The sequence below is a fragment of the Pimephales promelas genome, chromosome 6, assembly GCF_988280905.1.
Source record: "Pimephales promelas chromosome 6, fPimPro1.hap1.1, whole genome shotgun sequence".
In the NCBI taxonomy this organism is placed as follows: Eukaryota; Metazoa; Chordata; class Actinopteri; order Cypriniformes; family Leuciscidae; genus Pimephales; species Pimephales promelas.
Genome location: NC_142774.1, coordinates 13506466 through 13635025, shown reverse-complemented (window position 1 = coordinate 13635025; position 128560 = coordinate 13506466). Strand labels below are relative to the sequence as shown.

Here is a 128560-nt window from a genome sequence, read left to right as displayed (position 1 = left end):
CCCATCTTTTATCCTATCCAATCAGAGGAGAGAATGCAACACAGGGGAGAAAAGGAAGCACAGGGTCGTAACATTCATATCAATATGCATTGTTTTTAATCATAATTGCTGATGGCAAGTTGATAACCATGATTAATGTCAAAAAAAAGGAAAAGAAATACAACATATTATGTTTTAACAATGTTTGTTAAAACAAATTTACACAGACATGTTGTTCAGATGTGAAGATATAAACTAAAAACATTAAAAATATATAATTCCTTTCATTTGTATTTAAAATTCATTGAATTATAAGGACAAAACTGATTAACTAGAAAGACTTAAAACAAGCGTGTGAACATAGAGCCGCAGGATAGATCGCGTTTGAAAAACAATTAAAACTTAATAGACGACAAATGCTATAAAGAGAGAACGGAATGGGGGTATACAGAAAGCTAACAGGCTTGCTTAAAAGGACAGGACAAATGATACATTACTGCACAAGCATTTGCTGAAAAGCACTGAGTACAGTGACTGAAAAACAATATTTTACTGCTTCTCTGATTAACAGCCTTTATATTTAGTGCTTTACTTAGTAAACACCGTTTTAATTTAACTTATTTCTGCAACGCATTCTCACCCCAAGGCGTCACCTTTGACCATGCTTCAATATTTGACGTTTTAGGCGCCCTTTAGCGTCATTTACATGACGCGATCCTACGGCGTCATCTAACTGACGCTAAAGGAAAGCGTCAGTTAGAGGACGCGGTTAGGTTTAGGTGTGGGGTGGGGGTAGGGTACACGCGATCCTAGGGCGTCATCTAACTGACGCTAAAGGGCGCCTAAAGCGTCAGATATTGAAGCATGTCCAAATGCTTCCCAAGGCGTCAGTTAAGTGACGCCTTGGGGGTGAGAATGGGCTGATTTCTGTGGTAGCGCTATTTCAATCCATCACTAATGTTGCGAGCAAACTGATTCAACTAGAGAAATTAGCTAAAATGGCTAAAGCTAAAGTAAACTAGTAGAGAATAAATGTTGCTGCTACAGGGATAAGTTTGGGATGAGGATTAGGGTTGGGTATCGTTTGAATTTGAACGATTCTGATTCCGATTGCGATTCCTTGTTTCGATTCCGGTTCCTAACGATTCTCGATTCCGATTCTTTTAAGAGGCAGGGTCAAAAAAGTTTAGCTAACCTTGCTAACCAACGGCCTTTCTGAAGGAAATACTCCTTCTGTAAAAATACTCCTTTTGTCACAAATTTTGCATTTTGCCGAGATTTCGTTATTTTTAGAAAAGTGAAGCCACACTTTGGATCGCCAACGTAAGGTACTCATGTTCGACTCGCGTGGTTATGCCAACACTTCCGGTAGACGCTTCTTCGTTGGTGTTGTTCAGCTGTTTCTTCTTCCGCTCGGCGGACTGTGAATATCGAAACTAGGAATCGAAATTTTAACTTTTGAACGATCCTGGGAAAAACGAAAAGTTAGTCTCGGTTCCAATCGATACTCGATTCTCGATACCCAACCCTAATGAGGATTCATGAGAAATGTACTTGTTAGAAGACTGGCATGGTCCTTTCAGTTAATTACCATTACAATATCCATATTACCATTATTTTCCCAAAACGCTGGGGCAGACCTACCTGTGTTCACCAAAGTTACTGTCACTTGCCACAGACAATTAATGAGCTTCGAAGTCTGTTGGTAACTGTTGGTTGGTTGTTCCAAACTCATTAAAATTACTAGGATCATGTGATCATGTGTGTCACAATTGTCCTATGATGCTAAATACCCAGCATATTTTTAAGAATTTTGAGAGTAGGCTAGTCTAAAATTCTATTGAAGTTCTGAGCCTATGTGGATCTCCAAGTAGTAGTGAAATCATCACAGATCCACTTTGATCAACACAGATGCAGCAGTTTTTATTTTTGCAAATCATACATTATAACAAGGTCATATATTATAATCTAGCTTACACATTCACCTAAATCGTTCAGGCTAATTGTAGTAATTTAAGGGTAAATCTCCAGAAAAGGGAATGAAATCAACTGGATAGCATATCTGTGAATGAGAACTACACTCCTTGAACTAATTATAAGATAATATGAAATAATAATAACCAATAATAAGTCAGTTATTTTTAGAGAATAGTTTACAGTGGGTAAAAGAGTATTTATTTTCTCAAATGTTACTCAGTCTTTTTCCATGGGAGTGCAAATATTGTAAAATTAAAAACTGATCAAACTAAAACATCCTAATGCTGCCAGGGAAATAAACTGCATGACTGTAATAATAAGACAAACCCAAATTGAGGCTTCAGATATCAAAGTGTGAAATTAGATACATTTGAAACTTACTTTACCTTTGATTGTCAAAATATCATATTGTAGATTGTGTTGCAGGTTGAACTGGTCACTGATATTTCTGTCTAAATCCATTGTTTTAGTTTGACAGAAATCTGATGATTGGATTGGTTCAGACCACCAGTGTGAAAAGTGTTTTTATTTCTCATTTTGTTCCATTCTTAGTCTCCTTGACATGAACAAAGACAAGCTAAAAAATATGAATGTGAAAAAAATCCATATCTGCCAAAAGCTTAATATATCTGCTGGATCCTAATGCACAGCTGTTTATTCTGGGCCATATTTTCCAAAGTATCACAGACCTAATGGCTTTAAATGGCATCTGCTTTGAGAACTTATCTTGATAAATTAAGGCTCTACAAAAAGAAGGAATGTCATGTTTAAGTTTAAATGACAAATACTATAGAGAAAATATCGAGACAGATTGATGGATTCTGAGAAGTCTGTGTCTATTAGCAGGGCGTCTTTTGACCCCTGGCTTTTTCTTCACAGACGTACATAGGGTGGCTTTAATTGTTGAAAGGAAAACTCCCTCCCAACTTGCCAGTATCCACATCCTCTCTTTCTTGCCCTTTCGATTAATTTTTCATAATCACTTAATGGTTTCCTTTTCCCACACGCTAAAAAAAAAGAAAAGAAAAAAAGGCCCATCAGGGCACACTGATCCTTATTCTAGCTTCTCCTGTCAGCAAGGCCTCAGAGGAATTCGTGCCAGACCGACTCGCTGAGGAGATGAAGTTGGCTGATTTTTAGTACAGAAAGTTCATTTTTCAGCACCCTAAGGCTGCCATCATTTTCAAGAGATAAGCATTTAGACCTCTTCTGACACAGGTCTCAGCCATCATCCTGAGACTTGTGTGGGATACCGTGTTTTGGAGTTGGCCTGTGACTGATTGATTTGCGGAGACGTGGGAAATAAGGCGACGTCCTCCTTTTTCCTTCACGAGCTACTCCAGCAGTGGGTGTAATTTAGAGGAAGTCTTGATCTCTCAGCGGGGGAGTGGTTGGGTGGTGTTTACCTTCTTCCACTTGTGTGTTTATTGTGGCAGTTTGGTGGATTCAGGGCTGATGGAAAATGTAGGAGGGGGCACTCTGGCTGGGCTATAGCTGTGCAGGAAGAGGGTGAGGTGCTATGGAGGGTTTTGCATCCTGTAGGTCAGGTTGACCAGTCTTATTGAACTCTAACATGGACTAAACGTGTGACTAAACTTACTAACATGAAACTTTGAGTGACAGCAAGACAACCATGACTCCCAGTGCTGCCGGATCCATAAAAGCAGCAAAGAGGCCAAAAACTGTGACCTGTAAGGAACTCAGTATGAAATATCCATGATTTATGGCCTCTGAGAGAACAGAAAGAAATGGGGTCTGTTTTCCGGGCCAATCACTCATTCCATATTCTGCCTCTGTGTATTTGCTCTTGGGTCTGTCAGGGACACTGAAAGCGAGTCATTTCATGTCTCAATCATTTGAAGAACATACCAATCAAATATAGAACGTTCCTCTAGTGTATGGTTCTATTTTGATCACATTTTTTGAACAACATATGAGGAATACGGCAAGCGGCTTACATTCCAGTAATGACTAACATTCCAGTATTTGTAGGATTTTCCTTTTTATAGCCATGAATTAAATTTGCATATGAAGAGTTCAGATGCAAAAGCCTCTAAATGCCATTTGAAATTTTCTTCTTTAATGATGATTTTTATCAAACTTGTATATTTAAATTCAGTGATTTCACTTAAATGGCAATGATAATTATCTATTAATTGTTATTTAAGTGAAATTACTGAACTTAAATATACAAGTTTGATAAAAATCATCATTAAAGAAGAAAAGTTCAAATGGCATTTAGAGGCTTTTGCATCTGAACTCTTCATATATATTTTGAGTAAAGAACATATTATAAAAAACATATAAAAGTTCTCTAAAGGGCATTTTTAGGTTTCAATTTTAATACCCCCAAAAATTATGTTTCAAAAAGTAAAACAGACATTTTTGATACATTCTATATAAGGATCTTAACCCTTAAATGCATGGCATTAAATGGGTCTTTTAGCGACTCAAATCTATAATAATATAATATATAATATAGAATTCTCCTTATATTAGAGTAACCATTACAGAATAACATAAAGCATATTTTATTACCTTTTTGGGGCTTGGAAGGGTTCAGTTTGAGCAGATGTTTTATATTATCATCACTGTCCTCATCAGAGCTCATTTCCCAGTACATTCAGAATCTGGCTCATATTCATGATCTCAAACACATTCTCAAAACTATTTTTTTCATCATCTTCAAAATCAATATTTTGAATGCTGACCAGATCAACCATCAGGTGAAAGTGACTCTAATATTTGATTGTGTACAGTACTTACTTGCTCTGCATAAATCGTTGAACCATTTAAATATTTTGCTGATGATCCTTCCTATTCTTTTGTTTTCTACCTGCGGTAACTATGAGTGAAACGTCACTTCAACATTGTGTATCAGATATTGCTACTTTGTGGAATAAACGTGAAAGATCATCAAAGATTCAATTCTTTTTGTGCAGAAAAAAAAAATACTTACACTGTTACACACCAAAGCAAAACAAAACTTTCTTGATCACTCATACATAGTACTACGGAGCCCCAAAGGGACCTTTGGAAAAAAAAAAAAATGACAATAGCATGCGTATGCAATAGTATCTTGTGCGCACCCCATAGTACCTTGTACATGCCCGATATGTTTCTCGTGCGCACGCATTATAATTTCCGGTTTGCAGAAAACCAGAGCATGGATGTCAAAGTTTAAAGTTCTCCTTCAAAAAGACGAAAGTGTTATTAAACTGTTTGTTACAACGCGACCAATAAATCCTTATTTTTAAGGAATTGGTTTAACGGGGGTATATTAATCATCTTATGAATATGTTTCTAAATTATGGAAATATTTTAACATACAAACAATTTATGCAAATCCATAGTTTTCCTGTGCATTTTGAAGAATTTAATTCTGTCATTAAAGGGTTAGTTCACCCAAAAATGAAAATTCTGTCAGTAATTACTCACTCTCATGTTGTACCCAACCCCATAAGACTTTCGTTCATCTTCAGAACACAAATTAAGATACCTTTGATTAAATCACTGGATCACTGGATCACTCCTCCAAAGGCTTCATAAGGGATTTAAACTGGCCGGCCCAAAAGTTATGAAAGACATACATGTAGGTAAAATAATCCGAGTTACTACAGTGGCTCAATCTTAAAGGAGAACAACATTAACCTTTGGTCTAATCACATTGGTACCTAGTCAACCGTTCTCTGAGACTTGTTTTCATGATAATCGAATGTGGTTTTATCTCTAAAAACTGTTTAGTGTATAACGCTAGTCTATGGGGGCATATAATAAGTAAAAATAAATTGGTAGTTAAGAATCATTTTGCGCCAGAGTTCTCTTTTAAATTTATCAATCGACGAGAATTTTTGTGTGTGCAACAAACAAACAAAAATAACGACTTTATTCAACTATTCATTTCCTTCTCTGTCAGCGCAGTCTCATCCCAAGACGTCATATAACTGACGTCTTGGGACGTGTTTTGACCATTAAAAGGTGAAACTTAAACGGTGAAACTTGTACGCAAACCGGAAATTGTAATGCATTGCGTGCGCACGCGATAGTCTTTATTTTTTTTATTTTTGCAAAGGTCCCTTTAGGGGCTCAGTATAATCCATTTTTTTAAATAAATATATTATTATTATTGTTTTATTAAAGTATACTGAACATAAAGTTGACAACTGGGGCTGTATGAGTGCTTGGAAGAATAAATACACAGGCTGGAAGTTGACACAAATACCTGAGGACAGGACTCAGTTGATTGCCAGCACTTTAGTAATGCCACAAACAGATTCCACAATCAGCTATGAAAACATACACTCATGAATTTCCTTTAAAGAGACATGTGATGTGTGGACAATAATAAACCCCTAACCAATTGCAACTTAATTGTCTACATCTGAATCCATAAAATCATACACAGGTGACTTAAGTTATAGCATCCAGTTTGTGATAGAACAGCACGTAATGGGGAGAGTAATCTTAACTGCAATGAAAAGCCAAGCAATGCAGCAGATACCTAACCGGTGCCAGGTGTATGATACTGGAGCCCATTCAGGTGAAACATACAGGCAGAAATTACAGATTTTATGGAGTTGAGGATTTATGTGATGACCTCTAGCTGAGGTTCCCAGGACCACACACGATATTTATTTAGCAGCGTAACATATTTCTGCTTATTGACATGTTCTGGCTACCACATATTTTTTCTATGCATAACCAAATTTACGTTATTTCTCTGTAAATTATTTGTTTTGCTGCATTTTACTCACCGCTTATTTTTGTTTACATTGTATAAACATGCTAGCTGGGACGTCTGAAACGCTAGTCTTTTAAATTATAAGAACAAACCACTCATTTATTTACATGTCTGTACTTATTTTCGTTTCTAGCTCATTGGAATACACAAGCACCAGATGAAAACCTAATGTCAGCTAAATGTTGAAATTTAAACCTCATCTTCATTCACCACTACGAACTAGGTAAGCAAGCCAAGGCAGAGGGGAAAATCAGACTAGACATGGCTTCACCCCCATTCTCAAATACTCAAATCCACTGACGGAACGACTGTTTCAAGTTATTTCACGGTGATCCACTGTGAGTCCACATATGTTATTTTTATCAGGTCTCTCCTGGGATTGTGCAGCGGATGCAGATGGCTATGGTACAATCTGTTGCAAACCAGGGTACAGGGAAACCCTCATTTTAGCTGGAAACAGATAAATGGTGCACAATTTTACAGCATAAAATCCATGGTAGCATGTGTTAGAGAAGGAAGGGGTAATACAGTCCAGATGCAACTAGATCTGAAGAGCCCTGAAGAAAAGAAGCAGTGACGTGTGTGAATTTAGAAAACGTCTTTGCATATACTGGGGTTAAAACACATGGGAACGAGGCCACCTGCTGTATGAATATGCTAGAAGACAAAAGATGTGCTGGATTTAGCTCCAGAGTTTGTTTCTGATCATTCCCATCTGATGGCAGAAGATTATTGTTCCATTATGGTTCTCCAGGGGCTTTCTATGGAATGAGAATCGGTGAAAAAAGGAAGAAAAAGAAATCACACACACGCTTTTGGCAGACAAAGATACAAGAACTGGGATGGAAGCAGAGGTGATTTATTATATTTACAGTGTCAAGCTGAAACAGAGGGCCGATATCAAGTGGAGTTGGGCCAATCACATTGCTCCTATTTACAAATCAATTGAGGTTAAAGTCCTAAAAGATGAGTCCTCCACTGATCTCCAAACTTAGAGCTTGTTTCACTGTAATACTGTTTTTACTTAAGGAGGCAGGTTGGATGTGACATAAGTGAAATCCATTCATCCAAGTGTACATGCTGTATTTCCTTGTTCAGAGTCTTCGATGTTGTAGGTGACTTGCATGATGGTTTTAGATTGTCAACAAGCAATGCTTCCAGCACAAAAAAAGTTTCTTTGCCGGCTTGCACTGTCAGTTTGATATCTGGAATAACTTTATCTGGAATGATAGGTGCATATATTTGGTAGTCAATACTAAATAAATTTGAATCATGTGCAGTATTATTACAATAAGATAGTCTAGCTTATAAATAAGTTAACAATATATAATACAACTTTATACTTTATTTTACGGGACTTAACATGATACAAAAATATTGATCACAGTGGTTTTTTTTTGTCTTTGCAGAGATTTGAAATGAATGCTATGAACAAGGGAGATTCAAAACATTTCATGGCAATAAATTATATAATCATTATCTGACAAAAAAATGAAAAGACAATTCAATTAAAACAATGAAAAAACATGGCTCCAGCCTTAGAAAATTTCTCTCAGTCCTTAATAGCTCACCCCATGCTTGATATGTGGGGTTAAATGTGGTCATTTCTTGTCTCCCACTTACTCCACACTAGTCCACATGACCTAGCACATGTGAGTCAGATAAGCAGCAGCCGAACATTAGCACTGCTCCAAATACCAGCGTGTCCGTAAGCATTCAGTGCTACCTGTACTGTTGGTTGTATTTAGTTCAGTCTCCCCAGGTATTTGGGTATACAGTAACACAGTTGCTCACTGAAATACTCATTATCCTTACATCTCCTTCTCCTGGGGTCCACGTTACATGGCGGCCAGACACAACTAACAATAAGAAAGGGGGGGGAAAAATGGTATTACTATCGGATATTATCACTGTAGCATGTAAGCGCATCAGTAATATTTTGTAAAGGTTTTTAAATGATAAAAATCAACAACAGTCACAGAATTTACTTGATTTTTTTGATAAGATAATAAAACTGAAAAATAATAAAAGTATGAAATTGAAAAGTTATAATGCACTGTGAACTAACATAAACAATGACACTATATATATATATATATATATATATATATATATATATATATATATATATATAGTATAAATATACATAAATATATATATTTTTTCATGGTTTATGTTAGTTCACAGTGCATTATCATTTTTTAAAATCTATTATCAAATGTTGAAATTAATTGATAAATTATTTAGAAGTATTGTTAATCGTTACTTCATGTTAACTAATGTTGTTGAAATAACGTAAATTAAATGTTTTAGGAATGTTTATTTTTCCACATTGTCTTACAAGTTTATATTTTTGTTTACCTACAGTATATTTACATTGTAATGAAAGGGCCTTAATTACCCATAATTCTGTTTGTGTTTACTGTACGAACATTAAATCCATCAAGATTTTAGGTGTTTGTGTGAATAGCATATGACACTTTGCATAAAATATAATTTTTCATGTTTATTCCTGTAAAGCTGTCTACTACTTCAAAGTAATATATTCTATAAAGTGGCATATAAAAATTGCAGAACTTGAGCAAAACATATGCACACATAGGTATAATCTAATGCTCTCTTCTCTGCTGTAATTTTTATCTTGTAGGAATGAGCAGCACATATTTACATATTTGCATATGAATCGGAATGTTCAGTAACAGTATATTACACTAAACTTCTTTTTACCCCTAAGCGAAGAACTGAAAATAACTTTGCCGCGAGTATATTTGGGCCTTTAGGGAGAACCTGATGAGTAACAGAAAACTTTTCTCACCTGCATGTGGCTGGGTGGAACCGACTCCCTTTTAAGAAGCACTTGTTAGGAGACTCTGTGCATTCACACACACATTTGGTGCGGTTGAGAGGATGACTCCTAGGACACACCTTGGAGCAGGTACACTGGCAGGTGTCCTTGTTGAAGCTCTGATGAGGCCCACAGGAAGAGGGCTGAACTTTACACGCACAATGACAGGTGTTCTTGTCCAGGTAGTGCAGTGGTCCACAGTCTGCCGTTCTCAGCTCTTTTCGGCAAACACACTGACAGGTCTCCTCATCCAGCTCTTTGTCCGGGCCACAAAAGTCCTGCTCAGTGTCTGCTGATGGAGAGAAGAGAAACAGAAGTTCTATCATGACAGTTCTATGAAGATGCTTGCATGTTAGTGGATTTGACAAGGCTAATGTATTTGTTCTCTGATATTACTGATGCTGTTGAGTATTGCTACTTGCTAGTACTTGCTACTGCCAATACATACACTGATATGCAGCTGTTGTGCATGTAAGACGTGACATACTGCTTCAGGATATATAGAAGATAAACACAGGAAATGAGGAAGGTGGATGGTTGCAGAGGAACTCTGAAAGTGCTAACTATTTAAATGTTGAGAAGCAAGTTCATTGGCTGCTGATGCAACATGAACCAATCAGCTCGTGCTATGCAGATAACAATATAAATATCATCAGTTATGTTAAAGACCCACGAGTCTAAGCCAGCTAGAGTTTCATAACAGAGTTTCTTATTTTACATTACAACTTATTTTTACATTTCTGAGGACATCTTTGGTCAATGCTATGGAATGCCCGGCCAATTCCCAGAGCGTTACGCAAGTAAGGAACAATGTCCAGCATGCACATTTGTCAGAGATGATAAACTGTTTAGAAATACAGTGTTTCTACCCAGCATTCCTCGTGCTACCCCCAAAGGCATAAACAGATGTTTTTCTTTACAACTCGATGAAAACAAATTCAGTGGCTAATTCAACTCTGCCACACTATTTTGCTTTCTTTGTTTCAAATGGCCTAAAAACTTGACTGACGAGAGAGAGTAAATTCTTAGCACTGGTGTTTGTGATTGCTGACGATTAAACACATAGTGGCCACATTACGAAAAATCAACCTTAAGTGGAAAGAGTTTATAAACTGCCTAATAAACTTTTTGTTAGCATGTTGTTGCTACTCATGTGCAGGGAATCTTGCAAATGGACAAAATGCTATGTCACTTAAACCAGAGTGATTTTAACATTTAGGGGCCAGATTTACTAAACAGGGCAAATTAGCATGAGAGCACAATTACAAAAAAAGTGCCGATGGGAATGGAAAGTTCTGCGTGTGATCTACTGACGTCGTGCTAATTAAAGAACATAGACGCAGCCGGATCATTTCCATAATGACCAACACAATCTATCAACAGCAGTGCATATTAGTGTCTGGTTTAAGACATGCTTTTTTGGGCATTAAATAATGGTGCACATCAGTAAACTGATGAGGGCAAACCTTAGTAAATCACCTTGCATGATTCAATTAAATAGTCTCCCTCCATAAATATTGTGTCTGAAAGGGAAACTTCTACAAATGCATATGCAATAAGGTCAGTTGCAAAAATAACACTGCATGTCTTAAGTAAATCCTGACAGTGTTATTTTTTTTTTTAAACACCAAGAGGTAATCATGGCATGTCAATGGTATTTTTAGTGTGGTTTGCAGTTCTCTTGGGAAACTGCTCAGTTACAGTAAATAAAAACTATTTTGTTTTCACTGGGCATGTACCATGCTGGTCTGGTTCCCATTCAGGGAACTTCGAGCTGCGTGTAAACGCCGTGGGAACGCCTCTGCGTGACGAGTCATGAAGCACGTATGAAATCTGTCCAATGGCGAGACGGAACGTCATAGGCGGGGTGACGTATCGACCAGGAAACTATAAAGCATCCCCGAAACACAAGCGCAACAGCTTCTGAGTCTTCACAAGCGCTCTGTGTATGAATTTTGTCTGTCTGTCTAATATTGTATATTTATATATATTGATATGGCGAGCAAACAACAGCAGAAAGTGTGTTCATCCCTGCCCTCGCTTCATCACGGGTGGGGATACACACGATCTGTGTGTTGTTTGCTTGGGAGTGCAGCATGCTCAGTCGGCTCTCGAGGGGGCCGGCTGTGCACTGTGAGTGTCTGCCCATGAAGACACTTCGCTCCAGCCGGGCACTCTTCGAGGAGAGTGGTTCGGTGCGCGCTCCCCGCGGCTCGGGTCCCGCTGCTGCCGAGGCACAGCGAAGGCTTGCGTCGTGGGGATCGCAGATGGATCTATCAGCGGGGATTGAGACGGGCCCCGCCCTTTCTCTGCCCTTACCTGGTAGATCCAGTGCCTCAGTTCTCGCTGCGGGAGTCCGCGTTGCGGTTTTTCCTGCCCGGGCTGAGGCGCCATCACTTCAATTATCCAGTTCTGAGGAGCTGGATGTTGAAAGTGTGGATGCAGAGTCTATGGACTCAGTGGAGAGCGAGGGAAGCTCGTTTGCCATCCCAGTCTCCCGCGAATGTAGTAAAAATAAAAGGAAAAAAAAAAAAATGGAGGTTTTTGACTCGGGCTGTGGAAAAATTAACCATTGAATGGCCAGTTGAGAAACAAGAGTCGAGAGAGTAAAATGGATGAGAGATTTTTAATATCACACTCACTACCTCCATGCCGGTGTTTGCCCTTCTTCCCCGATCTACACACCGAGGTGTGTAGATCGTGGAACAAACCAGTGTCAGCTAGAATTTTGACACACCAGACCTCTATGTATGCTAATATTGCTGGGTCTAGGAGATATGAGTGAGGGGGAGGTCGTCGGCACTGACGTGATTAATGAGATACTGCGTCAGGCGGCAGATATTTCTCTCCGTGCCACCAAGGAGACGGCCAGATCAGTCGGCCGCTCTATGGCAGCCCTGGTGGCCACGGAGAGGCATCTGTGGCTAAATCTGGCTAATATGAAGGAGAAAGATAAAGCGTTTCTCCTGGATGCGCCGCTGTCGACCGGGAAAAAAACAGGCAGCGGCGCTCCAGAAATGTCTCCCCCTCCGTACTCATCCTTCGGGGGCTGCTGGGCGAGAGCAGCCCCGCCCGTCGAGAGAGCGTCGCGTCTCGGGCTCCTCCCCAGCAAAACTGGGCTGAGACGCGGCGTTCTCAGGCGAGGTCTTCCCGGGATAGAACCGATCTGAGGACGGTTATTGTCGCCAGGAAGGCTTCGTCGAAGAAGTCCTGACGCCACTGGTGTCAGGCTACTGAGGGTGGTCCCCACCGTGAGACAGAGGTGTTCGCCGCTGAATCCGGCGCCCGCTCTCTCTCGGTGCCCTCAGGGGTTCGTTCTGCCAACCCTGCCTGTAATGGGGGGTGCAGACGGTCCCAGCGAGCGATTTCCCGAGGGACGCTCGTTTGCTCCGAGGAGCGATACAGAACGGTCGTTAAACCCTGCCTGTGCGCGGTCACAGGGCGCTGTTTCTGTTTTTAAAAACTACTCCAGAGGCCAGTCTCGAGAGACTGGTACCCTTAGTAGAATTTCTGGTAGAATGGGGAAGTCTTCCAAATATATCTCGTTGGGTCCTGCAGACTATCGAACGCGGGTACGCGATCCAGTTCAGGTCGCGTCCACCTCGTTTCCGGGGGGTTTTGCCCACAGTGGTGACCCCCGAGCAGGCTCTGGTTATGGAACAAGAAGTGAAAGCTCTGCTACTGAAGGGGGCGATAGAACGAGTTCTTCCTCCCGACAGAGAGCTGGGGTATTACAGCCGGTACTTCATTGTTCCAAAGAAGGATGGGCGGCTGCGTCCGATTTTAGACCTGCGCCTCTTAAATCGGTCAGTAGGGAAGCTTAAGTTCTAAATGCTGACTCTCAAGCAGATCGTGTCACAGATCAGGTCCGAGGACTGGTTTGTCACGATAGACCTAAAAAAAGACGCGTACTTCCATATCTCCATCCTTCCGCAACATCGGAAGTTCCTGAGGTTCGCTTTTTGGGGCGAAGCGTACCAATATCGGGTCCTTCCATTCGGCCTAGCGTTATCTCCTCGAACCTTCACGAAATGCATGGACGCGGCCTTGGCCCGCTGCGTCTCCAGGGCATTCGCATTTTAAATTACATCGACGATTGGTTGATTCTGGCTCAATCGGAGCATCAGGCGATTCGGCATCGAGATGCCGTCCTCGCCCATATCAGAAGGTTGGGGTTGAGACTCAACGCTAAGAAGAGTGTGCTTTCGCCAGTTCAGCGGACCACTTTTCTAGGCGTGGTATGGGATTCGACGACGATGCAGGCACGTCTGTCGCCGGCTTGTATAGCCTCGATTATCTCGACTGTCAAGCAAGTGAAGCTAGGCCAGTCACTCACTGTAAAGGAATTCCAGAGAATTCTGGGTCTGATGGCAGCAGCATCCAACGTGTTACCGTGCGGCCTGCTGTACATGAGACCACTACAGTGGTGGCTCAAGACCAAGGGGTTCTCCCCGAGGGGAAAGCCGCTCCGCAAGATCAAGGTCACGCGACGTGGTCTCCGTGCCCTGGCTATGTGGAAAGAACCTTGGTTCCTGTCCCTGGGACCTGCGCTGGGAGCCCCGTGTCACCGGGTAACGGTGACGACGGATGCCTCTCTCACGGGCTGGGGAGCGATCATGAGTGGTCGCTCGGCCCGCGGGTTGTGGCAAGACCATCATCTCCGATGGCATATAAATTGTCTAGAGATGATGGCGGCGTTTCAGGCTCTGAAACACTTTCTCCCAGACCTCAGAGATCATCATGTTCTTGTCCGGTCAGACAACATGTCTGTGGTCTCTTACATAAACCACCAGGGGGGTCTGCAGGGACCCGTTCTGCTGAACCTGCCTGTGAGGGTGGGCGCAGACGGTCCTAGCGAGTGGTTTCCCGAGGGAAGCTCGTTTGCTCCGAGGAGCGATACAGAACAGTCGTTAAACCCTGCCTGTGCGCGGTCACAGGGCACTGTTTCTGTCTCTATAATTACTCCAGAGGCCAGTCTCGAGAGACTGGTACCCTTAGTGGAATTTCTGGCAGAATGGGAAAGTCTTCCAAATATATCTCGATGGGTCCTGCAGACTATCGAACGCGGGTACGCGATCCAGTTCAGGTCACGTCCGCCTCGTTTTCGGGGGATTTTGCCTACAGTGGTATCCCCGAGCAGGCTCTGGTCATGGAACAAGAGGTGAAAGCTCTGTTACTGAAGGGGGCGATAGAACGAGTTCTTCCCCCCGACAGAGAGTTGGGGTATTACAGCCGTTACTTCATTGTTCCAAAGAAGCTAACGATATACGCCTCCCTCACGGGCTGGGGGCGATCATGAGTGGTCGCTCAGCCCGGGGTCTGTGGACTTTCTCCCAGACCTGAGGGGTCACCATGTTCTTGTCCGGTCAGACAGCACATCGGGGGTCTTTTTATAGACCATCAAGGGGGTCTGCGCTCATGTCCATTATTCAGGCTAGCGCCAGATCCTTCTGTGGGCCCAGGGGAAGCTTCTTCTTTGGCGATTTTATATCCCAGGATATTTAAATCGGGGAGCAGACATCCTGTCGAGGCAGGGGCCGAGGCCCGGGGAGTGGAGACTCCACCCCGAGGTGGTGGAGCTCCTATGGAGTCATTTCGGTCATACCGAGGTAGGCCTATTTGAATCCAGGGACTGAGACACTGCATGCTGTGGTTTCTCTGTATCCACCAGCCCCTCTGGGGTTGGATGCGATGGTACAGGAGTGGCCGAGGTCACCCCTGTACGCATTTCCCCCGATTGCTCTGCTCCCAGGAGTTCTGGAGAGGGTTCACCGAGTCGGGGTCTTTCTACTGTTAGTAGCCCCGCGTTGGCCGGCCCGAGTATGGATGCGGGTCGATACTTCACCCCCGCCCAGATCTATGGAGGTTGTGGCTTGGCCTCTGAGGGGGCCCAGCTCATAGAATCGGGTCTCTCGACTGAGGTCGTGGAGACCATCCTCCAATCCAGAGCTCCGTCCACGAGGAGATTATATGCCTTGAGGTGGCAATGTTTCACCTCTTGGTGGGGAGAACACCAGTTGGACCCAGTTAACTGCCCAGTGTGGCGGTGCTGGAATTCCTTTGGAGCATTTCTCCACAGGGTTATCCCACTCCACACTAAAGGTGTATGTGGTGGCCTATCTGCTTACCACGTCCCTTTGAGTGGAGCTTTTCACGGGAGATACCCATTGGTAATTCTTTTTCTTCGTGGTATTGTGAGGTCAGACCAAGAGAAACTAATCTGCTCTGCCCTCTGAGGGCTCTAGATGCTTATGTCCACAGAGCTGCCCTGTGGAGAAAGCCTGAACAGTTATCTGTTTGTTTTGGACCTCCGAAGAAAGGTTGTCCCGCATCTGAGCAGAGGTTGAGTAAGTGAGTGGTCGAGGCCATCTCATTTGCATATGAGTCCGCCGGTCAGCCTTCTCCTTTGGCTGTCTGGGCTCACTCAACCAGGGGTATGGTAGCTCCGCTCCAGGGGCGCAGGTGCTTTCGTCTAAATATGTGCCTGATTTCATACAACGGACACCTGCTCGCATGGCGGCGTTGGTATTAGCGTTCCCACGGCGTTTACACGCAGCTCGAAGTTCCCTGAATGGGAACGTCTCTGGTTACGTATGTAACCCTAGTTCCCTGAAGGGAACGAGACGCTGCGTGTCTATGCCATACTCCCAGCATGCCCGTGAGCGCTTGCTTCAGTCCTATCAGAAGCTGTTGCGCTTGTGTTTCGGGGATGCTTTATAGTTTCCTGGTCGATACGTCACCCCGCCTATGACGTTCCGTCTCGCCATTGGACAGATTTCATACGTGCTTCATGACTCGTCACGCAGAGGCGTTCCCACGGCGTTTACACGCAGCGTCTCGTTCCCTTCAGGGAACTAGGGTTACATACGTAACCAGAGACGTTTTGTTGCAGTAAGGTTTTGAAAAACTTTCTCAACACAGGGGGATTTTTCTTTTCTTCTTTTTTTTTTTTTTGTGTGTAATGTCACTCTTGATTAAACTCACATATGATTCCATAGAATGTACATATTCCCTTTGAGAGATATGGGGTTTACCTCATTTACCAAAAACTTGAGATTCAAGTCTGCATTTGTAGTGGTTAAAATAGCATGGAAAGCACATTTTTGCAGGTGTTGGATTTAGACAGTTGTTCTGAAACACTTTCAAGGTAGACTATTACGAGGTTGGCTAAGGCCCCGTCCACACTACTGCGTTTTCGTTTAAAAACAGAGACCTTTTGCTACGTTTGCACCTCCCGTCCACACTAAAACGGGAAAAACGAAGACCTAAAACTGAGAAGTTTAGAAACGCTGCAGCTGCGTTTTGCGTTTTGAATCTCCGGAGGGCGTTTTAGTGTGGACGAGACAAAACGGAGGAGTTTACAAACGATGACGCAGAGGCTCACGCTCGGCTCTATGATTGGGTGTCATCAGTCATGACGTATCTTTCCCTGATTTGCCAACCACTGTTTACACCGGCGCACGCATGCCCAGTGTTGGTGAATGGTCACGTGATCCACGTTTTCAGTCGTTTTAGTGTGGACGGAGATAAATTCTAATACGCAGGTAAAACGCTAGTGTGGACGGAGATCGTTTTCGTTTTAATTCTCCGTTTTTAAACGAAAACGCAGTAGTGTGGACGGGGCCTAAATGAGGTTGGATATTCACTGGACTTGAGCAGCACAGATGCAATCAGTGCAAGGTAATGTTTGTGCAACTGCTTGGACATGACACTCGTTTTGTCTGGATCCATATTAATGCGTTCACAAATATACAACAAAAACTGAAATGGATCATAGTAACAAATTCTGATTTTTTTTTTTTTTTTAAATAACGCTTAAGATTTGTAATCATTAACTAAACATATTTTTAGTAAGTAAAATATGTTGTTTCTTTTTTTCCTTAACAGTTTCAACATTTGTTGAAAATCTTGTTTTTATGGTGGTTTCTTATGATTTTGAAAAACTTGTTACCAGAGAACATTTCAAAGAACTTACGTGTGTGCTCAATCTTTGACGCTCTTGTGTATTCATGCATGACACTTTAACCAGTCCCTCCAGGATTTCACGATTTTTTTTGTGATTTTTGCGATCAAAATGACTGATTTTGTGGTGGTAATTTCCAAAAATTTGTGAAAAAATTTGCGATTTATATTTAACATTTACCATAATAGTATTCAGTCCTTCCAGAAAAACACGGAGTTTTTTTTGTGATTGTTGCGGGCAAAAATTGATTGATTATGCGGCCAGTTTTCTTTAAAAATGCGATGGAATATGTGGGATATTTATGCAATTTTATGCGATGAAATTGCTGGAATTTACAAAAATTGAGGGAACTTGCAAAAATTGTGGTTTGATGAAAAAGAGAAAAAAAGTGATTCCCCCAACATCCTGTTAATATAAGAGTCATTTCTTATTACTTCCTTTGATAAACAAGCATACTACATCATAGAAAGTGCTGGGAATATTTAATTTCTCATCTTGTTTTATTTCAGACTGTAAGAGTGTAAATAAGGTGTGGCCCCTTTAAGAGCTGCGCGCTCCCTGTTGAACTGTCGAACACCCCATGTGTGCGGGTAATTTCTGTTTGATGCTACTACTTTTATCTTATGTTGTTTATTAAGTAACGATGTGACAGTAGAACGTTCGACAGACAGTTATACGAGTTCGATTTGTGAGATGTCAATCGCCTCCGTGAGTCTGTCTGGCGTCGCGTAATCGCGTAATTCAACTTTCTGCTAAGATACATGTGACTTTTTTTTGCAACGAAAATGCGAGGATTATGAAATTATGCAAACCCCGCATATTTTGCATGGAAATCGGCAATTTATGCGGCGAAAGTGAGGCGTATTTGAAAAAATGCGGCCCCCGCATAAATATGCGGACTTTGGCTGATTTTGCATTGAATTCAGCGATCGCATAATCGCGTTTTTCTGGAGGGACTGTTTAACACTCAAGTCACAGTTTTGAAAAATTCTAACTACACAAATAAATATAAATGTAGGCTACATACGCAAAAGAAAAATGCTGTATTCTGCAAAAGGCTGCTTCACAAGCACCAAACACAATCCAGCCAAAGTTGCACGCTCTAACAGCAATCAGTGTTTTTGCAGTGTTTCTCAGTGCTGGTCAAGCCACACAACTGCTCTCAAAGCAATTCAGCTATGTTTATGTGCCTCAAAAGACATACAGAACAGACTTGGGGAGGAGATGGAAGAGAGAGAGAAAGATAGAGAGAGATAGAGAGAGAGAGAGAGAGAGAGAGAGAGAGAGGACTGCAGACAAAATGACCCCTACACTGTACATCAGTAGCATCAGTTCCTCTTACGTAACCTCCCACTGCAGCTGTGGAAGATCTTGCTATACCTTTGAAGTGAGCATTTATATGTTATAACATATGAAATTACACAGCTAGAAAGGGGCAACAATATGTAGTATAGTAGTTAAAGTAATCTGACCTGCAAGATAATGTGCTAGCACAGTGTACTATAAAGCTTTTCTGTCAAGGACTGAGCCAAGGACTGTAAAAGTTGATGTGGGATATTTCCATGAAGCAAGCAAAAAGAATAACAATACCGACACATTCCTCCTAGAGTGTCTGCTTTAGCAAAGATTAATTTCACCTGTGTTTCACTCCCCAACTGCTACAGAGGAGCTGAATGCAAATCTATTATTCCACTTCACTATGACAGTCAACACAATTGTCCAGCATACTAACAGTTTAACCATCTACACCAAATCAACATGTCTTTTCAAATTTAATATAGTGCCCCAATATGTGTGCAGAAGTTTGCACTCCTACGCATGCAGTACATATTTGTCTTTTTCGGAAACTGCTATCTGTTCCTCTTGAGACTCAAGACTACATGTTAGCCTTAGGGCCTTCTGAATGCATAGCTTATAAGGCTGTGCACATAAACCAACAGATCTGCTATATCCACCTCAGGTTTGACCTGTCACATATACTAAGCGTAAAGGAGACAAGCTTGTCACTACCATTGCACTGAACTTGAATTACGTCATGCACCACTTGAACCATAACACTGGTTTGAGATCGATTATAAGTGTGCGAATGAGACGTATTCTTTTGTTAATGAGCACACTTTTTTTATGGATGCTGGGCAGTTTTCGCTTCTACAGAAACTTATTGTTTTTTTGTTTTGTTGACAGAAGGGTGGTTGATAGCTAAGTATTGCTTTTTTGGCAACAATTTAGAGTTTTTCTGTGATTGTGATCTGCCATAATGACAAACTAATTCCTATATTAAAGAATGGGATTGGTACCACCCATTCAAACTGTATATTCATTCATTTGTTCATTCGTTCGTTCGTTTTTTTGCTTGAATAAATTAATACATTACATATGAATACATATTAAGATATACACTATACTGTATAATACAGTATATAATTTACTGCATAAGTTACTGCATAAAAGTCTAAAGAAATGTGATAAATGAGTCGGTTTGGTACACTTGGGATTTTCCCATTACAAATTTTGCTCAGCAAGAAAAAAAAAAAAAAAAAAACATTTGAGGGAATTCTGATTACATGCAAATTTGTCACAGCATACTAAAATGCTTCAAATAATTTCAGTGCAAGTCATGACATTTGAGAATACAGAGGATAGCCAAAACCCTCAATATGATAATTCCTGAAACTTTTTTTGTTTGTTTGTAAATGGATATGCACTCACCAGCTTCTATATTAGTTACACCTTTCTATACTGGGTTACCCATGTTTGCCTTCAGAACTCCTTTAATTCATCATAGTACAGTTTCAACAAGGAACTGGAAACATTCCTCAGAGAATTTGGTCCACATTGACATGATAGTATCACGCAGTTGCTGTAGATTTGTCGACTGCATATCCAAGATCCAAATCTCCCGTTCACGTTGAGTCCCGTCCCATTGAGTTGTATATATGCCATTTGACTAGTGAACTCATATCACATTCAATAAAACAGTTTTGCAAAGAGCAATGATTTGTGCTTTGAGGAATGGTGCATTATCCTGCCGGAAGAATCTATCCGATGTACACTGTGGTCATAAAGTGATAGATATGGTCAGCAACAATACTCAATTGCTACTAAGGGGCTGCTTAAAGTGTAAAAGAAAAGAAAGTATCCCCCACACCATTACGCCACCAGCATAAACCGTTAATGCAAGGCAGAGGATGGATCCATGCTTAAAAGTTGTTTACACCAAATTCTGACCCTACCATCTGAATGTCACATCAGAAATCAAGACAACATTTTTCCAATTTTGGTGAGCCTCTGCGAATTGTAGTTCTCAGTTGACTGGAGGGGCACCTGGTGTGATGATCTGATGCTGTAGCCCATCTGCTTCAAGGTCCGATATGATGTGCATTCAGAGATGCTCAAACTCCAGTTGTAACAAGTGGTTGTTTGAGTTATGTTGCCTTCCATAAACCATGTGGCCATTATCCTCTGACCTGATCTGAAGGCATTTTCGCCCATGCACAGAACTGGTCTCGTTGAATATTCTCTTTTGAAGACCATTATATGTTAACTCTAGAGATAGTTGTGCATGGAAATCTTAGGAGATTAGCAGTTTTTGAAAAAACTCATACCAGCCCATCTGGCACCAACAACTATGCAATGTTCAAAGTAACTTAAATCACCTTTCTTCCCCATTCTGATGCTCACTTTAAACTTCAGCAGATCGTCTTGACCATAAAATGCATTGATTTTCTGCCACGTGACTGGCTGTAGAGGCGATAGGGTGCTAAGCCGCAAAAAAATCAATAATAATTCTCTAAAGTAGAGAAGTTCTGTCTCATTTTGGGTTTGGGTTTCATCAGTTTGTTTCTTTTTCATACAATCACATGTACACACTGAAAAACACAGCATTGTACAGCTGTGAACGTCAATTAGCACTTACCAGAATGCGGTTTTGAAAGAAGGGTGTCGGGCACAGGCTCACATCTGCATAAGCGATTACTCCAGCTGTGATTTTTTGGGCATGTTTTATTTGCCACATGACATCTGTGGATGAAATAAGTGATTAGCAAGGAGACAGACAGTAGCGTGGGATTTATAATTACATGAATCCACAATAAAAGGCAAAATAAGAGTTTTAATTCAAATTGCGCTGACTCGTATAAACACACATAACTCAGAAACTGATTTTTCATAGACACATCTCTTTTGATCACAGGGTGTGTGTGTGTGTAAACCTTGCTGCAAATTAGCCTGTTTGCTTTAGTTGATTCAATAGTAACTTTCAAAGAGGACATGAAAGATGACCTCACTGTCTACAAATATATTTTATTCAGATCCCTCACTTCACTTATTTTCTCAACTAAACACACCTCAAATGAACTTTCCTTTTTTGAAGGAAAAAAAAATAAAATAAAATATATACATATTAATTAATAATTACACTGTGTCCTTTGTTTGGCATGACTCTGGCAGTCTATCAACAGGATGGAAGAGTCAGAGCTATTTAAGACAGAAGGAAGGAGGGAGATGCTATCAGAGTCTCTTGCTGTCCTACTAACCAGAAGCACATGGAGTAGTTGGCATGGAGGTTGAATGAAGTACAGGCATACTACAAACCTTTAAATCATGAACAGAACCGGTCAGATTCTTTCAAATAATATTCAGATGCCACAATACTGCAATATGCAGAACCCGATTCCACAAAGTGCAACGTGTTCCTGGATCATCATCTTTGTTGATTCAGGAACAACATTCCAATCCACCAATCAGATTTGAGGCACAAGTTTACATGTTATGTCAAGTTTAGCCTTACAATCAGGATTAAGTGATTCAGTGTTATTCACTATTTCCCCGAAATAATTCATGGGTAGGGTTAGGTTTAGGAAACAGGAATGTTACTCTATGATAGACTAAATATGTTGACCAGGAAAGCTAAATCTGCAAAATCAGGACATGCCTGGAATAAAGAATTCGAAATATAATTGTTTTCTTTCAAAATGTAGTCAATAAATAAAACTTATACCATGTTCTGTCTGAACACACAATTCTGGTTGGCTGGAAGGTGTGCAATAAAACCGTTTAATGCTCATGTAGATCCAAGTCAGTTTAATCACTGTTCTACATTAATACACTTGCTTTATAGAAGCAAAGACACGCATATGTCACTCGCACTGTTTTCATCGAAGCACATGTTTTTGCCACAAGTGGTTATATGGATTGTGCCATTTTGCCAGCTACATGAAATTGCTAACACGCACCAGAAACATGCAAACCAATATTATTTCCATCAGAAAGTTTTCACGAAACCCAGTGCAATATCAATAAGACACGGTTGAAGGAATCTCACATTATGTTAACTGCATCTCACATGATGTGCACTGAAATATATTTTTGTCCTGTCAAGTCATAGACATGCCAGGATCTATTGCATGTAGGAGTGGGTTTTACTGGCAATCTGATGTTTCAAGACTTTCTAATGCTCAGGTCCCAATATAGCTTTTGTAATTCTTTCAAACTTGTGCAATACACTAAGTATTGCACATCTTTTCTGCTATTCAATGCGATTTCGTAAATTTTTATACTTTTGTAGTATGTGACTTTTGCTTGACTTTGCTTGCAAAATACATTTTTACATCAAGCTTTTCCTTTTAAACACTCCCCCGCCCCCCTAAACTGAACAACCTTTAGAGGTAATCCATTTTGTAATAAATAAATAAAAAAAATAATACTGCCTATTAGGAGGATCCAAACTAAAGTCACAAACTCGCTCAAGCCCCTCTATTATACATCTATCTTTTCAAGGCTGCAGCTACTGGGCAGTGAAATCACAGGCTTCCCCCAAGATAAACTTTACTCTGGCTTCTCTTTTTTGAAGTGATATGAATCCACAAATTTGGAAAGTGAGTGCTACACTAAGAGTGGATAAACACTAGTGTGGACTGCAAATTGTCTTGGATTTAAAATTTCTTGCAGGAAAGAAAAATAATATGGAGCAATCCATCGAGGATAGTCCTGTTCAATTAAAACGGTGTGAGGAGGTCATTTCTAAAGCCTCTTTGAATTTCAAGGAATCTTTACCATTTGCATGAAGAGTAATCGGTGTATATGCATACTGTATGTTATAAACATCTGCAATGTATTTATATCCACAGCCGTAAGGCATCTTTAAACTTGCACACTGCGACCTAAAGAGATTTATGTATACTTACAACTCCATCCGTATATGTTTTGACTATCAATGTTGGGAATTGAGCCACAAAACATATATTGTACTATGCAATATTTTTTTTATTTATTATTAACATATCAACAAATACCAGAAACTTATACCAACAATAATAATACTCTAATAATATTGTAGTAAAACTGCCACAATCCACACAGTCCAATGAAACTGAAAAGCCAAGAGCAATGCTTTCCCTGACCCCTAGAAAGACTTCATCCACTGCAAATGTTTTAGGGGCTCACTATGAAGAGTAGGTGGTCAAAATCCTTCAATATTCACAATATTGTCTGTGCACATTTTCAGTATGAGGGACAGCAGGGAGGTGAAGAAATGAATTATGTGCCAGATGCAGCTATATTGTGGGTTAACTTTGAACTTAGCAAATCTCAAAGTCAAATTTAGACCTACACACCCTCCTCTCCAAATCTAACCATGAGGAAATACCAATCATGAACCAGTCCTCTGAGAGCAAACTTTTTTTTTTCTCCTGAAATAAAAAAAGGATGTTGATGTGAACAATCAGGTTGGGGCCACTCTGTTCTGTTTTTTCAAGCCCACTCTATTAATTACTTTGTCACCTCCCTCCCCTTCCCTTAACCACTCTCTCTCTCTCTCTTCTCTCTGTTTTCGTGAGTTAAAGTGGCTCAAGTCCCCAGGCAGATTCGGTCTCAGATTTATCCAGTGAAAAGCCAGGCTCAGATGTGGGTTTCCTTTCTAGATCAGAGAGACACGAGACTTCACGGTCTGCCCTCAACCTTTGCACTAAGTGTGTTTGTGTGCAAGTGTGTGTGTGTGTGTTCAGTCTTACACCCTGCTGAGAACTGACTCGGATGTAACAGCTCCAGTTACAGGTCCACTATCATTAACCTCCGTTGGGTAAAAGGTGACAGGTCAGGACCAGTTAGCATGACCCAAGGCGGGATCAGGTCTAAAGAAGGACCTCATGCATAGATCACCCCTCCTGTCTGGCTGTCCATGAAATGACTGCTTTTCCATCTAGACAACATGGGTGATATATTACCCATGCGGAACTGCATGTCAATAAGGGGTTCTCAGCACTGCACACAAATCTGATGTGGGTTTCTTATCGGATCTTTAGGACTGAATGTCCACTTTAATTTTGCAAATGATGAAATCTGATCTGTTAACTATCAACACAGAAAATATGTGGAATGCACAGATATGAAATTACTGGTTGATAGTGATAAGACGATTTTCATCTAATTTCATCTAAAATTAATATTGATCATCTTAAATGCTAAAAGTGAATTTAGGACACAAACAACACAAACAAGTGTTAGACATTACATTTAATGACTGATATATAGGCTTAGAATGCCAAGTCATAAAAAAGCGGAGAACTGAAAACTGAGAACTGAAAACTACAAGATGCATTAGATAAGATTGGCAGTGCGCAAAAACTAACTCTGATTAAACCATCCGATGCATCAGAAGATGCTATAAAAAATGTGGTTTGGACCTGGTGTATAAAAATCTACGTTTGTTTGCTGTTCTGACTGAATTTGAGTCAAATACTCCCGAGTCTGAATATCATAATAACTCCTGTCTGAAGGCGTATCATGAAAATTGGAGTAACCATTGAATAAGATGGTTTATGGCAACAAAAGTAACATTAGATAATGGCACGAGTCTTGATATTGCGTTCCACTGAGCACACAATATGAAGCTTTATGAAACAATACTATTACATATCAGTCCAGTATGCATTCTAAACTTAAAACATGCATGCTTTTCAAACAGATGTCGGCATGATTAGCGTTCTGGGTTGTTTACTTAGAAAAAGAAAAACAGGTTGTTGAATATCAGAACCGTGAAATAAAGCAAATTTCAAACTAGCCCTGAAACGGTTCAGTGGTAAACTACACATGTACAAGGTTCTCAATGTGTTTTCAATTACCATATGCTCAGTGGCATAAAACAACACATTCCTGAGAACAGAGAGGGGGGATAAAAAGGACTTATGATATGGTCCACGCGAGGTGATGCACTTGCACCTTGCGTAACGCAAAACAGACGAGTCCATTTAGTCTACCAAGGTGTCAAGAAGATAATATATAAGCTAGCATAACTTAGAGAGGATGTTTCTAACACGGCAACACTGTCGTACACGTTCCTTGGCCGCTTTGAGACAAATCTGCATTCCCACCTCTACAGTAATTCAACTGCCTGGTCAATAAAGCCCATATGTTGTTTGTTACACAGAGCAGATACGTTCTTTGCTGGGGGCTGTCTGAAGAGGTCTGCGGTTCAACTGATTTACATTTAAAAGGCTAAAGAGGTTATAAATATCCATTTTCCATATGTTAATGTAAACTATGCTACAAGGGATAGTCGGCCTGCACTTTGAGTCATGTGAAAATGCCAAAATCAAGGTCGGCTGTTCAAACAAACACATATTTCACAACCTCTTCACTTTATTTCACTATGCTGAAAACACTACTTATCATACCTACAATAATGGACTGCTAAATGTTCCAGTAAACTATGCAAGAGATTGAAATCAGTGGTGTATCCAGGAAATATTTATAAAAGTATAAAGCAGTAAGTGATGTATGTGTAATGTTATAAAGTATAGGCATTAAGAATCATCCTATTTTACACAACATAACCATGATGTAATTGGTATTTTTGATACTCCATATTTTAAAAATTAACCTTTTTTGTTGTGCTTGGACATAATGCGCAAACTAAGAATATTCACAACAATTGTAGTTAGTTTTTGAGTCATTATGCAACCTTTGAGCTAAAACAAACTCAAAACATTAATACATTACATGATTAGATGAGGCACCAAAATATGTCATTACCGAATATGAATCCGACCTCTAATTTTTATCCTGATCCCTCTCCTACGGCCTGTGAAAACTTCCTTAAGTTCTTTTGTGAAAAAATTGATGTTATAAGATCATGCTTTCCCCATTCTCTTCTGGACCTACCGCAGTTTACATCACCACAGATTTTAACAACTATGGCAGAGTTTTCTCCACTGTCTCATAGTCATTTGCAACACATTTTTCGACAAATGAAGTTTACCTTTTGTTCACTTGATGTTGTTCATCCTCGCCTTATGTCGGATATATTTGATTTTATTAGTCCGAGCCTATTGTCAATAATCAATAGTAGTTTGGTTAGTGGGATAGTTCCATCTTATTTTAAACATGCCATCGTACAGCCGCTGCTCAAAAAGCCAAACTTAGATCCAAAAATTTTTAATAATTACCGTCCCATCTCTAAATTACCATTTATATCAAAGGTTTTGGAGAAGGTTGTGTTTAATCAGCTTTCTTCCTACCTTAAGGAAAATGGTGTTCTGGATAAATATCAGTCTGGGTTCAGATCACAACACAGTACAGAGTCCGCATTGCTTAAAGTTTTAAATGATTTATTTCTGATTGTTGATTCTGGTAAATGTGCTGTTTTAATTCTGCTGGATCTTAGCGCGGCATTTGATACTCTCGATCACGATATTCTTTTATATCGCTTACAGTGTATAGGGATCCAAGGGTGTGTTTTGAATTGGTTCACTTCATATTTAAAGGACCGAACCTTCTCAGTTGAGATAGGCAGTTTTTCATCACCTCGTGAACCAGTTAAATATGGGGTTCCCCAGGGCTCGATTTTGGGTCCTGTTTTATTTTCTTTATACATGCTTCCATTGTATGCTATTTTTTCCAAGTATAATGTATTCTACCACTGTTATGCAGACGATACTCAGTGTTACGTTCCTTTACATCCAAATGATGATTCCAGCTTAAAGTGCTTATTGGACTGTTTGAGGGAGGTTAAACAGTGGATGTCTGCCAACTTCCTTCAGTTAAATGAATCTAAGACAGAAGTTATAATCTTTGGCTCATCTAAGCTTACAGAATTGGTCGCCAGTAAGTTGGGACCTTTATCTGCTAATATCCATCCACACGTTCGCAATCTGGGTGTTATTTTTGACTCAACTTTGACTTTTGATAAACAGATAAACGGTGTGGTCAGAAGTTGCTTTTATCAGTTAAAGAACATTGCAAAGGTTAAGCCATTTTTAACACCTAGAGACATGGAATCTGTGATGGATGCTTTCATTTCATCAAGGTTAGATTACTGTAATGCACTATACTTTGGTGTCTCACAGTCTTTACTGTCACGTCTTCAAATGGTCCAAAATGCTGCTGCAAGAATGCTAACTGGAACCAGGAAACGATAGCATATCTCACCAGTATTGTCTTCTCTTCATTGGCTCCCAGTTAAACAGTGTATTGAGTTTAAGGTGCTGTTGTTTGTTTATAAGGGATTGCATGGACTTGGTCCTCCATATATCTCTGATCTCCTTTCAACTCACCATAATGCTGTTAGAAATCTTAGGTCATCCAGTAGTCTACAGTTGACTGTTTCGAGAACTCGTCTAAAATCAAAAGGAGACCGTGCCTTTTCAGTGGCCGCCCCACAGCTCTGGAACAATCTGCCATTATACATAAAGTCTGCACCTACTTGCACTGATTTTAATCATCGCTTAAAACTCATTTATTTATTGCTGCTTACGGTCACAAGTGACTGTAGTGATACTGCATTGTTTTGTGTTTGTGTATTGTTTATTTGTTTTTATGTCTTTTCGATGTTGTTTATACATTGTACAGCACTTTGGCCAACAGCTGTTGTTTTTAAATGTGCTTTATAAATAAACATGACTGACTGACTGATTACATCAGTTGAATACATCCAAGTTAAAGTGCTAAGATGCAGCATTGCTTGCTTGGCAATTGTAAACAGCCTACAGTTGAGTCGGGTTTCACTGTGTCAAAACGAAAGAATTTCATTTATCATAAATGAATATTCTGTGCTTCACTGAAACCTGGCTGATCGAAGCCATACCGGACAACGCACTACATCTGCCGGGCTTCCAGCTATTCCAATCGGACTGCACCGCGGAGCTAACGAGGAAAAAGAGAGGTGGTGGATTGTGTTTTTAACGAACATAAATGAAAATTGGTGTTCAGAAGTAACAAGATGTGCTCTCCTAATTTAGATGCCCATTTCATGAATTGCAAACCGTTCAACTCACCACAGGAATTCTCTTCGTTCATTCTCGTGAATGTTTACATCCCTCCAGACACGTGCGCGAGCGCAGCACTACAACAGAGAGCTGAAATGGAACAAAGGTACCCAGACTCTCTTTTAATCATTCTTGGGGAATTTACCAAAGCAAATCTCTCCTGTGAACTACCAAAATACAGACAGCACGTCACATGTCCTACATGACAGTAATATACTGGACCACTGTTACACCACAATCAAGAATGCGTATCACTCCGTCCCATGAGCAGCTTTAGGGCTCTCTGATCACTGCTTGGTTCATCTTACACCGACCTACAGGCAGAAACTGAAATCAGCTAAACCTGTAATAAGGACTGTCAAAAGATGGACTAATGAACCAAATTAGGATCTACAGGCCTGCTTTGATTGCACTGATTGGACTGTTTGTGAAGCTGGTACCATCGATCTGAATGAGCTCACAGATACTGTAACATCATACATAAGCTTCTGTGAGGATACATGCATTCCTACCAGGACATTCTTTTCATTCAATAATGATAAACCATGGTTTACTGGGAAACTCAAACACCTTCGTCATGCCAAAGAGGATGCTTACAGAAGTGGGGATAAAACCTTGTATGCCCAGGCCAGAAACAGACTGACAAAGGGGATCAGAGTTGCTAAAAGAGGCTAATCTGAAAAGCTGAAGAAAAAAAAAAAATCAGGTTTCTGGGCACTACCATCTCTCAGGACCTGAAGTGGGATAATAACATTGAGAAAAAGGTCCATCAGAGACTGTACTTCCTTCGCCAGCTGAGGATGTTCAACCTGCCACAGGAGCTGCTGATTCAGTTCTCCTCAGCCGTCATTGAGTCTGTTCTATACACATCCATCACTGTCTGGTTTGGTTCTGCTACCAAATCAGACATCAGGAGACTGCAACAGACAGTCCAGACTGCGGAGACCTGTACTCCAGGACCTGTACTCTTCCAGAATGAGGAAGAGAGCAGGTAAAATCGTCACAGACTCCACTCAGCCTGGACACCACCTATTTGAACTGTTACCGTCAAGACGGCGACTCAGATCACTGGCCACAAAAACATCTCGGCACAGGAACAGTTTCTTCCTTCCCACAGGCCATTTCCCTCCTGAACAGTTAACACACTTCCCAAGGCATATGCCCTAAGTGCAATTATACTCCCACTGTTTAGTGCAATATCTTAAACTCAGGTTATGTAGATAATTTATAATATTTAAAGCACTGTAAATACGCTCATAATCTGTAAATCTGAAAATGTTTACTCTGACTTAACCAAACTGTGATACTTTTATCCTCATATTTTTTTATATTTTATTTTTTTATTATTTTAATACTATGTTTCTGGTTGTACTTGTATATGTGCACTGGAAGCCTTAGCACCAAAACAAATTCCTTGTGTGTGCAAGCACACTTGGCAATAAAGCTCTTTCTGATTCTGATTCTGATGTATAGAGCAACTGGGGGTCAAAAGTCATTAGGTAACAGTCTATGTCTGAATGTAGTGTAGTGATGTCTGATTGTTTCTCCTCCTTAAGAGTCTCTACTTTCTTACCATAGTGAGTCATCAACTCCCAAAAAATACAGAGTGAGAGAAAGTGGAACGCAACAACAAGCCAACTGCTGATAATCACTACCAGCCCTCTGCCATTTCATTGCACAAGCGTTGATAACACCAATAGCATTTATATGCTACGTTAGACTCTAGACCACACATCTGAGGTTAAACATGCACATTTTCTCCTTCACAACAAACAGCGGGAACGGTGAGACTTTGTTAACACCTTGCTGGATGCTTGAAGCAGACCACCCTGTGTTAACAGTCCTGGCCTTGCCTTTATCAGATGACACAAGTTTGAGCAGGATTTTTCAAAATATAAGATTAGAATCAAACTAAAAGCATTCAAATAGGATCTGGAGTGAACTTGAATTAATCTGGCTTTAGAGTCGGGTTCAATGAAATACTCCTCTTATTCAAGAACAGATTCAGAAAGCACGCAATGAAACACGGACCAAAACGCAAGACGTACAGCAGGTCCCCAACATGGGTGTTGACCTTTTCAGCTGTAAACCATTAAAAACAGCGTAAGAGACAAACACACAGCAAACGACGTCAGCTGAAGTTAAAGCTGAACTCCCCGTCTCTAAAAAGCGGCATCCTCACATGCGCAGACGTTATACTGTCCCTACTTGCGTGAAAGCACGAAAGGAATGAGGAGATGAAGCCTGAGTGTGTCCAGGAAACCAAAACAACATATAACACACTTCCACAGCACAGGTCGCCCTAGGAACACATCTGCTTTTTCTTAAGCAATGCCTGGCTATGCAGGACATTGTGGGGGGATGATGCCTCTTTCCTTTTCACTCCCCCTACCGCAAATCAATTTGACAGGGGATGGCTTAAGAAAAAACAGCGCTGAAACACATAACAATAAACAGTTCTTTTCTCCAGTTCTTCACTGAGGGATTCATGAGTTGCTTTTTAACATTTAACATGGTTCGATTTGACATGCAAAAGATTTTAGATAAATAATTAAAAAGGTTTAGTTCACCCAAAAATGAAAAACCTGTCATCAATTAGTCACCCTCATGCCATCCCAAACCTTTGATATTTTCGTTCATCTCATACACGGGCACATCAGATATGGTAAACGGACGAGCAAACCTTGGTTCTCTCTAGAAGAGGGAACAAGTACTGCGTAAATTGTTTACGCTACGGATAAAGTCATCTTTTCTTGAGATCTGAAGCCAAAAAATTATCCTTAATTTTGTATTTAATTGTCAACGCAGTGCGGCGAACGGCAGACCACAGCAGGCTGTATTAGCGTGCTCATTAGCTGTCCAGCAGCAACTGCTGCTGCGGTGAGCCCCACGTGATGTCACGGAAAACGAGTACGCCAAGCATCCGCTGCATGAGAGACCCAGGGAGACCCATGGAACAAAACAAACAGAACAACAGGTGGCCAGAAATGCGGGCCAGCACAGATCACAAGCACATAATAGGGCAGATAATAGAGCAGCTCTACCGGACTATGTATAGAAAGCATTACCCCTTCACGCAGCTCTATGGGAATAGGCGTCCACTATTCATCTGGACAGACTATGTTTTGAGGCGGCAATATCCTTGGTGCGCCCTCCAAACGAAACAAAGAGCTGGTCCGAACGCCTGAAGGCGGTGGAGCGCATGATGTAAATTCTCATCAGGTTACGATCTTCCTCGCTATCGGATGCTGACAGAGCCGATAGGGAGATGGCCTGTGCTCTAAAAGACGTGCCAATCACCTTGGGGATGTAACCATGTCTCGGTTTGAGAATGACTTTAGAGTCATTTGGTTCAAACTCGAGACATGCGAAGCTAATAGACAGTGCGTGTAGATCCCCAACACGTTTTACTGATGACAGAGCTATCAGAAAAACTGTCTTGAGCGAGAGGTAGGAGAAGTCCATGGATTCTAATGTTTCAAAGTAGGGCTGGGCGATATGGCCAAAAAATCATATCTCGATATTTTTTGGTCAAATGGCGATATACGATATATATCTCGGTACTTTCTACGTTTTCTATTTAGATAAAGAAAATCTTTATATTTAAAAAAAAAAAAATATATATATATATATATATATATATATATATATTCACATTCGGCCCAATGATATCCTACAATGTTGATATTGAAGGATATGGAAACAAATATAATATAGGCTATGCAATATATTATGTGCAAAAAGCTTTTGTTTTTATATTGACTAAAAGCTAAACTAAAAATGAAAATAAAAACAAAAGCACAAACTAATTATATTAGCCTGCATTTGATTACCCCATTATAATCACTTTCACTTTCATTAAAAATATATACTTGTAGGTTTAAAATTCCACATATGGCACATTTATTTTCTCCAACAACAAATATTTTAGCAATATGTTTATTTTAGTCAGAATTATTGCGTACTACGTAGTACTATTCACGCGCATGCGCGCGCCGGCGCTCGTTCAAGGAAGCATGAATTTTAGCGGAGATTCATTTGCAGAAGCTCGTCCTCTTCTGACATGGACATATTTGTTGTGAAATGGACATATTTGCTTTACTTTCTAACATTTACAGATGGAGAATATGTGAAATGTAAGTTGAGCACTGAGGAAAGCACCACATCTCAAACGCATTAAACAGCGCAAGTATATCTGTCAGTCAGCAACAGTGTCTGTCAGAGCATTTGACAGGGCGGCAAGCTGCCTTAAACTTGTTAACTATATCAAAGTGATTTTGACGCAATTAATATAAGCTTGTGTCATGTTTAGGACAAATTGTACTACGTAGCCTAGCTACTTTCACTGCAGCAGCTCACACTGCAACCTCCGCTATTTTTCAGATGTGCTCATATCAAACTACTGTATCGATATAAACGGTATTGCCTCATTCCATATCGTTTCAAAAAATATAACGATACATCGTACATATTCGATATATCGCCCAGCCCTATTTCAAAGGGAAATGCTTTCAGAGCCTCCAAGACCAAAGAAAATCCCAGATCGGAACCGAAGGGGGCCAAGGGGGATTCATCCTCCTGGCTCCACTGAGGAAGCAAGTAACATGGTAGCCCCTTAAAGGGTAACTAAACACCAAAACAACTTTTTTTAGTTAATGATCTGTAAGAATGGAGCTTCATAAATGCTGTTCATTGATTCGAGTACATTTTTTGACAATTGAGTATAAAGTGTTTTGATTTTCAAATATATGGTGTAAAAACGTCTGAGTGCTGCCCTCTTCAGGTTAAACGGAAAGCTCCTGCAGTAGGGGTACTTGCTGACGTAGCGAACTCTCAGACGCGACTCTGTCACACCCTTGGTGCGAGCTCACCACGCCCTTGGCAGCCCCTGGTATAAAAGCATCTGGTTCCGTCAAAACTACTGTAGCGAGTCAGGAGTTGGATTTATGAGTATTGAAAACGATCAGGATAGCATATAATAGCATCTAGTTAGTTAATCCTCTGGGGCCGACAAACGAGCCGGTGCATTTTGCTGGATTTTTTCATATAGCGGCATAATATCAATATGAATATATGCCAGCGTGCGCTATTGAGATCAACTCGACGACATAACTCATCAGATGCCGGTCGCGATGCGGGAGTTAAGACCGCAGTTTGAGCCAGCAGCTCGAATGGATTTGGCCCTGTGTCTACATACAATTCACCCTCATCCACTTCAGGTGAAGGTGAGGGAGAAAAGTCCTCGACTTCAAATGGCCGCTCTGTTGCAAAGGCAGCTACTTGAGTCACTCCAGTCTCGCTCTATTTTAGAGTCTGACAGCAGCTGTCACTCACGGCGGGTCTCAGGTGCACGCCCCCTGGCCCCGCTGGGGTCTGCCCATTTTTTCAGCATTTTTCAAATATTGCTAGTGGGTGGAGTCAGGCTCTGACCAGGGGTTTAGTTACCCTTTAAGTGTGGAAGCGCTTCAGCGCGTTCTTGACCGCTGTCATCTCCAGACAGATCGCCTGGGCTGACCACAGGCCAAAGACCGGTCTGCCTTCAAAAAATTGCCCCAACCTAAGTTGAAGGCGTCCGTCGAGATAACCTCTCGGTGTGAGACAGCTCCCATTGTCACTCCCCGCTAGTGCCAGCCGGCCGCCAGCCAGGGTCTCAGTGCTGAAACACAGATCTGAGTAACTCTGATTCGAATGCTGCTGGACTCTCAGGCTCGGTGAGGCACTCGGGCGTTCAACCTCTGAAAATATTTTTAGAGGTGCGATGGAAGTAACGGTTGTAAAAGCCTGACTCACTCAAAGACGGAGGTGCTGGTTCTATGGACCCCTTGCACAGATGTTTCGCTATTTCTGCATGAGGTAGGCGTGCTATTTCCCCATTCACTCTTGTCTCAGTTCGCACTCGAAAGTGCGGGGACGGCGGGCTAACTGCAATGCATAGCCCCACTTTGTGCTCAGCACCTTGAATAGATTCCCATATTTTTGCATGCAGGGTTAGGGGCAGAGTGGCCTCTGGGTTCTGATCGCCGCGTACTGCAGGCTCAAGAACCTGAATCGGGGGTGTGTGTGCAGCGTGTGTGCTCTCGGTGCTGGGATACGCCGGCTCGCGGACAGCGATGGCTGACCGTTTTATAAATAGATATCTACCTGTATATAAAGGCTAGATAGCTCGTCCACGCTGCTGGCCAATGGAGGTCGACGTCAGCACCTGGCGGCCATCTTGTCACAGGCAGCTTGCTCACTGGTAACATTGTTTTAATGGTGCATGTACTTTTTAAATCACCGTAACTTGCTCAATTTTCTACCGATTTTCAAACGGTCTGGTTTGTTATAAACGGCAGAGATGTAGTTATGATACTGCATACTTATGAATAATAAGTGTATAAATAAATAATCATCCAGAATTATAGCCACGTTAATAACGTTTGTAAGAAACCAAACCGTTTGTAAATCCGTCAAGATTTCAACGAGATAAGAGTATTTCTTACATCAGATACCACAGAGCCCACCAGAAAGCCTGTCTGTGACAAGATGGCCGCCGGTGATGACGATAAATACTCTGCCGTGAGACATCTAGCCTTTATATAGATATCTATGGTTTTATACACCAAGTCTCGGTGGCTTTGGACGAGGAGCATATTGTGCGAGGAACGGGGCACAAGAGCGTCGCCGAGATTAAAGTGCTTTTTAGTATTGTGAGCACTCGTGAGCGGGCACAAGACTTACATCTGCAAAGCGATCGACAGGGCATGGCCGTGAGACAGAGCGGGCAGTGAGTAGGTGTGGGCACAGGGTCATGTTCTACATCTAACACTCAAGTGACTTTTGCATAGCAGTTGCTGCAGGACAGCCAATGAGCACGCTAATTCAGCCTCCTATGGTCTGCTTTCCGCCGCACTGCGTTGACAATAAATACAAAATTAAGGATAATTTTTTGGCTTCAGATTTCAAGAAAAGATGACTTTACCCATAGCATAAGCAACTTACGCAATACGAGAGAACCTCTCGTAAGAGAACATGAGATTCATTCAAGTTTCATAAAAAAATGTGTATTCATATTCATTTTCATTTGTATTTTAAAGATGAAAAAAGAGAGGTTGAGTATGTGATGAGTTGGTGAACTATCCCTTTAACACTGATTTATGGAGACATTTTAAAATACCATGAAGCTATTTAGTTAGTTATCATGAAGTTACTGTAGCTTAACTGTTATAACAGTGCTAGTGATGCATTTTTTTTCCTTGAATGCACCAAATACACAATGTAAATGACTAACCAGCATAAAAAGACAACAAGTAAAGGTTTTTGACTAGTTTTCATTGCTGATTTCACATTTTATTACTGATATAATGCCTTCCTTGCTCCAACTGACAGGAGACGTTTTACTAAACAAAGTCATCAAATGTTCAACGGCGGCACAGCACTGTATGTGTGCTTTCCCTCCTGTTTGCAAACAGATCTCTGAGCAGATCTCGTAAATTACTGGCTTCCAATGCCATACATGTGGGATCGATACGTTTCCTTCACACAGAAAGAACTGTTTTTGCACACAAAGCGTACATTATTATGTTTTTTTTTTCACTCTTTCTCTCTCCTTTCCTTTTAGTATGTGTGCCAATGAGTCACTGTTTAGCACGCTGACTTCTGACACGGACAGCGAATGGGCTAATGCTTTGTTCTGTGAGGGGATAAAATGACATTTACACAAAGTATGCAAGGGAACAAAACAGAGTTGAAAACGGGCTGTGCATTCTAAAAAAAAAAAATAATAAAAAAAATATATACTGAATGATAGATAACAAACTGAGGGTTCCCATTCCATTTAAGACAACTAATTTCCAGGATGTGTCATGCGATCAACACCTGTAATGCTTATGCAAACACACATTGGAGATTGAGCTTCATAGTGGTTCCTGGCATGTAAAAAAAACATGACACCACAGCACAGTCATGCCAAAAATCCTCAAAATTGCCCCGAACTGCAAGTGTGAACACACCCTTAGTCAAAAACAATTTAATAGCAATTAGATACACATAATAATACTACTACTAATAATAATTTGTTATATTTATATATGCTTAAATGATCACTTCATAAACATTCAGTTATGAATATATGTAAATATGTTTCAGAAGTTTCATGAAATTCTGAACTGAATGTATTTTAAATAATGATTAAGTATTGCATAATATAAAAAAAAATGCTAAATATGCTTAGCTGCATTACAGAAAACTTTTGAGCTGATGCGGCAAAAAAATTTAATATAGTTTCACAGTTAATTCGTTATCTTTCTATGTTTACGATTCTCGCTGTGTCTCCGCTCAGCTCTATTCTCATTAGAATGATTCCTCTATCCTTCACTGTGACGGCAAGGGAAGATGTGAAGGCATCGGAGATGAATTGGGTTTAGGACTAAAAAAAATATATCTTTCTCTCTCTTTATCTCTGGTGGCTAAAACTCAAGGTTGCTCTGTGTATCAAATTGCTTTTGATGATGCAGTGTGATCCACAGGCAATATTGGTTTGAGTTTAATCAAGCAATACATATTCTCTCACCCCTGCAGAACTATTGTAAACCTTTTAAATGTCCATGCAGTTAGAGTCAGGGGGTTACAACCCATGTATTAACTCCAAAATAGTTAATTCTGAATATCTGGGGGGGGGGGGGATGTTCATTTATGCATGCATGTTCTATTACTGTTTATCTAATGTTTTGATCCAAAGCAGTTTATAATCTATTAAAAGCAGAGATTAAGTTTTTAGGAAAAACTGCCATTCATGGTATTTACTGAGCTATAATTACCTGAACCCATGAATTGTGTACTACCAGCCTAAAACTACGAAATTGAAAAAATATTTTTTAATTTGGACATCTGGTACAAATAACATAAATATAGGCTTTTTATCATTAGGCAACAAAATAATACATGTGCTTTGCAGCTCACTTGTTGGTGCTGATTAGTTAATCAAGTCTGTACATTGCACGGTAAGTTCATTAGGATTCTCAGCTGGGATTTTCCTGATAAAATTCCTACAACATATGAACAGGAAGTTCTCTGTCAGCCTTAACAATGGGTGGCCACACCACACTGCCGATATGAAAATCAATTTGATGAGCTACTGTACGTCATTGGGTGCGCAGTTAGATCCAAAATACACACATTATAGCAGCCACATATCCGCTGATGAGACGCTTCTCAGGGCCAAAGCACATTTAATATAAGTAAAGACAATATCTTGAATGTCTTGGATGATGATACTTGATCTCTTATAAGTTAACCTATTATAATATTATTGTAAATAAACTTTTTAATTCAAAAACTTTAGCAATGTGACAAAATAGTTCAGTGGGATTATTTATTTATTTTTGCTCAATTTTTTTTTAAATAGAGTAAAAAATACAGTATGTGGTACTGTTTTTTTTTTTTTTTTTTTAGATTATTAGGTCATATAATCTTAAAGTGCAGTCACAAATTAGGACCATTTTCAATAGTGTAGTGATGCATGATGCACAGAAATACAGAAGTCACTTTAAAATCAAGCCACTTTCTGTTGGTACACTGGTAAACCAAGTAAGCAGCTTGAAGCCATTGCACAAATGTAATTTTTCTCCATTATGCAAAACTCCCTATTGCGTGGATTCCTTTTAAAATGAAAATCTGATGAACAATATTAAATATGACCACATCGTTAGCAGTGTTCTGCAAAATAAACTTTATTTTTAAGGTATCCTTGTTTCAGTGTATACATTTAAAGAGATTGTTCACCAAATATGAACGTTCTTTCACATATAAACATTGATCATGGTTGAGCTTCAGTGTACACAACTGATGTGTGAGTTGATTTATGTTTATGTGAATAAAAGCCTAAATTCAATCAGTTAATTAAATAAAGAGATCTTGTCTGTTCAGAAAATTTTGATTAATCCACTTAATTCATGAATTTGTTTTTCGACATCTTTATTAACTTTTTGAAGCGTCAAAGTTAGTTGTGCAGCTGTTAATGGAGGGACAGAAAGCTCTCAGATTTAATCAAGATGAACAAAAGTCTTACAGGATTGGAAAGACATGAGGGAGAGAAAATAATGAAAGAATTTAAATTTTTGGGTGAACTATCCTTTTCAGTAACGAGTAGTATTAATTAACTACATTTACTTAGTACTTAGTTACATGAAATTATGCATAATTTAAAGTTATTACAGTAACTACATATAAAAAGGACACTTTAAAATAAAGGCCACACGTATGTCTTATCGTATCTTCCTACCACTATTGGTAAACGCAACTCCTTTAAGCTTGCGTTCGGTTATCCACTGGACCGCGCTGCCTAGTTCAAAGTAAACTAGTGAAACAACTGAAACCAGCGCTATTTTGTTCTCTATTTGTTCTTACTGACTGAGAAACCGCTTCAGATGATTCAGTGACAGAACGGTCCGAACGAATCCGAATCGTTTCCTACTGTTATGCACGTGCGTTTGGCCAATTCGTGAAAAGGAGATAGGAATCGAACCAACGAATGATTAATATCGCTGGTTCAGTCGACAGAAATACGGGACACACATATTAACTGCTGAAAAATTCGGACTGAAAACGTTTTTCTCAGGTCAGTCGAAGCGCTCGTGGTACACACACAGTGCGTATACAGCTGCACGCGCCACTGCGGCCACGCGCATATCAAACCAAATTTAGCCGCACCACCAGAAAATAGGAGGGGGAGGTTGGAGTGCTCTCGGGCCGCATGGAGATGATTGGCGGGCCGCACTTGGCCTGCGGGCCGCCAATTGAATAGCCCTAGCTAGACGATACAGCTAATATTACACATGCACACGCGAATCGATCTTTCTTCTGCCTGTATGTCTTGATTGACAGATGTCTCGTCCAATCAGCGATCAGTATTCCATTCGCCACATATACCTACCTTTTCCGTTTTGTCTGACTTGTCGTTGTGTTTTCTGACTTAATAATTTGTTTTCAGATTTGTCGTTGTGTTTTCTGACTTGTTAATTTGTTTTCAGATTTGTTGTTGTGTTTTCTGAATTGTTATTTTGTTTTCTGAATTGTCGTTGTGTTTTCTGACTTGTTTTTTTGTTTTTATAATTGTGATTTGTTTTGCACCTCTCGGCCACCGTAGAAAGATGCCTATTTTTAGATTCAGATAATACCCCGTCACAGGCCATTCTTGAGATTCGCCTTCGACGGTCAGGTATATCAATACATCATCCTGCAGTTCGGCCTGTCTTGAGCACCCTGTACATTCATGAAGTGCATGGATGTGGCTCTCGCCCCCTTGAGAAATAAGGGCTTGTGAATTCGATTACGCAGTCTAGAGCTCTGTGGACTATGTTCTCCAGATGGTGCACCTACAAAAATCTGGACCCACGAACATGTGGGGTCTCGCGGTTGCTAGTTTCCTCCAAGAGCTGTTGGATTAGGGAGGTCCCCCACCACGCTTAAAGTCTATGTGGCAGCCGTTGCAGCGTTCGCAGAGTTGAAGCACGGACAATCACTTGGAAGGAACAAGCTTGTCATCTGCTTCCTTAGAGGAGCTAGGAGGATGAATCCCCCAGGCCCCCGTTGGTTCCTATGTGGGATTTTTCTTTGGTCCTCAAGGCCCTGAAAGGTAATTTCTCTATCGGCTCTTCCAGCATCTGTTAGCGAGAGCGATGTTAATCTTCTCTGAACGGTCAGGGAGCTGAGGGCTTACATTACGCACTCCGGCCCTTTCGGGTACTCGGAGTAGCTTTTCATTTCATTTGGGGGGCTCACTAAAGGTCTCGCCGCATCGAAACAAAGATGGATAGTGGATGCTATTGCAGCTGCCTATGCGTAAAAAGGTCTGCAATATCCTTTGGGCTTCAGGGCTCATTCCACTAGAGGCATGGCCTCTAGTGGGCATGGTCCAGTGGAATTTCTATTCATAACATATGTGTGGCGGCGGTCTGGGTCTCCCCGTCCACCTTTCTTAGGTTCTACAACCTGGAAGATCCCGCCCTGCAGGCTTGACTTCTGTCAGTATAAGTGAAATGTACGTTCTGTCCAGATCTGATCGTGTGCAGGTTACTCTCACGTGACTTAGCTCTCCTGGTTGATCTGCACTATATTGAGTTAATATGCTATATGCTTATACAGACCAGCGGCATCGCTTTATATTCCCTATGAGTGCTTATGTACTTGTGCCGGCCTGTGTTGCTGGTCCCCTTATTCCCTGCTTATCTGGAATTCCCTCGGACTCATGAGGTGGATGCTTGGCGCACATGGCGTTTACAAAGGTTTCTCGTGGTGTAAGCTAACTTAGGCAATGCGAGAAAACCTCTCGTAAGAGAACGTATCGGTTTCCTAATGTAACCTTGGTTCTCTCTAGAAGAGGGTACGGGTATTGTGTAACCAGCCATGCTCGCACCACGAGCAACTTTCGCTTCAGTCAATGAAAACCAGGGAGACAGCCTTCGAGCCCTGCTTATATACGCTAAACCATGCCCATTCTGGCAGGCTAAGTGGGTGAACTCTTCTAGAGAGAACCGAGGTTACGTTACGTCACTGATACGTTTTCACATTCACAGACAGCCTCAAGCTGATGTGGCATGATGCAACGGGACAACAGTCGAGCCCTGTGTAGACGAGTGTTAGTCTAAAACTGAAATTCTATTCTCATATCTCAGACATTCAAAAGAGCAAATAAATGAGAGAATATTGTAAATTTAATTATTGAACATGTTAAAACCCTTGACATAAAACATTTGGGTTTAAACACTTCAAAAATAGTGCTTTAGGAGATATAAAGGAGTGTGTACACTTACTCTGCTAGTGCCCTTCGTATGATTGAGTGCCGCTGTCGGTACACATCCAGTTTTGACAAACAACTGCAGGAAGTGTGGTTGGCGAAGCTTATGGTGACTGGCTTGGTCCCTTGCTTGATAGGAACTGTGATTTCAAACAACTGTAGAGTGAAAATAGAAGAAAGGTCACATTTTCAATAAAATACTACAGACTTACACAAACTAACTGACGTAAGATGTGAGACCACATGAAAGTTTACTTATACTTTAAGGAGTTTGCTAGAAGTCAAAATGAATTGTGGGCAGTCAATTATGTCTAAATCAAGATTAATGAATTGATTTATGTCTAAAGGAGTTGTGCAAGGAGGTGTCTTTCTGAGAAATCAGTGTACAGACAAAACCACACCTACAGTCTGATCAAACAAACTGGTAAGGGGAAATGGGGAACTTGTGCAAGATAATTTGCAAGGCAGGCAAATAATGTTAGACCAATAAATCAAAACTTCCTCCAGCTATGGGGAAACATTCCAAGGAATTTATGTTGAATGTGCAATGCCAATCATAAGTGCTTGTAACGGGATTGTGCAGCTAAAATGGCCAAGAACATTTAGTTTTAATTTTAATGTTTTATGTCATACAGGGCTGTGCACAGACATTTTGAGGGGCAGTGGCTTAAACCAAAAAAGGGGCACTATAAGGAGTTTGACTGAGGCAGTACCATCTTAATATAGATAATTAATTACAACTCTTTTAGTCTTTTATAATCATGGGAAATAAGATTACAAGTATGATTTAGTGCTAAATCACTTTATGTTGTTATAATTACTCTTCCAATAAAATAATTAAATAGCAGTTACTGTCCGCCAGTTTAACTGTCTGATTTGGCTGATGCTCAATGGGCTCTCCCTCACTCTCTGAGCTACCTCATCTTAAATGGAAGACATCTAATTTTAAAATTATCCAGTTACAGTATAAATTGAAATGATATACAGCAGGTTACAACAGTTCTAAAGTCACACCGGGGTAATATGCGCATTTGACCACTCGATGGCACAAATTCAGCTCAGCACTTTTCTTCATAAACGCTTTTGATGATGGGCTTGGAAATTTGGCTGATCCGTGACTTGATACTGGCAAATTTGCCTAAAAGCATAATTGGATCTGACTAATCTACATGATTCAATAAATTCCTTAATGGTACAGTTTATTCAGAAATGAAAATTCTGTCATCATTCACTCACCCTTATTTTGCTCCAAATGCATATGATTTTATTTCCTCTGTGAAACATAAAAGGATAATTTCTGAAGAATGGGATTTTATTATTATTTATTTATTTATTTGTTTGTTTTGAAGCACCATATGGCTTTTGTACTGGTACAATAGCATCAATAAACTTCAAAACCAATCGAAATTCATTGATAAACTTTCCCTTCAGTGAGCTGTGAGTGGTAACTCACCACCTTTAGGATACTTTTATGGTGATTGCTTTGTCTTGTTTTAAGTTTGAAATATTTCAGTAAAGATACATGTAATTGCATGTTAAAGAACATGGAAAGAAAGTCATACAGGCCTGGAACGACATGAAGCGTAGATGTAAAATGTCCAACCAGAGATGATAATACTCTCATATTTATAGTAATATCAGAGGGGTTTATAAGGTCAAGGCCAGTCTGACCATCTGACCCTCTTCCTCACACCAGCGTACAGACCTGTGTTTAAGAGATCCATGCATACTGTTAAACGAACCAAACTGTGGCCTGCTAGTGAGATTCCAATTGCAAGACTGTTTTGAACACACTGATCGGGCACTTTTCTAACTGCAGAGTCTTGAGGATTAAAACTGCACTGTTTTGCATTACATTAAAACCTGCATTGATAGTGACAGTGAGATACTGTTGAAAGACAGGTCAAATGTTATCAAAACAATAAACCATGGATGAACAGGGAGGTCAAGCTGCTGTTGAGAAACCACAATGAAGCCTTTAAGTCTAGGGATAAGGAATTATACATCACCGACAGATCCAAATTAAAGAAAGGCATCAAGGACGCAAAAGTGGCCTACAGGAGGAAGATAGAGGAGCACTTTGACGAAGGGGATCCACAGTGTGTTTGGCAGGGAATACAACACCTTACGAACTTTAAGGGTTCAGCGGCCGGACCAACAATACTCTTGCCCAAAGAAGATGCCCCGACACTCTCCCTAAGAGAAGAGGATGTCAGGAGGGCATTTCTTGGTGTGAACCCCAGGAAGGCTGCCGGGCCCGATGGGATCCCTGGGAGAGTGCTGAGGGACGGCGCAGATCAGCTGGCAGAGGTATTCACTTCCATCTGTAACCTCTCTCTGTCTACTTGTTCCATTCCCAAGTGCCTTAAATCAGATATCATTGTGCCGATCCCGAAAATATCAGCTGTGAGTAGCTCCAATGACTATACACCAGTGACTTTCACTTCCACTGTTATGAAGTGCTTTGAAAGACTGCTGTTGAAACATATAACATCCTCCCTTCCTCACACACTGGACCGGCACCAGTTTGCCTATAAAGCACTGCACTGTGTGCTGACCCACCTGGAACACCCTGGCACCTATGCAAGACTGTTGTTTGTGGATTTTAGTTCTGCGGTTAATTGTATCATTCCTGGAAGACTGGTGTCCAAGTTACATGGACTGGGCATCAGCACAAACATCTGCAGATGGATCAATGACTTTCTTACGGATCGTTCCCAGTCAGTTCGTCTGGGCTCGCAACTTTCCTCTGTTCTGACAAACAGCACTGGGGCACCCCAGGGTTGTGTGTTGAGCCCCCTACTTTACATTTTATACACTCATGACTGCACCCCAGTTCATGAAAGCAATACTATTATCAAATTTGCAGATGACACCACTGTAGTTGGACTTATTCAAAACAATGATGAGTCCGTATACAGGGAAGAAATCCAAAAACTTTTTGCCTGGTGCTCCACCAACAACCTGTCTCTCAATGCCTCTAAGACCAAAGAGGTGGTGGTAGATTTCTGCAGGAAGAAGACTGACCTTGCCCCTGTCTACATTAATGGAGAAATTGTGGAGAGGGTTGAGGACTTCACATTCCTTGGGACATACATTTCACAGGACATTACTTGGACAACCAACACTACAGCTCTTGTGAAGAAAGCTCAGCAGCGACTGTACTTTCTCAGGTCACTCAATAAAATTAACCTCTCCCAGAAATTGCTTTTATCCTTTTACAACTGTTCTGTCCAAAGCATTATCTCACACGATATTCTGGTGTGGTTTGGTAGCACTGCTGCTGAAAAAAAAGCGCTGGATAGAGTTAGGAAATCAGCAAAAAATATTATTCACATACAGCTCCCCTCACTTGTGGACATATATCAAACCAGATGCAGGCAGCGGGCAAACAATATAATCCAGGATAACACAGTCTCATCCCAAGTCGTCATATAACTGACGTCTTGGGACGTCTTTTGACCATTCGTCAACATCCACCTTTTTAGGGTATTCTTAAACGTCGATTAGTTGACGATCCCGGGCCGTCATACCTTTAATGTCAGTTAGGTGACGGGGTAGGTTTAGGTCTGGGGTAGGGTTAGGATCCGATAACGTCATCTAACCAACGTTTAAGGGTACCCTAAAAAGGCGGATGTTGACGTATGGTCAAAAGAAGTCCCAAGACGTCAGTTATATGACGTCTTGGGATGAGACTGCGCTGTCCAGGACTGTTCCCATCCAGGTCACGGCCTCTTTATTTTGCTGCCATCTGAAAGGCGCTACAGATCTCTCCGGGGTCGCACCTCAAGACTTTGGAAACGGTTTTAATCCAAATGCTATGAAATACCTGAACTCATGAGCATCTAGATTGCTCTGCATTTTTAATGACTATATTTGAGCTTTTATCTTTTATCTATATTTAATGTATTTATGTACTGTGTGTATTGATGTTGTTTTGTCATATTATGTGTTACCACCATGGGAAGTGCAATTTAAATTTCGTTGTAATAGGCAATGACAATAAAAGGCAATTCAATAAATAAAATCTTGGTCTGTATTGTCTTGTCTACTCATCAAACGTATATACTCCGTCAGAGTTCAGTCAGAGAATGTCTAGTTGAAGAGAATTGGCACTGGCTGTTTACTTCCGGGTTCTGGACTGGCTGCAGTAACTCGTCTCTGTCCATGCGGGGGCGCTCGCGGTCGAGCACAGAATGAATGGGAGTCAATGGGGTTTCACCCCCATAAATCCACTTTTCTCAGGATGTAATTTTTTGTCAAATAATTTGAAAGTTGCATTCAAAAGGGAGGGCTAATATAATACACTCAGCTGAAAATTGCATTTTTAAGTTCACTTATCTGTTCTAAAAATCAGTTCAAAAATGTGATGACGTCACACAATAGCAGAATGCTACTGTAGCGTGTTCCAGCCAACAACAGCCTAACCTGTAAGAAATCAAAAGGACATAAGTACTCGTTCATTCGACTTTTGGCCTATGATCTATATTGAACTTGCGTAATCAACAATACAATCTATGTTAATTTAACGACAAGCAGGTGAAAGAAACACTTTTAGCCGTTTAGCCCCATAGACTCCCATTCATTCTGCTCTCGCCCGCGATCACCTCCAGTGGAATTCTAATGGAACTGCAACCAGGATGATACACAACGGGGATAATAGGAAGTGCCAAGGCTCTCCGTTAGACGGGCTCTGGTTCAGTGTCTTTGACATGAATCATGGGTGCCATAGAAACCTTCAGCAACCAAGGCAGCAGATACTTTCAGCAGGTTAAACAAACAAACAAGCTACCAAACATTCTGTAATATTAGACCTCCAATTTTAGCTCATGTTGAATTAACAAATCACTCTCAAGGCACACATAAATGAATAAATGAAAGATATTTATGTGATATTCTAATCCAGTCTCCTCTGGTTGACTCATTTCACTCGGCAGATATTATTTTCTACCTCTCCCTGGACTCATTTTATTCTATGCCTCTACACAGAAGCATCATTTAGCCAATTTCTAATTGCATAGCTACAGTACATCTAAAGATTTTAGCATTCAAAATCTGTGAAAATGTACTGTATCAGACTGTCATCAATCCAGAATATACAGGCAATACAAGGCACAATGTAAGTACTGTATAAGAAAACTATGGGCCCTATTTTAACGATCTGAAACGGAAGTATCAAAGGCGAAGCACAAGTAACTTTGTGGGCTGGTCTTGGGCGCTGTTGCTATTTTACCGGCGGGATAAATGACTCTTGCGCCAGACGCAAGTTTAAAAGGGGTTGGTCTGAAATAGCTTCATTATTCATAGGTGTGGTTTGGGCGTAAGGTGAAATAAACCAATCAGAGCATCATCCAACATACCCTTTAAGAGCAGGTGCGTATTTTGCATGTCGAATTGCTATTATTATGACGAATTTACCAGGAGCACGCCAAGAGAGGTTCACAGCCGTGGAGAGCAACAGTTCTTGTCAGGGCAGTGACATGTATGGGGATGGAAGTTTTTTTTTTTTTTTTCTGGTTCTTGACGGACAAATTAATTTGTCAGATGTCCTTATATACATATGTGCCCTCATGTGTTAATATTTTTCCTTGTTATAATGTATAATTTGCAAAAATAAAAACTGCTGCATCTGTGTTGATGAGAGAATCAAAGTGTATGCGCGTTGTGCACCCACTACATTATGGCCAAGCATGCACGCTTAAAATAGTATTATGAACAACGCACAATGCGTCACTGACTTTAGAATAGGTTTTTACTGGTCAGTGGCGAAAAAACTCTATTTCTTTGATGTTTGCAAAACTCCATTTAGTTGTTAACTGCTTTTACCAAGACAAGTGATCCTAAAAGCTTCACTTGATCACTCTTGTAAATCTGTCAGCCCACCAGTCTTGATGATGAAAATGACTTCACTGCAGTATTAACAGTCTAATAGGCATGGGCATTATATGTGCAGGTGAGACAAGGGTTAGATGAAACCAGAAGTCAATTTAATGTTTTTATGTTTTTGTTTTTTAGATGACAAGCTAACAGATTCCCTTGTTACTTTTACAGTGTATCACAGATATAAACTCCACTCTTGAAGATATAAAACTTCACTCTGAAGTCCTGTTGTCATTACATTATATTGTGCTCTATGTCAATATTGTATCAATACTAATACCATTAATTCAAAACACAACCATGTTCATCTGATGCATTTTTACTCTTGACCCAGTCATTTTGTTAATGAAACCTGGAGCTTGTAATTTCAGAATCCAAATCTTACTAAAATATATTGAAACATCTTCAGATTGCATCTGTTGTTCAGGCTTTGTGCCCAGAATGGGAGTGTTACGTCTCTGCTGCAGTAGCGTGGACATGGAGGCCTTGACCTGCTCAGATGCTCAACTGGTGGGAGGGCGTCATGGTTTAAATCACAAGAGGAGAACCTATTGCCTGCTAAGGTCAGCCCACCCAAAATAAGTGGGCAATTAAAGGAGGCCTTCTTGAAAATAATTCACAGCCATGACCTCACAACTAAACCCCTGCCTTGTCCATAAGTTTCTAAATCAAAGCTTAACAGATCAGTTCTCTCTACAAAGGGAAGTAGGCTTTAAAACAAAAGCAGACACTTTTATTCAAAGCAGTAAAGAACATCTTTATTGAAGATTATTGAAGTTTGCAATTAAATTATATAGTGTGAGAAATGTATTTAAATATAAGGTGTTAGTTAAAGGTATGAAACTAAATATTTGCTAAATATGTATCTGTATTTTATACAATGAAAAAAATATTCTAGATCTGTATTCAGAAAGAACCAGATGTGGGCTGGGCTTAAACTGAAAATGTCTCAAATTTGAAAGACAATTCAGTCAAATAAATATGAATCATTCAATATTTATTTATTTTCATTTTGAAGTCATTATTCCTGCATTCCCCAATGTTAGAAAAGGGGTATTATTAAAGGGGTACTTCCACACTGACAAAATTGACTTTCAGTGAAACCTATGCAGATGAAAAGCAAAAATAAACTGTTTGAAATCAGTGTGATTAGAGAAAACAGAGGAAAATGTACACAGACAGGTAAGAAAGCTGCTGCCATGATGTTACATTTTAGCATAATGCTGTTTAAAGATTAGACAAAGGAGCATTATTATTTTTATTTATTTATAAACCTTCCCTAACAATAACTTTTCTGTTAATAACCCTCTGTCGATCCGACTGTCGGTGGGCAGGGATACCAAATTGCGGAATCTGTAGTCCTGAAGCTATCAAAACTCTGCCTAATAACACAAAAAGTTTGACAAAAAAAATGTATTTCTTGGCCCTGCTAACGCCTGCACCAGCCAAATTTAGTTTGCTTATGTAATAGGGTAGAAGGCCTAGGACTACAAATCATTTAGACTACAAAGCCCATGAATCAAGGCACTATAAAAGGAAATCAAACTTGTTGGGTTTCCTCTTTCTGGTACCATGAGCTAAGGAGAAGCTGTGTGGTGTTTTTCAAGGCTTTCAAGTTGTTTTTCATGCAGCTCATATCTGTTGCTTCCGGTGACGTGCACTTCATGAAATCTGTATATAGCGTGGGAATTGAAGATCAGATTAATATCCGTTTTGCAAAAACACATTTATGTGAGCAGGTGTAAATGGAATCATTTTGATAAATCAGATAGCTATCCAATCTGAGAAAACGCATGAAGTGGCCAGGTGTAAATCCCCCAAAAAACGGCTTGTAGTTCATTCCAAACTTCAACGCAAACTCCACGTAAGACAAAGAAAATACAACTTATGTCTGTCCAGAGCCAGGAGTCGGAATAAGACGAGAGTCATTTATGGTGGGGGATCATTTATGTTGGTTTGATTTCTTTACTTTTGGTTTGGAGTAAAATTGTTTTGTTTGATCTGTGATTGAGTGTGCACTTATTGGCAAGTGATTCTCCACTGGATAGGATTGGGAACCCTGTTGTCTGTAACTGTTAAAGTTTTGTTTTGTTTTTATTATTTGTTTTGTTTCTTTTCAATTTCTTAATACCAAACGTGCTACTCTTTTTTAAAAGGATAGTCCACCCAAAAATTGTTCCAAAATATATTTGCAAGAAACACTGTGGTTGTTGCCCTTTTCTGAGTTCCCCTCACTGTGAGATGACGGGGTTACACTAACGTCAGCAAAGATACAATTTAAGGTCAGTACTGCTCATCACTGGTTCCAAACAGATTTGTAGACACAAACACATGCTGAAAGAGTCACTCACCGTTTTGCTGATGTATGAAGTGCTGATGTTCACGCACTGATGCTCCTCACTGTTACAGCAGCCCCCACATCTGTAGACAGACACGCAGGGTGGTTTATAGAAGGTGTTTGTAGCTGCCCCAAACTCTTTCCCCACATCTAAACAAACTTGGCGTGGCATGCACAGGGTCTTTCTCCACTCTGTCTCAATACCTGGAGGAAGCGCAGCGAGACAGGAAGAAGAGGCACATTAAAAAAAGGCCAGCAGTGAAATACATGGATTTGTATGCACTGCAATTATTGCAGATCAGGGTCTGACATATTCTTGGCATCCTAAAGAAACTTTTTGTCAGGACTGTCAAAAAGTATATATAAAAAAAGTCTTGGCTGTAAGACAATAATGACAAAAACACTGCCAGCACAATCTGTGCCAGTGTTAAATTAATAGTCACTCACTTTTAATAATTTCAAGATTGATGAAAGCAGCCGCAAAGGAGGCCTCCTCCGACCTTGTTTCTGTGGAGGTGTAATCTCTGTGAGGCAAGCGCGATCCCGTCTTGGAACGACACTTCAACATGCTCCAGTAACTGGGGTAAACTATCCTCATAAGTTCATCCACGCTACCTGCTGAACGTAACTGCTCCACCAGGTCTGAATGCTCCTGATAAGAAACAGAGAAACAGAATAAAACTAGGGAAAATCAGCCTGTCAGCTTATCCTACAAAGAATTCTTTAAAAAATGACAAAAAAATGACTCTTTCTTAAAAGGATAGTCCACCCAAAAACTGTTCCAAACTGTGTGACAATCTTTCATCTGCGGAATATAGGAGATATTTTGAAGAATGTTCTGACTGACTTCCATTATAGGACAAAAATTACAATGCAAGTCAATGGAAACAGAAACTATTTGGTAACTAGACACAGTTTTGGTTCCCAATGACTTCCAATGCAATTTTGTTTCAAAAACTGCCCCAAAACCACTGATTTTTGTCTGGTTACCAACATTCTTCAAAATATATTTTACATTCTGCAGAAGAAATAAAGTTGCGCAGGTTTAGAACAATCTAAGGATGAGTAAATGGCAGTATTTTAATTTGGATGATCCCGTTAAAGGAGAACTCCGGTCAGTCTTAACATTGAGCTCATTTTTTTGTACGTTTGGAGTGCTGTCAGTGCAGACAAAAACGACAAAAATCTGTGTTGCCTACACTGTGTTATCGTCTTTTAAAATTCACACCCTGTTGACTTCAATGGGGGAAGTTCTAAACCTGCTTTATAGCCTCTTAACATCCTTGATTTGTCACTACAAGTGCACAGCCACGTGAGTGGTGTTATTAAGACTGACCACGGTCAATCTGACTGCTATAGATGTGAAAGATATGAATAAAAATGATGTTAATTCAGCCAGCTCACATACCTCTATTAGCTTCCTGTTTTCAGTTGAAGCCCACAGTAGTCGATTGTTGAGTTCACGCGCGTGACCATTGGTGATTTTTGTCGTTTTTGTCTGTACTGACAGCACTCCAAATGTACAAAAGAAAATGAGCTCAATGTTAATTCTCCTTTAAGAGGGATTTTATACCAGAGTAACACTTAACAGGATAGTTTACGCACATTTTTGAATTCTGCTATTTATGTTGTCAACCATATAGTTTTTTTCATGTTTCAAATAAAAAAATCATACAGGTTTGGAAAGACGAGAATAAATGATGACTGAATTTTTCATTTTGGGGCAAACTATTCCTTGGACAGCAACATAAAGTTACGCCTAACACTAGAGCTACATACTGGGTTATATCATAGAGGTTTTGATCAATGTGCTGGAGAGAACTACTGCAATGATTAAGCATGCCAAATTGTATAAGTCCCAAAGCAACTAAGAGAAATATCAATTGTTTTTATGTTATTTTTATAGCATGTTTCAATATTCAAAATACGGTTTGTAACTCTACTCACTGAATGAATATTTGGAGATCTAATCAGTGATAATAAACACATGTGATTAACTTTTCCACTGTTTTATCATATTTTTATCAATCCACAGTTATAATGGTCAACTGTATGCTGGCAACATTTTGTTGTGTTAAATCATGTTTGTATAAATGAACGTACCACAATTAACCAACAGATATAAGCTTTTCCATGTCAAAATGTGTAAATGTGAAGAGTGAAACTGAGACATGCAAATAATGCTTTATTGAATGGAATGATCAGAACTCAATGGTTTCGACTCAGCCAATTGAAAGTATTGCTTACTCCGTAAGCTGGGTTGCCTGTGAAGACGGAGCCAAGTCTGTCTGCAGCAAGAGACACCCTAGCACACGCAATCAAACCCCCAAAGTTTTGACCTCTCCACAATCCGCAGTGGAATGAAAGTTTGCAATAAGTGTGAAAACACCAACGGCGTCTGAAACACCCTAAAGTCCCTGATGGAAAATGATACAGCTGTCTGGGACATTCCAGGAAACATGCCCAGTTTACCCACATAGCTGATCATGGCTGTCGATAAAAAACACCCTCCCCCCATTGTAGAGGTGTTACATTTTTTTAGAAAAAAAAAAAAAAACTACTAGAAATTGAAGCTCAACAGAATTCCCCTTTCCAGAAGGCCAGTCTTTGGTATTGGTCCCAGTCACTCTCTAATATATTTGACTAGTGAATAAACACACTTTGTTTTTTTTTGTTTTGTTTGTTTTTTTTTTTTCATTAGGCAAATCACCAAGTTTACAGCAGACAATTTATTATATCAATTCATAAAAGGTAGGAAATTAGCTTTCGCTTACTCTTACATTTTGCTGTAAAGCCTATTATTTACATACAAAATATTTTTTTTTTGGGGGGGGGGGGGGGGCTGGATAAGTACAAGCAATGCTTTTCTAGGCCTCCCTACCCAACTCTCTTTCAAAGGAGATCCTCAGAACAAACATGAGCTTTACAGTTTTATAATTTTTTGAAAGTATACACTTGAAGGCCATTTTTCATGATACAGGACACTTTGCCGTGCCAGAATATATACAAATGTAACCATTTACATGAAATATGACTTTAAGATTGCATAGTTTCAAATGTTATCATAAATCCTTTGACATAGTAGCTGAACAAGATTCTAAACCCACATTGTTACCTGCAAACATTCAGTTGTACCGCATACCAAGGAAAATAGCTCTAATCGTGGAAAAAGGAAAAATATAATCCTTGTAGGAAATGACCGCTTCTGCATTGACTCCTGTTTATTCAGGAAACCCAAATCCCACAAAAAGAGTATGAACAAGACTATTGTATGTGGCCTCTTCCATGCCTTTGTTTACAGTGATTCCTGAGATAACACACTGGTCTGTTTCCTACCAGAAACAATGGAGACTGAGCAAATTATGTGTGGTGCACAGAACACAGACATATTCACACGTGAGTCAGGCCCAAACTTCAGGTTTTGTAATTGTAAAAATGCTAATACAATGCCCTATTTTTATGTTTTAGTGGTAACTATAAAAAGACACTGATGGGAGAACGAAACAAATGGGAACCATGAAGTCTGAGAGCCCATGACCCAGAAATGCATTTATTGTTTTACTCTTGTGATCTAATTCATAGTATTAGGGATAGCTTTATTCTAATTTCTAATATCACAAAAGAAAATAAACTGTAATGAATAATAACAAAAATAATAAATGTACAAAATTATATTTCATTCACATTTACCAGTCAGACTCAAAATCAAAAATCATGCTAAATGCATATTTAATTTCATATAAAGATCAAATTCAAATTGCATACAACTAATTGCAGCTATTTTTATTAATAATTATGATTTCTCAAAACTGTACTTTTACTGGATGAGTCGGAGTGAACAATGCCACTAATAGAGATCAGGCCAAGATCAGGATTTTCATTAAATAATACATGAAATATATGGCATGAGACCATTCTGTGATATGTTTGCATCTTTTCCTAAAAGTTTGATGCTGGTCGCTAATTCACTGCCATTATATGAACCAGTGCGAGTGGGGGGTTCGGGGGGCATTTTTAAGATTTCTCCTTCTGTGGTTTGAAAAATGAAGAACAGCATGCTACATTAAACAACACCAGGTTGAGTAAATTATGACTTAATTTCCATTTTAGGGTGAACTTTCCCTTTAAACAAAAAAGGTTTGACATTTTTAATGAAAGAAAATAAATAGTACATCTGATTAATCAAGTTGAAGGGAGAATGGCGTCAATACGAGATTGCATTTGGCCCCGAAAAGCAGTGATTCATGGGATGCAATAAAATGATGACCTGATGATAGATGCATACAACATCAGTGGCCAGTAAAAATACTTCACCTTCACCAAGCTAGAAAGAATGTCTCATTGAATTAACCACAATAGAAAGCAGCTGGGTTTAACACTTGGGACAGGATGCTATCCCCACTTTAACAAAATCATTGGATGCCACACACGCTCCCAATAATTATAATGACACCATCATGACTGCCATTATTTTAAAGTTCAAATGTGAGTCAACAGTTTGATGGCAATTAGCCCATAAAATGTGCATCATTAGACTGAATGCTCATTTCAGACACACTGAAGCAACACGTATTCTCTTGATGATGTAGTGTTTCCTGAAGCAAACCTCAAAACTGACACAATGACACAAACAGCTAGATCATTTTTTGGCAATGAGGTTAGAGTTTATCCTCTAAGCCGATACCAGCATCCGGAGCTATTTTGGATGAGGTTTCTGGAAGGCACCCTCACCGAATGAATTCCTTTAGTCTGAGTCAAAATGCTTAATATTTAGGCCATAAAAATTAAGCATTTTGTTTTCATAATATTAAGTTTATACAGTTCAATTTCCATTAAAGTCACCCCATAATCCTATATTAAAGCTTAATAAAAAAGGTCAGCCATCACAACTTCATAATTTATGAGTTCACATTTTCATATAGTCCTTAGGTAAAGAGAAATAGCTTGTTCACGATTTTTTAATCAAGAATTGATGGATGTATTTGCCAAAATACAATTATTTCAAATGTGTTCGGCAGTAAAATTGACAATTTCATGATTTCTACTTTCTTACACACTAAGTAGCTAACCATTCAGAAAGAAAACACAGTTAGCAATTGTAATTCTACAAAGGCCTCTCAAGCAGTCAATTGTGGTTTATTATCTATAATGGGCAGTTATGCAATTGTGAAGAGAGGAACAGACAGTACGATAGAATATAATCATAACAGTGTTTAACCAGATTGCTTCTTCACACATAGGTTATATTTTCAGGTAAATAAAATGCAAAGTCAAAGCCATTATTGTACTAAATTCTACTTTCAACACAATGGGAAAAAAAAAAAAACAACAGAAAACAAATGCTGTCACTGGGGAGTATTACAGACTTCGACACAGAGCATAACACATGCTCACAGAACTCAGGTGAAACATGGCCCCCATCATGGATATTATAGCAGTTGTGCATATGCACAAGAACACATGTTGCATCTGTTCCAGGCATACTTTCATCCTCAATATTGGACTCCAGAGAGCAGGCTTGCGAATGGTGCTGTGCTCACTGAACTTGAATGATGTCGTTGAAGTCTGGTGGGGGCATGTCTGGGTCTACGTTTGCCAACACTCAGGAGGAGAGTAAGAGGATCTGAAATATCATTAACCCCCATATGATCTCCTAGAAACCCTAGAACTAACTGCAAGCTTTGAGCCTTTGACCTAGGGGAGAACCAATTCCTTGGAGAATAAGTCTGGCCACAAGTCTGAAGAGTAACTGAGACCCTCTTCAACATCCAGGCTTCCCACATTTCAGACAAACAAACCTAATCTGTCACTTTTTCCTAAAGCAATTGAGATGCTCCCAAAGGTAGGAGGACTGCATTAATTCTATATTACAGCCTCTTGTATGAAACTAAACCAACCGCTGGATTCAGTACACAGGCTAATGCACATTTGCATGCGCTCTTGAGACCAGACCATCCGCATGGAAATCATTTTTCCAGTCTTTAGCCTAGTATCTGTTGGATCCATTAATATGACTGAGCAGCAACATAGAGCACTAACAACAGAGAGCACGGCCTATGTCTAAATCAGTCCATTCAAAAACAATGCTTTCCAAGTCCAATTTGCTGTATAACTTTATTACACTTTGTTTTGCACCATTGCTAACTACGCCAACAACACTAAAATTTTATTTTCTTTATTTTATTCATATCAGTTTTTAGATTCATTTGGCTCTGAATCTTAGCCAAAATGGAAAGTCGTGAATCATGCATAATAAGAGCAGGAATGTGCCATTTTGATTTTATGTTGACTTTAAGACATAATCTAGAGATTTGTCTGAGTCGTTTTTTTTAGAAAGACTTGCTTTCTGGGTCTGATCCGTTTCACGTGTAGAGGCAGGCGTGTGTCAGGATGCAATTACTGTGCACTTCTGACGTGTACTTGGTTAAGGTTTCTGTGGTGCAATAAAGCTATTAGCCTGGAGGGTTGCCCACTACTCAATAAGACCATAGGGATATTAGGTCTAATGTTCTGTAACCCAAATCTTGAGCTCTCCAAAACATAATAGAGCTCTGCATGAAATCCCAATGAAACTCCCTGTAGACATGTTTTTGGGCATTACTGGTGTAGCACCACCCCAGCAGAGTATGTCCCTTGGCTGGAGGCCTAGTAGCACCGTAAACCAGCTCAATCTCTTCCATCTCAGATTGGGGTATTACTTTATTTTATTTTTACTCGTAACTGTTTTTATTTAGATTGATTGCATTTACTGAGTTCGTCCGACTGTTACTGTACTTCATTTTATTTTTGATTCTAAATTGTTTTAATTATTTACTGTATTTTATTTTTATTATTATGATTTAATTATGTTTTAATTATTCTGATTTCTTTTGATTATTTTATTTTCTTCCATGTAAAGCACTTTGAATTGCCACTGTGTATGAAATGTGCTATATAAATAAACTTGCCTTGCCTTGCCTTGCCTTGCCTTGCCTAAAAAAGCTACAGATAAAGTGGGGGCAGGAGGGGTTCTTGTTTTGCCATACTAAAAGCATTATATCAAGCAAATATCATGGCAAGACAGAAACTGTCAAGAGTGACATTAGTAAGGTTTAAGCTGCATCCACTCAGCGAGTATTCATAGGTCTTAGCATGTGGATTACACAAGTCTTAAGAAAGCTTTAAAAGATTAGTTTGTCTAAAAATGAATAATCTATCACCATTTACTTACCCTAATGTTGTTCCAAACCTGTATGACTTTATTTTCTGTGTTAAACACATAAGAGGCTAATTATGTGAAATTCCAAGCTGCCATTTTTCTTGCTACACTGTTTCTGCTCCTAAACTACTTTCACTGAATGGAAAAGAGCAGCTTCGGCATTTAGCAAAAAAATTCTTATTTTGTGTTCAACAAAATAAATAAGATATTTTTGAAATTACATGAGTCTGAGTAAATGATGACAGAATTTAATTTTCCCTATTCTTTTTGTTCATAAAATGCATTAATATTCAAATATAAAAACCTTTAGGCACCAAAGAAGACATCCTACAAACATTAACCTATCAATACTAAGTGTGACACACAAAACAAGTCAAAATAATAAGGAATCCACACATTTGCTTCATGTATTATAATAAAGCTACATGAATTATCTGTAGAGTAGGACTCTCTTGACTCTAATTCCAGGATTGATAACACTTGTCCACTCATTAAGTTAATTCATTTGACTTTTTAGTGCTGGTTTCATGGGCTGTGTCTGAAATCACCCTCTATACCCTTAAATACTAAAGGGCACTATTTAAGGGGATGGCCATTTGTAGTGGTGCCCGAAACCATAGTGGATGTTATCGCATGCACTCATTCAATTCCACAATGCACCTCAATAACACATGTACAATGATGTATGCTTAATGGCTAAAGAATTAATATATCACAAGTTCACACTTACTTTGTACATAATTTAGAGTGAATAAGATTTAATGCGTATTTAGCATGCTGTCATGGGGGAGGGATCCGAGCACGGAGTTTGGCCCGAACCCACAGTACTCTCCCCTATGTAAGTGTTTAGGACTGGAAGTGTGGAGAAGGAGCAGTGGAGGAATGCTGCTAAACTATCAATGGAGTGAGGTAAGATTCCTGAATCTATACTTCTTATCATTAATTGCTGAATGCACTCCACTCGTGTTAATTAAATGAACGTGCTCCTCCCGAACTTTGTTAATAAAACTTACTACTGTGAGAGTTGCACACCGAATTAATGCCTACATCTGACCAGATGTCACCCACATCTGAATCATCCATTCACTTTCCAAACCACTGGTCCAATACGGCTACATGCAGCATCATATCTTTCAGGTACAAATTCCTTTTTAATTGAATATTAAATTGTTTAATTAAGGTTTATACTGTCAGGTTCAGTTTAGTTTTGTTCATGGACATTCAGTGAGTTTTCATCTGTCTCATGTTTCTCTGTTTAGTTCCTCTACTCATCCATCTCCTTGGTTACTGACATTAATGGTTCATGTCTGTCAGCTGTGTTTAGTTATTATCTTCGTTGTGTTCACTACTTGACTTGTTCCATCTCCTGTACTCCTTGTCCAGTCACCGTAATACCTACACTGTCGTGTTAATGTGTTTCCCTACTTGTTACCTGATTCTTGAGTGTTATAATTAAAGTGTTGTTTGGAATTCATCTTCTGAGTCTTCAGCCTGTTACTGGGTACACCCCACCATTATATATATTAAAGTCCCCGTGAAATCAAATTTGAACCTATTTACTTTGTTAGCGCATATTACTAGTCTTGTGGTGAACAATTAATCCGTGCAAGTGAATATATATTTAAAAAATGTTTTACCTTAGTAATCTTTAATCAAAATCTGAAAAGTTACTTCCGGTCTGGAACGGTTTCTTTTTCTGATGACGTAGGTTTCACAGTTTGGGTGGGGAAACGCTTAACCACTCCCCTCAAACCGTTAGTTTGCTATGAGCGAGAGATGGAGAGGAGGAGCGCTAGAGTAAAACCCTGCCCTCTGTTCAATATTCCGTTTCACTTGGAAATACGTCACAGCACTGGAGAAAAATCGTTTGCAACTTCCGGTTCACGGGGACTTTAAGTTTGTACAAGATTAATCTTTTCATTTTACTAATAGAGCAGCCAGTTTGCTAAGTTTCAAATAATGATTAAACAGCAATCAAATTACCATTGTCCGAATTTCCTCACAAGTTTTCATTCACTACCTACCTCAAATGAAATATATTAGTAAACTAATGTAGGGAATAATAAATGAGGGTATAGGGGGGCGATTTTGGACACTGCCCAGGTCTCCAGAACAATATACCTCTATCACTTGACACCATGATGAAAATAAGCAATTAACAAGCAGTTTATGTTACACAATACTGTACTTTTTTTTTTTGAAAGGGGTGGTTGATTGCGATTTCACTTTTTTTCATTTTAAATAGTGTGTAATGTTGCTGTTGGTGCATGAGTTCAATGTAAGCAGAGATATCGTCTTTTAAAAATCAGGAGGTTTAATGCCTACAAAAATGACTCCAATAGGACTACAACAGGTTTTATACATCACTAACCCATACATTTGCATCAACCCTCCCTCCGGAATATGCAAAAAAGGGTATGGCCATATTTCTGTGGCTCGTCGAAAGTGTGTTATGTTCATCCAGCTGTCAGGTCTTTTGTGTTCGGGCTTCCCGTGGACATTGTTCGTTAACAATGGATACAATTTATGTTTGATTATGTTCCTGAAAATGACATAGCTCTCTGTGCTGCGCATTTTAAGAAAAACAGCTTCCAGAATCTCCACGACTTCAATGTCTGATTCAACAAGAAACTGTTACTAAAACATGAAGCAGTTCCAACTTTAAAACCAGAGGCAGCAGTTGTTGGGCCACAACCTGTAAGTAGGCTAAGACTTCATCATTTTAAATGTATTTGCATGTATAATTTCAGATGTAACGTTTTAGTTTTATCGAATGCAAGCGCTGGCTTTAGGCTACTAGTTATGCTATTTTGTGTCTACGACAAACGCGTACAAACATCTTGGACCTGAATATTGTATATGTACTGATGTTGTAAATGTATTTTTAATGTATATGGTGTTATTTTTCGATTTGATCAAGAACGTAAACCAGTGCTAACACTGTTTGTGTATATAGTAGCCAGTTAGTTCGATGCTATTTTGTGTAAGACAAATATAAAGTTAAACAAATATAGGCAAATTACCATTCAGAAACGTTTTGTAAGAGCCGTGTGTGGTGAGGTTCTGCTTGCCTCTCTTCATCGCCGCTTTCTGGGTCTGATTCTGGCTCATACTGATACTGCAGTATCGACACCATTATTTACTGTACATTTGACAGGAACAACACATGCAACTTCGCCCGTAAAGGTAATGGGTGTGAATTTTCCGGACAACGTGCACTACAGTTTAGCCAATCACAACACACCCGCCCACACTAACCAATCTGAGCCCACTGCCTGTTTCTGAGGGAGTGGTTTCATAGACTCAGGAAGTCAACCGGTCGTTCAAATGACAGAAGAGAAAGCGGCTTACAATAAAGGTGAAATTTATGAAAAATAAGACTTTTTTAAAAAGAAAACCACAAATACATGTTATATTGCACACCATAAACACAATCATGCAAAGAAAAAAAAAAAACAGTAAACCACCCCTTTAAATAAGATAATTCTGGCCTCAGCCAATACATGTGCACCTGTTCCTTTCGCTGTCTCACTCTGACTAAATGAACGGGTCACTAGCGGGCGGGGTTTAGAAATATTTCCATTTCCCTTTGTAATTCTCTAAGTCTTTGTTAATCTCTAAGTCTTTGCTACACTGCAAGTCATGACTTCTCATTAAGATCTGTACAAATGATTGCATATTCACTTGATTGTTAAAATGTCCTGCTTCTATGGTATTTCAAATAGTATTAATTACTTTATTCTTGTCAAATTTCACATCTAAATTTGAATAAATATGCTGTTTTGTCTAATAGGGAAAGTTTCTGTATGATTGCACATTGAACAGTCAGCCAAGCTGAGATAAAGGGAAAAGAATGGCAACCTACATTATCTATGTTTTTAGCTCAAACAAATCACAGTAAAGGTCACAACAATGGTAAATTATATTCTGTATAATGTGTAAAAAGAAACATTTCTGATATGTTGTCTATAAAGGAGTACTTAAGGCTTACTGATGGGGCTCTGTGAGTATAAGACAAAAAAAGTAGGGAAATACTGCCTTAGTCTACTACCAAGGGTCTAGTCCCCATACTTTTTTTACTAACACTCCCAAAATGGTCCACACACTGGCTATAATAAGGTTCCTAGAAGAAGGCAGGTAAAAATAGAAAAGAAAAAAAAAGTTTAATAATTTTTGGTGATTTGGATTTTTCTGCTGTAACACATTCCAGTGCTTCTCCTTGCAGAGGAAATTGCAAAAGCGGTCTTGGATCTTAAAAAAAGTGCCAAAACCCCCAGAAAATCTCAGTCCCCCAGCTGCTTCAGGCACACTGCTGGGCCACAGTCAGGGCTGAATTCCTCTGCTGAAGGGGACTGATATCCACAGCCAGTTTATAGACAGCGCAAAAAGAAGGAGACAGCTACAGCTACTCAAAATGAAAAAGCAATCACTACAAAATAGAGAGAGATTTTTACAGATATCCTTTTTTTTTTTTTTTTTTTTTTTTTTTTTGCTCCTGTGTCTGTCCATGTGAGTGACTGGCTGACTGACTGAAGATAGAAACTTTTGCTTGGCTCTATACCGAGATTATCGTTAATGAAAACTATTACGTAAACCGGAATCAAAAGAAAACATTGGAGGGGGAGATTTATAGTCTTTTCTCACACCACTTGATATAATTAAACTTACTTAAATTTGATGGCGGGTCCAGAAAGGTTTAAACGAAAATCACCAGTGACAACAGATTCACCCGCTGTGAAATGCAAATGACTTTGTTCGGACTTCAGAGTGGCTACAGAAAAAAAAAAAAAAACTGCAACCGGACCCATGCGAAAAACAAGGATAATATCGGAAGGGCATTAAATGTAGTCACGCAATGCTGACGTTGTTAACATTAACAGTTTGAGAACAAATAATTTGCACGGTTTTGCGTGATATGATAACTTATCAACGCATTCTCACCCCAAGGCGTCACCTTTGACCATGCTTCAATATTTGACGTTTTAGGTGCCCTTTAGCGTCACTTACATGACGCGATCCTACGGCGTCATCTAACTGACGCTAAAGGAAAGCGTCAGTTAGAGGACGCGGTTAGGTTTAGGTGTGGGGTGGGGGTAGGGTACACGCGATCCTAGGGCGTCATCTAACTGACGCTAAAGGGCGCCTAAAGCGTCAGATATTGAAGCATGTCCAAATGCTTCCCAAGGCGTCATTTAAGTGACGCCTTGGGGGTGAGAATGGGCTGTAACTTATAAGCTCTTGTTAGATTTAATCAGTGTGATTTACTGCAATGTCAGAACCAGAACAAAAGTGGATGTTTCTTACTAGTTCAGATGACATTTTCTGGTGAAAATTCTTATGTTGGTCATACTTCCAAAAAGAATAATCTGTGATTTTGAATGCCAGTATCCACATCGGCGCGTGATTGAAAGCCGCACACTCTCTCTCTCCTCAAAAATTGTGTTCATCCTCGCTGTGCCGTGTCGAGGGTGTTGAAGTACAACTCACGTAAAGTTGATAGTTCATTTTCCTTCATGAACATTTGATACACTTCCCCAAATAACACTTTAAAGCCTTTCAAACATGTCATTCCTTTACTACATCATTGCAGAATTATTAAATTAAGTTCTTAGAAGTAACAACTGAAACAGCCCATTTGCAGAAGTTGCCTAATTCAAAGAATGGTTGAATTGCTGACCTCCCCAAAGACGTGAAGTCTTCTTGCTTATGTCATCACGTCTGACTCACCCTCCCCCAACACACACACACACACACACACACACAAAAGCTCCTCTAAAGTTGTTAAAGTGTTGAAAGGTGGTTGTGCTAAATCTGAAGTTAAAGGATGAGCCGATCTGGCAGGTGGATTGGCTATTAGAGGTGAAGACAAGAGGCAGAAGTGAGTAATCTGTTCCACCTGTGCTAACTTTCCAACCTGGGAAGTACATATGTACCACACACTCACACTGGAGAAGACATCCCTGGGGAATCCCTTGGTTATCACTAAAGAGCATAAATAAACAAGCATGGTTTAAAAGAGAGGGGAGGGGGGGGGCTCTTTTACTACTAGCTGAAGGTCCTTTATCATGGGCGGTTTGTTCTCGGACATTGATTACTAGCCATGAGACACACTCATAGTGACTGAAATTGAAATATAATGCTTACTTAAACCAGAGAGTCTCAAGAGACTTGCAGTGTAGCGGCTAATTATAGAAAATAGACGTTCCCAAAGCAGTCAACATCCCAGTTAAAATGATGGAGTTTTTGTAAAGCCACATGACACAACTATTCGTCAGTCCCAATGAATGAGGTCAAGACTGCAGCTGAGCCTTTAAGACTACAAATCAGGGGGTCCCAGCAACTCACGTGTACTCACCAAGCACCCACATTTCCCAGGTGACCCTTCAGAAAGATAGTCTTTCTAGACAATAACTCTCTTTACATATAGAATCCGCATGCTTTACGATCAATTACTCATGATTTACAGGACAGCTTTGCCAAACATATGAGAGATGGCTATGACAGAAAAGTCCAAGGGAGAGAAATAAGGTCAGTATATTTGCCGAGCGCTGACTGATGCCCAATGAATTATTGATTCAACCATCCCATACATTCATTTAGCGTACAGCCACATGTGCAATTATGGAACAATTATTCAATTTCGTGGCATAAGTGCAAGACAAATATCCCCCAAGTGGACTGAAAATAAACCATTAGAAATTCAGCAGCTTTTTATGTTGTTGCTGTTGTACTTACGATTGGCTTTTGCTTCTCTCTGTGAATTCCAGCTAAATTAATCTTAATAACCATCGAATTTCACAGCGACCCAAAGGAGAATAAGAGAGAGAGTGAGAGAGAGCAGTGAAAACAAAGCAAGTCTAATTTTAGGCACTCGTGATTAGTGTACCTTATAGCCCATGTTGCACATTACAAATCGCACATTTCAAGACCTTGTCAAGATATCCACATTGTTGCGCATAGCATATGGTAGCTATCATTTATACACTGCACATAGTAAAAAATTTCTGCTGCTCTACACAAAATGATAGAATGTTGTGTCTTAATAATGTGTGTGAGCCAAATAATTAATCTCTTGTTTTCAGACAGGTCACATAGGAACTCCTGAGGTAAGAAGATATAATGAAATTAATTGCACCCATTGAGTATATTTATCATCATACACATGATCAAAGAAACACTTTCTCTCTTCTTTTTTTCTCAGTGGGGAGACAGAAGAATGAGAGATAGCAAGACTACTTCTTAATTTGCTGACCCAATGTCACCTGCTTCCACTTCTCGTGGCAATATAACTGTGCTCTCAAATTATTTCTATTATAAACCATAGATGTGTGAATGAAGTTAGTCTTAAAATGATGTCCTATGATAAATAGGCTACATGAAAATGGTAAATATTCCAGAGGAACTGGGTGCTTTTATTAATTTTTTGAATTTATATTGTAATAAATAAAAACAAAAACACAAATAAATAAACAGAGAACAGTAAGGTCAAATGTTGTTTAAATGTCACATCCCCCTAAATGGTAAAAATAGCTTTTAATGATCTGTCCAAGCTTAGGAGATATAAATAGATTTTTGGATTTCATTTAAGTTCCATTCAAGTGTTTATGCAAGAAGCCCCTAATAAATGATTTAGGATTGTAAACTAAAGCTAATCTGGGCTAAGTACAAGCACAGTCACCAGTGCTAGTGATGTTGGCTCTTGATATGTTGCATCTCAAAGCTCGCAAGCAGTAGTACAACTACGTTTGAAAATAACTTCATCCGGGATTTAGGACAACAAATCATAACTAATAATAAATGATGCATCAAACTAATTTCTCCACATTCAAAATTTGAAAAGGATCTTTAGTGCTTACCATGGCATCTCCTTGATCTTGGTCATAATCATAGTAATCGTGACTTGACTCCAAAGCAAGGTTTGCGTAAAACAATGAGAGACAGTAGACAGAAATTCCAAATAAGAGCATTTTAGAAAAAAAAATAAATAAAAATCTCTGAAGTCTGAGCAGAGTCTGTTGAAAGTTCCTCTTTTGCAGGTTCCAGCAGCAGGTTTCTAGAAAATTCTGTCCTTAAACTAAAATAATACCCATGTATACGTCCAACATTTTAAGAAGACACTTTGACACTGGTCCATGGAATGCACTTTGAGCTCGTCCCTTCACAAGCGCATGTGAACATCCACTCCGTGCGGAGAGAGATCAGTGTGGAAGTGCGCTCAGCGCTCTATGGCATGTTTTATGCAATTTCACGCTGTTACTTTGACTCCTTCTCCTCCCCCTCTCCGTTTCCCCCCAGACTGCCTCTTCGGTCGCTGTTAGACACATTCCGAGACATCAAGAGAGGAATATCAGTCATGGCACGCGCGCTTTTCTCAGGTGTCCACTACAGCACGTCAAAGTCACTGTGGGCTATTCACGCACGAGCGCGCTGAATGAACCATGCATTTGCCGTTTTTTTTTGAGTAACGTGAAAGGGCAGTGGTTCGTTCCAACATGAAAACTGTTTTTACTTACCGATTCATCTCATTTTTTTTTTTTTTTGAAGAATATGCAAGTCTGGCTTCTTATATAGGCCGACTATTACAGCAAGACGAAAAACATCCAAAAGTAGCCCATCATAAAAGTAGTGTGACTGCTTACTATTAGCTATAGGCTATATTAAGACAAAACCCCGAATTAAAATGTTTTAATGGAGTAGCTATACAAATTTAGTAGGCTATATACCTACCACTGACAATAAAAAGTGTTTTGTTCCTCAGCATGCTCAATTTAAAAAAGTGTAAAAATGTTATTAAAAATAATAAAGTAACCTCCCCAAGTATAATAATAACATTTAGTTATAATAACACCTTGATTGGGGCTGGGTAAATGGGATGACTGTCAAAAAGTGGAACAATTTACCTAAATTCACCCTACTCAGTAATTTTCTTGGAGGGGTTTTATCCACAGGGGGTCTTAGTCCTCAAGTTCACCGAGTGCTCTTCTAATGCTGAGGAATGCAAGTCCCACTTGAATCATTGTGTTCCATTCACCGCTGTCAAATGGTTGCATTTAATTTTGTGATCTTCTCAAATACTACTTTAAGTAGCAGGCTAAACATGCACTGTCAAATGCATTCAGTGTTAAGACTAAAGGTCTAGTTTGAATAGGCTCAGGGGCTGAGGATTTGTGAATGATAATCTAATTATCCATGACACTATTGAATACTTCAATGTGAAAACACCTGACAATTCACTTTTAAATTGCTGGCCAAATGCTTTCCAGGGCAATTGAGATAAAAGTTCTGCTTTTGTTTTCTATTAAATAAAAAGTATAACGATAAATGATTGTATATGGTGACAATACAAATATAGTTCTTGTGGTTGTTGTTAAAGTCAAACAATTCCATAGGCAGAAGAAGTAGCCTATTTCCAAATCAATGCAAATTACTTGCAGAACTTATCACAAATTTGAAGCAAATTTGAAGCTTGTCAGTCAAATAGTATTTGGCAGTGGCCAGCAACTTTGCCAACTTATTTGACTTCTCTTTGCTTAGGAACAGTCTCATTCTGCTTCCCTGACTGCTTTGACTGGTCTAATTCTAAAAGGTCAAAGTTCAGAGTAGTTTTATAAGGATTAACATGAGTTATTTTTGCCTTGACGTTACTAAAAAGATTACTTCATGGGAGAAGTTATATAATGTCGTCAGCCAGGCGTCTGGAGCTGCTTAAATGTTTATCCACAACTGATATAATCTTATTTTGAAGTCCGCAGTGGGACTTTTGACATAGGTTTAGTCTCAAAAATGGTTTTAGAAGCTGACTATAATTTCCATGCTTTTGTTTTACATGACCATTTACATCCTTCTCCATTTTTCCTTCATCCAGCCCACACATACCAAATAATCTGTCCTTATTTAAACTCTCCACTTTGTGCTCCATAACTCCGTTTATAGCAGTTTTGCGTGTGATTTATATAATGCATTCATTGTAATAAATTACTGATTTTTATCAATTACAGCTGATCTGAGGGTTTTGTCTGACATTTTTCTGTTTTTTTTTTCCCAGTAATTTTTGAATGCACATTAAACTGATTAATTTAACATGGATGAAATAAAAGCCACAAAACTTTATCTTAATTTTCATTGTAATTCGTAGCTGTAGTGGTTGCCTTAAGAAGCACTTTTAGCACAGTTTGGTATTACACCTGGTCCAAATACGGGTCCACGGACTTCATTGCCACCAACTATGAGCACTCAGTCTGTGGCCTAAAAAGGAAGGCTCCACCATAGGAATTTATGAGGGTCCTCATCATGGCACAGTGACCCAGCACTGTAACACTTTTGCTTGTCTGCTCATGTGTGCACAGCTTGTTCCCACACTGGGAATTTCTCTCCTCCCGGAACTGGGAAACAATGGGTGTGGGAGTCCTGTGACGGGACCTGCTGCTTTGGGAAGCGCTGGACCCTGTTAATGCTGGAATTTGCGGTGTCCCTTACGTTTCAAAGAACGGCTGTGTTGAGTAGGGTAGATCGATGAGGATAAGATGGTCACAGGGGGGTATGCCTAATCTTGCACTCTCCAGCATTCCTTGGCATCCTCAGTGGTTTGTTTGTGATAAATTACATTATTGAAGGCCTACAGATAGGAAAATACAATATCACTGAATTTTGTGTTTAATGTAAAGAATAAAATTATTGAAAAATCAAAATCTTCACATATGTATATAAATAATGAAGGACTATTTTTGAGCAGATATTTCAACGTCAAAAACAACCCATCTAATTAAAACCAAATGGAGGGCCTGTGTTTCAGTAATTAAGAAGGGAAACGTGCTATGACTGAGATAAGGATTGGTTTTAAAGCACCTTTGTTTCGCAGTTGACAGCTGAGACAATTAATTAACCAACACATAAGGAAAATGGTCATGCAAGCGCATGTGTGGTCTTGTGTGTGTGGCAGTGCAGCCTTAAATAAGAAACAATTACCCACAGTAGAAACCATGTTAGTTCTCATATTATCTACATGTATAATGTTAATATAATATGTTATAAATTGATTAAAAGTAACCATAAAGAATTTTACATTGCTGTAAAATGTTTCTTCAGCACAAAATCAGCATATTAGAACGATTTCTAAAGAATCATGTAACACTGAAGACTAGAACACTGATGCTGAAAAATTGTGCCCTTGAACATTTTAACATAAAACTGAAGTTTCAATTTGTAATAATGTTTCACAATATTACTTTATATAGTTAGAACCAGCATGATATTTTGAATGGAAATACTGACAGAGTTTCAAAGTTTACGTAGAATTTAAAACTGTAAAATTACATAAAATTACTTAGGATGTAATAATCAACACTTGCTTTGAGAGATGAAATAGTAAATCGGCCAAGACACCTGTCACCGTAGTTTCCCTGTGGGGTATGTTGAGAGAGTAAGTCATCTCATGCCTTCAACAACATACACGTAATGTAATTGTATGGTCAAAACATCCAGTTCTAGAATAAAAAGAAAACGTAGATGAAATGTTCTCATAGTCATGTTAGGAAATGTTTAGATGACTGGATAGCACTTCATAAAAAGGGTGCAAACAACTGGTTAGAGTGTCACGGGCGCTAGAGGCATTTGACCCTCGGCTCATGATTGATATTTGCCTAGCAAATTACCCTTACTGAGAAGGTTTTCAAAGTGAGGGACCAGTGAAGTGACCTCTTAAAGATGATCTTTTACACATAAAATCCCACTCACACACAGATATACACACACACACACACACTGGCATTCGAGAGATGCTAAAGAGTGAGAGAATGGGGAGGGCTAAAAAAGAGAAAAAGAGACCTTCCACCTCTAGCCTGCTTGCATTCGTATGGAAATAAGTCTTCTCGAGAAGTTTACATTAAACTCTGAATGAGGATTAACATGGCTCCCGCTTCACTAAACAAAGCAATTACTGAGCACATCTCCGTCAGCCTGACCGGCTGTATAAATACTGCCTATCCTGCTACAAACAAATTGCGAAGTCACAAACAAATTGTGTTTCTTGGTACAGACTGAGTAAATGAATTGAGTACTAAATGTACTAAACAGATTTTATCACATCCTTCACGACTACATGAGATGTGTATGGAATTTTCAGATATAATTTGCTTTGAATATCATATCAAGGCAACAAGTGAGACCACTGACTCCCACCTTTGTTTACTTCTTGTTATGACCGATAATGGGTGCAAGGAGATGTTTGACAAAGACCGATAGCCTATCTCCCAACTTCGAAAAACTTTAAAATGTAGTTTCTCAGTTTTGCCTAAACGTTTATATAACATTCACATAGATCACACTGTGTGTGAAGGAATGACGCCTCAGGCTTTCACAAAAGATAATCTGTAATCTGTCTAACAGACAGATTTGTCCAAACTGACTTTTCAAGCTTCACTGGTCATATACAGTGGGCCATTTCTCTCAGTTAACGTATATTGAGATTTAATCTGTTTTCTTACGAATATAATCAAGCAGGCCTTACTAGTTCTGATGCGTTTATAAGACAGTTCCCATAGTTATTCCTCATCTCAAACTGGATCTTTTACATCTTGTACCGTCATGCTTATTTCTTTTGTATATTTTTTTTATTTCAAAAGTAATTATTAAGAGCTCAGTATAATAATTTTGTTCTCAGCCAGCATAAGAAGTATTTAGAGGACTGTGGGTGAAATGTCTATTTGCATTAAGGATGACAGTCTCTGACAATTTCTGGGAATGTTCTCTTCTTTTAAACATGACTCAGAGGAAACAAGTTTGACAGGGCATCAGAGTGATAAGACTTTTGGGCAAAAAAATTGTGGTGAGTGTGTTAATGAAATATTTATATTCTCAGTCATTCTCAAGGAGTCACATGATGACTTTCACAAGGTCAAATAGAGATAACAAATTTTAGTGAAGTCAAAAGAGTCTTATGGGCATTTGGAGTTTGACCTTTACAAAATTAGCATAGTTCTCTAATGTCTTTCCCAACAAATGACAGTCAAAGTCAACAACTGTCTGCAAAGTTAGTAACAAAGTTAAAATAAGTCTAAGAAGATAACAGAAATCCCTGATAGAGTGATTTTCCCCTTCACTTCATACTGTATAAAAGTTGAGTAACCGCAGTGTAGAAACAGAGGGGAATATTTTATGAAATCAAATGCAGTGCTGCCAAAGAAAACTATTTGAAGCAGCAAAAAAAAAAAAAAAAGTGTACAAGACAGAAATGCCAGTAAAACTGATGACAGAAGATTTAGTCATCATATTGCCTGAAGCGAAGTCTTATAGGACCTCGCTTTTTACTACAGATATGCCTATTACCGTGCTGTCATGATGTACATCAAAATGTACACTAATAAACCACAGTTGGTCTGAAGTTCACCCAGTACAACTAATACAACCTCCAACCCATATGTGTTTTGAGACATCAAGATGTGTAAAATAAGAGGGTTTGTTCCCAGATTAGGGGTATGTATGGGTTTATATAATATTCATAGATGAGTTTTATGGACCTAGAGTCCATGTCATGGGAGTGGTAGCAACTCATGTACTGAATATTTTCATATGGGAACTGGGTATAGAGCACCTGCCAGCCAAACAACAAAACCAACTGTTACTCTTCAAAAGTCTGAGGTCAGATCACTTGTAAATTAGGAAAACGACCCCTCCAGACTAGCTGACGAGAGAGAGAGAGAGAGAGAGAGAGAGAGAGAGAGAGAGAGAGAGAGAGAGAGAGAGAGAGAGGGAGAGGGAGAGAGAGAGAGAGAGAGAGAGAGAGAGAGAGAGAGAGAGAGAGAGAGAGAGAGAGAGAGAGAGAGGAGGTATGTTTCCCATGAACTTTTGCCAGGTTCTGTCGGACTAATCCGCAGGGAAAAAACAAACCCAGTGTCTTTCAGGGCTTTGGTTAAGTAATGAGGAATTCTGGCCTCAGTCTTTAATAGGAGAAAATGGCCTTTTTTCCTTGTCCTCAGGACTACACAGACTGATGTCTCAACCTGCTAAGTTATCCAAGAAGCAGACTTTTCAGACATTGAAGAGCTTGTTTATTTCACATTAACACACATAAGTCTTTGTCAAATAACAAGCATTGGATTGGTGCATGTAAGTAGCCAAATCCAGGCATGTAAATATGCATGTGAGCAATGCAAAGACAAAACAGTAGTCACCTCACCGTCTTCTCCTTACTCATAAATCTTCTGTTAGTCTGCAATAAAGTATTTGTCCTTCATCAAACCATCACTGTTGTATTTTGTAAGAGCAGATCAGAATGATTATAGGCATCAACTGTTAAATCAATCATGTTCATATCTGTGTGCGATTTATGAATGTTTATGACATTTTATGATGTTATGATGTCCTTGTTACTCGGTCTGACAAAGCCTTTGGCTTGGATTTAGGGATCAACTGGGTCTGGGTAGATCCATCATTTGACCCCCTAATGAACTTAATGCAATCTAAAGAATTCTAATCTCTGAAATGCATACAAAGACATATGAAAGTCAAACAAAATTACTACCTGTCAAAACAGACGTGGTGCTCTTCGTTGCTGTGATAGCTTTCAGTGATAACATGACCTCATTGCCTTATTGGTTTGGTAAACTACAGGAATGCAGCACCCTACATGGGCAATTTTTGTCTTTTAAGAAGATAGAAGAATCAAAATACAATTTTAATCGTAAAAGTATGCTTTGATTGTGTTTCAGTCTACCATTTTGTTTTAAACTGTCATTAAATGTGTGTGATGCGTGAAATAGGATTATCTAGGTTTTATGTTGGATCTGAATCTGTTGCGTAGGAGACAATCATAGACATTCAGTTCTGAGCCACTATTATTATTCCAAACCAATGAAATCATCCTTGCTGGCTGGTTTTTATTTACTCTGCAGCACACCACATATTTAGAGGTCATATGCTGTTTCATGGTTGTCTATTTAGCTTTTGCAGAACTAATGTTATTCTACAAAAGGTCTGCATGAGTGGCACAGTGAGTGTACATGCAACAAATTTCTGTATCAGAATCGAGTCCTCTGAAATTCCTACGTACAATATGAGTTTGGAAATCACAATTACCACACAATGTGCTTTAAACGCATTTAGTTGCGATAAAATGGACTCGCTGAATAATAACACATTTTCTCACTGTTTTTCTCTTTCAGACAAAGACATTAAGTTTTAGTGATAATGCAATGAATGGAAGATCATAGAATGTATATTAGCTGTGTATGAGTATTTTTTTATTTTTATTTTACTTTAATGTGAAAACTAAAATGTGGAAAGAAATGTAGCTTTTATTAACATGCAGATCTATGGCACTTTCTGTTCTGAAATTAATTTATGATCCACATTACTGTCCTTATTGTAAATGATGCTATAACTTGGAATCCTCTCAGTTCCATGTAAAAGTTAATGTTAGATCTATTTCTCTCAAATCCCAACTTTCACAAGTATCACATATAATGTGTAGTGTGACACTAATCTCAGACTGTGTAAACTTTCAACAGAGGTCTTACAGGAGTGGTGTATGTTTTTAAAATAAATGTCCTCTGAAGAGAGACTGTTTGCTAACTCTGCTCCGGTGTTTTGGGAGAGATGAGTGATTTATCATCACTTCCTTTACAGCAAGGAGGTACACTTGTGTGAAGGTTTTCAGCTTTAAATTCTAATAAATCGGTAGTGATGCGATGTCAGCATGCTGCACAGAAAAGCTGTCAAGGGTTGGATTTTATGGAAAGCCGGAAATTTCAGGCCCTAGGTAGACCCGGGTTAATGCACACAGAGGCTTCTTATTCTGTTGCTCAAGTCTTCATCTATAATCAATCATCAATGCAATACTTTCATCAAGTTTCAACTGTAAAACTGGTAAATACAAATATGTTTATGTTCAAAACAAAAGTCTTAAGTTTGACATTTGTAGACAAGTAGTATTTTGATCAGCTGCAATAAATTCAGAGCTGTAACGAGATTTATATATTGTAACGGCTCAGGCCATGTCCACACTAATACGTTTTCATATGAAAACGTATATTTTACTCTCCGTTTTGGCCTTCCGTCCACACTGAGCGTTTTAAGTTGACAAAAACGTATCGTTTGGAAAACGCTCTCCAAAGTGGATAAATTTGAAAACGCCGTTTATCGCATTGTAGTGTGGACAGTGAAACCGGAGGTATTTCAAAACGATGACGTAAGTTTAGTCATGTGATCTATGTATTACCAGATATTCATGTTTCTCATCCACACTGAAACATCGGAAAATGCCTGAAAACGATAGAGCGTTTTTAAACGAAAACCTTGTTTTCAAATGTATCCAGATTAATGTGGACGTAGCCTCAGTTAGTTGTTCTATGTTTGTCCTCAAGTTCCAGGTGATTGCTGGAGGGCGTCTCTTTACACCTGAAGGAAATCATGATACTTTAAAATAAACTGTGTTGATCAGAGAGGGGTTAATTATTGCTTGCTTGGGTCATTGCAGCAGCTCATGAGGATACCGGAAAGCTGACGGAATGTGTCGGATATGGAAGACCACAGCCGCCTCGGAAGTTCTCTTGTGATCCATCTTTCCGTATTTTGATGTTTTGTTGTTTATATTCGGTTGGACTGATGTCACTTGAACTGAAAAGGAAAGGCACATCCGATAAAATATTTTTTACGTTTTCACCCGCGAGCGTTCTCGTGTAAACAGGGCCTTACTTTGTCACGATCTAAGAATGGAATTGTAACAAATGGGGGTTCGTCCGGAAGAGTAATTCGATAACAAATGAGATTTCATTCGATTAGATATTGTTGAGCTCATTTAGCTGATTAGGTGCCCTGTTGGATCATAATGTGAAAAAGTTAATCCTTGTTTATTTGCATCATTTTTTAGATACATTTAAATTTGTTTAGTCTATTTTTGGAAATGTCCTGTGAGTTCGAAGTTAGTCGTCATTTATTTAGTAATGCTTTGCGTTGATTTGTTATTTTTATTTATTTATTTATTTATTTTAGTGCAGGCAGACACCGCCGTGGGCAGGAGCAGGGTTAGACACCCCTGCTTTATCTCCAAGTGTTCAAGAAATAACTTAATCATATCATTATCATACCTTCAGGGTTATATTCGTAATCTGTTATGAGTTTCGGTCTGCGAAATGCACCCGGAATCTTCCAGAGATTGATGTATAAAGTGGCATTCGGCCTGGAGGGTTGTACGGTGTATTTGGATGATGTTATTGTGTTTAGTGATACATGGGAACAACGTCTGGTACATCTTCCTGCGCTTATGATGCGTTTGGCCGAGGCAAGTCTTACAGTTAACTTTGCAAAGTGTGAGTTTGCCAAGGGTACTGCAAGATATTTGGGTAAAGAAGTTGGACAACGTGAGGTGTGTCTTATTCAAGAGAAAATCGTGGCTATTCAGCAATTCCCACAACCCTCAACAAAGAAAGAACTGATGCGTTTTTTGGGCATGGTAGGGTATTATCAGGGTTTTTGCCCCAACTTTTTCACTGTTGTATCTCCACTCACTAATCTGCTTCAGAAGGCTGTTAATTTTGTTTGGAGCATAAATTATCAGAGAGCGTTTGAGAATGTTAACCTGTTATTAACTACTGCTCCTGTTCTAGCTGCTGCTGGAGAAGCTTTTTAAGATACAGGTGGATGCAAGCCAGATTGGTGCTGGGGCTGTGCAAGACACCCTGTAAGTTTCTTTTCATGTAAGTTGAATAATTACCAAAAGAACTATTCGGTAATAGAGAAAGCAGCGTTATCTTTAATTCGGGCTCTTCAGCATTTTGGCTTTTACGTGGGGGGAGGATTACCTGTGGAGGTTTACTCTGATCATCAACCCTCTGACGTTTTTGCATTCATTGTCTCCGAGTCAGCGGTTAATGAGGTGGATTCTCTTTTTACAGCCTTACAGTTGTAAAACAGATTAAGGGAACTGATAACGTTGTGGCAGATGCATTGTCTTGTGTTCCTGAGTAGACCTAATAAAGTGTAGTAAGTGACAATCAGCGACTATTAGCACCAAACGAACAGGACCGGGGATGCTGGAGAAACAAACATTTACAAACTGATAATATGGAATGCAAGCATGAAAAATGCCCACAAGTAATCACACAAAACAAAAGTTCCCACCAAATGAACCCACTGTTAGACAAAACCAAAATTCACTAGAAACAATGTAAAAAGAAAGAAATAAACAACTCGGAAAAACAAACCAAAAAAAAAAGAAAGAAAGAAAGAAAGAAAATAAACTATAATTGATAATGAAAACTAAATAACCCTGGTAGGTAGCTTTTCACCATACTTGCCATATAAACACCATGGGCCCTATTTTAACGATCTGAAACGCTAGTATCAAGTGCAATTTGCAAGTAACTTTGTGGGCAGGTCTTGGGCACTGTTGCTATTTCACCAGCGTAATAAATTACTCTTGTGCCCGACGCAAATTTAAAAGGGGTTGGTCTAAAATAGCTTAATTGTTTATTTGGTGTGGTTTGGCCATAATGTGAAATAAACCAATCAGAGCACCATCCATTATACCCTTTAAGAGCACGTTTGCATGTTGCATGGCGAATTGTTATTATTATGGCAAATGTACCAGATGCACGCCAGGGGCGGTTCACAGTCGAGGAGACCGACGTTCTTGTCAGGGTTGTAAAAGACAAAGAAGTGAGATTGTATGGGGATTACGGTTGGGTATTGTTTGAATTTGAACGATTCCGATTCCTTGTTTCGATTCCGGTTCCTAACGATTCTTGATTCCGATTCTTTTAAGAGGCAGGGTCAAAAAAGTTTAGCTAACCTTGCTAACCAATGGTCTTTCTGAAGGAAATACTCTGACCTTCTCCATCAATTTTAATTCTATGAACTTTTTACTTTTTATTTACTTTACTATGAATTTCTCACAGGGCTGTTTTCAACTACAATATAAATATCAAATCTATGAACTTGAATATAAATGTTATAAATTATGAATATATTTTCACAGGGGTAGACTTTCCTCAAGAGAGCTTTATTTTTGAAAACACATTTACACATGAGTGTATGATGCTGCAGGTATATGCTGTGCTCCCACTGATGGGCTAAGCAGGTGCAGTATAGGAAATGAACAATAAGAAACAAGCAACTTGTAAAAAACAGTCCAGATTAGCAGCAGGTAAAATCTAAAATCAAAAACAGTTCTTGTTTAGGAAAATGACCATATCTGCCTTCTCAGGCCGGATGCGTGAACGTTCTGAACAGATAGTATCTGCTGCTGTGGAGAAAACAGGTTTGCTGGGAGTAGAAGAAGCTTGAACGCATAAATACAAGAAAGCAAGATTTGACAGCAAAGAATAAGTATTTTGTTGGTTCCACCACCATGCAGCAGGGTCCTCAGACATAAGGACCGGAATTACTGGTATATCTGCAGCTCTTTCTCCACTCGTTTCTTGATGGACGTGGAGCTCTGCTGTGACACTATGTTCTGTGCCTCTTCTTCAGCGAACAACTCCACCAATGGAGTCATCCTGGGCAGTTTGCAGGGAGGCTGTTGCTAAAAAACAAAACAAAAGGTTAATCAATTAAAATCATGATCATTATTAAAATTGAAAACCTATATAATATCAGCTATATCGTACACTTACACTCTCCTGCTCATCCTCATTCTCAGACTGCATGGTGTCCCCATCAGCTCCACCGTCTTCCTCTGTTGACTACAAAGAACTTAATTAGCATTTAGATAGCTTTAATAGCTGAAAAGGACCGTTGTGCATTTCACCTCTTCAGTCAGATTTCTCAGGATCTTGTCCCAGATGTCATCATCCAATTTATGTTTAAAGCGTGGATCCAACGCAGTGGCCACTTGGAGAAAGTTCCTGATCTCATCATTCTGCAAAACACGTTCTTTAAATATTTCAACAAGCCACAGGATATTTCTAGAACAATTTCTTTCCTGGTGCCCTGCCTCAGTCAATTACCTGGTAGCAATTGGATAGGTTTGCCCAAACCTGTTTTTTTTTTAGGTGTTGAGGTGTAGAACACCTTTATCAAGTTGAGGAAGTCTTAAGCTTTCCTAAAATCCTCCTTAGTTAGCCGAGCAAGTCTGTAAAATAATTAAGAACACATAGATTGGAGATGGAAATATTCTCCTTTTTTCTTAACAAAACACCTAACAATTATGTTGTAAATTCAATTCAGAGCGTCTTCCGTGTCTGGAATGGATGTCTTCTTGAGTCTATAAGGTAACAATAATATAAGAAGATAATAAGAAGATAAAATTGTTTGAAATGGATTTGGCTAAAAGAAAAATTTGGTTTCGTCTATAGTCTAGCCAGCTGGGTTAAATAGAATTGCCTACTAAAAAGAGACTAAAATATAATTTTCATTGACTAAAACTAGACTATGTCTTTCGTCGACTAAAACTAGACTAAAATGTCATCGGTTTTCGTTGACTAAAACTAGACTAAAATGTCATCAGTTTTCGTCGACTAGACTAGACTAAAAAGAGTAATGTGACTAAAACTAATAAAAACTAAAATGTCGACTTGACACAAAGACTAGACTATAACTAAAATTAAAACAGGCTGCCAAAAACAACACTACCAAAAACTCTGTTTAAGTAATCCGTATGAAAGCAACGACATGTTCAGTTCTCCAGGCCGAGCTGATTAGCTGATGCGGTCACGCCCACATGCGCGCGAGCTGTTGAAATTCGAATTATCCACGCGGAGGAGCCTACAGCTGTTCCCGCACTCATCACCTGTAAACAAAGAATCAGCGTCTCTGCCTTTCGTCGAGTTTTGATGTTTTTTAAGGTAAGACGCATAATATCTTATGGTTGTATAACTTACTTTACATTAGTTAAACTGGTGCTAGACCAAAATGTTATGAAATGAGATTGGAGTTGTGAGAAATGAGATCGTTTTTATGTTTGATATTAAGCACAGCAAGATATAAAGAAGGCTTAGTTATTCTTCAGTGGTGATATTATAATGTTTAGAGATGTATAACAGTATGTTTAGGCTAATTGTTTGGAGTGGGTTCGGTTCAGTTTATGTCATCTGCACGTGCTGAGTTTGAGTCACTTGCGCTGTGTGTTTGAAAAGCAAAACATGCCAAAAATTATAGGCATAGGTTTTCTCCAATCTCATTTCATAGCGAATGGAAACGTTTGAAGTAACATGCTGTATTATATTTTTGACTAGTGTGTTACTGAAGTGTTCCTTTTTAACGATATATAGGCTGCCTGCTATTTATCTGTCAATTTTTATGCAGCCCTATACATAGGCTATATTTTTGTCTAGTGTAGTGTTACTGAAGTGTTCCTTTTTAACGATATACAGCCTAGGCTGCCTGCTATTGTTATTATCTGTTATTATTTTATACCCTTTTCATAGGCTATAAAAATGCACAACAAACTTGGTGTTCATTTATATTGAATAATTGTAACCAGAAAAATAAAAAATGTATTCCCAAAATCATGAAGCCCTATTTTCTCTTGATATCAGCATGTTCACATGTGTTTATTTATTTATTTTTTTTACAGGAACAAGATCCCACTGACGAGTCCTGTTGACTTCAACATTCATCTCATTCTTTCATCACGGGAGACTCTGTTCATGAACATGGTAAAGTGAAAAATCAAACACATTGGAAATGACAGGTATGTTATGTTTCAGGAATGACAAAGTGTGACTGTTCAAGCCTCTGTTATTTGTCCTTTGTGTATTTTTGGATTATGTTGTGTTGTAAAATGCAAACATTTTGTTCTTTTTTTAAATCTCATTCTTTGTTCAATGCTCCTTATAATGATGTTGGGCCCCAGAGCACCTAATAGGGCCATTAGGGGAGGGTCTTTGTCTTCTCTGGTGTGAAAAGCAGTAATATTAATAGCTAGTTAATGCATCCCCGCATAAAGCTATCTTCCCCAAAACATGTCAAACATTTTTTAAAAGACTTTCTTATCTGAATGAGTAGTCAGGAATATTTTCACATAGTTTTGGAGCAAATACTCTAGGCTGTGTGATACAATTTTCAAAAGTCTTGTGAAGAAATAATCAGTATGGGTTTTATGGCCTTATTTCAGTGGCATTTGTTTTTTGGTTTGACAAACCACGCATAAACCTCATTATCTAAAAACTACAAAATTTTACATACATGCTGCTGACCTATTATTGTAGCAGAGTTTGTGCTGAATACAGTGTAATAATACTTTAACCATGAAAATGTCACAAGTAACAGAAAAAAGCACATATATCAGAACACCTCCAGGACCCAGAAAACAGCTCAGATCCCTAAGGGTTAAACAAAGCGAACTTTGTGTGTCTTACATAAAGTTGTTGCTTCTCTTCGAGAACCACTTTGGCCATTGAGCACCTCTTCATCCACACAACAATGGTTCGGACCTTGGCCACCCACTGACTCACTGAATTTAGGGAGTATAGACTTTGTGCTGCTATTTTACGTTATACCCGGGATCAACTCTGGCAACTAAGGGATCTGCACAGCGGAAACTTCCCAGTCGATCAGCCTGAGGAGTGTACACGGACATCCAAAGCACTGAGGAAAAGAGGCCGGTGTGGGGGCGTACAGTGTGCACGGGGGAGCAAGCCACCTCTACCTACGGTCATCCTGGCTAATACTCCTTGGTGAAGCAACTTACCGAGCTGCGGAACGCTGTGAGGTACCTCAGAGTATCGGGAAAGTTATCTGTTGTGCTTCACGGAAACATGGCTTAAAGACATGACTGAACATTAAACACTCAGGATCACAGGTTTTAGGGACCCGATTAGACTGGACGGTGATGTACAGGTAACCAGCAAAAGAATGGGTGAGGGAGTGTGTGTTTATATTAATGAGGGATGGTGTGGAAATTACACCGTAAGAGACTCCCATTGCTCGGAGGACATTGAACTATTGTCGCTATCGGTAAGGCCTTACTATCTACCTAGGGAATTTGGTCAGGTGTTTGTCACTGTGGTACAGTATATATTCATCCTCGCACTAATACTATGGTAGCGGCAAATAGGATATACGACACAATGGCTAAATTAGAAGACATGGCACCTGATGCACCAAATTTTGTTCTCGGGGATTTCAATGGATGCTCAACTAAAAGCGTGTTGCCCAATTATTATCAATACGTCAAGTGCCCGACAAGGAGGGAAAAGACACTCGATCTATGCTTTGGGAATATTAAAGATGCTTATAAAGGCTGTGCAAAACCACCCCTCGGAGACTCTGATCACAACGCAATCCAGCTCGTCCCGCAGTATGAACAAAAGCTCAAGACCAGAAAACCTGAGATAAAGACAGTCAAACAGTGGACTGATGAGTCTGTTGAATGCCTTAGAGGCTGTTTTGACTGTACTGTGTGGGACATTTTCACGAATGCTAGTAAGAACTTGGAAGAGTTGACTTTAGTGGTGACTGATTATATTCGGTTCTGTGTGGACTGTATAATATCAGAAAAAAACTTTTAGAGTTTTTCCAAATGACAAACCTTGGGTAAACAAAGGATTAAAAGTTGCACTGCACAGGAAAAGGATAGCTTTTGAACAGGGAGAAAGGCTAAAAATGAAAGCAATTCAGAAGACCGATAACAAATGGTTGTAAACAGAAATATAAACTGCAGATTGAGGTGAAAATGAGGGGGGATAACCTGAAACGTGTATGGCAAGGAATGTATACAATGATGGGGAAGGCAGAGAAGAAAAGCCACAGATATAAATGGAGATCAAGCATTTGCAGATGAACTGAATGTTCGAAACCTCAGACTTTCTCTTGGAGCGTGATGCAATTAGACAGCAGCTACAGTATGGTACTCCTCCGACTTTTACAGCAGATGAGGTACGTAGAGTTTTTAACAAAAATGATTCTAAAAAAGCTCCAGGCCCTGACCAAATATGTGGAAGGGTTCTGCAGAAGTGTAGTGAACAACTTAGCCTCATCTTCTGCCAGCTTTTTCAAGAGTCATTAGATACACACTACATTCCTAAAGCCTAGAAGTTCTCGCTCATTGTACCAGTACCTAAGGTAGCAAGACCAGCTGATTTAAATGATTATCGTCCAGTCGCCCTAATATCAATCATGATGAAGAGCCTAGAAACAATTGTTCTGAGACATATTATAAATCATGTGCAATGTAATATCGACCCTTTACAGTTTGCCTATAGGAACAAGCGTAGGACAGATGATGCACTTCTGTATATGCTGCATAATGTCTACTGCCATTTGGATAACCCCAAACAATATGTCCGGGTCCTCTTTATAGATTTTTTCCTCTGCCTTTAATACCATCAGGCCTCACATTATGATGGAGAGGCTAGGGCAGTTAGGGGTAAATCCTAATTTAATCAGGTGGGTTGAGTCCTTTCTGACGGAGAGAACACAGTGTGTTAGGGAAAACGAAGTTGTGTCCTCTCAGATTATGACCACCCCACAAGGCAGTGTCATCTTACCAGTATTGTTCACTCTTTACACCAATGAGTGTAGAAGTGGGGATGAAGGAGGGGGGTGCTTGGGGTGAGGGAAATTCTGTGTATTTTTTATTTGTATTCTGTCATGTCCAATTGTCTTTGGTATAAATGTATCAGACGTACTGTAGGGGCAGAACAATTTTCCGAGATGATAAATAAACTTAATCTCTTATCTTATCTTAGCTCAGTATCAATTAGCTTAGGTCTAACGTTATTGCTTAACTAATCTAAATGTTGGTGATTCCACCTCTGAGAAGGGATGCAGCCTTTTCACAATGTGTACAGTGACCTTTCTGTGGCACTCTTCTTTTTGTTGCACCGACATCTTCCCCCTTTCTGCTATGGTGAACGGAGTAGGCTCAGCACATCGCAGAGTCGTGGAGTCATGGCTAACGTTTGCGATCTCAGGTCGCAAATTGTCTATGAAAAAATATGTGGGCTAATTTGTTAGCTTCCTCAATGTTGGCGCAAGATATATATATATATATATATATATATATGTATTGTTTTACTTACCAGATTCGGACTGTAGTGCAGTCACTGCGGTCCCAGGCTGGGGGTCAGAGCCAGAGGAAGAGGCAGCAGAGGACGGTCAGCGCAGCGCGTCAATTATGGGGCACACATCTATTTGTACTCTGTGTAATCAGAGGTGCTTTATCATGTTCGGCGTGCACCCTCTGATGCGCGACACATTTTTATCACAAATGTTCCATTTTGCCAAGATTTCATTATTTTTAGAAAAGTGAAGCCACACTTTGGACCGCCGACGTAAGCTACTCACGCGGTTATGCCAACACTTCCGGTAGAAGCTTCTTCTTTGGTGTTCAGCGGTTTCTTCTTCCGGTCGGCGGACTGTAAATATCAAAATTAGGAATTGAAATTTTAACTTTTGAAAGATTCCAGGAAAAACTAAAAGTTAGTCCCGGTTCCAATTGATACTCGATACCCAACCCTAATGGGGATGGGAGATTTTTTTTTTTTTTCCTGGTTCTTGAAGGACAAACTAATTTTTCAGATGTTCTTATATACATGTGTGTCTTGCCACTATTTGGAAAACATGTCTGATCCGTCATTACTACAATTAGTCTGAAAAATTTGGGTAAATGTGTAAGCTAGATTTAGGCCAACATTTTTTTTTACATCTTCATGGACACCACATTGATTTCGATCATTTGTTAATATTTTTTCTTGTTATAATGTATGATTTGCAAAAATAAAAACTGCTGCATCTGTGTTGATAAGAGAATCAAAGTGTATATTGCCAAGCATGCGTGCTTAAAGCAATATGAGCAACGCGTTGCAGTTTCTTGAACTGCAAAACAGCACTAGGGAATGTTTGCACCGAAACACGCCTTCTTTTTGCACCGACAAGCAAGTTGCAAGTTAATTTCATAGTTTAACTTATTACAATGCCATCGCCACCAGCCCCGCTATAAATAAACTTAACAGTGAGAGAGAACTGAAACAAAACCCAGGAAGGGAAGAACCAGGGACCTAAAATATTCCGGCCACTTCCATCTTATTGGACTATCAAAGCCCCGCTCAACAAGGACCAATCGGCAGGCCAAATCACTGATCGGGCCACATTCTACCCCCATTTTATTTTTTCGGTGGCCCGACGATAATCCAAAGACCCTCCCCTCTGTCATGGCCTACTAATCCCCTTTTCATGGCCTATGTCCCACAGCCTGAACCATATAGAAATACTATTAGACGTAGGGGCTGGTATAACTGCAGCACTCAAGCCCCTCTCCTCCACTTGGTAAACAGTGCAGATTTGCAGCCCGGTCTCATCCCAAGGCTTTTTAATTATGTATAATTATTTTTAATAGTAAAACTGGTCACTGCAGAACATAAAAGGTGGATTAACGAGCATTGAGCTAATAGGTTTGATCCTTGCAAGTTTCCTTTAACTCTTGGAAAACACTCAGCAGTAAAGTCAATCCTACATAATACAGAGCCTGCATCGTTTTACATAGGTATATTTATTGGCATGAGACTCAGTGGTGCTTTTGCTCCAACAAAGCTGAACATTCCTTTTGATTTGAATGGTACTGCTATATTTGAGTTTTATATTGCCTCATGTAGAGAGACTATATTATTCCAGTAAAGTTGGGGGGGGGGGGGGGATGAGGCAAAGGGGATGGTTGAGATTTAATGTAGTCACACGCAATTTAAAACGCATTTAAACACAAATTCAAAGTCAGCTTTTTTCATGTCTAGATGCCTGTTTAAGGCTCTTGGCCCTTCAGATGCCAGGTTTGTCTGGAAACCTCTGGTGATTTCGGTCTGTGAAAAAACAGGGATTCTAATTATTGGACAAAAAACGTTCTCATGTAATAACCTAGAATATTATCTAACATTTGATGGCTGCTCTGTTAAGTTTTCGTCTTCGGTTAGGAACCTGGGTGTGCTTTTTGTTTTACCTTTCACTAAACATATTTAGATATATCGAAATCATCTTCCATTGCGATTTCCCGTATATTTAAATAGAAATTGACACAATGTGTCAAAAACAGTGCTGTGACCCTGCGGAGCAGAGAACCATTGCAAGCTCTCCCTGTGATTTCTGAATCATCAGGCGGATCACAATGGTCATTGTGGGGCCATTGGAGAAGAGAATTACAGGTCCCCATTACATCCTGACTATGCAATGAGGTATCCAGAGGCTTTCCCACTCCGTACTATCACCACACCAAAAATCATCCATGCCTCATTCAACTCTTCTCCAGGGTAGGAATGCCAGAGGAGATCTTGACGGACCAAGGCACAAACTTTACGTCCCAGCTCATGGGGCAACTGAACTGGCAGGTGGGTATTACCGCTATCAGAACAACATACCACCCACAGACAGACGACCTGGTGGAAAGCTTCAACCAGACCCTCTAAAATATGCTGCGGAAGTTTGTTTCAGACATGGGACGAGATTGGGACAGGTGGCTACCATTTGTCCTCTTTGCTTTCAGAGAAGTTCCTCAAATGTCAACAGGTTTCTGACCATTCGAGCTCCTCTACAGTTAGCAAGTGAAAGGACCGCTGGACCTGCTGCGAAAAAGCTGGGAGGAGAGTCCTGCAGCCAAAACCAAGAAGAAATGCATTGTGCAGTATGTGTCGGAGATGAGAGACCACATTGAGCGGTACCGGAGACAAGCGAGAGAAAACCTGGAGGTCGAAACAACACAAAAGCGGTGGTTTGATCAGCACCAGTTCCAACCAGGTCAGAAGGTGTGACCCTCAAAGTCTCTTAGAAACACTTTGGCTTTTGTGGATAAGGCATATTTGGTGACTGGTCAGGCCACGGCATGCCTGCATACAATGTCCATCTTGCAGGCATACCAGGCTGACTTATTAAATTATGTGAGTGAGATTCAGGAGGTCAGCACTGACATAGTTCGCAAACTGTGCAGGCTGCAGATTTATATCTGAATGCCACCAAGGAGACGGCCTAGCTAATGGTCGTACTATGGCAGCGCTGGCGGTTGCATAGAGATATTTATGGTTAAATCTCTGGCATGAAGGAAAAGGATAAAGCTTTTCTTCTGGACGCCCCTTCTTTTGACTACTGGCCTATTTTGTGACTCCGTCAACACTGTCATCAATAGAATTCAGGAAAGAAAAAATTCACGTCCCAGGGACTGCTGGGCGGAAGCAGTCCAGGCCATCATCCAGCTCCTCGCATAGGGTGCAACCGAAGCAGATAGTCAAATCTTTCAAACAGTGGGACCAGATGTGGCACTCTCAGCCAAAGTCTTCTGGCAAAACTAATCTAAGGATAGTTATTAGGATACTGGATAGTTAGTAAGGATACTAAGGGTGGTCCTCACCATGGGAGAGAGGTGTTCAATCGTTCTCCCTCTGTGCCTTCAGGGGCCCGTTCTGCCAACCCCGCCTTCATGACGATGCGTAGAAGGTCCCAGTGAGCACTTTGCCGAGGGACACTATCTCACAGAGCGGTCAAACCAGTTGTTCCCTGCTTACCAGTTTCTTTGGGGAGACACCCACTAATAACTCGCTTTCTTCGTGGTACTTTGAAGCTGAGGCCAGCAGTTCGCACATCTCATCCTGGTATCTGGCCATCATATTAGAAGGCCTCTCTCTGGCTCCTTTTGAGCCTATTGAAGAAGTTTCTGAGAAATTCATCACTCTAAAAACTATCTTTCTAGCTATCTCATCTCTCAAGGAAATTGGAGACATTCAAGTACTCCTTGTGCCTGGAATTTTCTCCTTCGTGCCTGGAATTTTCGCCTGGTATGGTGAAGACTTTTCTCCACCCTAGACCGGACTATGTTCCTAATAATATTGTTAGACCTATAGTTCTGTTGGCCTTCTGCCCTCCTCCATTTCTGATATCAGACCAAGAGAAACTTAATCTGGTCTGCCTTGTTAGGGCCTTAGATGCTTATGTCCACAGAGCTGCCCTGTGCAGGAAGTCTGAACAGTTGTTTGTTTGCTTTGGGCCACCCAGAAGGGGGTGTCCTGCATCTTAACAGAGGATGAGCAAATGGGTGGTCAGCCCTCACCTTTGGCTGTTCGAGCTTACTTTACTAGGAGTATGGCTGCTTCTAAAGCTCTTATTGTCAGGAGTTTCCCTTCATGATGTTTGTGATGCGCCAGGATGGTTTTCACCGCACATGCTTGTTAAGTTCTATGACCTGGACCTCAGCTCCACTCCAGGTGCTCTCGTTCTCTTTGCGCTTACCTTTCCCACAGCATTGACACAGCTCGAGTTACCTTGAAAGGGAACATGTCGGTTACGTGTGTAACCCTAGTTTCCTGAAGAGGGAACAAGATGCTGCACTATTATGCCATACTCCCGGCATGCCCGCTAGCACTTGCTTCGGCCTATCAGAAGCGCTTGTGATTTTGGGGTGCTTTTATAGTTTCCTGGTCGATGACATCACCCGCCTATGACATTCCGTCTCTCCATTGGACTGATTCCATACGTGCTTCAGGATGCCACATACTACACACACAGGGGCGTTCCCACTGTGTTGATGCAGCGTCTCGTTCCCTCTTCAGTGAACTAGGGTTACATGCATAACTGAGATGGTAATTATTTATTCTATGATTGAGAAATTATTTTTAAAAAGAGTTATTATTATTTTAGAGTTATTTAGAGTTATATATTATTTTATTTTTCTGAGCAACATTATCATAATTTCTTTGGAAGTCAACCACAAGATGTAATATTACAATATCAAATGTGTCAAATTTTGGTTGTTCACACAGCTCAAACCAGAATAATAGCAGCCCATCGTTCAGCATTTCTATCATTCCTTTTCAGATCTGACAAACTGCAGTAGTGCTCTCCATGGTAACAGCAGCCTCAATAGACCCATTTCATCTCTTTATTTTTACACAAGCCAGACCCCCAGCAGAGAACTTACACTCTTGTCCTTACGTTTTTGTATGAAGTCCAAATAAATCAGCTCTGTGTATATGGGCCAGCGAGAGAGATTAATGTCTCACATTATAAACCATGTGCACAAAAAGCATGTCTTATAGAGTGCAGTTTATAACAGGACATTTTTTAAAAGTGAGTTTTAGTTATTTATGAAAAGCTATATTAATTGAGTGCAAGGTCTGCTTGGTCATCCAAAACTTGTTTGAATACAGAACAAACAAAATATTTTCCCTCTAACTCAAATCAGGGTTTAATGAAAGCATTGTTGCTACTCGAGGTCAACAAACTAAAGTAGTTTCCACCCCTAAATACTTAGGATTTTTAAATGATGACCCGATTTCCTTTAGGTCCCGTATTCAGAATGTGTGTGTTTTGTTGTTTCTGAAACATTCTTCAGTGCTGCTCATATTAGCCTGATTTGATTTTAAATTTCAGTAGGATGCCGTGGAAGTCTGTGCTGAACATAATGTCATAAAACAACTTTCATGAATGAAGAATTTGTAATGGTTATGACAAAGATATTGATCATTTTCAAGTAGGTTCTGTCTTTTACTATGCAGTTACTGAATTGTGTCATTTGTGCCACTAACATACCACAACATTTCTTAAGTTTCTTTAAGTCTCCACTCTCTCCTGTTGTTTGAACAAACAGTTCCATCCCAAATTCACTCCAGTTGTTGAGCAAGTTTTGCTAAGCAAAAACAACCTACTAATGCGATACGTACGGGTTTCACAGTCTGTATGTTAAGAGAAGATAAAAAGTACTTAAACATAGTAAAAAAAAATCAAGTATCTTGATGCTTTAAGCCTGGGGTGTCCAAACCTGCTCCTGAAGGGCTACTGTCCTGTAGAGTTTAGCTCCAATCCCAATTAAACAACCCCACCTGAACCAGCTAATCAAGGTCACATTAGGCCATGTCCACGCTAATACGTTTTCGTTTGGAAAACGTATATTTTTCTCTCCGTTTTTTCCTTCCGTCCACACTGAGACGGCGTTTTAAGTCAACAAAAGCGTATCGTTTGGAAAACGCTCTCCAAAGTGGATAAGTTTGAAAACACCGTTTTCGCGTTGTAGTGTGGACAGTGAAGCTAGAGGATTGTTATTTGAAAACAATTACGTAAGTTTAGTCATTTGATCCATATAGTACCAATAGATATTCATGTTTATCGGTATTGTGCCTGTTATGTTATTCATTTTTACACTATTGCTAAAATATGTTCCTTTCTACAGTATGTTACTTAATATGTGCTGTTCTTCAAAGCACAGTAGCCTACTGCAAAGATGACAGATAATGTATTTACATTTGCTGTCCTGCGGCAAAACAGGAGAGCAGTTGTGTTTTAGACCAAACATTTGGTGACTGAATGCGACCTGGACACATCAGTGATGGTGAGATATTTTGCTAAATAAAATCATCCTGTTATTGTGTGATAACATTATTATTTATTTTCCCATCTGTATCATCTCAGTGAGCTTTTGTGAAGTTTCACGCATGCTCAGTGAAGTGAATTTAGAAGTTTCTCATCCACACTGAAACGTCGGAAAACGCCTGAAAAAGCTTGTGTGTACGGAGAGCGTTTTTAAACGAAAACCCCGTTTTCAAATGTATCTGGATTAATGTGGACATAGCCTTAGTCACACTAGACACTTCCAGGCAGGTGTGTTGAGGCAAGTTGGAGGTAAACTCTGCAGCACCAGACTGATCTCATGAAATTGCGTATGTAGGACACGCCAATTCGTATTTCCATTATTGCCGCACTATCAACACGCGTAATCGTTTTTCATTGTTTTTTTGAACGCCGTTGACTTAACGTTATATTACTGTATATATAAATATATGACCTACCCCAACTCCGTCCCTAAACCTACCCTTCACTGGGGTTAATATGATTTATAAGTCTTCCCATCCTAGGAAAATAAAATATTACTCCCCAGATGTAGATGTACATTTTACTTTGTTTCGCTCGGACATTTAACTATGTGTACATACGCGCGGAATCACTCGGACATTTAACGGCATAGACATACACGCATACATGCGGATAGCTCAAAATGCATACGACTTGACTTGAAAGTGGCGTGCATGTTTACGCAAAAGTCATGATGTCATGTTGGCAGGACAGTGTCCCCCCAGGACCGTGTTTTGAGCCCCATGCTTTAAGTTGTAATTCAGACGTCTCAGTATATATTGGTGAAGCTTTTTCATTATGATCTGGCACACACAGCACTTTAGACTTTAAAGTAACACCAGGTAGTTTTTGCTCTTGGGGTCCCCCTACAGTTGGGAAACAGTATTGTCCTCTACTACTGTCGTAAACTCTGTCATCCTACATGCACATAGCCTGGCTAACGCCAGACCACGTATCACTGAGAATGGAACGTGGTCTGGAAACCACATGTTCATTTTCTTGTATTTGAGGTGTGGTTTATGAATGCCCAGAGCCGTATTATTGGGTGCTATGAATGTCTGTCAAATGCACCTGTGCTCCCTCCCCGTTCTCTGATTGGTTCCTTATTTCAGGGGAAAATTTGGTTCATGGTATCTAGACTGCCTGGCAGCGCGAATAAAATCACGCTGCGGCAAGGCAGAATGGGGGAAACCCAGGCTAACATGCACACACATTTGTTGACAACCAAGATAGCCCTGAACTCAAGAGGAGGTCACATGCAGGTGTTCTGCTTGCGTCGCGTGTGAAACGTCTTCATCCCAGGTACTGTGGAATATATTTCAGCATGTCGTATGAATATAATTTCATGGGTTTTATTTTTTTTTCTAATGACAAATGATCGTGATGCTCACGTTTACAAGTCAGCGTCATTATAGTAGCTAGTCTATTGGTTGTTTTACTGAATCTTTATGATGCTTCAATGCAATGTTTGAGTGGTAGATAATAACCATATATCGTCAATATTATAATATCATGCTACCATAAATGAATCTGCAAATTTTACAAATCGATTTGCATTATAGCTTGAGGCAAGAAAAATAAACAAATATCACAGACATATTCCATATTTACTTGCAAGAATGTAGCCCCTACCAAACTTATACACGCCGTTTAGAAGTTAAAACACCAGTTAACTTTATTTTGAAGATAAACGGAGGATAAGATAGCTTCCGTTACATAGTAAGGCAGACAAAAACAAACAAACAGATAGTATGCAAGCAATATAACATACCTTCTAGTCCAATAGCATGACAGCCAAGTATGCATCGGTCGGTCCCCCTCCTCCTCCTTCAGCTCACGCCAGAAAACACTGGCCCAAAGTTGATCATCATTCTGCCTTTAACGCAATCACTTTTTCTTTTTCTCTTTTTGCTTTGCTCCGATAAAACCATTGCTTTCTTATTTTTCTGTGCTGCTTTGGCCATGACTATAACATTTGGCTCGCGCGTCCGATTTTAAGGAAGTGGGGTGGTGGTGGTGGTGGAAGTGATGTATATGCCGTACAGCAGTCGAATTTTGTAGTTCTCTTTGTTCGCTCGAAGTTTAAAAGTACGATTAAAAACGGTACAGACCCCGTCAGGCTATGACAGACGTGTCATTCAAACTATAGACTTGGAAATATATTATGAAGGTTGAAAAGTTGAAAGAACTTTAAACTTAGATTTTTTTTTGTTTTTTTTTTGCACTGTGGTACAGTCTGGTAGGAAAAGGACAGGAATGCCATTTCTCAGAATGCGTTTGGAGAGGCTTCCTCAATCAACCTTTGGGGAGACATACCACTCTCATGACCCACCATGACTGTTCTTTCTTTGGACCTGATTGTTTCTCAAGAAAAATGTCAGTTGTTTGGCTAAAGCATCCTACTCCTCAGATATAAAGCTGATATTTTTTTTCTCAATCATAAAGACTAATGCACTCTGAAAATTCTTAACTTGCCTTTAAGGATGGATACAGTTACAGAGTTGATTCAATTTGTACCTATAGGTTATACAGCTGATGCTATTTACAGTATAATTATAATATAGTATTTAAAATCATTTGTGGGTCATATGGGTCATCTGTTCTACAGACATTATTAAAACTTGACTTATTTAGTTTAGATAGAACCATCAAGACATCAGTGTTTGCAGTGCAACCGCATTACTGTTTTAATTCAAAACCTACTGCAGAAAATGTCTGTTTTTTTTTTTTTTTTTTTTTTTTTTGTAAATGACCTGCAATATCATGTCTGTATCTCATAGTTCACAAATTGATTCGATCCACTATTGCTCAGAGACTGAAAGAACAGAACTCGAAAGCTGGTTGAAGGACTTTTATTAGTCACACAAAATGTATTTTAAAATTGAGCACAGGCTGCAAAAGGAAAAATGGCCTTTAGGATAAAGAGGCAGTGTAGTGATTACTTTAATTTCTTTACTGGAGGCCGGTCACCAGTCACCGATGCGGTTACTACTTGGATCAAATGCCAGACAGCGTGTCAAGCATAATTATGTCAGTATGATGGATAGTAACCCTCACTTGCATCTAAAGTGCAATTGCCCCTGATAAACTACAGTTAAATATGTTTTTATGCTAGCCATGTGAACTAGGAAACGAACCATGACAATCTGTATGTCTTAAGTATACAATAAATTATTCACTGGAACGTCTCTTTTCTTGTTATCTTGAATTTTCTTCCTTTTCTTTTTTTTTCTAAAATATAAACAAGATAACATACTGATTTAGACCACACCATGTTAACACTCTTGTTCTGTTGAGATTGTTCTGAAGCTGTTTCAATGAACTTCCTTTTTTTATTGTTACATTTATTAAGTTTGAAGTACCCTGAATATGAAACATGAATCAATTTAAAAATATGACAGGCTGTTTAAATTAATAGGTTCTGAAAATTGTCATCTTACTTTGTGGTGCCTGAACATGAAAACAGAACATGAGGATTAATGATAAATAGCAGTCCATCGCTTAATGATCTCTGAAAAGACATCCTTGACTCCCACTTCCCACAGAAGTTAAATAAAGTGCTCTGCTGTTGACATGTCTCAATTTGGGGTTGTGAGGTCCACGTTAGAAAATATCTCACTGATAACAGCCTCAAAAGCCCTGGTCTCTGTCACTGTTGTTTCTGGGGACAACGCTCTGACCCGCTGAGAACTGAGAATGGAATCTCTGTGAGACAGACGATTGATGTGGGGTTTTTTTCAGGGCTCTTATTTTATTTTATTTTATTATGGATTGTTTATCTTCCCCGATATTGGGAATCAAGAAAACTTTGAACGATCCTGTAATCATTAAGAATTATTCATAATTAGGGCTCAGATCAGCAGGGTAAAGCATTTTTTAAGGGACTGGTATTCGCTCACACACATTGACAAATGAACAGCATTCTAGTCTACTAAAGCTAGGCTACCACCATGACGTTTCCCATACATTCAATCCTGTTCAGCAGTGCCAACAAAAACTTGGCCTATCTTCCACAGACAACACATATCAGTGAATTTGTTTGAGAGCTGAATGGCACACAGATCTAAACACTGACCAGGTATATGGTGAGAATTTAATTTTACTTAATTATTTATTTATTTATTTATGTATTTATTTATTTATTTTCTGTGTATGGCCATGAGCTCAGGAATGCACATTGAGTTCCTCTGGGAAACCTCCTGCATGCATTTCTCAAATGATCAGAAGCGCTTCCTGGACAGTATCAAGAGAGAACAGTTTAAAAATGATGCTCAATGTTTTAAGGCCTGTTTTGGGTAGAGTGTCAGGAGTAGGAGGCAGCAGTTGTTGATGGATAGAGTTTACAAAACAATCCTCTGTGAAATGAAGCGAACAGACAGTTTTACCCTCATCAGCTGGGGTGGAACGTCATTAAAAATAAAATTTATCCATGCAGTCCTATTGGAATCCAGAGGAAGCTTATGCAGCGTCTTCTTCCACAACCAGGCGCACAATATTCTGTATTACTCGGTAGCTCGATCCGGTTTGTCATCACGAGGTAGGCCTATGTTATTTAGCTATGCGTGCATTGTGCGAATCGGTGGGCAGGGCTAAACCGGCCGTGCTATAGTAGGAATTGATCTTCTTCTGCGGGGTTAGGTGGTATTTTATCTTCTTTGACGTCATAGTTCCCCACTTTTAAAAAACGAGTCATTTGTTGGGGCTGGTGTCAATAAAAGCTTTTATTGGACTAACAAGGACGTTTTCAGTTCTGAAACTTACAGGATATTCTTATAATGGTGACCTCTCAGATGTCGAAAGCTCAAGGAAAATTTGATTTCTCAGTTCGTAGGTGCTATGGTAGGCAGTGTAAAAGAAGCAACATCAACACAGACCAGGCAGGAACCTTAGACTGACAGAACGCATGTGTGGTTTGTTGTGATGTTGCTTCACTGCAACAGAGCATCTGTCCGACAGAACAGTGGAAATAGCATGGTCCATGTAAACAAACCTGCATAAGGAGCCCCTATGTACATAGCAGGGGTGACGCAAGAGTTTGAGGGATTTGATGGTATCAAAACAGTTTGGTAAGATGTGACAGAAGAGGTTCAGAAGTTTCAGGGAGGAGTGTTTAATTAGAGACATGATGGTACGATAAAGCACCAGCTAGCTTAACTACCAGAGACGGGCCAGAAAGAATGTTCCAACATTCAACCATGTCAGCAGGCTTGCAGTGAAGACAAGACAGAACAGTCGACAGTCCAGGCCTCGCAACGCAGAGTTACCCAGTCCGTGGTACGGGAAAACACAATCCAAAGTTGTTTGTCCGAAAAATTCACCTTATCCTAGTTGCCTGGTCATTAAACTCAAAGAAGCCTAATGACTCAAATTGTTTGAAAGTTTGGGTGATTTGTTAAGCGGCGACACACATGCCAGTGTCCTCACGCGTCAAGAATAGTTATTTCTACTGGCCTGACATGCATAATGCAGCAAGTTTTTTTATATCATTTTTGAGGATCCGTGTGAACGTTTTGACATCATTGTCGTTTACCCTTAGACTGAACTGTCAAGCCTTATGCAGGACACACTGTACAATTTCAACGCATTCTCATCCTTTAGCGTCATATAGAACGCTATTTGACAAAACGGCGCTATACTACGCACATGGCACCCGTTATCGTTAATATAACGCGCTGTGATGGTTGGGTTTTACGCGAAAGGATTTATGACGTCTTGGGTTCGCGTAAATATTAACAATAAAGGGTGCTATGTGCGTAGTATAGCTCCATTTTGTCATATAGCGTTTTATGTGACGCTAAAGGATGAGAACGGGCTGATAATTTATAATAGTAGAATTTTATAATTGCATGTCAGAATGTTAGAACATGATCCCCTCTGTCAGACGTTGGTCACACTGTGGGACCTCAGTTATCATTAATGTCAGTGAATGGCAGTCAAGACAGAAAACTTGAGTTTTACATCTTTGCCGACGTGTGTGGAGCAAGTGGTAGTTTGTTGACGTCTCACAGTTGCGTCATCAGGTTTTGACACTTCTATTCATTTTCTGATTTGACGGTTGTCGTAGGAGAAGTCTGAGGTAAAATTTATCTAATTAACTAATGATCAAAGAGTTTGATTTTTGATCTTGGCCTAGGATTTGAGGAATCTTTTAAGATTTAAAAAATCTTTCTTAGATGCCTAAATTGTGGCCAACTCCACACAGTGTGAACCCGAGTTTATACAGAAATTGAAGGCGATGGAAAACAGTGGCATGGAGATCTCCCTGAAACATAACAGCCAATAGGTATTAATTTGCCAGGTGATGAATGCATCGTCTATAAAATCTGAATACAGGCAGAGCGGTTAATGCAGCTGTACTGCATTGCATTAATCAGATGCCGTCACTTTAAGATGCTTTTCAGACCTATGTGAAAATAGAAGGAAAGCCTATTTAAGATATGCAGCTTCATGGAAGTCTTCAACCTGTAAATACGATGCTGGCTGTTTTATCCTCTTTAATTTTGACATTCAATGAATGTGGTTTGAATTATTTTGTTATGCTTAAAGTAACTATGGTTGCACACACAGTTTTTGGCAGCTTTTCATATCTATCAAATAATGTAAGCAAAACTTGACAGCCACCTCAGGGCAATCACAGCTGAAGTGGATAAATCAGATTTTCTTCTACAAAAATTAAAAAGTGCAAGCTATTGTGCTTACAAGAACATATTGAGATATTGTGTTTGTTTTTTAATTGTTAAGCCACATTTAACTACAACTTTAAGCCTTAACATACTTAAATTTATTTATTAATACATTTTGTTTATTGCAAAGCAGTCATAATTTATTTATTTATTTATTTTTTTCATGATGGCCTAGGCTGGCACATGGTGTGGGCTCTGCACGCCTCAGGGTCCAGTTGCAAAAATATAGCCGTTATATGTTAGGACAGAGTGACCCACTAGCAGTTAGTCAAAGGGCAGTCATTCTTACTTTTCGGTATGAAATTAGGCCAATATACGTTTTTATGTAACTGACGTTTAATCAGTTTTAAAGACAAAAATTTGATGACTGACTTGTAAGACTAGTCTCAGCGTTTTACATAACCGGCCTACAGAATTGTCTTTCACTCTGTGGCAGTTTCACAGGTTTTACGGTTTGCTTGCCTCTTTAATTGAAGCTGAGTTGCGACAAAATGGGTAAAGTGTTCCTGAGCATATGATGTTTAGGGCACCATGTGACCCAGAGCTGCCACTGTTCTGTCATTTGGAAATTTAAAATATAAAGGCTAATTAGATTTTTTTATGACCCTTTAGTTAGATGAAACATTAGGAAATAACTGACATGAGAAGGCAGATGTCATGACAAAAACATTTGGCTAAAAAGGGAAACCCTCTCAACATAAGTTGTTTTCCTGTCTCCTATAATAACAGCCACTTGAGTTCTGTTTAAATTGTTTCAATCTGTTAAGAAAAGTATCATAGTAAGTCATGTTACAATCAACCTAACTTAGGGCAACAGTATCTTAAAAAATTAGGAAAAAGGAAACCTTTGCCCACATGGAAGAAATCCAAAGTTGTTCTTCAATCCTGAGGGGAACCATCCATCTGTAATTTTCTCATTTAAGTTTAGCAATGGTAATAATCCAGAATCCACATTGAGTGAAGTGGCCAGTGTGGATTCAAATGTAGTTAAGAGGTTCAGTTTCTTGAATAAACCAGGAAAAGATTAGTGGTTGTATTACAGTCAGGGTCACATGGTGTGAAGCATCCAGATGTGGTCTGGAGAAAAGTCTGAATGTGTATTTACTTATATTATCGTGTTCATTACAAGATTATGTCCAGTGAAGGCAGTGGTGGTCATCATTGGTCTGGGAGATATGTTTGTTCATAGGGCTTTAAAAATGTAAACTATGCTGCCATCTTCTGGTGTATGAAGGTTGTCATTTTGTTCATGCAGTTGTGTGTACAGGTTAATGGCAGCCTGTAAAATTGCCTTTATATTTGCCATTCTAGTTCCATTTATTGAATTTAAATAATAATAGTTTACAGTCTAATTCTTCAATTCTTAAGATGCTGTTATGTTATAACTTGTTATAATTTGGTCTGCTTTACAGCCATGATAAAATCATGCTTAAGCACTTCTTGAACTTGTGTATAATTTAATTAATTTGTAATATATTTTTAGTCAGTTTGCACAGATTTATTGTTTTTGTTTGATACTTTCCTTTGATCTCGACAATATGCATCATGATATCCTAAGACACATCTGAATTGAGTTGAGTTGAGTTGAACTTTAACATATGAAGTGTTTACATCTCACATTATTATTGAGAGTGAGAACTTTCTTTTAATTTTCTTCAATTGCTACAACACACTTCCTGATACAGTAGCGAGCACACACAGCAGAGGATTCAAAAACAAAATAAATCACTCACAGAAGTTTTGAGAGCAGTTTGTAAGCATTACTCAATGTACTGTGCAAATCCTGACCATTGTTTTTTTTTATTTTTATTTTTTTATCTAGAGCTACATAAATAAAACAGCATAGATTTGGTGCTTGTTTTAATAAAAGAAATCAATGAAGTGGTGCAAGTGTGGAAGCATTTGTCAGGAGTCTTTATGAGCTGGTAGAGTTTTGTGATTTTGGAGTCACTAAAGATTCACGATCGCATCATGATTAGAAATAGCGAATAGCGACGTGTCTGAGAAGCTGCAGCTGCAGCCAGATTTGATGCTTGAGAAGGCTCCACGCCCAGTTAGAACTGATTAAAATGAAAAGTGTTGATATGCGAAGTGCATGTGATGTAAGTAAAGTGGGGCACAAGTTTAAGCACACAAAACAATTCAAGAAACACAGAGGAGGTAAAGACATGAAACAAAGAGAAAACAGTGACTGTGGGGCTTGAAACGATATCGTAAGTGTTATAAAACAGGTCATTTCGAGATTGCTTGTAAAACAAAGACTGTTAAGGAAGTGACCAATGACAGACACAAAGTTGAATTAAACAACTTGTCGAGGGCTTGGAGCCAGAAGGGCGTAAGAGGCTTTTAACAAACTTTACAGGAGAGACAAAAATTTCGACCATGCTTTAATCACCTGTATCATTAACCTTAAACCACAGACATTGGAACCACAGGCATACTTGCATGAAATGAGTATTTAAGTAAAAAATGTATGGCATATTAACACAATGAACATGTTCTAAAATATTTTCAAAAAAACAAAAATTCAGATACGTTAGATACGCCTTTTTGTTGCTTTATTCAATACAGTTTGATCTCAGATAGGTATTTTTGCACCACTGGATAGAGCTCATCGAGACCTTTATATTGATATAAAGAACTCATATTCGCCCAAAATGCCACTTACGCCCCTCTGGCTCCAAGCCCTCGTTGTGGTTTCTGGATTCTGTTTCTGATAGTGTTAACGAGGATGAGTGGCACGTGAACCATCCAACGTCTTGCCTATGTCTGCATGCTGTTGCAACTCATTTTTCATTAATTCAAAATTAAGGATACTGTTTGGCTTCAATATCTTGTAGAAAAGAGGTCTTTCCCTAGCGTAAGATATTACGCTGTTTAACCGAGTAAATTTTTTGGAAAATGAGACCATTTTTATCCATTTACTCCAAAATATGTGGGCAGGATGAACCCAGGAACCCCTAGTTGCTCCAGAGGCATGTGCCCTCTGACATATATAGCAATTGTAAGTCGCTTTGAATAAAAGCGTCAGCTAAAGGAATTAATGTAAATGTTACATGTAAATGTATTTATAGCCATCTACGTATTGCTATCCTGCGCTTTGGTTGCATTCTGATGGCATTATTAATACATTTAGACATGACTAAATACTTCCATAGAGGTAAAGAGTATCTTCAACTGGTACCAAGTGGCATAAGACTTGCTAAGTGCGCATTCAAAATGATCACGATAAGACAGATTCTCCCGCCTATCAATAAGGGGACTGGTTTATAGCGGTGGATCTGAAAGACACATATACTTTCACATTCAGATACCCCTCATCACAGATGCTTCACAAGATTCGTGTTCGAAGGTGTCGCGCTCCTGAATAATAACACAAATTATATGACATTATCACTAAAATCATGCTTTATGTATATTTAGTAAAAAAAAAAATAATTATGAGAAATATTAACCAAATGATTCCCACTCCACCTACTGTCTCTACCTCCTAATTCATACATTCAACTTGAATTATTATGAAACAGTTAAGTCTAATTTTCAAATATGTTTTGTGCTTACTCTAAGTTATATAAACACTTGCATTGAATATATATATTTTCTGTATTATTTGCAATTTAATTAATTAAAAAAGTGATTTGTGTCTATCCCTACGTTCTGGTCAAAAATGTTACCTCTGTTATATATATATATATAAAAATAAATAAATAAATAAAAAAACTCCAAAGCATTTGTAGAAAAAGCATGCAACTTGCACCAAGTGATGTCACTTCCTCTGGCGGGAAACTCTGGAAATCAGTAAAGAATGTCATTATTCTTCTCACGTTAATTTGTACAAATATTTAGGATACAACAATAGTAGATTTTTTATTTTTAATAAAATCATTAAATTATTTGTAAAAACTATTATTGTGATATTGCAGTGAAACTCTCATTCACGTTTTAAAAAACGATACTATGGTGAAAACCCATACAAATTCTGTTTTTAGACATGCCATGTGGTCTGAGATTAGCATTTTGAGCTAAAGCAAAAAAATTGTGTAAAATGTCAACTCTGTTATCATTGACCTGATTTGTCTTTAAAGGGTAACTAAACCCTAAACAGACCTTTTTTAGTTAATGATCTGTAAGAATGGATCTTTATTAATACCAGTCATTGATTCAAGTAACTTTTTTGACATTTGTGTATAAAGTGTTTTATTTCTACAATATATGGTGTAAAAACGTCTTAGTGCTGCCCTCTTCAGGTTGAACGGTGGCTACTGCAGTTGAATTTTCATATTGGATGTTCCGCACTTCGTGACGTATGCAGGTTTCAGCTCACCACGCTCTTGGTACGAGCTACGCCCCCTATGGCAGCTAAACCAGCTTGTTTCGTCAAAACCACTGTACTGAGTCAGGAGTTGGAATTGCGAGTATTGAAAACGATCAGGATAGAGTGTTTTAGCATCTATTTCGTCCCCTCTATCTCCGCTGGGGTCTGCCCACTTTTTCAGTATTTTTCAAATATTGCTAGTGGGTGGAGTCAGGCTCTGACCAGGGGTTTAGTTACCCTTTAACAGGGTTGATTTTTCAAAATGGTCAGAATTAATATTTGAAATCGTACAAGTTTAAGATCAGAAAATAATGAAAATGTTGAATTTAAAGTGCATTCTATGAAAGTAAAAGAGTTAAACAGAAAAAAAAAAAACTTTTTTCTTTCTCTACTTGCAATTCTGAAGTTGTCACAGTGTCTGGTTTGTGTTTCCCTGGGTAACCCCTAGAGGTCCTCTTCCTCTACAGTGTCCTACACTTATTTCCCATCATCCTTGTTTGTCTCATCACTGATTACCGCACGCAGCTGTTTCCCCTCACCTTGTTAGTATCTGTGTATTTATACCCTGTTTGTTCAGTCATTGTCATTGAGACCTTGTTGAATGTCACACTGCATCTGGAAGTCTCTTACTCTTGTTTTTTGTTTTGTTTTTGTTTTTTTTTTTTTTATTGTCTTGTATGGACTTTGACCTTTGGCCGTCCTGGATTTATGATTATGGATTACCCAATATTATAGCATTATGGGGTTTCGTATCATTCCACCTAACATGGAGAAGGAGAGGAGGGGATGAATCCAAAATTTGATGGACCCTCTGGACTACAATGATGCAGCATTGAAAGATATTTATAATGTCTGCCTTGATGACCCATTGCCTGCGTGGGAGATGAAGGGGCTGGAGATCCTGGACTTTTGGGGGTTCACCAGATACCTTCATCATCTGAGCCAGTGGGATACGCCAGTCACGCCTATGTCCGCTAACAGGATGACTGAGCCTACACCAGTGTCTCCTGACGGGATGGCTGACCCTGTGCCTGTGTCTCGTGTCAAGATGGCCACCATGCCCTTGCTGGAGATTGTAACTTCCCTAGAGGCGGTGGGTTTGATGCCATAGGCGGAGGAGGAGGAAGAAAAAGACGTCTCCTTCAAGACATAGAGGTAGTCACGTCTGCCGATCCAGAGATCATTCACGTCCCAGAGGTCCTCTCCGAACAGCCCGCTGTCATCCTGGGGGCCGTACCCGAACAGCCCGCTGTCGTCTCGGAGACCATCCCCGAGCAACCAGCCCTGCCGGCCCCGCCCAAGCGGGCGTCACGCATGTTACCAGTAAAGCCCGAATCTGCTCATGCCGTGCCTGCTGCACAAGAGCAACATGACATCATGACTTTTGGGTAAACATACACGCCAATTTCGAGTCAAGTGGCGCGTTATCTCGACGCATTTTGAGCTATCCGCGTGTATGTCTACGCCATTAACGTCCGCGTCATTCCGCATGTCTGTACACGCCGTCAAATGTCCGAGCAAAATGTACATCTACATCTGGGGAGCTATGTTTTTCTTTCCTAGGATGGTAAGGAAACAGTCATAAATGCCATTAACCCCAGTGACGGTTAGGTTTAGGGACGGGGTTGAGGTAAGTCATATATTTACAGGAATAACGTTAAGTCAACGGCGTTCATAAACACACTGAAAAGCGATTATGCGTGTTCATAGCATGCCAAAAATGGAAATACGAATTGGCGTGTCATACACACGCTACTTCATGAGATCAGTCTGACAAGAGACTGTTCACGCCGTGCTTGTCACACAAGATACTGTTCACGTCACGTCTGCCGAGCCAGTTAGAGAGTTAGAGATTGTTCGCACCAAGTCAGCCACACCAGTGTCTACGGACAGGATGGCCACTGCCGAGCCAGTGTCTCCAAACAAGATGGCCGCCACTGAGTCAGTGTCCCCGGACAAGATGGTCTTTCCGATGTCTGTTCCTGTTTCTGAGCCGGTGTTTGTTCCTGTTTCTGAGCTGGTGTCTTTTCCTGCACCATGGCCGCCCAGAAGGTTTTCCGCCCTGGTCGTCTCCGCAATGGCCACCCCAAGGGTCTACCCTGTCCCAGTTGCCTGCTCTACCCTGGTCGTCTCCGCCCTGGTCGCCTGCACAACCTGCTCCACCCTGGCACCCAGCATGACCCGTTTCACTTGGGCCATCTGTTAAACCATCCATCTCTCTTCCTGCCCACCCCCCCATCCCTCCCTCTGATCCTCCACCGTTTCAACCGCCTCCTGGACTCTTGTTTTTTTTTTTTTTTTTTTTTTATATTGAGTGCGTGTGTCTGGTAGCCGCTCCTTAGAGGGGGGGTAATGTCACAGTGTCTGGTCTGTGTATCCCTGGGTAACCACTAGAGGTCCTCTTCCTCCACAGTGTCCTACACTTTTCCCTCTCTTTAACATTGCCTAATTTCTTAGTTTTATTTTACTTTCACCCTTCTTGTCACTTTACAGATTTCTGTAGTTTTTATTACCGGAGGCAATGTTTTCTATCATCTTCATTTGAGGCCATCTCTTTTCTGAGTTGAGTGCTTCTGCTTTGTGTCTTGAGGGTTAATTTAGTGCCTTTACATGCTTATGAATGCGTATGGCTTTCTCATTTTCCTCCGCTTCTGCACCATTTGCTTCATAATTTCTGCAGCAAGTGGAAGGGATTGCTTATTAGATGCCTCCACTAATCAGACCCTAATGGACACAAAGACACTTTGCCAGCAAGCCGGAACTTCAGGAAACAGACATTGATTTTAATTGAACCCGGAAAACTTCCATTTGATTCTGCTGTTAATTTTCACAGCGGGAAACACAGAAGGGCGTACACAGTGCCTGGTTAATTCAATTTGCTTCATAGATTCAAGATCACTTTTTTGGGCATGTGCAAAAAGGTCACAGAATACATTCAACAGTTTTTTTTTGTAAATTGTATTATGTACAGACTGATAAAAATGAGAATTATTAGACCTATTTTTCACCTATTTCTCACCTATTTTTCATTTAAAGTAAGTACTGTGATCTAATGCTAATGCTAAGTTAATCTTTAAAAAAATAGCCTTTATCTTAAAAAAAAAAACTTTTTTAATAATTTACACTAATGTAATGGCTAAACAATTTTTTTAGTGTTTTATTTGTAATTTTAGACCAAACATTTAATGCAGTTTATTTGATGCAAAACTATTTTTAATAATGTACATTATAATGTAATGGCTTTTTCAGTTTTTAGTGTTCTATGATTTAATGTTAGACCAAACATTAAAAAATTGAATTTATTATTGACTGTAACATGAAAATAATCACTATTTATCTAATTTGTCAGAATTTAATTTGAGCATCTCTAACAACTCTGTCATTGTTGCTATGTGGTGATACAAGTCAAGTCAATTACAAACAGATTTATAATACAAGCTAATGCTCAATGTGCCCATTAAACGGAACAGACCAGGTCTGATTTATACTATGGTATTTATTCTAATCAAAATGTTTATTCAGAATCCTATATGTGATGTATCTACAGCTAATGTGGAGATGACACTGAATAAATACATTTCTTCTTTATTAGGTTTCCTCACCCCAAATGTATCTTACTGGTGGTGCTGTCAGAGCAGCAGTTGTTTGAATTAGGCAATAATGTTGTCCAAAGATAAATGCTCATCTCGGGTGGGCGGTAACCCAGGAATCGTGATGTACCAGTGTGCCTCGATGCCAAAAGCACAGGAGGAGAGCTCAGCGCCCTGCTGCTCACTCTTAGGACCGGGCTTTGGTGCGGCACCAGCACAAAGCTACGGTTGGCTTACCACCCTGTTTTTCTGGGGTTAAGGATTTGTCCACTAACTCGTTGGCACGTGCTGCGTAGTGTTTAATCATCAATAGTCTGTGCCCAGTCATATTCAGGATTATTTTGCTTTACTGTGTTATCACCATAAGCAATAGAGATTCTGTACTGTGTTATCTAGTTATTATAAAAGTGGGCCAGCAATCAGAAATCTTTTTGTGGTCGAAGAATAAGCTGTAAAATTTCAATTGTTTATATTGTTACCTTGCTAAAGATATTGTCATTGTGCCTGTACTATCATTCGTACAGCTCACAATAATTAAATTCAAAATAACAGACTGGAAGAGCGAATAAATAGCACCTTGTTTCATCCATGAAGGGCATTTGCAGTTTAATGAACTGATTGTTCACGAAAAAATGGTGCAGTTGTTTGTTACATTTATTTCACTTTTTATTTACTAAAAATGGATGTCAGACTGGTAGTTGTTTGAAATAAGCATTGTAATTGCATTATAGTTCTGTGTATCATGATGTTGTCTTCTATTTTCTTTTCAAATATTTTTTTTAACTAATGCATGTTGTGGTTATTTCAAACATAAATCTACAAACACACCTGCAGTATTCTGTATAAAGGAATATATTGAGCCGCTTCAACGTTTGCTCTCTTAATTTTTTCCCCCTCACTGCAATTGATCTTGTGCAGTCTCTGCATCTGGAGTTTCTACATGCGTGACGGATCAATCCGGTCACGCCTGTCAGTTTGCAGCTTAGCAAAATCATGAAACCTTTCACTGAAGATGAAGGCGGATTGAATATTCACTCAACGGGCACGGCATCAACGGCTCTTCCTCTTCCTCTTATTGCTGGGAAATACTCGCATGAAAACCGGAACGGCCTGACAAGAACACACGTTCTACCCTTTGAGCAGCCTCCTCCCGTGTCATGCCAGTCAAGCCGTGAGAGTTGAGATGGAGAGTGGGGCCTGATCAGACCTGTTTTACAAGTCTTATGGCAGTGCAGGAGGATCCGCACCACAGCACCATTCTCTGCTCCCACAGTGCCCGTCAGGATGGATGGATGCTGGAGAGAGCCATCTTTTCTCCACTGTTCAGGCATTTAATAAACAGGTTTCAGAGACTTGCATCTTTGCTCTGCTTTTGAAAGCGCTCTCCAAGTTTCACCTCTGGAGAGGCACTTGCTTTAAGTTTTTGAAGAAGTCTCTTTGAAATTTTCTCAGAAGTAAAAACAGCTCACCGCATGAAGGTATTCATTCCATTATTGATGCAAATTTCAAGAGGTTACATGTCCTGCTTACAGAGGCATAGTAGAATGTTAGTGTTGAGCCTATTTTTTTTTTTTTTTTTTTTTTCATGTGTGTAGCGCAGAAAATGCATAAAAAATCACTATAAACCTATTTGGCAACACAGTCTGTTACAATATAGACTTCCATGAAGTCTTAAATGCTGAAATTAACTACATTTATATGTATTAATTTAGCAGATAATCAAAAAGTATGTTTGCGGGAATGAATCCAGATTCCTTTCAATGAAAATTAAAAGAACGTGTTATATTTCTTGACAATCGAGTTTGTTGTACTATACTCTCTTTTAAATATCACATGTCCAGTAACCATTTAATTTAAAATACTTTTATATAAATTGATGCTCCATTCATTTTAACTTAAAGCAAATCTTAAATTATATCAGTGCCAGTGTTTTTGTCTAAGGCATGTTTATAAAAGCTACTTAAATGTCATAATTGAAATAAGGCCCAATTCTGGCTTAGTCTAAGCCCAGTCTATGAAACAGGCCTTAATTGTTTGATTGGTAAAAATTGTTATATTACACTAAGAATTTTTTTTTTTTTTTTTTTTTTTTTTTACTAATAGCTCAATGAGAAGCTCAAATGAGTCAAGAGACACTGCCTCACTCTCAGACTTCATTATTGACAAACAATATTTGGTGCTGTATAATTTTTTCTCTTATGAATTTTGTGGCACCATTGCCTCGTGCCTTCTTGGACAAAATGCCCAGTGTGAAACTGATGGGACCCGCAGATCAAGCCAATAGGGGTTGTGCTTGCGAATCTAAAAGCATCAAGTCACTGTATAAGAACTAAAACAAAAATTAAACATCATCTCATTACAGCAAAGGTCACCGGGTGTGAAACAAGCCAACTAAACAGAATAGGGCTGTTAACAAAAGGTGATCATAGAGTAGTTTAATAGTTTTTACAGACTTCTCATAAAATCCACCACATGCTGTCTACAGGGGAAAGGCTTGGTGTAATATGCATTATGCATGAGCGGTATCTCTAAAGACATCTCATTGTGTTCAGAAGGGAGCGGTAGTCCTGGACTTTATTGTATGTTTATTGTTCAGACCGATTTAAGTGTAATAAAATAAAATGACGATATGCAGATTAAAAATTCATGCTAATAGCATGTACTCGGATGTCACAAATATAATTAAAGCTTTTCAGAATTTTAATCAATTCCGTTGACATCCTGCAGTTGCTCCATTTCTGCCTGCTTTCATTTTTATTTTTCATGCCTTTCACTGTTTTTGTTAAACTAATCTGAGGAGAATCCTTGTTAAATAACAACAGCAGCTTTGTAAATTTATATTTAAGTGCAGATAATTATGATAAGTGAAGAACGAAGAGACATTTTTCGCTTGGCTCTTCCTTTTGACGACTGTGGTAGGTAGTAATAAGTGGCTGAAGATTTTAGTCCGTGGACCATATCTTCTCTGTCTTGTTATCCCAGCTCTAAATCTCTAGTCTGTTGGCAGTCCAGGAGATGTGTATTCCCAAACACGCTCCCTAACTACCTCCCCCAATGGTAACCATCATCATGGCACACTCTCTCAAGTACTCCCACACACACACATACAGCCTCTTGGCTATATTTAGTAAGACTAATTGGGTGTGTTGGAAATCACTGTCGACCACGAGTGACACCGATGAAGTTGAAATGAATCTCGGGTGCATTGTTTTATTTTGGCTTTATTATTATATGTTTTTTCCCCCCTCATTCTTTGTCGTGGATGTTTCGCTGCATGAGAAAGTTAGAGCAAATGAAGTGGTGATTTATGTGATAGCTCATTTAAAGAAAAAAGGTGTGAAAACTGAAGAGGAGATGAAACGATGTTTCTATAAATGACTTGCTTGTCCTTTTTTATCAAGAGGGCCCTGGGCAGCTTTAGTCCCATAAGGTCTCAGACAGGTGCGTCTCGCTCTTCATGTCGGAAATAAGTGACTTGTCACCAGGGAGGTAAACAAGCACAGCATCTCTCGTGTGTGCGAGCCGCTGATTGTGTTGCGGGTCAACAGGCCGAGACGAAAGTGACTCTGATTGTGAGACTGTGATGTGTCATTGACAGCCATTTGCATGCAGGTCATCGCATTTATTGAGTTGCCTGTTTATCAAATAACTAAAGCGGGCATTTTCATGCCTTTAAAACAAACAGATTAGGTTGCAGTGAATGGTGAATAAATTATTTTTTAGTAATTTGTTCTCTAGGTGTTCACAGGCATTTGATTTGTAACTGTAAATATATCTGTTAAATCATGTTTTCTAATTCTGAACAAGCAGTGCAGCAATATGCCAAATTAATGGGATTTTTAGCCTAATGACGTTTAGTAAAGTGTTACACGTGTTAAAATGCTTGTATTCTTTTTTTTTTTTTTTAACAAAAAAGATTTCTGTAAGTTAAATTCGAAAAATTGGAGAAATTCAGAATATTATTATATCAATACTTCTTAGTGACTCCACAAGTTTGTATAAAGCTTGATCATGTTATCCAGTACTTCATTGCTACATCTGTTTTTATTGCACTTTTTTTTATTATGAAGTGATCTAGAAATAGGGCAGAGTCTTAAATACTTATTTTTCACTTGCCAATGTTTTATTTATTTTATTTTATTTATTTTTTAAGCATTATTTATTTTTGTTTTAAATCCTAAAATCTGTTTATTTTAAAATGTGTAAGTAAATGTAAATTATTACTTTTTAACCTGGCTTTATCTAACACAGTCTCATCCCAAAAAGTCATATAACTGACGTTTTGGGACGTATTTTGACCATACGTCAATATCCGCCTTTTTAGGGCCCCCTTAAACGTCGGTAGATGGCGATCCCGGGCCGTCATACAACTGACGCTTTACCTTTAACGTCAGTTAGGTGACGGGTTAGGTTTAGGGTTAGGTTTAGGTATGGGGTAGAGTTAGGATCCCATAACCTTATCTACCGACGTTTAAGGGGGCCCTAAAAAGGCGAATATTGACGTATGGTCAAAAGACGTCCCAAAACGTCAGTTATATGACGTCTTGGGATGAGACCGGGTTGCTTTATCTGTTCGGAGTTGTACTAAATATTTTACACTAAATATTTATTATTCATATGGCCAAGTCATACAGCCAGGATTAGTGAGCGTATGTGTTCATACATGTTCACCTTAGTATGCAGTTGATTGTATGTGGGTGCACAGTAAATTATCCTCGTGTTTTTACTGTGCAACACATGGAGTGAAACATCTGCCTTTTCTCCATGTGTGAATGTAACCTTCCTCTATCCGGTCATGTGTCTGAGCCTCCTGATAAGTGCTGAGAGGCCTCTCTCCAATCATCATGGTGACAAGAGCAAACCTTACCCGTCCACAGAGACTTACTCACACCCTCTTTACAATACCCACGGCCACAACCTTTTCTGCAATAAGAGAAATATGGTTTGCTGATTAGATGAGAGTCTGTACCTCCAGGCTCCAGGAGAGGGCACGAGAGGACATTCAAAAGTGTGATAAGCATCAACAGACTCAAGGAATCAAAAATGAGCCTCGCATTTTGCTCACCCTTTGTTTGGATTTTAAAAGCAGTTTTAATGGTTTTGCATTCGTGTGGTGTTGTTTTACCTAATTATGTTATGACTTGAAAAAAAATATATACATTTTTAATCCTGTTCTTTCCTTTCAATTACAATAAACACACTTAAAGTCGTAACATCCTTAAAAAAAAGATCCTTTTATTTAGAGTAAAATTGCATAAGATATTAGGAATTGTTTATTTCTTCTTAAATCATTGGCATTTTTAAGCACTATTTTACAATTTTATTCCATTTGTTCAAACCTAAAAAAAAAAATGCATATGGGGTATGAAGGGGAATCTTAAATTAAGTCTATTTATCTAAGATTCTTAAAATCTTTATTAAAGGATGTTTAAATATAATTGCTTTAAATAAGACTATTTAATTTCTTAATCTAAAAATCCCTTGTACTATAAATCAACTTCTTCTTTTTTTTACCATATGTCAAACAACAAATATCAGTGAGAGTGTCCATCAATACACAAACATATATGATGGGTGACACGTCCTTTACCAACACAGAAGCATATATCAGCAGAGCAGAGCAGAGATAGCTCATCTTGTCAGCCACTGAATCATAACGGGGAAAAAAAATCTGAAGAATACTTCTATTTTTTACTTGTCGGTGCATTTCTCTAAATAAGCTCTTCTTGTTTGGAAGGACGAGTTGGTGAAAACCAGGCCAGCCACACAAACTTTTTTTATTGGATGTTCCGTAACAAGGTATTGCTTGTAATCAGCAGTATCAGAGAACACGAATGTCATTGTCTCTTCCCTCATTTTCCGTCCGGTTTATATGGTCAAAGTGAGGCAAATATTAGATCAACAAGATGTATGGAAATATATGATTACAAAGACAAGCTGTTACACTGTGGATACCTCCACAAGTCAGGGCTGATGTTAGTTCTCCTGTTTCATTATTCATCTCACAAATACAATTTTACATCATATTTTATTCACAAGTTCCTCTACGCTTAAAAACCACACCGTAACATTTAATTGCAGTGAAGTTTTTGAAGAACGCTCACAAGGGCAAACGTGTGTTTATGGAAAACATCTTCGGCCTATTTGCTCTTTTTTTTTTTACAATATTAATCTTAATGAAAGATTATCAATGAAATGAGCATGCCCTTTTAAAGTATAGCCTCATCCATCATAAATGCCCTTTATAAGACATATTCATTGTGTTTCTCATTCCTTTGTTCTTTGTGCGTCTCTCTCTCTCTTTTTTTTTTTTTTGAAGTGTCTATTTTATCATCAATTGCCCCCCTTTTTAATGCCCTTCCTCACCATTAGCAAAACACTTGACACATCCTGCGTTTGTTATAAGACTGTCTGCAGGCTGTGAAAATGCTAAAGACAATTTTGTTTCTCACTAGTCCTGTGAGATTTGTGAACCGCTGCTACAAAGAAAAGGACCTCTGGGGTCGAGACAGACTAATATGTTAACTTATTTGGAGCAATAAATTTATTGCACATATAACTTTGAATTAGGTGTGCATATGTCTCTTTCTCTCTCTCTCTCTCTCTCTCTCTGACATACACAGGTGGCTACATTCACATCAAGGCATGTTTAATAACACGGGGAGACACGCAACTTCTGCCGCTCTCTACCGTCCTAATTACATTCGTCTTTCTGACTTCTTTGAAAGCCTCTCTGAAACTCATTTTACTGGAGACAAGGAAACACGAGCTGGCAGCTTTGACGGAGCTCTCATTTTGGCTGTCTATAAAGGGCAGAGGGCCCTCTTGTTTGAAACAAAGAGCACTAAATTACAGCGTGTCATCACCTCTCCAGAAATTCTTGATTGTGGAAATGGCAGATGTGGATGTCCAAGGCATTAATGGCAAAAATATATGCCATCAGCTCCCACTGATGAAGCAAGGAAGCTACCTGAATAGTCATTTACTGGAATAAAAGGAACTCCACGCCAATGAGTTGTGATTGCTTCCATAATAATGTTCCTGAATTGTTCTGATTGGCACAGTTATTGGATGCTCATTTAAGTGTGACCAATTACACCCATCATCCTGTCACATTATTTTTTATTTATTCATTTTGCACATTTTTCTACCCCAAACTGCCAGATTAACTGGAAAGTTGAGTCCCCTTTTCAGTGTTTCAAAACTTGTTACAACTCGAAACAATAGCAGGAGTACTTTTGCAGACTTTGATAACGGCACACTTCTGCATGACTGCTGATACGGAGTAGTCATCTTCCGTCCACTTTGACTCTCCACACCATGGCATTAACAGCCACCTAAGCGTGGAAAGAGCTGTGCGCTTTGTGAAGGTTTCCCATGTGGACAATTGCAGGTCATGGCTCAAAGCTCTCGCGGCCTGTCGGTCTGATGACGGGGGAGTTTGAGGTTCTTGTGCGCCATTTACAGAGCATTAGAACTGCTGGGCACTCGCCCGCTTACCTGACAACACCGACTGAGTCGCACCCACTGGGGCGGTGGCTCTGCTGTGCTCAGTTGTTTGAAATAAAATCCATGGCAAATATTTGCAGCTTATGGCTTGTTGTAACAGCGCCAAAGTTGTTTTGCGATATGTTTCTGATTTTTTTTTTCCCCCTTTGCTTCTTTAAAAAGAAATCAATAATGTATTTTGCTGTAGTGACATGAATGTTTATTACATTTGATATCTAATAAAGTGAGAAGAGTGACTCCTTATCTCAAGCTAGTGAGAATGCCCCCCCCCCTCCTCCTCCTCTCTCTTTGCCTTTAATTGCACCACACTATTCACAATTGTTAATTTGGATTCTTTGCAGCTTATTATCGACTGTTTTCCCCTGCACTTCAATTCGTCTTTAATTAAGAAAAAATGTTTAGGCTGAAGGTGAATTGCAGATAATGAGCGGCAAGGTTTGCTGTTTTTTGCCCCTTCCCTTCGTGCGCCCTGTAAACCGCTCTTTATTTTCGCTGTCAACGGTGGCTGCTCCTCCAGGACAGCTAGAAGCCTAATGAGCTACAGGGGAGACAATAAAAGTCTTTCCTCCCTCCCTATTTCTCTCTCTTTCCTTTTTCTTTCCGTGTCTCTAGATGTCACAGTGGGCCATTGCCAGTCACTGGCTAGTAAACTGAGAAAAAGTTGTAAAGATGAGCTAATAGCTGGTTTCTAAGCTGATAATTAGTTGGTCCAAACTGTTTTTAACTGGTGCATGGAAGCATGTCATCAGGCGGTTGACCAATGTCCATATTCTCAAATCCAGCTTGCCCACCTTAAGCTCAGCTAGTAGCTAGGATTGGTCCTGGTCCAAGACACAGCTAGCAGCTTAACTCTTTCCTCGCCAGTGTTTTTTTTTTTTTTTTTTAAGTTGCCAGCCACCGCCAGCATTTTTTTTTTTTTTTAATCATTTTCACAAAAGTTTCATGCCCCTCATAATGTGGGTAGGTTTGATAATAATAATAAAAAAACAGCAACATTTTGAGCAAGAAGCTGATACAATCACATTTTTGTCAAATACTACATCCGATTCAGAACATATTCATATGATTGCTAATATGCCGTCGCTTGTTTCTGCCTCTTCTTCACATGTGTTTTGATCAGGAAATGTGGAATAGTGCCCTTTACCATATCAGAATGAAAACAAAAAAGAAAGAGTTACTGGTGAGGTTCGGCAAATAAATGTGATTGTGATAATGCGTTGTATTTTTCCATCATCCAATTGGCTTTATGCCCAGCTGCACTACTTCCTGAACTTCAGCCAGCTCCTTGTTTCCTGTCTGCTATTATTGGCCAAATTGATTAATTCAGGTGTGTCTGATTATTGTTGCCATGACTACTGAGGTCAGGTACACCTGAATTAATCAATTTGACCAATAATGGCAGACATGAAACAAGGAGCTGGCTGAAGTTTAGGAAGTAGTGCAGCTGGGCATAAAGCCCATTGACAGTCAAGTTAAAAAAAAAAAAAGGTTGAATCTTTCTTTACATTTGAAGACAATATTTTTGATAAGTACAATAAATAAATAAATAAATAACATGATTATCAAGGTCTGGAGAACCTGATTTCTGTAGTTTCTACATGCACTCAATTCATTGGCTTTGTTGTAGTGGAGGCATATTGTCAGTTAATAGTTTCATTCAGTGTTCAGAAATGAACTACAGTGTTTAACTGAACAGCTTAATTGTAGTTTGACTCTGCCTCTGTATCTTGGTGTCCTTTTACTTTCTGATTAATGTCTTGTTACCCTGCCCTTTATCTTTACAGTGTGAAAATCTTTGATCTTGCTTTTTTCACAAGAAAATGGGTACTTTAGATATCCTTGTGTTTGATACCTCAGAGCGTGCTCCAGGCAAGGTTAGCATCTCGTAAACCTGAATAAAGGGACTAAATGCAGCCTCAAGGACTCAATGCAATTTTTTTTAAAGCAAACCATTTTCAGAGATTTGTTTCTCTTGCCCATTTTTCTCATATTGAAAACCGAATAGTGTTGTGGAACAAGCTGTAGTGTGTAGATTATGTGCCCCATTGAATCATATATTCATTTTAGGAACTTCTGACCTCATAGACTCTTAAAACACACTCTTATTGTCTACTAACAGTGAAATGTTTACATGCATCACAGGAGAATTCTTCATGAATTTTTCATGAATGTCATGATTATTTCCACCATATCAAATTGTGTTTTGTGTTTAATAGTATTTTTTTAGTAACTGGTAAATTAAATTCATTTTTGATACATAGTATATATAATTATTATTATTTTTTACTTAACACACATCTCAAGCCTGCTCTCTAACCTTTGAGGTAGAGAGGATGCCATAACTGTGGGGTATGTGTATATTTTTAAAAATACATTATGTATACATATTTTTTTGTGTGTATATAATTTATAAATAATTTTCTCATAATAAAAATTGAAATATTAAATGTTTATTTCACCCATCAAATCGTCATAGTTTATATACACTGTATCTAATTGTTTTTTGTAATATACTTTTTTTCCTAACTGTAGCCAAACTCAAGTTGGCAGTAAAAATGTAGGTTCCTATGAAATGTTTTTCCCAAATTCCATTTTATTTTTTCCCAAATCCTGTGCTTTCCATTTTAAATGTTTTGGATTTCTGTTTTAATGGTTTATTTCATTTAGGGATGCATTGAAGTATCAGCTAATAATTGAAAATAATTGCTTTTATCATCCAATAATAGCACTTTTCAAATTGTTTAACCATCTGTTATTGTTCATTTGGGAGTCACACTTGTGTTCACAGAGCTGACGCTTTTGACCATGCGTCAAGATCCGACACACATGTCACCCTTTAGTGTCAATATGAGATATAGTGGTCTAACACTCACCCTACCCCAGACCTAAACTGTCATCTGACGCTAAAGGTTGCCATGTGCGTCGGATTAAGACGCATGGTCAAAAGCACCAGTTAGATGACGCCCTAGGATGAGCGTCATCTAACTGACGCTAAAGGTTGCCACGTGCGTCGGATTTAGACGCATGGTCAAAAGTGTCAGTTAGATGACGCCCTAGGATGAAAATGCATTGTCAAAAGTGACACCCGAAATGTAACATTTTATTTAGAGTAAAATAAATGTAAACATATTGCAATTTGATTATGTACACAGTATACTATTTATTCATCTATGACATTTCACGCTATACAGTAAATTTCATTCTTATGACTTCACTGTACAATTCAGTTCACATTTTTTATAGTGTGAAAATCAAAGGGCCCTGAACATGTGTACAAATCCTCATTCTGTTCCTGCTCTTGAGGAGACTTTGAAGCCAATCTCTAACTGAATTGCTAACCACAAGATCAGGGAGGTTATGGCAGTCTTGACCTTTTGGCGATTCGGGTGCCATTCACAGAGCATGTTTGAGCAGTCAGGCTTGCCATGTATGGGAGAGAGAGGTGTATGACACACTGCAGCCGACAGTGTTAATAAGTGTACGGACATGGAGATGTGGCTGGGTGTAAATGAGAATGAGTCTTTCTCTTGCTCCTTTTTCTCTCAGAATGAATTACTGGTAGATCTGGCAGGAGAGATGTGGCTGATTGGCTCCATGTATCCTCCTTTGATAAGTACTAGCTGTTTCATTGCCCTGTATATGGAAAGATGGAAAGATCTGCCTTATGGTGTGCTTAACATAATTAAAAAAATAAATCATCCAATTAAGTTACTGTAATGAATCCTGTTCACTGAATCCTGTTCTTTTGTATATATATATATATATATATATATTGAAGAGTTCAGATGCAAAAGCCTCTAAATGCCATTTGAAATTTTCTTCTTTAATGATGATTTTTATCAAACTTGTATATTTAAGTTCAGTAATTTCACTTAAATGGCAATGATAATTACCTATTAATTGTTATTTAAGTGAAATTACTGAACTTACATATACAAGTTTGATAAAAATTATCATTAAAGATGAAAATTTCAAATGGCATTTAGAGGCTTTTGCATCTGAACTCTTCATATATATATATATATATATATATATATATATATATATATAATTTTGACATTACAGCACTCTAGAGAAGAAGAAAATTAAATGAAGAAAATTAAATGAATGGTTCAACCAAAAATTTTAATTCGGTCTTTGTTTTTCCGATAGCATACCGGTACAAATATTTTCCCCCCTCAAAGCATAACATTTTAAAAAAATCTCTTAATCCAGTATTTACTCATAATGAAAAAGCTGTGCAAATATTTCTGATTTTGTGTTCCACATTTAAAAAAAAAAGAAAAGAGAAACAGTGATGGATACAGATTCATTTGGAAACCTGATCTCCAATAAGTTGTGCTTAGATACACTGTTAGACCTTACCAGGTTTTTTACAGTAAAATACTGGCAACACTGTTGCCAGTAATTTACTGTAAAAATGCACTAAAACTAATAAGTTGTATTTTTTAGTTAAATTGAGTTTTAGTGCATTTTTACAGTAAATTACTGGCAACAGTGTAGTAAAAATGCGCTAAAACTAATAAGTTGTATTTTTTTAGTTAACTTGAGTTTTAGTGCATTTTTACAGTAAATTACTGGCAACAGTGTTGCCAGTGTTTTACTGTAAAAAACCTGGTAAGGTCTAACAGTGTATTTTTGGCATTAAATTACCATCTAATGCACAAATGCCAATAAGTTCACTTCACTATTCACTGCATTATGACTGTCACAGCAAATTATCAGAAAGTATGTTTTTTTCTTTGCAAATATACAAATGAGGATAGACTGTATAAAGGTACAAATTGTGATCAGTTGAGATAATCACACTGTGGGTGATTTTAAAAATGTAAAGCAGGTGTCTTCAACAGGGGGCCTGTGGCAGTGCTGCATGGGGCATCCAATTATTTTTTGACATCAGACACATTTTTTGTGATAAATTGAAATAATTAAAAACTACCATATTGACAACTTTAACCAAAAATAAAGTTTAGCTAAATGTTTCATTTGTCCTTCTTATGTTAAAATGTTGTAAGTGTAATGGAAATATACATGACTCTGTACATATATTGATTAATCACTTAGCAAAGCAGTTGGATCGAGTATGTCAATATATTAATGTAATACTGTATGTATTAATTTAGACCCAATTTAAAATCCAGTGCTCAGTGCCTAATAAGGGCTCCCTGCCATGATCATTTAGATGATTTAGTCTGCTGGGACATGTCATTTAATGAGGGTCTGGGGGACATGTATAAAATTCATTATCGATTAATATTTTGAAAACAAAGTGAGCGAAACAAGTGTCTGCAAACTCAAGCAGTGATATAATTATGTGGCTGAGTTTGTGCCGAAGCCATGGGGACGTTGCATAAACAGCTATTTATTACAAAGTACCCAGCACTGAATAGTTGTAAATGACATAAATTATAATCATTCCATGCAAAGAACAAATGATGACTGTAACTACTACAGATTTATTACATCTTAAAGAACCTGTCATGCATAAATGTTGTTAAATCTCCAAAGTGAAAAACAAAATAAGTGGCATAAAATACAGTGTTAGAAATATAAAGGAGTTACAAGGTTTTCCACATATTGACCTGAATAAAATATGAGCAATACACCTATTCTCTCTCTGTGCCGCACAATGAATATTCATATTTTACTTGTCCGGATAGCACATACTTAAAGCTGTTGAGATTTATTTTTCTCTGGTGGTCTCTACTTGTGCATTACAGAGCTTCAGTCAGAAAGAGACTTCATTTTATCTATATTCTTTTTTTTTTTTTTCTTCCCGTAGAGCCTGTGCTAATGTTTATCCTCAGCTTAACGGCACGGTAATGTCGTGCTGTCAGAAAAGGAGGGCGTGAAAGGGCTCTGTCTCAATGATTTGGTAGACGAGAAATGCAATTAGCCTACCAGATCCACCACTAACTGCTTCCATCCAAATCTGCAATCCACGGCACACTATGACAACAGCATTATATGCCATGACTACAAATGTGTCCCATGCTCTTCTCCCAGGCTCCATTAGTAATTGTAATGAATGTAATGTATCACAAGTAAGTGCTGGAGGTTAAGACATAAATCCACAAGCTGAAAAAAGAAAAGAAAGAAAAAGAAAAAAAGAACAGTAAACATATCGAAGAGAGTGTTTCATGAATAATGCAGCTGCCTACACTGAAATCAAAGCAATATCCAGTTTGCAAATTTGTGTCAGTGCAAGTCCTTTTAGCCAAAGTCTAGAAATCTGACATTCCATTCCATTTCTGCTTCCTCCACTTCAGAATAAGAAATGCTCTCAGAAAGGATAAAAAAAAAAAAATCATAAATGTTAATGAAACTTCTTGAGTGGAAACTTTTTGTACATTTTTTTGTGTCTCATATCCTGCCTGCAGGCAGACAGCTTATTAAAATGACCCCCCACCTTCGCTTGTGACTTTGCCTGACTTGGTCATTTGTGTGACTTTTCCTTCCCGACTTTGTGCCTGTGGCAATGTCATTAATGAAAAGACAGCCTTCAGAGAAGAATAATTTTTTATTCATGTGTGTTTACTAGAAGTTGAAAGGACATAAACTGTGGTTTGTGTGGTGGTGGGGACCGTCAGGCACTCTTTTGTAACTCCTTTTGGCTGGTATGAGGTTTAATATCATTGCAGAGATGTTGTTCATAAACAGTGGGTTAGTGTTTTCATTTATACCAATATTCAAATCAAACTGTGCTTACCCAGAGGCATACACAGTATCATAATGTGCACCCTGGGGCAACTTTGCTTCTCCTACAAGGAAAGATCCATCAATATTTCATATCATCACCAAAATGACCTTAACAGAAGTGTATTTGTTGGATAGGGACAGAGTTTGTGACATGTTAGACCAGCGTTCCTCAAACTTAGTCCTGGGGGGCCACTGTCCTTTAGAGTTTAGTTCCAACCCTGATCAAACACACCTACCTGTGAGTTTCTAGTGATCCTGAAGACCGTGTTTAGCTTGTGTGTTTTATCAGGGTTGAAGCTAAACTCTGGAGGACAGTGGCACTCCAGGACCGAGTTTGAGGAACTGTGTTAGACCTTCAAAGATTTGACGATAGCGAGAGGTGTGAGAAAATGACTCCGCATTGAGCATTTAGTAATTAAGAAAATATGTATATATATATATATATTAGGGGTGGCACGGTACATGAAAAAACACCCGAACCGTTCGGTTCGCTTGTCTCGGTTCGGAGCGCGTGTGCGTCTCACGGTTCGACGCATGCGCAATGTAACCTCGTGCCCGTATGTGACGTGTGTTTTCTTTTCGCGCGACATAAACTTGTTCGACTGCACAGAGCGATCGGTGAATAACATCAATCTAGCGCGAGTCGGCTCCGTATGCATTCATCACTTTCACGGTATTTGATGTCATTACCGATCGCTCTGTGCAGCGCCGGTTCAAGTTAATAAACAAGCCAGTAAAAGTGGAGTATGGAGCGCTGCAGGTCACGGCACGCGGAGAAATGGCAAGTGGGAGAGATGAGGGAGTTGGAGGATGCGCCAGCGTCGTATAAGTCAATAAGTCCGGTGTGTGGGAACATTTTGGATTTCATGTTATGATATTTTAATATAACGCTACAGTGGCACTTTATGTATAGATAAGAGCTTCAGTCATACGTTTCCAAACCCTGCACTTTAATTTTAAGTGGAAAAAAGTACCCTCACGTTTTGGGAATAGAAGCATTGTTGATACTGTTTTTGTGTTGAGGCTGAACTTAAATTTCACTTTATGTTTATGGCCTTTGCTATTGCTATAGCTTAATTATCTATAGGCAATGAGGTTTCATGTATATTGACATTTAAAAGACAGTGTTTTAAGAGTTGCTCTCTTTTTCTTTTAAAAGATAGAATTTTGGTAAGAGCTACAAAAGTCAGCAGTTGATACATGAAAGTTAATTTCTTTGTGTAAATAAGATTTATGTGATAAAAATGCACAAGTTCTTGTAGAGATAGTGATACACATTCTCCTTTTTTTTTGCCAAATAAACAAAAAGCATGTCAATTTCTTCTCTCTTGCTGTATCTAAATCTCACCTAGCTTTCCTCTGAGATAGTCCCAAAATGTGCTTAAAGTCAAAGAGTCAAATTCAGTTTGTGCATGATTGCATGAATATAATATATATTTTTTTAATACTGTATCCTAAATTGTGGATAATTAAGCTATATATCACATGCTGAAGTACATTTCTGGAGTGTTAAAGATTAAAAGAAAAAATAACAAGAACCGTACAGAACCGAAAACCGTGACCCTAAAACCGTGATACAAACCGAACCGTGGGTTTTGTGAACCGTGCCACCCCTAATATATATATATATATATTAGGGCTGTGCAGAAATTAATTGTGATTAATCGCATCCAAAATCAAAGTCTGTGTTTACATAATATATTTGTGTGTGCTGTATATAATTATTTTGTATAAATACACACACATGTATGTATATATTTAAGAAAATGTGTTATTATTGGTATATAATATATATATATACATGCATGCATAGGTATTTATATATACAAAATAATTATATACAGCACACACAAATATATTATGTAAACAAAGACTTTTATTTTGGATGTGATTAATCGCAATTAATTTTTGCACAGCCCCATATAATCCTTTTCAGCATGCCTGGCATGCTTTTTTTTTTTTTTTCTGTAGACCTTGGTGCTTGAGATGAAAAGAACACCGAATAACATGTGTAATCCCTTCAGAAATCAGTGTTTGCAAGTTTTCAGTACCACCAACCAGCCATACCATAATCACCCCCTCCAGGGTGAGATAAGAAATCTCATATGACGACATAACTATGTAAACACTATTCCCAGACCTTGTGAAGCAGTGCAGATGTTTCTGGGATGTCCATGGGTGGCTGCTGATTTAATGACTGGACTTGTTCTAGAGGAGAGGCCCCAGTGTGGCATCTCAGAACTCAGCCTTGATGACATTTAAGAAAGGTTGAAATAATTACTGGCATGAAAGCCTCCAAATCAGACAAATTTAACCCAGATGTTATGAAAAGGCTAAGTGGGAAATGCCAGCCCCTATTAAGTGCTTAATCAGAGAGGCGTTGAAACGGATAGGCTAGTTTGATGTCTTAGCTGAAAAGCTCATTAAAGATGTGTCATTTGACCCCAGTTCCTTAATCCCCCTCAAGAGTTACACCCTACTGTCCAATGAAGGAAGTAATAAAGGGTATATTCTGATAAAAGGTACATCATAATACCACCTCAGTTATACCACTGATGTATATTATGTTTCAAATGCTGTGCATGGTGTTTAGGAACAAAATGTGTGTATAAGAGAACTTGAGAGGTATCCTTATGGGCATACCACCTGTTTATTCACACAACAAGAATGAGCATTAGCTGGTCCATCCGCCCACCCACCCAATCCAACCCAATCCAATCCAATCCAACCAACCAACCAACCAATCAAACTATCCATCAATCTATCGGCTAGTCATTTTGGTAAAGGTCAAGTTTAGGGATGCACTGATCATGATTTTTAATGATTCTTTTTTTTTCTTTTTTTTTTCAAAAAAGCAGTGCCATGCTTACTTTATACGGAGGTAAGACGAAAGGAAAATGTCATTGAACCTTCTCTGAAGAGAGTCAATTGCATTCAGAGATTAATTTATACAAACCTAACCAATTAAATATCTATATTTTTTCTTCCTAAATTTTGAGCATCATGGACAATAAGCTGGTACAATATTTTCTCTGTTGGCGTGTCTCTGTTCTCCTCTTTACGTCTGTGTCCGGCCTGTGTCAACGTCATGTTTAAAGACTTCGTAATATTTCCACACAAATTACATTTTGGAAAATGATTGCGATGCAGTGTGTGTGCGCATGTCTGGAATAGAGATCTGCTAATCTTCGATTTCATTGTGACATTTTATAAAATCCCTCATTGATTTAATAAGAAATGAGATGTTACATCCATCCACCCATCAAACCATTTTCAAAATGTCCTAAACTTGTCTGCTTGTCTTCTATCTGGAGCATATCCAACCCAATCTCATGGCAATATGAATATGAATTTGTATGATTTTTGCTAAATTGTACATATTTTATGAGTTTTCCAATTCGTATGAATTCATACGAATGATCTACCCCTGACCACGCCCCTAAACCTACCCATCACGTGGGTTTAGACAAATCTTACAAATTTGTATGGGTGAGGTTGAACGAATTAGCCACCTTTTAATCATTCATAGAAATTAATACGAATTGGTCGTGAGACAGCATTGGCATATCTCACCATCTAAGGCTGTTGGCAGGGAAACACACTGAATGGATGGATGAGAGGTGCTATTTAATGCCATACGTGACATCTGCTGACATGCATTTCTCATACAATACTTCACTGTAGTTTAAATTGTGTTGTCAAGTATGTTTTCCTTACCATGGTCACAGTGACCATCTAGAACTCTGCCTGGAGTTTAACCCTGGATTTGTCTCCAACATAATTTCCCCTTTCTCATTCTGTTTCCACCTCTCAGTCTTTTCTCTCTCCTCCGAGCATGTATTGTTTTCCATATGCCATCCACATGCCCCTGCTGGGCACGGAGCATTTTTGCCTCTCAGCACAATCAGTTGCGTTTTCACCGCGCCACATGCAGCAAAACACACAAGCAAGACAATGAAGAAGAGAGAGGGGAATGGGTGCCATAAATGGAACCAATTTGCCTTCTCCTTCTGTCTTTGTTTTTTAATGAGCACATTTTCCCACCAGCAGGTTAAAAATATCAAGCCGCCCCTAAATGATCATATTCACCATTGCCTTGCCGTTTCAGCCCACTTTGCCAGGCTGGTGACATTTTCTCTAGACGCAAGAAGTGCTGCTGCCTTCCATACACACACATGCAGAGACACAAGCATGTAAAATGCTTATAAATGAGACATGTGTGCTGGCAGCTGTGTGCAGTTTTGGAGAGAAGAAACTCTAGGATTGCTCCAATGGCTCTTCCCACCTGCTCCTCTGTATTGACTTGTCCTTTCACATTCCCAGTCTCTTTATTTCCTGTTTCTCCCTCTTTTATCTTCACCTCTCACTCCTCCTTTTCCAAATAATTTTTTTGTTCCGTTCCTAACTCGTCTTCTCTTTAATTGTCATTTGGAATGTGGCAGTGCTGTTATCACTATAGACACTGAAAGGGACAAATCCCCCAAGTCCTGAACCCCCCTCCCCCCGTTATATTTGACATTCTTGATGCTGCTTGCCATTATACTCCACTCTGTTAGTTATTAAGTCTTGACAGTGTGTCAGTGTCAAAGAAAATTAAATGGCAAATCAATTAAAAGAAGAAGCTGTAAATGTGAGTTCACTGCTTCACTTTTAAATGTAAAAGCAAACAATTTGACTTTTTATTAAATTTGGTTTTTGAATTGGAATATATAGGCTATCATTCATAACATAATTCATGAAATTCATAATTGAATGTGATGAAACAAAAACCATGACCAGCAGTTTCCGGCATATGGATATGACAAGTTTATTACTTTACAATACATTTGGTACTTTTCACGAGTTCACACTTACATACAATTGAGTGAGTGAAAATGAATATGTATTTGGCATACTGTTCGGGGGGGAGGGCTCCGAGCTCAGAGTTCAATATACAGGGGTTGGACAATGAAACTGAACCACTGGCCAATGTTGGAGGTTTCACATCTATATGCCTGGCGGCCAATCTTCAGAGTGAAGCACGGGTGGATCAGTGATGGTTTGAGCTCCAATATCATGACAATCCTGATTGTATTTGATGGACACGACACTGCCGAGGACTACCAAACCCTTCTGGAGGATCATGAGCACCTGATGCTCAAACCGTGTATCAGTATGATCATGCACCAACACACACAGCAAGACTTGTGACAGAAGGGTTTGATGAAGATGAAAGTGACGTTGAACATCTCCCATGGTCTGACCGTCACCAGATCTGAATATTATTGAGGTGTTTTGGAGGAGCGAGTCCACCAGCATCATATAGTGACCTGGACACTGTTCTGGAAGAGGAACGGCTCATAATCCCTCTGGTCACTGTGAAGGACTTCTATCTGTCAATTGGTGCTGTATTTGGATGCAAAATGAGGCCCTCATCATTCTAACAAATGATTGTGTAGTAAAACCAGGTGTTTCAGTTTTTTTGTCCAACCCCTGTATATATATATATATATATATATATATATATAAATCTTATCGATGATTGCTGAGTGCTCTCCACTCGTGTTAATTATCTGAAAGTGCTCCTCCTGAACTTTGTTAATAAAACATAATTTTGTTTTTCTTTTTGTTCTCTTTTTTTTTTACTTAAATCCCTTAATATTCCTTTATATCCTTTAAACATTGAATTCCTTGAAATGAAAAGGACCATTACTACATAACTACCTCCTTCAAAACAATTGTTTGATCAATGTTCAAGACTTGTTTATGACCTGGGAATGTGGTAGATGGGTTCTAACTAGTCCAAGCTAGTAGACTATTTTATACCACTAACAAACATGCATCCGATTATTTATGTTTGCACAAGGCTGGATTTTCTAACAACCTTTGTCAACCACAATTGTTCCACATTTACTTTTTTTTTTCCTCTATCAACCTTCCATTCTCTCTCGAACCGCTCGTATTTCCTCTTATCGGAACAACAGTGTGGATGTTCAGTAAATTGTGAGAAACTGTCCTCTTGCTGAAGTGCATCTGACAGCCCATGATCACACACACAAAGCCTGTGAATAATTCTGTTTGTCCTGACTCTCAGACATGATAATGCAGCCCTGATGTCTTTGCCCAGCTATTGGATTACTTAACAAGCAGATAGGATTTCTGACACGCAGGTTATAAAACAACACAATAAGAGACATGGTGCGGATAATTGATCTTGTTAAACCATTTGTTCCAGATGTCAAAAGTCTTGGGTGGACGTGTGCTGAAGAATACGTCTCAATACTTCAAAGTAGATCCGGCTCAGACGTTACACAATAAAAGCAATATGAACTGAGTAAATGCCTTGTAAACTCTGTGTGACTGAGCTACTCATATCAGGGTCATTATAGGGCATGAATGAGGTGCTGAATAGGTGCCTGTGCTGTTCTGCCACACGTCAGCAGCACTTATTTTCCCCTCGAGGCAGCAATATGACTCCTCTAAATCTATTTGCAACATCTGTTTTGATCAGCTTAAGAAATTTCACTGTAGCTCGCACTGAATATATCACAGCCTCCAATGAGGCAGCGTCATGGTTACAAGAAGCCCAATTAGAGTCACTAAAAGGCTTTTATGCCTTACGTAGAGTGAGATAAATGACACTGTGCATTTTAGATTTCTTTTATCACTATATCCATTCTGGAGTCACTCTCTGTCTCACAACAGGATGCTGTGGTTTAGCGGCAGGGTCGAGTCATGTTGCCAGTATGTGAAACAGCTCCGCTCAGGTGTTGGTCTCATATATGCATTCTCACGCAGTCGTTGGCGTTATATCTACAGACTAGGACTTTTCTCTCTTTATCTGCCCGCATCGTTGTGAATCCCCTAGGTTGGTGAGAAAATGTCTATGAGCCTTGTTACGCTGAGCAAATAGTCATTAAAAAGAAAATGAAAAGCAACCGTGGAGGCCAGACTTGTACCCGCGTGCATCAGTCATTGTGGGTGGTGTAGAATTACTTGTACTAATATACGGTATGAATTGAGGAACAGTATGTTCATGAAAGATGCCTTTTCAGTCTTTCAGTAAAACTTGTCTGAGGCACAAACCAATTCAGACACTGACAAAATGCAGCGTTTTGGTGTGCCAAATATGAGCTTTGTGGTTTCCATACACTTGTGATAAATGATTCTTATTCTCACTAAGAATGAATTGTGCTGTCTGTTGTATCACATTTTCTTTTTCTTAATTGCTTGGTATCAGCTGATATTGGAAATTTGCTTATGCATGCTAATTTACAATTTACATTTAGATTACTTTTGCCATCATCTAACACTCACTTCAACTAAATTTCTTTAAACTAAATAGTATAACAATTTTATATCGACTGTTGCTCACCAGAATCATAATATATGTGTGTTTGTTGACAATTGTAGCAGATAAATAACACTTTTTTTTATTTTCAGTGATTTAGCAATTATTGCCTGATTAAACTGAATTATGAATAGTTGATACACAACATGCAGTGTTTTTTTTTTAATTGAAATTGAGTGAATTCTCCCTTTATGCTTTGTTTGCTTTATTAATAAATTATGATATTGGCACTGGACTATGGAATAATTCCAGGAACAGGGTTTATTGTATTGATTTCTTGTTGAAAGAGTAGTCACTTGCTTTTGATTACAGGTGCAAATTTGAGAAAGAAATCGAAAAACTGCAGGTGTGTATGTGTGTGTGTGTGTGTCATGCCCAAAAAGAAATTGTACGGGAAAAGGAAATGATGATAATTACTGTAAACAAAATCTGTATCAGACACACTGATATATTTCAGCCCAAGTTGACGGGCTGTGCCCAGCTTCATAGTTTTGCATGCTTATCTTTTATTCTCGTCCCCCTTCCTTCTCTCTGTGATCACTTTGAGCTCAGCAGAACTGTAGTCACAGCTGCCATCGGTGTCCCTGTTATGCGTTGGTGAATGTGATTTCACCAAGCAACACATGTTCCTGGATCAACATCTTTGTTGATCCTGGATCAACTTTCCAATCAACCAATCAGATTTTAGGGACAATTTTACAGTTTATGTCAAGTTTAGGCTTAGTACCAGGTGGAGACAGTGGAGTCTCATCTCATCTTTTGACCATAAGTCAACATCCACCTTTTTAGGGTACCCTTAAACGTTGGTTAGATAACATTGTCGCATCCTAAACCTACCCCGTAACCTACCCCTTCACCTAATCGATGTTAAAGGTAAAGCGTCAGTTGTATGACGGCCCGGGATCATCATGTAACTGATGTTTAAGGGTACCCTAAAAAGGTGGATGTTGACGTATGGTCAAAAGACGTCCCAAGACGTCAGTTATATGACTTCTTGGGATGAGACTGTGTTATCCAGGACCATGTCTTACTTGGCAAAATCATGGTGACCGTTATCCGTGTGTGTGTGTGTGTGTGTATAGAAAGGCCTTAAGACATTCGTAAGGCCTTAAGACATTTTTTTTTCTTTTGGTCCTCTTTAGATGTTTTTTTTTTATTAATTAATTCATTTTTTATTTTAATTTTTAACCTGTTGCACTTTGCGATCTTCTGGTGCGTTATAAATAAAATGTATTTTATTATTATTATTATTATTATTATAGACCATTTTACAAGATGTAAACAACACTGGTCCAGAAACACTTCCTGTTTCAGTTTGTTTTCTGTTTTCTTTATTTCACATGTAAAGAAAACATCTTAAATATGTTTTTTTAACTTTTTGATTCAGTTTTATATGTTCTGTCACTGTCAGAAAAAAAGGTACGAAAGCTGTCACTGGGGCGGTACCTTTTCAAAAAGGTACACTTTTGTACCTAAAGGTACAAATATGTACCATCAAGGTACCAATATGCACCCTTTAGGTCCAAAAGTGTACCATGAAGGTACCAATATGCACCCTTTAGGTACAAAAGTGTACCATGAAGGTACCAATATGCACCCTTTAGGTACAAAAGTGTACCTTTTGAAAAGGTATCGCCCCAGTGACAGCTTTCGTACCTTTTTTTTCTTTTATGTAATGTTAAAAAACTGAAACAGGAAGTGCTTCTGGTGTTGTTTACATCTTGCAAAATGGTCTATACGTGTGTGCGTTTGTGCGTGAATGTGCGTGCGTGTGTGTGCGTGAGCATGAGAGAGAAGAGTCTGTAGACAGTACTTCCCTACGGGTTGTGGTTTCACCCCGCTCTGGAGTTAATAGCGGTCACTGCAGTGTGGTCAGGAGACTGAGCCTCCATTTTCTTCCACTGAGGAGAAATGATAGCCGAAGCTCAAGTCACTACCTTTCTGAATATGACCTCAGTCTCACTCACGCATGCTGACCATATCTATAAAATGACATAAAAAGAACACATCAAAGCAGTCCTTAAAGTGTCATCCACTTACAGTAATTTTTAGCTGTACAAAGCAGCTCTTTGGTTGATATTGCAAACTGGTTATTTCTTACCTGCTTTTAATTGATTGTCATAATTATACACTCTGTGGTTGTAGTTCAAATCATTTTAGATTTATTTTTAAAATCTAATAATTTAGATTTTTACCAATAGGGCTTCATAAGTCTCACTGTACATATTCATATTCACAGAAAATAGCTTTCCATGTTGCTAAATGAGATGGATGACACACAGTTCAAAATAGTTACATTTTATATACAGGTCATTTCACTCGGCAGCCATATTTAAAATGCCTCTTGGGCATCTATTTCAGAAATTCAAGTCCCTCTTTGAATGGGGAAACATCAAATTCTCCAAAGCTGTTCACCAACTTTACAATTAAATTTCCTATTTGAAATCACAAATGATATCTGACAACAACTGTCTCATAGCTTTTGTTTCTAATCACATAAATCATGACAAAAATTACGTTTGTCAGGTTTGGCAAGCCAATGCACATATGCAGTCATAAGCGCACAACTCAGAAAACTGGCTGGTTCTACAGCAACCAAAGTTTCTACTGGCTGCTGCATTGACACACAGACTTTACCAATGACTTGTCAATTGGCTTTTATATTTAGATGTCAGGACTTCAACATTTGAAGAGTTCAGATGCAAAAGCCTCTAAATGCCATTTGAAATTTTCTTCTAAAATGATCATTTTTATCAATCTTGTATATTTAAGTTCAGTAATTTCACTTAAATGACAATTAATAGGTAATATTCATTGCCATTTAAGTGAAATTACTGAACTTAAATATACAAGCTTGATAAAAATGATCATTTTAGAAGAAAATTTCAAATGGCACTTAGAGGCTTTTGCATCTGAACTCTTCATTTTCTTTCATTTTTAATATGAGTGCACCATCTTTGTAGTGTAGTCTTTGAAATCTAAAGCCTTGTGAACAGACCAAAATGTCGGTTGATATTTGTTAAATCGTTCTCCAGCTGTTGACTCAAGAACAGCTCTGGGGTGCGTTTCCCGCACAACGACGTAGTTCGCTGATTCACTACCATAGTACGATGCATCTTTGGAAAAATCAAATAGCTAGTCACGACTGTTTCCCGAAACCCACTGTCGCAAAGTATCGTTCAACCACATTGGTTTCGCACGTGGTGGAGTAATAACTACTTTTAATGAAACTGTTTGAGATCCAATTAACGCTAGATTTGTTTTAAATTAATTACAGACATGTCATCTGAGGACTATTTCTAATTGTTCTCAGTTGTTTTGCTTTATTACCAGACTCAATATTTGGCTCGTTCTTACATAGTAGAGCACGTTCGCACATGCGCACTCTTCAAACACGTTACTTCAAATCTTTTGACAAACTAAAAGACGTAAATTCCATTTGCATGTATTCTAAATAAAAGACACCGGTTGTACTGAATGTCAGCTTGCTTATTTTGCTCAAGATAAGGATTTATTACCCCCAAATGTCATTCAATATAGAAACGATGCCTCTAACCACAGGTCAAGAGCTGTCGTTCAAACCACACAACTTTCTGATGCTGTTTGCGAATGTTCGTTGGAACGATGGTTTCGGGAAACACCGACTCGTTGAACTATGCTCATAACAACGGAACTTGCGACCATAGTTGGCTAACGATGCTTTCGGGAAATGCACCCCTGACATTGAGTCACTAAGGCTGCATTTACACTGCAGGTCTTGATGCCCAAATCCGATTTTCTGACTATATCAGATTTTTTTGACGACATCATCTTTTAAAAGTGATCCATATCCGATTTTTGCATTTACACTATACACTGCTGAAACTACCAAATGCAGATGTTCTGACCCGGGAAATTAAGCAAAACAGCACGAAATCCAATGGATGCAGATGGGAATAAAATTATCCAGTGTTTTCTTTCCACAATATTTCAATAAGTCATCAAAACAATTGGTCTCGTACGGCGGAGAAAAAAAGAGGAGAGGCTCTAGCCACGAGCACTTAAAACGATGCCTTACATCTTGTGAAATGTCTTCAAAAACGGATTTATTTCTGTAACAATCCTGCATTTTTGCCTGCACTCTTCACCCCAAACACTCAAGAGACATGAAACCTCCGCATTGCTCCACTGTGTGTATCCTTTCTTCCATCGCACCTATAATCGCGTACTTTTTAATGACATGC

General features: G+C 39.1%; 1 protein-coding gene across 4 annotated transcripts; it reads right to left on the bottom strand.

Moving 5' to 3' along the window:
* Positions 1-7540: 7540 nt before the first annotated feature.
* On the bottom strand, positions 7541-65328 carry vegfc (vascular endothelial growth factor c). 4 transcript variants are annotated; one of them, XM_039690842.2, is made up of 7 exons: positions 64814-65328; positions 50207-50411; positions 49773-49963; positions 41558-41697; positions 21422-21525; positions 9513-9831; positions 7541-8556 (listed from the first exon to the last, which is right to left on the bottom strand). In XM_039690842.2, exons 1-7 carry the CDS (start codon positions 64922-64924, stop codon positions 8442-8444), a joined length of 1185 nt encoding a protein of 394 aa, XP_039546776.1. In that variant the 5' UTR covers positions 64925-65328; the 3' UTR covers positions 7541-8441. The 4 variants fall into 4 exon arrangements, with proteins under 4 accessions (XP_039546776.1, XP_039546786.1, XP_039546767.1 ...); XM_039690852.2 differs by having other exon boundaries at positions 9513-9834; positions 49773-49842; positions 50260-50411; positions 64814-65323; XM_039690833.2 differs by having other exon boundaries at positions 9513-9834; positions 64814-65321.
* Between the last annotated feature and the right edge of the window lie 63232 nt (positions 65329-128560).

What these genes read in the sequence shown, in the direction of transcription:
- vegfc (XM_039690833.2), bottom strand. Translation starts at nt 64,924, where the DNA reads ATGCTCTTATTTGGAATTTCTGTCTACTGTCTCTCATTGTTTTACGCA. An exon ending in CAATCTTGAAATTATTAAAA is followed by an intron (nt 49,964 to 50,206) that starts GTGAGTGACTAT and finishes CGCTTCCTCCAG; the next exon opens with GTATTGAGACAGAGTGGAGA. An exon ending in CTTCATACATCAGCAAAACG is followed by an intron (nt 41,698 to 49,772) that starts GTGAGTGACTCT and finishes TTCACTCTACAG; the next exon opens with TTGTTTGAAATCACAGTTCC.